A 143,297-nucleotide genomic window follows, 5' to 3' on the forward strand; every position below is an offset into this window, starting at 1 on the left:
GTTCAACCAGTCACTATGATGCATACTGTCCACTAGGGGGGCAGACACTCCAACTAGTAGGTTAGCTTGCTGCTGGGGTCTGGACGATTAGGACTGGACAAGATGCACTGGACATGCCCTGGAGCACTCCCGTGGCTCCTCCCCGACCCTGACCATGCACCAGTGGTGTCCCTCAGCCTGGCCTGTGCCCTCTAGCAATCTGGGACCCCTCAGGGGATGTCAGAGAGCCGGTTTCAGCCCGATCCACGGAGACCAGGCCGAGGGAGCCCCCTCCCCCCCTTGCATGAATCCGTGCACCGGGCCTCTAGTAAATAAATAAATAAACAAACAAGTAATTAAGAAAAGAATACATAAGATATATTGAATAAGGGTTTGCTAAGATGTAGTTATGTGTAATGGCTATTAAACATTTCAAAAAGATGTCAAAAGCAGTTCTATGAATTTTTTGTTGTTAATTTTGTTTGGACATCAAAAACAGTTTACAAAATAGTTATATATAATGAGAGCTATCTTTAATAAAAATGCATATATGCATATGTGGATATATATGTGTATACACAGGAAAAACTCTGGAAATTCACCCTAAATGTTAAAACTGAGTTTCTTCCTGGGTTTTGGGATTTCATGAGATTATGATTTGTTTTTTAGTGTTTTTTTTATATTTTTCATTTTCTAAGGTTTTTTTTACAGTGAATATGTATTTTGGTCTCCCTTTTTAAAATGTTTACTTAAATGTTACAGAGTATTGAATCTGGAGTGGAGGGAAGACCAGAACAAGGTCCAGAATGATTGCAAATGAAAGGTTCTCCAGATTGAACAGAATGTGGGCAGGAGTCCATTTGATACTGGAGTGGTGTTTGTCTGTGCAAATTCTTTTTCGTTGTGTACTGAAAGACGATTATAACAATATAATTTATAGTTGTTCTGAAAACTAAAATTTCCCCCTCTTATTTCAAGAGACCTTCTCTGACAAATCAAGGTTTAGGCTTGAAGCAATTATGCACTGGGTGAAAAAGGCCAGTAGAAATGAAGGAGGGAACACAAAGATCTCTGCCCATACGGGTACTATTTTTTCTCCCCTCAGTTAAATTTGAGGCCCCTTCGCTTACTTGTCTATTCTCTTTCCTTTAACACTTTTTCTATGCTAATTAAATCATGGGGGTAAAAAAGAAAAGTCAGCCCTGACCTAGGAGCTAACAATCGAATTGAGCTAAGGCAAATATTTAAAAAGTTAGCAAAAATAGAGGGGCAGTGTTCACCTAGGGCAGTGGTTGGCAAACCGCAGCTCGCGAGCCACATGCGGCTCTTTGGCCCCTTGAGTGTGGCTCTTCCACAAAATACCACGGCCTGGGCGAGTCTATTTTGAAGAAGTGGCGTTAGAAGAAGTTTAAGTTTAAAAAATTTGGTTCTCAAAAGAAATTTCAATCATTGTAGTGTTGATATTTGGCTCTGTTGACTAATGAGTTTGCCGACCACTGACCTAGGCATTAAATGACTTAACATAGAGAAGTCCTAGAAGCAGTTCAAGGAGTGGCTGCTAACTTTACTGTGTGGTCATGGTTTAGGTCCGCACTAAACCATGTTTAATAGAACTTTCTACCGTGATGGAAATGTTCCTTCTGTGCTGATTGGCACAGTAGCCACTAGCCACATGTGGTTCCTGAGTACTTTAAATATGGTTAGTATGACTGAGGTATTGAACTTTTGATTTAATTTAAATAGCTATATATAATTAGTAATTACCATACTGAAGAGCGCAGGCCAAGGTCTAGGAGGCATAAAAGTTAAGGTAGGACTTTTCCTGTTACTTTAAGAAATGGGAGGATTTGAATAGCTAATAAAGAAAAGCATTCCAGGAGAAGAAAAAGCATAAATGAGTTATGCTCAATTCACACTGAAAGTATGAAAGTGTTTGGACACGGGTGTGTGAAAGTGCCCAGTGTTTGGATGAGGAATTGTGATGGGTTGTTACACTTGTACAGATCATACATCTGACAGCTAGGATGGGAAGTCATTGGTTACTTCTTTTTCTTAAAAAACTGAGGTATAATTGACATATAACATTAGTTTCATATGTACAACATAACAATGGTATTTGTATAATTATTTATTTTTAAAAAATATATTTCTTTATTGATTTCAGAGAGGAAGGAAGAGGGAGAGAGAGAGATAGAAACATCAATGATGAGAGAGACTCATTGATCGGCTGCTTCCTGCATGCCCCCGACCGGGGATGGAGCCCGCAACCCAGGCGTGTGCTCTTAGCTAGAATCGAACCTGGGACCCTTCAGTCCGCAGGCTGACGCTCTATCCACTGAGCAAAACTGGCCAGGGCTGTATAATTATTTCTGATCAGTGGATAATAGTTCTCACCATGTGCCAGGCATTATTGAGTGGATTACATTTATTATCTCATGTAATTATTATTTTTAATTGATTTTGGAGAGGGAAGATGGCAGAGAGAGAAAGAAAAAGAGAGGGGGGGGGGAGAGAAAGAGAGAGAGACAGAGAAGAGAGAGGTGAGAAACATCACTCAGTTGCCTCCGGTACATGCCCCAACACTCTCAACTTAGGTATGTGCTCTGACTGTAAATCAAACACATGACCTTCCAGTGGTGGGACGAGGCTGCAACCAATTGAGACACACTGGCCAGGACTCTAATTATTATAACAACCTTTTCAGGGAAATAAAGATGCATTTGGTGGCCCTATAAGGGTAAGAGTTCAAAGGCAGATAAGTGAAGCAATTATAATCTTGGAGACATGTCAAAGGTACTAATAAAGGTGAGGAGGTAGAAATTAAAGAGCCCCACTTAAGACATTAGGAAGTTACACTCAATAGAACTTGATGACTGACTACAGAGGAAGGGTGAATGAAAAAGGGAGTGAGACAATCTTTATCTCTAGGGATACTCATGAGGACAGAATCCTGGGGAACACCAATGATTCTGGGGGGAATGAAAGCAACTGACTTAGCAAAGAGATATTGAAAAGGATGTAGAAGGGTGGCAATGGAAATAGTTTAGTGGAGTTGAGCAATCTTATAGAGAAAAGGTTTTCAAGAATTCTACAGGTGCCCTGACCAGTTTGGCTCAGTGGATAGAGCGTTGGCCTGTGGACTGAAGGGTCCCGGGTTCGATTCCGGTCAAGGGCATGTACCTTGGTTGTGGGTACATCCCCAGTGGGGGGTGTGCAGGAGGCAGCTGATCGATGTTTCTCTCATCGATGTTTCTGACTCTCTATCCCTCTCCCTTCTTCTCTGTAAAAAATCAATAAAATATATGTATATTTTTTTTAAAAAGGAGAGAGAATCCTACAGGTAAGTTAAAGATGAGGATGAAGATGTGGCAGAGAAACCTGGAAGAGTTAAGGCAATGCTGAAAAAAACTGAGGCGTCAAGTAGAGGAAAGTTGGTTTTGGAGGGGAAATACAAATTCTGTTTTTGCCATGTTGATTGGAGGTAACCAGTCCTCTGGATGATGATGTCTTGCTGGTTGGAGGGAATGTGAAGTTGGAGTTTATGAAGCAGATCAGGGCTGGAGAGGGTCAATTGTAATTTTTTCTCCCAGGACAGAAGGTAAAGGGAAAAGAGAAGGTTGAGGATATAACCTGGGGATAAAACCATCTATCTAAGAAGGCTAAATGGGGACTTACAATCATTAACAACCACCACCACCACAATTTATCCTGTGACTATCATGTGCTTATTATGGGCACCCTATATAATAAAAGGCTAATATGCTAAGTGTCTGGTTGACCAGTTTGCCTTTCAACCAAAGCGTAATATGCTAATGATATGCTGAGGCCGCTCAACTGCTCGCTATGATGTGAACTGACCACCAGGGGGCAGATGCTCTGACTGGTAGTTTAGCTTGCTGCTGGGATCCGGCTGATTGGGACTGAGTGAGATGGCCAGACATGCCCTGGAGCCCTCCAACAGTCCCTCCCTGGACTGGCCAACCTCCCATGTCCCTCCCCAGCCTGATCATGCACTGGTGGGGTCCCTCAGCCTGGCCTGTGCCCTCTTGCAATCCAGGACCCCTCGAGGGATGTTGGAGAACCTGTTTTGGCCTGATCCTGCAGGCCAGGCAAGGGACCCCACTGGTGCATGAATTCCTGCACCGGGCCTCTAGTTTATATTATTTCACTTAATTTTCCTAAGAATCTAGTGAAGTATTATTAATTCCAATTATAAAAATGGAAATTGGAGCTCAAAAAGGTTTTGTTGTAATTAAATAAAAAAGATTGCCTATTGAGAGGGAAAAAAGATGGCGGCGGAGGTGAACGGCTGATCTGTTGCCTCGCATGGCAGTTCCGAAAAAAAAACTAAAAGATGGACTGGCAAGCGCGGCGACTCCTGCTCGCGTCTCCCCAGACCGGGCGGCGGCTCCTCTCAGCCAGCACCGCAGCCGGGGCCATGGGCTCGTGGGCGCCGCGGCAACTGCTGTGGCGGCGGCCGCGGACTCGGCGCAGCGGCTCTCGGTGAAGGAAGAGACCATCTTTCTGCGAGACGGGCCCACCCGCGTCACCGACCCGACCGAGCTCCCCACTGAGATCCTCGGGGGGCCCCGGAGACCGCCAACACCGACTTGGAGGATTCTTAGGACTTCCTGTCTTACACTCGGGTCCTCTGGCCATGTTGGGAGAGGAGAACCGGGAGGGCAGCAGAGTCGAGCAAGGGAACTTCGCGCACAACAATTTCAAGGTTAAACAAAGGAACTTCGCGCGCACAGAGCGTCTGCCACCCAGAACCACAGGAGAGCAGGCTGAATGGTGGATTTACAGCTAAGAGAGAAGAGGAAAGAGCGAACTCTGGAGGAGCTGAGGTGCGGAGGCGCGTGGGTCGGGGGAAGGGAATTGTGGCTTTTGTTCCAAACCTAGGGGAGATTAGCGCCCCAGACGCCTGCGGGGAGAGGCGCGACTCTCGGCCTTCGGATCGGAGAGTGGGAGTGACTTCCTTGCGGAGGCGCGCCCAGCAATCAGTGTTTGCTGCATTGGAGTGCGGAGCGAGGGGGCTTGGAAGCGTGGAGGGCAGAAGGAGCGGACTTGCAACCAGTGCGGTTCGCCACGCCATGGCCTGGTGGCGCCCTGAGGCCCCGACCCGCCCTGAGACTCGCCCCGCCCTGGGACCCGCCCAGCTAGTTTTGCAGCTCCACCCCGCACGTCTTGCAGGCACACCTGGGCTCCAAGCAACGGCTTTTGCATGTGGGTGGCCTGCCCTGTGGCAGCTTGACCAGATAAACTGCGGTTCTAGTCGGACTGCTCTAGGGACGCTCAGACAGGAGGAGGAAACTGCAGTTTTTGCCGCAAATCCTGCTGAGTGGTCTCAGGTAGTAGATGACCTACACACCATTGGAGACCCAGAAACGAGGGCATCTAGTGGTCGGTATGAGATGACACCAGATTTCAACCACTCACATAAAGGACACATTCTAGAGGCAGACTCAGTGAGCGCCAAAGCCTTGCTGCACCAAGCCCCGGCCCATAAATCTGTCTCCTACACAGCAACTCTTCCTTTATAGTCACAGAGGATCCGCACAGCCAATCGGCCTGGAGGACAATTCCTCCCAGCGACACCAACAACAATCAAGACTTAACTATACAAAGGAAGACCAAGATGGAGGCATAGGGCGGAAGCCTGATTGTTGCCTACCACAACAATTTTGAGTCTACGACGGGAGAGCAGAGCAGACACCATCCAGAACCACCAGAGGGCTGACTGAGCAGATGCTCTAATACTAGAATAAAAGAGAGGGGTACTCGGGACGATGCTGATGCCGGTGACCCAAAGATCACACTTTAAGAACTACGGCTCAGGCGACACAGTGGCGGCCTGGAACGTGCTCGGCGCAGTCCCTCCGGCGGTCTCCGGCTGAGGGGAAGGCCCCACTCGCTGCCGAGCGCGGACAGACGAGCCACTGGGAAACAAGGGGTGGGAGACTCCGCACTTGCTGACCTCCGAGTCTTTCAAGAATCTCAACGCCCTGGAAGCGGCCAGGTGCGCACGCTCGGTGACTGGCCACCGCTGCAGACCCAAGGGGCGACGCAGCCACCCTGGACCAGCCCGCCGCCGTGCACAGGGCACACCGGAGCTTCGCCGAGCCCGCCGCCCAACGAGTTCTGCGGCGGCTGCCCTAGAGCTCTGAGAAAATGGCCGAAGGAATTACTGAGAATAAATGGACCAACAGGAAATGGGATCAAGAAGACGAAACCCCGCTGGGTCCCGGATCCAGGTGAAGCTGCGCACCTCTGGGTCCGGGTGAGGCTGGGAACTGGGTCAGGGTGAGTCTGGGTCCAGGGTCCGGGTGAGGCCGTGGGCCCCTGGAGCCGGGTGAGCCTGGCCCTGGGTCCGGGTGAGGCCGTGGGCCCCTGGATCCGGGTGAGCCTGGCCCCGGGTCCGGGTGAGGCCCTAGGCCCCTGGATCCGGGTGAGCCTGGCCCCGGGTCCGGGTGAGGCCGTGGGCCCCTGGATCCGGGAGAGCCTGGCCCCGGGTCCGGGTGAGGCCGTGGGCCCCTGGATCCGGGTGAGCCTGGCCCCGGGTCCGGGTGAGGCCCTGGGCCCCTGGATCCGGGTGAGCCTGGCCCCGGGTCCGGGTGAGGCCGTGGGCCCCTGGATCCGGGTGAGCCTGGCCCCGGGTCCGGGTGAGGCCCTGGGCCCCTGGATCCGGGTGAGCCTGGCCCCGGGTCCGGGTGAGGCCGTGGGCCCCTGGATCCGGGAGAGCCTGGCCCCGGGTCCGGGTGAGGCCCTGGGCCCCTGGATCCGGGTGAGCCTGGCCCCGGGTCCGGGTGAGGCTGTGGGCCCCTAGATCCGGGTGAGCCTGGCCCCGGGTCCGGGTGAGGCCCTGGGCCCCTGGATCCGGGTGAGCCTGGCCCCGGGTCCGGGTGAGGCCGTGGGCCCCAGGATCCGGGTGAGCCTGGCCCCGGGTCCGGGTGGGGCCGCGGGCCCCTGGATCCGGGTGAGCCTGGCCCCGGGTCCGGGTGGGGCCGTGGGCCCCTGGATCCGGGTGAGCCTGGCCCCGGGTCCGGGTGAGGCCCTGGGCCCCTGGATCCGGGTGAGCCTGGCCCCGGGCCCGGGTGCGGCCGTGGGCCCCAGGATCCGGGTGAGCCTGGCCCCGGGTCCGGGTGAGGCCCTGGGCCCCTGGAACCGGGTGAGCCTGGCCCCGGGTCCGGGTGAGGCCGTGGGCCCCTGGATCCGGGTGAGCCTGGCCCCGGGTCCGGGTGAGGCCCTGGGCCCCCGGATCCGGGTGAGCCTGGCCCCGGGTCCGGGTGAGGCCGTGGGCCCCTGGATCCGGGAGAGCCTGGCCCCGGGTCCGGGTGAGGCCGTGGGCCCCCGGATACGGGTGAGCCTGACCCCGGGTCCGGGTGAGGCTGTGGGCCCGTGGATCCGGGTGAGCCTGGCCCCGGGTCGTGGACCCCTGGATCCGGGTGAGCCTGGCCCCGGGTCCGGGTGAGGCCGCGGGCCCCTGGATCCGGGTGAGCCTGGCCCCGGGTCCGGGTGAGGCCGCGGGCCCCTGGATCCGGGAGAGCCTGGCCCCGGATCCGGGTGAGGCAGTGGGCCCCTGGATCCGGGTGAGCCTGGCCCCGGGTCCGGCCGAGACCAAACCAGAGGGAGTCGAACCTGCAATACCACCATTTGTCCACCATCCAGACCTGAGGGGTCAGTGCCAACATATACTCATAAGGAACTGGTGGACATTGATATTGGGTCTCAAAAGAACTGTTGGTCCAGAAAGAAACTCACTACTGACTGATTCATTTGCCTGTCAGCATAACTATTATTGCTCGTCGCACATTCAATTCTTATAAGTACATCTCTAGTGACACATGATTTTGCTCATCTAGGGGAAATGATGAACAACATGGACTGATGAACAAGAACAGAACCAGAAACAAGGAGACATTGATCGGACTATCGGGCCTCAGAGGGAGGATAGGGGAGGGTGGGGGGAGGGGGGAGAGATCAACCAAAGGTCTTGTGTGCATGCATAAGAGCCTAACCAATGGTTAAGTCCAACAGGGGGTTGGGGCATCCATGGGGAGGGATGTGGGATGGGAATGGGGGGATGAGGACAAATATGTGACACCTTAATCAATAAAGAAATTAAAAAAAAAAATCATAAGAAAGAAAAAAAAAAAAAAAAAGATTGCCTATTATGCTGCCAAACTCTGTTCTGGGCACAGAATAAGACAGGGGCCTGCTTTCATGGAGCTTTTATGGATGAGGAGCAGACAGAAAAAAAAAAAAAGCAAGCAAATAAATGAATCAGATCACTTCGGATTTAATAAGTGGTGAGAAAATAATAAAATTAGTTATATAATTTACGTATAATAATAAAAGCATAATATGCTAATTAGACCGGATGCAGCAGAGGGATGGAGGCAGCTGCCGGGGCTGCAAAGGCCTACTCTTGGGCGAATTTCATGCATCGGGCCGCTAGTATTATAATAAATATGATACAGCAATGGAGGAGGGTGTGCGAGAGGGTAGAAGCTATATTAGTGTGGTCAGGGGAGGACCCTCTGAGGGGGGTCAAAAGAGCTGAGAACTTTAGGAGGGGAAAGGTGGAAGTTTTCCAGGCCAAGGAAAAGGATAAGAGCGCAGAGGCCCTGAGGCAGTACTAGTTGGGCTATTGAATCCACGTTAAGGTTGGTGCAACTGCTTGAAGCTTAGTGAGCAAGGGGAGGTTGGAGACGACACCAAATCTGGGTAAGGAGTTACACAAAGGGGGAAGTCGATCCGATTCAATGGACTAAGGCACCTAAGAGGCAGAGGCCAGGCTGTCCGGCTTTTCCACGAGTTTCCATTCCGCGAAGCTGCGGGTGCAGGGCAAGGGGGTGAGGCAACCCATCAGGAAAGGTTCCAGGACCTGGGCCAAAGGGCAGAGGCCCGTGGGGGGTTTGGGGTGCAAAATGGGACCTAGTGGTGTCGCAGGCGTCAAGGCAGCACCGCCCGCCGCGCCTAGTCTTTCCTGGCAGGGATCCCGCGCGGCCGGCACGTAGCTCCTGCCACGGCGCCCCCAGTCACCCCGCCTTTAATTCTAGTAGGCGCCCCCTGCCCGGCCTGGCTTGGTGTTTCGACCGCGGCGGTGAGTTCGTCTTCCAAAACTTCGAAAATGACAGTACCCCCGAGTGACAGGGAGATGGACTAATGGATGGCTAGGAAGAACTCCCATGGAAAATAGACCTTTTCCATGTCTGTCTTGTTTCCTCTCACGGCTTTGCAGAAACCACTGGCTTTCCGGTTTGCTCTCCAAGTCACCCCCTCCAACAGCAAGACTATTGGTTTGGCCTCTAGACCCGGATTGGCTGGAGGTTTACGCCTCGGCTCGGGATTGGAGGACGTTGGTTCCTTCCGTATTCCTCGCTCCCATAGGTTCGTTCGCCCGGTTTCTGGGCGGAGTGGTTGGGAACGGTTTCCACCCTCTTGTTTACGGAGCGCGTAGTTGTAGCGCTGTCAGAGCGCAGGGGCTGTCCCCAAAGTTCCCTATTTAGCTCCTTGGACCAATTGGGGTCCTGGCTCCACCCTCGACCTCTCCCGCACACACTTCCCGCGTGGTACGGCCCTCACCTGTAGAGCGGCGGCGCGAGCGGACGCCCGCCTTCCTCCGCCCTCGCTCGCCGGGCTGCTCCCCCTCGCGGGTGCTCTTGGTACGGCCCGCGCCGCCTCCTTCCCTCGCTGGGGTGGCTTCTTCCCTCCACCCCCCCCGCCCCCCCATCTCGGGTCGGCGGCTTTTGGTGCCGCCCAGGAGAACCAGGTCATCGGCCGGTTCCCGTGAAAACAAAAACAATCGGCGGGTAGCCGAACGCCGCGAGCGGGGACCGAGACGCGGGGCCGGGTGGGGCAGCAAGCCGGCGCGATTGCGACGCGCCAGAGGCCGTGCGCCATGGGGCCACCGGGCACGGGCTTCGCGGGGCTTCCCCGGCGCCGGGGCTAGCGTGCCCGTCGCCTCAGCCTCCCGCGCCGCCCGCCTGGGGGACAAGGAGGAGGACGCGGCCTCGGCCGGGCCCGGGTCGAACGGCTGTGGACGCCCGGGCGCCGGGGAGCCGAGCGCCGCCGCCGCCGCCTCCGAGATGGATCAGTGCGTGACTGTGGAGCGCGAGCTGGAGAAGGTGCTGCACAAGTTCTCGGGCTACGGGCAGCTGTGCGAGCGCGGCCTGGAGGAGCTCATCGACTACACGGGCGGCCTCAAGCACGAGATCCTGCAGAGCCACGGTAGGGCGGCCCGGGTGGGCGCGCGGGGCCCGGCCCGCCGCCCGCGACCCCCCCCAGGCCCCGGCGGGTCGGGAGGGGGTGCCCTCGGAGTTGGTTCCCCGCCTCCCCGAGGTGCGAGACCCTCAGTCCCCTGTGACTTTTCCTCCTCATCTCGTCCGCTTTGCCTCGACCCTGCCCGACCTCGTTGTTAATTAAGAGTGAGCGCGAATCCGTGCAGAAGCCTATCCCGGAGCCTCGTGCTTCAGCCATGTTAAACGCGCGTGGGGTCGGCCGCCGGCGGCACCTGCAAACCGCTGCCCTCCCGGGTGGGTGCCCCTCGCCCCGCCCCGGAGGGGGCGAATTGCGTTGGACCCTTTTTCTTCCCCTGCTCCACATCCTTGGCTGGGGACTCACTTTCTTCTTCTTCTTTCTTTATTTTTTAAATTAGAAAGTCGAGTGTTATTCTTAGCTGTGGGTTAAACAGTGGCTCCTGCAACTTCATAATTTGACTGTTAAGTGGAAGCAGCCCTTCGCGCTGACAGGATTCCTATAGAATCAGCTGAATTAAACTGGTCAGCCCTCCTAGTGTAGCCAGTGCTGAGACTGGGGAAGAGCAGGCAAATAATTCTTCCTGAAGCAAATGGTGGAAGAAGTTTTTAGTTATTGGCCTTCATCGAGTTTTTACTTGTTTTCTTTTTTTAGCAAACACATTTTCTATAGAAGGTATTTTATCTGGGTTATTTCAGTGTTGCCCGAGGCCCTGGAGTCAGACACTTTGTCCAAGTTAACTTGTGGTAGCTGGTTGAGAAGGTTTTTTTTTTTTTTTTAAGTAATATTAAAGATCTGTTTATGCTTACATTAAAATAGTCACAGTCATGATTCCTTCTGATCAAGATGTCTAGGACCTTATTTAATAGGCTTATTCAGGATGCTGGGATGGGGGCCTTTTCAAATCGTAGGCTGGACAGAAGTTTATGTAAAGGAAGGTTTGGTAGCTGGGGTGAAATGCAGGTACTTGTGGCCGCTGAGATGAGGGCAGTGGGGCTCCTGGACCTCTGTCCTCCTCTCTTCCTTCGCTCCTTCATTATTCTACACCTTCCTTTCCCAGATGGCTTTCAGGTGAGAGTAAGTGCTAGTCCCTGGGTAGGGAGTCTTAACAACATCTCATTCTGGACTCCGCATCACTTTTGAGCTCCTGGGAAGAAGCAACCTGCAACCACAGTGGGGGTAGGAGTTGAAATGTTAATATGGAACAAGGAGCAGACCTAGATGGTTGCCTGTGAAGGGGAATGGAGGTGGAGTAGGCTGGGAATCCTGGGGAGGGTCTGCAGAGTTTGGTTTTGGTCATGAGAGATAAAGCAAAAGCAAAGAAGGGCTAATGAAGAACGGGTCCAGGGCTTAATGTTTACTGGTGGCTGAAGATGTATATAGATGGTGTTGGTCTGGAAAAGAACTATCATTTTTTAGCTTAATTTGCCGCAAGTTCAAGGATTGTACTGAGCCCTGATTCTTTTCCTTAATCATTTTAATTAAGTTTCAGGTTATGTTAACTTCCCCAACTCTGAGGGAAGAGGAGAGCACTGTTGCCCTTGAGTTGTACCAGCCTTTTAATGAGAGTTTTCCTGTAAGTAAAGTTTGGTCCAATTTAAGATTCCGTAGGTGCTGTTTGATCTTTCTTACTGTGCTTTTGATCTAATTTGGATAATGCACTGGTGCTTCTCAAACTTCACTCACACATATGCCCTCTTATTTTTCAGATGGATTCATGATTTAACTTAAGTAGGTTTGTCCTCATTCTAGGCAGTGATGTTTGTGAAGTCATAGGTTTGATGTGTTTGGTATAATAAACTACATATTAAAAATAAATTCATAATTATTAAAATATTTTACATACAGGTAAAAGCACCATTCACATCAATGGTATGGGAACCACACTTTGGACAATCATTGATTGGCATAAATAGTATGGATAAATTTTGGTGATTTGATTTGTGATTATATGTTTTTTAGCATTTTTTCTCTATTGGCAAATATATATTTTCATTGTGGTATAAGGGACAACAGAAAAGAATTCTTAGCTTGTATTGCTGATATTCTAAATTCACTTTTGGTTAAAGAAGAATAGACAAGCAGTTTTATGACATGTTTAAAGTGTATTTGGGAAAATTACAACCTTTGTAAGAGTAAAGTCTGTACAATATTAAAAAAATATATTTTTATTGATTTCAGAGAGGAAGAGGGAGAGAGAGAGAGAGAGAGAGAGACAGACATCAGTGATGAGAGAGAATCATCAATGGGCTGCCTCCTGCACACCCCACACTGGGGATCGAGCCCACAACCTGGGTATGTGCTCTGACTAGGAATTGAACTGAGACCTCCTGGTTCATAGGTTGAGGCTCAACCACTGAGCCATGCCTGCTGGGCTGTACAGTATTTTTATTATTAGTTTTAGGCTGTTACTAAAGGGAGTTCTAACGTGCTTTCTGAAAGTGATTCTCAAGGATTTTCTAAATTTAAATTTTATTTGTTTAGAGTAAATAGTACATTCAAATGATATGAACTCAAATGACAAAAAAGGATACCCAGTAAAACCTTCCCCCTTCTTATTCATTGACCACTTAATTGGCTACCTCACAAAGATACTTATTTCCAGAAAAAATTTTAAGAGAATTCGGGTAAATAATAATTTGTCATTATTTTTACTTTGAGGCACTGGACATGTAATTCTCCTTACTGTGATTTAGGCTTAGTATTATCTCAATTTGCACGGTGGTAGAGACAGCTTTATTTGTGGGAACTTTGTAAAATTCCTTTTTGTGTGGTGTGTGGTCTGACTCCTGGTAGTAAAACTCTTTTAAACCATGATCCTCGATCTTTATTTATTTCTTTGGTGAATCAAAGAGCATTTAGTTACTATTTGCAGAAGAACTGTTTCTTTTTCTTTGTTTAAAGTAATTTGAGGGTGGCAAATGAGTAGGCAAGTAGGCAATTAAGCATGAAAGAAAAAACAAGTTATGGTGGTCACATTTTTTTATTTCTGTGATTGGTATAAAGGATACTGTTATGAGAATAATGACCAAGTTTTGAATTGAGTAAATAAAATTCGATATCTAGTTTAATATCTAATCTGGAAAGTAGCAAATAAGTAGGCTAGCAGAGTTTGGGTGGATAACAGTAGCCATTGTTCAAATACTCTAAGAGGAGAATAGACTAGTAACCAAACTACTTGAGCTATTTTAGATGGTCAGAATAGGTCATTGTTGGTGTTTCTAGTGGGTTTAGAAGCAGATTTAACTTTGTCAGCCATTCCTTTCCAGGTTCATTTAGGAGGTAATTCTTTGTTATTAGGCACCTTACTCATTCACACTAGTATGTTACCCATGATTCTTTTGGTTGCAGAGGGCAAAATCTTTTAAATTAAAACGGAATTTGTTGCCTCATAACTAGGCTAAGGTTAAGTCAGGCTGGCTTCAGGGGCACAAAGGATGTCGTAAAGACAGGACTTCTGTTCTCTTCCTCGCAGCTGTGCTGTCCGTCGTTGGTTTTTTCTCAAAGGAGCTTTCTCCATATGGAGGTAAAGATGTGCAGTAGAGCTCATGTCGTCCTTACTGCTGGGGTCCCCAAATGCAGTCTTTTGTCTGCATTTCCAACAAAATTACCAGGAAATATCCTTCTTGTCTTGTTTGGGTCATATAAGCCTCTCCCTGAATCAGTAACTGGGGCCAGGGCATGGAGTCCATTGGCCTTCTTGGTCTGTGCTTACTTACCATGTGTCAGTAGATGTATGATCATGTGATCCATTGTTGATTAAGTAGAGGACCGAGTTCTAGAAAGAACAACTTGCACCCAAAACAAAAGGGATAGAAGGGATAGGTGTCTATTATAGATATATACAGGGGTGGGCAAAAGTAGGTTTACAGTTACTTGTATGGAAAATAATATAATAAATAAACTTTCGAGTACTCACACCTGTAAACCTACTTTTGCCCATTCTTGTATTATCATTGTTACATCATATGAGTTACATCAATGGCAGTTACATCAAAACATCTTTGAGATGTTTTCTTGAGTAGCCCAACCTTTATTTCTCAGTTTTTGCCTTGTTTCCTCACTATAATGTTTGTATAATTCAAATACTGAATTGTTAGTATGACAGTCTGTAGACCAGAGAAAACAACTTGATTCATGTTACCTTTGGGAACTTATTTGACATCACTGTAATACTTGACATGATAAAATTATTTTCCTAAGGTTATTTTATCTTTTAAGTAGTTTATAATTTCAGATAATAACAGGGAGAAACTTGCCAGCACTGCTGTGATAGTATCACACTACAGCTAATAGACAAATTTCCATTGTTTTCATGTTTTTTCTGTTAGTTATTAGGATGCTGAAAATGGTGTTGTAGCAAACTATTCACTTGGGGTATTAACACTGACTTGTTTTTATTTGGTGTCCTGCTTATTCATCTGTAAAATATTTGAAAATCACCCCAAAAAGGCAGTTTAGGGGAGAGTTGTGGAGGGCCCTGACTCTGAGGTATGTACTTGGAGCCCTGTGGTACTCCATTGACTCCCAGAAGTTGGTAGATACCAGGAGATGATCTCTAACTGGGCGTTTCTTAGAAAGCTCCAATAATTTGTAGAAGAGGGGTGGAAACTCTGGCCTTCCTCTTAGATTAGGTGCTAGCCTGATGCCTCAAGAATAGGGACTAGAGTCTCTGGCAGGACTTGAAGCTTTTAGAAATATGCTTTCACCTTATTTGGGCTTGGTGATTGCTCAGCTGAGCTCACAATGATTCTTTGGGAACATTGTCTGGAGCCTTTCTTCACTTAAAATTAAGGCCTGAATAGTAATTTCTTTTTATAGTAGAGAACCGTGTATTACTTTGATAAGTTTGCAATATTTGTGGAATTCATATAGATTTACTCTCTTACTGCTATATAAAGACATTTGGGTGGAGATAAGGAGAGACTTATTATTTTTTCTATATGGGAGAGACTTATTTTTTAAGGAAAAAAAGGCCTCAGTCCTCCAGGAGCTTGGAGGCCAGTTAAGGAGATAAGATGAGCCTGCACTTGGAGTAAAACACACTTTTGTCCTTGAGCTCAGGAGATATGAGTTTGAGTCCTTGCTCTGCCATTTACCGGTTCTGTAATCTTTTTGTTGTTGTTAATCCTAACCCGAGGATATTTTGTCTATTACTTTTCAGAGAAAGGGAAAAGGAGGGAGGGGGAGAGAGAAACATTGATGTGAGAGAGACACATGAACTGCTTGCCTTCTGAACATACCCCAATGAACCCGCAACCCAGGTACATGCCCTTGACTGGGAATCAAACCCGAGACCCTTTGGTGATGGGTGGACACTCTAACCACTGAGCAACACTGGCCAAGGCTGATTGTACAATCTTGCCTAGCCTGTTTCCTTTTCAGTAAACTGATAATTTATATCACAGAGTTATGGGAATAAAATAGATAATAGTTGTGAACTGGCTTTGAAATCTGTAAGACAAAGTATATTTGTTATTTTGAAGGTCTGTGCCTTTAATCAGTGTTAAGCACTGTTTTAATTGAGATGCTTTGACTCTTTAGATGTATTTATTACTGGTATATATTAAATACCATTCTGTGACCAGGGATCTGTCTGCTTAATATTATAAGGATACTCAAAGCGTATAAGAAACAGAGTCTTCAAGAAACTTTAGTGGCATAACGAGATCAGACTTTTACATTTGAGAGGGGCAAAAACCAAGGCCATGGCTCAATATATAACAGTGCTTCTGGTTGGTACAAATATTAGCAGTTCAGAGAAATGGGAAGAGAAGAAACCCTTGGAAAGAACTGCTTGGGGAGGAGGGGTATTTAAGAGAACTTGAGAGCATCTGGTCAAATAGTAGTTAATCACCAATTATATGTGGAACTAGGCTGTCTTTTGAGAGTTACAGAGGACAAGCAATCATTCTCAAGCTCTAGTTAGGGATGAGACTGGCATGTTTTTAACAAACACAAACAATCCTTGCAATGCAAGATCATATACAGACAGTTCCTAACTTACAGTGGTTTGACTTACGATTTTCTGACTTTACGATGGTGTAAAAATAATATGCATTCAATAAAAACCATACTTTAAGTTTTAAATTTTGATCTTCTCTGGGCTGGTGATACATGGTACGATACATGCATGATACTGGACAATGGCAGCAAGCCCCAGCTCCACTCAGCCATGCCAGCACTAGGGTAAACACTTGATGTAAGTCTTCAGAGCATGTTTAAGGTAGGCTAGGCTAAAGCTATGATGCTTAATAGGGTAGATGTATTAAATGCATTTTCGACTTACAATATTTTCAACTTAATAACCCCAACGTAAGTCAAGGAGCTTCTGTATATATGCCAAGTGCTGATTGAGTGGTACAGACAAGCAGGGGTAAGATTTGAGACGAGACTCTTCTAACGTGTGGGAAGTTTCAGTAGAGAGGCTGAATGTGGGTAGTAGGAAGATAAGAGGGGGTGCCAGGAAAAGTAGTTGGTAAGAACAAAGGTGCAGAGGAGTGAGAGGACAAGAGGCATTCTGGGAACAGTGGAGGACCAGGGTGAGGAGAAATGAGGTAAAAGAATGAAGATTAAGTTGGAATAGGTTTTATATAGTCATGGATACCAGGGAAGGTAGTAGACTGGGGGAAAGTATTGAATGACTTGGGTTGGGAGGGGCTTTTTGAACAGGGAAAGGCATTACCAGAGACCAATTGTCAGCAGCATTGAAGTTGGTTGCAGTGGGGAGTGAGGGTTTGGCAAGACTAGTTAAGATTAAGATCTGATGCAATAGGGACCTGTATATGAGTGGTAGAGATATGAAGGGAACTCATGCATAGAATTCTTGAAAAAAGAAATTTCCAGGACTTGGTACATGGAATGGATGGAGTCTGGCAGAGTGTGATAGAGGGGCTGGAAAAATCAAAGGTTAATCTGAGGTGTGTGTGTTTTTTTAATGTGATTTTTTATTGATTTTTAGAGAGAAAGGGAGAGAGTGATAGAAACACCAGTGATAGAATAATTGATCTGCTACCTCCTGCAGGCCCAATACTGGGAATTGAGTCGAAATCTGTGCATATGCCCTGACCAGGAATCAACCATGACCTCCTGATTCATGGGTTGAAGCTCAACCACTGAGCAACACTGGCCAGGTTAATCTAAGGTTTTGAGCCTGAGTGGCAGGTGGAACCAGGAAGAAAAAAGGAAGTTTAGGAGAGGGGAGGGTAGAAATTTGAGTTTGGTTTTTAAATATGAAAGCCCCATTTAAGTGCTAAAGTAAACCTTATGGGGTTCAGCCATTTATTTCAAAGATAAAAAGAGATGCCTAGAAATAATTCTCTACATTTTGAAATTGAAGGGAGTGGGGGCCGCGGGCCCCTGGATCCGGGTGGGCCTGGCCCCGGGTCCGGGTGAGGCCGTGGGCCCCTGGATCCGGGTGAGCCTGGCCCCGGGTCCGGTTGAGGCCGTGGGCCCCTGGATCCGGGTGAAGCCGTGCCCCTGGGTCCGGCCGAGACCAAACCAGAGGGAGTCGGACCTGCATTACCACCATTTGTCCACCATCTAGAGCTGAGGGGTCAGTGCCGACATGTACTCATAGGGAACTGGTGGACATTGATATTGGGTCTCAAAAGAACTGTTGGTCCAGAAAGAAACTCACTACAGACTGATTCATTTGCCTGTCAGCATAACTATTATTGCTCGTCGCACATTCAATTCTTATAAGTATATCTCTAGTGACACATGATTTCGCTCATCTAGGGGAAATGATGAACAACATAGACTGATGAACAAGAACAGAACCAGAAACAAGGAGGCATCGATCGGACTATCGGGCCTCAGAGGGAGGATAGGGGAGGGTGGGGGGAGGGGGGGAGAGATCAACCAAAGGTCTTGTGTGCATGCATATGAGCCTAACCAATGCTTAAGTTCAACAGAGGGTTGGGGCATCCAAGGGGAGGGGTGTGGGATGGGAATGGGGGGATGAGGACAAATATGTGACACCTTAATCAATAAAGAAATTTAAAAAAAATAAATAAATAAAAATAAAAAAATAAAAAAAAAAAATAAAAAAAAAATTAATAATTGAAAAAAAAAAAAGAAATTGAAGGGAGTGAGTAGGCGCTTTAAAGTCGGACTATCTAGCATTTAAAAATTTGCACGTACATCCTCTTTTCCGTCTTTCTCTTTCCAGTTCTTGTCTCCTAGTCTTCCCCCCCCCCCCCCAAATATATTTTTATTGATTTCAGAAGGAAGGGAGAGGGAGAGAGAGATAGAAACATCAGTGATGAGAGAATCATTGATCAGTTGCCTCCTGCACATCCCCTACTGGGGATCCAGCCTGTAACCCAGGCATGTGCCCTTGACCGGAATTGAACCCGGGACCCTTACCAGCTAGGGCCTAGTCTCCTTTATGAAGCCTCCTTTTCTTTTTTTAGTACTCTCATCTTTTATTTTTTTTTAAATTTCTTTATTGATTAAGGTATTACATATGTGTCCTTATCCCCCCATTGTTCCCCCCCCCCCCCCCCACTCACCCCTCTGTTGTCTGTGTCCATTGGTTAGGCTTATATGCATGCATACAAGTCCTTTTGGTTGATCTCTTCCCCTTACCCCCACCCTCCCCTGCCTTCCTTCTCAGGTTTGATGGTCTGATTGATGCTTCTCTGTCTCTGGATCTGTTTTTGTTCATCAGTTTATGTTGTTCATTACCTTTTTTCTCTTATGCCAGTCATTCTGGTCTAGCTCTCTGCTTCAGAAGCACTATTAGTCTGTACCATGTAATTTAGCTCTTAAATATAAACTCTTTCCCCACCCCCCTCCATGCTTGGTTTTGCAGCACACTAGTCTGTGATTTGGTGCAGTAGATCACAATACCTATTAAAATCCACTGTTCTGTTCTGTCAGGAGTTGACCGACAGATTTGATTCGCTAGCTATTAATATACTGAAAAAAAGTTTGTTTTGTTTTCAGTGTGTACTGCCTGTAGAAGAAAAAGGAGCATGTTCTATTTATGCCTTTTCCTTCCCCCTCTAAGTCTCTTTTGAGCAGCTACTGGGTCCTAGGTGCTGAGATAGCTCATGAGAAGCATAAAACTTTAATAGGCCACAGTTTAGTTTGCTACTCACTGTATGAAATGGTCTTGTATTATTTTTTAATACCAATCTTACCTTTTCAAGTTTTTGTATTTTATTACTTTGCAAGCATATCCATGCTCACCTTATCAACAGTTTTTTTAGACTTTCTTAGACTCTTACCTTGGTCTCCTTGTACTCCCATCCTAAATTTCTTAATCTGTCTAGAATCCAGTCTGTACCCTGAACACTGTTGACACATGCATTCACTGCTCAGTAAATGTTCATTCCATCTAAATGTCATGGTTCTCCCATTCTTTTGACTTTAGTGGTTTTTTTTTCTTCCTTTGTTGACTTTGGTTTCATTTTGTTTATTTTAAGGTATAAAATTTTTTTCATAAGAATGTGATAAGGTAGAAAATTTTTTCCCTTGATGCCTTCTTAGTGATGCCTAATCCTTTGTCTTTTTCTATTTAAAATTTTTAAAAAGGAACTAATGTAGAATGGTGTCTGGAGTGTATTCTTTCCTCTGTGAGATCTAAGTTTTCTTTTAGGTACAGTTAGGATTATGTTTACTAAATGGGGTTCTTCGTATTTATCTACATCAAGAGTGTGTACCATTTTGCTTTTCACTTAATTCCAGATGTAAGCTCTCTGTTCCATTTTATGAAAGTGGAGTTAACTTTTTTTTATTTGGGGGGTTAACTTTTAATAACTCAAAAGAGCTGAAATGTAATAATATTTATAAACTTGTATATTAAAATTGTTTCTTGCTTCCAGGATATTCTTAACAATGATAAGTCAGGTATTAGTGATTTCTGGGGTATCCTGCTCACTATTTATACCAAAATATTCTAGTCCTAGGTAGTAAGGTTTTCAGCCTTTTTGGAAACCTGAATAATTATCATTATAGCAATACCTTTCTGTGTCGTGCCTCACCATTTTTTATAGAGGGCTCTCAATTGTAGTTGGTCTCATCTCATGTGCTTGACTTTTAGGCCGCATGTACTTCTTGATGTAATTGACACTTGTAAATTGCCTTTTATAGACCAAATTAAAATGTATGATTATCTGCCAATGTGCAGACATATCAAGCTACAGCATTGTAGTGCTGCCTATAAACCAGCTGTTTCGTTTTAGCAACACTGTCTTTAACAGTGTGTGTACAATTATTTGAGGTCTCCCACCCATATCATAAAAACAAGTATCAAACAAAATTGAAAATGCAAATAGTAAGGATGAGAAACATAGTTTTCAGTTGTAATGATATATTTTTCCTGATTGTATTAGATGGCCTAAAATGATGAGTAAATCTTGTTACATGGTTGGACATATGATTATCTTAAACTATGTGATCACTAATGTAGGAAAATAATTGAATTCCCAGAGATATATATATATATATATATGTGTGTGTGTGTGTGTGTGTGTCTATATAAATATATATAGACATGCACACACATACAAAATGCTAAACTGTATTGAATATTATTTACAAAACTACCATAACTAAACTAGATCTGAAGGGAAACACTGGAATCCAGGTTGGCCGCTGTGGTGGTCACTTTTTACCCAGGATGAAGTCCTGTTTTTTCCAATGTAATAAACCTCCCTGGACTCTGGCCCCTACACAATAATGAAAGAAATAGTTCTGAGACAGTGCTCTTCACTTCCAGTCACCACAATATTTTATATACAGCAGTTTTAGGTTTACAACAAAATTCAGAGGGAGGTACAGAGATTTCCCATATACTTTGCCCCCACACATGCATAAATATATATAGACATGCACACACATACAAAATGCTAAACTGTATTGAATATTATTTACAAAACTACTGTATAACTAGGAATTTTAGGATTTTTCACTTTGTGAGACCCAGACACCCCTTATGTTCTACCTTCCTACATTCTGGCTTGGAATACCCTTTTATAGGAATACATTATGTATTAAGGTTGAGGTGAATTTCATTTCTTTAAACCTTAGGATAATTTTCTTTTACAATCAAGGAAACTGGCTCAAAACACAGGCCTGTAAATTCTCATTCCAAGTTTAAAGCTGTTTTTTTCTTTTGGGAGGTCATTATTTGGAAGAGAGAAGAAACCTTAGTATAACTGCAGTGGCTCTATTTTGTGAATGTGTTTTTTTTTTTGAAAATTGGTGTATATTGAAAATGCATATTACTGAGTGAAAGAGCCCAGCCTGAAAAGGCTATATACTGTGTGATACCACTACTTGACATTCTGAGAAAGGCAGAACTATGGAGGCCATAAAAAGATCAGCAATTGCCAGGAATAGGGTGGGCGGGAGAGATAAATAGGCAGGGCACAGGATTTTTCGGGCCGTGAAAATGCTCTGTATGATATTATAATGAAGGATATACCTATGTCTGTACATTTGTCAAAACCCATAGAATGTGCAACACCAAGAGTGAGCCCTAAGGTAAACTGTAGATGTTGGGTGAGTATAATGTGTCAGTGTAAGTTTGTTCTTTGCAAAAAAGAAAGTGTTGATAACTGGAGAGGCTATGCATGTGTGGGGGCAAAGTATATGGGAAATCTCTGTACCTCCCTCTCAATTTTGTTGTAAACCTAAAACTGCTGTATATAAAATATTGTGGTGACTGGAAGTGATGAGCACTGTCTCAGAAGTATTTCTTTCATTATTGTGTAGGGGCCAGAGTCCAGGGAGGTTTATTACATTGGAAAAAACAGGACTTCATCCTGGGTAAAAAGTGACCACCACAGCGGCCAACCTGGATTCCAGTGTTTCCCTTCAGATCTAGTTTAGTTATGGTAAAGACGGCTGTCACAGTAACACCCCCCTCCCCCAGCTTTACTTCCAGGAACTGAATCCAGGTAGATTTCTTTCACAGAAAGGTTCTCCTAGAAGCAGGTTTTGTTTTCAGACAGAGAAGTCAGCAGACCATTAGAACGCTCTCTTTAGGACTGAAGTTTGGTTTCACTCAGTTTGGTTACTACAGTGATTTTCAAACCACTTTTTACCTTTGGCTGCTTTCCCACTGAAAACGCATTAGTGGACTCTCTCTGAACAAGATTTTCCCAGGGTTCTCTGTCAGATTATTATACTTTTCTTGTGCTTCCAGATACTTTGCAGAAATTATTTTTTCTTGGGGGCATACCAAGAACTCTCAGTGTTAATTAATTATATTACTAGTATCATTTATAAACTTGAAAACCAAAAACTATAGGGACTTGTAGATGGTAAAGGAAGAAGAGATAATAGTGACATCAAAACCCAGATACGTAAGTTGTTAAGATTTGAAAATATCTATGGATGTCAGGGTTGGGGCATGGAATTACAGTTGGTAAATTCCAAATAACCCTTCTTTTGTAGTTTGGTCTCTGCTTTTATGTTCTTTAATCTGTTGTTTACTTTGTTGTTTATTGGCTGTAGAAACAAACATGTCTGGATGGATAGGAGTTATGGCTTGCTTTTTAAAGTTTTTTTTTAAATTGAGCTATAGTTCACATATCATAAATTACACCCTTATAAAATATACAATTAACTAGCTTTTAGTATATTCAGAGTTGTACAGCCATAACCAGAACATTTTCATTACTAGCCACTCTCCATTCCCCCTCTTCCTTAGCCCCTTGGCAACCACAAATCTACTCTGTCTGTAGATTTGCCTATTCTGGACAAGTCATATATAGAATCACATAATATGTAGCCTTTTGTATATGGCTTACTTCACTTAATATCATGTTTTCAGGGTTCATCCATGTTGTAGCATGTATCAGTGCTTTGTTTCTTTTTACGGTTGAATAATATTCCATTGTATGGATATGCCACATTTTGTTTCTTCATTAATCATTTGGATGGTTTCCACTTTTGGCTGTTTTGAATAATGTTTCATGTACAACTTTGTGTCTGGACATATGTGTTCAGTTATCTTGGGTATATACCTAGGGGTGGAATTCCTGGGTTGTATGGTAACTAGGTTTAACTTTCTGAGGAACTGTGAAAGTGTTTGTATAGCAGCTGCATCGTTTTACAATCTACTAGCAATGTATAAGGTTTCTTAAATTCTCTACTTCCTTGCCGATGCTTCTTGTTGTCGTCCATCTTTTTCAGTGTAGCTATCCCAGTGGGTCTGAAGTAGTTTCTCATAGTTTTTTTTTTTTTTAAGGAGCTCATTCTTTTTTATTTTTAAAGGAGCTCATTTTTTTAAAAAAATTTTTTTATTGATTTCAGAGAGGAGGGGAGAGGGAGAGAGAGAGAAACATCAATGATGAGAATCATTGATCGGCTGCCTCCTGCATGCCTCCAACTGGGGATCGAGCCCACAACTCGGGCATGTGCCCTTGACCGGAATTGAACCTGGGACCCTTCAGTCCGCAGTCTGATGCTCTATCCACTGAGCCAAACCAGCCAGGGCTTTCTCATAGTTTAAAAATATATATTTTTTTATTGATTTCAGAGAGGAAGGGAGAGGGAGAGAGAGATAGAAACATCAATGATAGGAGAGAATTATTGATCATCTGCTTTCTGCATGCCCCCCCATTGGGGATGGAGCCCCCAATCCAGGCATGTGCCCTAACCAGGTATCAAACCATGATCTCCTGGTTCATAGGATGATGCTCAGTCACTGAGCCACACTTGCAGGCCTCTCACTATAGTTTTGATTTGCTTTTCCCTACGGACTAATGACGTGGAGCATCTTTCCCTGTGCTTATTGGTTATTTGTGCAACTTCTTTGGAAAAAAATGTCCATTCAAATTCCTTGCTCGTTTTAAAATTTGTCTTGTTATTTTTGAGTTGTAAGAGTTATTTATATATTCCAGATGTTAAGCTCTTGTCTGATATATGATTTGCAAATATTTTCTCCCATTCTGTGGGTTGTCTTTTCACTTGGCAGTGTTTGAAACTCAGAAGTTTTTAGTTTTATTGAAGTCCAATTTAATTATTTTTTGACTGAATTACCACATCTTCTCTTAGCATAAATTACATTGTTAGAAGTAGGAAGCACCTAATACATCCTTTGTGCAATTGTACTTAGAGATAAGGGCAATTTCTATTTTGGCTACCCCATATTGGATTGGGCACCTTATCTATATATATAAAACCTAAAATGCAAATAGACCAAACGGCAGAACAACGGCAGCAGGAGGCAGAGCGCAAAAATGGCAGGTGTCGGCCACAGCAGGATGATGGAGCAAATGAGCAGGGGTGCCAGACCAAGGCAGGGCACCGGTCACTGTCATCGGGGCGAGCCTTTGGTGTTTAATGAAAATTCTTTACTCTCGCGGTCCTGCCCAGTGATTGCACCTGCTGCCGGCACCCGCCCCGCTTGCACCTGCTGCCAGTGCTGGAGCCACTGCTCATACCTGCTGCTGGCGCCCAGCGCCGGGCCTGATTGCTTGGCGCAGTCAGCGGGTGCAAGAAGTGGCTGCTGGCCTCAATCGCCCCTCAGAGCTTCTCCACCTCCCCCTGCTCCTGAGGGGCGATTGGAGCAGCAGTCGTCACTCACACCCACTGACAGCGCCAGCCCTGCTTGCACCCGCTGCTGGCGCCAGCCGCAATTGCTCTGCGCTGTCAGCAGGTGTGTGTGGGGCCGGTGCCATCAGTGTGTGGGAGCCGTGGCGGCGGGAGAGGGGCTGCCAGCAGACAGGGGTGGGGGCTGTGGCGGGAGGGTCCAAGTGGGGGTGCAGAGGATGGGCCGAGACCCGTCCCTGTGCCCACCATAGCCTCGCGGCCCACACTTCCTTTCAAGGTGCATGAATTCGTGCACTGGGCCCCTAGTAGGCACTATATTCTTTTTACTTCTTCAGTGGTTGTCATTGAGTCCGATTTTCTATATTCCGACTTCACAGTCCCTGCAGCCTTCTAGCATTTCTTTTCTTGAAATCTAGAAACTCTAGAGAAACTGTTCCTTTCATTTTAACTGATAACATCCACATTGTAAATCCAGTGGTCAGTTCTCAGTCCACCATTTACCTGACATAGCAGTGCATTTAACACAGTTGGTTACTCCCTCTTCCTTGATATGTTCTCTTCACTTGGCTTTCCCAACACCATCCTTTCTTGATTTTCCTCTTATGTCACAGTTAGTGTTTCAATAGTCTTTGTTGTTCTTTTAAAAATATATTTTTATTGATTTCAGGGAGGAATGGAGAGGGAGAAAGAGAAACATCAATGATGAGAGAAAATCATCGACCAGGTGCCTCTGTACACCCCTCTCCTTTCCCCCCCTGGGGATTGAACCTGCAACCTGGGCATGTGCCCTGACCAAGAATCAAACCGTGACCTCCTGGTTCATAGGTTGACGCTCACCCACTGAGCTGCACCGGCCGGGCTTGTTCTTTTTCAATCCCACTTCATCCTGGTCTCATAAACTTGGAGTTAGTTCCTTGGACTTACTCCTTTTACTACTTCTTTCTGCACTGACTCTCTAGGTAATTTCATTTAGTCACATGCCAGTGACTCACAAATTTGTATATTCAGCCCACTACCAGGGATAAAGCCCACAACCTGGGCATGTGCCCTGACCAAGAATTGAACTGGCAACTTTTCAGTGCACTAGATGATGCCCAACAAACTGAACCACACCAGCGAGGGCTATAAAAGTTTGTTTTCTTTTAAGTAATTTTTTTCCAATTACAGTTGACATGCAATGTTATATTATTTTCAGGAGTACAGCATAGTGATTAGACATTTATATAACCTACGAAGTGATCACCTTGATAAATCTAGTACCCATCTGACACCATACATAGTTATTACAAGACTAGAGGCCCAGAGCACGAAATTTGTGCATGGGGGGGGGGGGGGTGTTGTCCCTCAGCCCAGCCTGCACCCTCTCCAATCTGGGACCCCTCGAGGGATGTCCGACTGCCCGTTTAGGCCAGATTCCAGTTGGACATTCCAATCTGGGACTGCCGGCTCCCAAACGCTTGCCTGCCTGCCTGCCTGATTGCCCCTAACCGCTTCTGCCTGCCAACCTGATCACCCCCTAACCACACCCCTACCAGCCTGATCGATGCCTAACTGCACCCCTGTCAGCCCAATTGCCCCCAACTGCCCTCCCCTGCTGGCCTGATTGCCCCCACTGCCCTTCCCTGCTGGCCCGGTTGCCCCCAACTGCCCTCCCCTGCCAGTCCAGTCACCTCTAACTGCCCTCCCCTGCAGGCCTGGTCCCCCCAACTGCCCTCCCCTGCCGGCCTGGTTGCCCCTAACTGCCCTTCCCTGCTGGCCTGGTTGCCCCCAACTGCCCTTCCCTGCTGGCCTGGTTGCCCCAACTGCACTCCCCTGCAGGCCTGGTCCCCCTCAACTGCTCTCCCCTGCAGGCCTGGTCTCCCACAACTGCCCTCCCCTGCCAGCCATCATGTGGCAGCCATCTTGTGACCACATGGGGGCGGCCATCTTGTGCGAGGGCTTGATGGTCAATTTGCATATTACCGCTTTATTATATAGGATTACTAACTATATTCCTTGTGTTATATTTTACATCTCCCTGACTATTTTGTAACTACTAATTTGTATTCCTAAATCCCCATAATCTTTTGTCATACTATATAATTGACTTGTGTATTGTTTATCTTGTTCACCAGAAGGTAAGTTTAGGGTGGGGATTTTTGGTGGTTTTGTTTTACTGCCATATCACATAATGAGTGCTCAACAAAAAATAGTTGAATGAATGCACATACTAGGGCTACTGTACTTTTGAGCTTGTTCTTGTTCAAATTTTGGGCCCTATCCTCCCAGACTTCTTGAATTAGAAACTCTGGAAATGAGGTCCAATTACTTTGTTTTAACTAGGTCTCCAGGTGATTCTGATGCAAATAAATTAGTTTAAGAACCACTGATTTGTAATATTAAGTAGGATTTCAGAAGCCAGGCCTTTTGCATGCAGGCGGTGATATGTAGATAATTGAGGTAATTGACAAATATAACCTAGTTTGTCTTCCCTCCCTCTAAAGGCTCCCTTCTTCTCCCCTTTTCCTGAGGAGATAGCACAGGCAAAGAGGATATAAACCATAGTAAATTTCAATTCACTTATCTTGTGAGTCTAAAGTCCCCTTGATGGCATCTTTAGTGTTCATTGACCACTAGGAGGACAAACAGGATTCAACATGTAGTTACACTCATGGCCAAGATTTATTCCAGCAGAAGGGTATAAAGCAAAATCTGCTCAGGGAAGGATGCATGGGGCACAGCCTAGAGGAACCCAGGAGCAATCTTGCAATGGGGTCACACAGGACACATTTAATTCCTCCAGCATCAAATTAAGTGTGAAGTGTTTTCTACCAGGGAAGCTCATTAGAGACATTGTACTGAGTGAGGGTGTTTTGTTGGGAACTGGTCATCTGGGCTTCATCTGCTTACCATATACCAAAATTCCGAACTCTGGAGGAAAGTAGGAGTTTAGAGTAAACCACATTGTACATCAGTTTAGGCACAGTGAACCATTGTTTTCCGTTAGAGTGGTGGGAACCTTCCTGAAGTTCAAGTTCCCAGATGCCAGCCAAGGGTCAACCTTGCAAGCATGCCTTTCTAAGGAGAGCAGACTCAGCCCTGTCACGTTCACTTATTTCTGCACATCATGATATCCAAAGGAGTTTACCTTTTCTTCTATTTCTTTATATAGAATATAAAACATTTAGACTAAATAATCTCTCTTCAGGAAATTTAGTAACAATCAAAATGTTTTGAGAATGAGTCGAACAGTTTAAGCAGATTGAATAAATGAGCTTATTTATTGAGACAGTTTCTGAAAAATGCCTTGGAAATATTATTCCCAGTTTATGCTGATTTCAGTAACTACAAAAGCGGTTTATTTCATGGCAGTTTTTTCTTATGTATTCCATAAAATAAAAAATATTAAGGTAACGTTCTTAGTTTTCACTTGAAAAATATTATCACGGATGTGGCCCTCTGCTTCAAAGCAGACATTGAGTTTTCTTCACTTCTATTTTCAGTCCGAAGGGCCTGTTTGAAACATGCCATCTTTGGGTTTGTTCTCGTAACCAACCTTTTCCCCCTCTTTTTTTTTTTTATAGGCCAAGATGCTGAGTTGTCAGGGACACTTTCACTTGTATTGACACAGTGCTGTAAAAGGATAAAGGATACTGTTCAAAAATTGGCCTCAGACCACAAAGACATCCACAGCAGTGTTTCTCGGGTTGGAAAAGCCATTGATAAGGTATGGTGTTGAAGGGAGTGTTTGGTATTGTTAAGCATCATCCTTCATCTCCTGTCACTGCTTTGATAACATTAATTTTCTCAAATTATTCTATGGTGTTCCTTTCATTCCTGCTTTTAATAACTTTGCAGATCGTTTTGGCTTGTTTTTTTTACTATGTTATTCTTAATTCCCTGTTGCTATTATTTAAAAATAAAAACAAACCAAAAAACACTTCTATTTATAGCCTTGTTATTTATCCATTTGCTTATATGAATGCAGCAAATATGTTTTAAGAAATGTTTAACCTACTATGAAGGAGTTTGTTTACAGAAGTAACTTTTCCTACTTCCTGAGTGATTTCCTGGCTATGACTCCATCTGTGTTATGGGATGATTAAGAAAACACCCTGTGGCCTGGCTCAGTGGTTGATCATCGACCCATGAACCAAGAGGTCACCGGTTTGGTTCCGGGTGGGGCACGTGCCCAGGTTGTGGGCTCCATACCCAGTGGGGGGCGTGCAGGAGGCAGCCAGTTGATGTTTCTAACTCTCTATCCTTTCCTCCCCCCACCCCCCCCTCTCTCTCAAATCAATAAAACATTTTAAAAAAGAGAAAACAACCCTTGTATTCATCTCCCCTGTACCATCCTAACTCTTGTTGTCTTTCTGTGTGCATGCTAATTGCTTTTCTTCAGGTTGCTTTTATGTGTGAATGAGTTGTTTTCTAGCCAGCAAGGCCCATCACTTGGGTTGGGTGATTTTTCTTATAGAATCTCTTGAATCTTTGACTTAGTGGCTTACTTCTAAGCAATTATCATTTCTAGCACTGGGCCAGTGCTGAAGTTCATAGGGCCTAAGAGAAGTGGCCTAAGGTGTGATACTTCTGACCACTTCAGCCACTGGGAAGTTTGTGATTGGTTATGGACATTTTTGTTCACACATTGCAAAATTCTGGGACAGTAGGAAGAACTTTTGGGGAGAACTCTTTGTAGCAAAGTCATTTTGTAACCAGACCTGTGAGTTTCTTAGTCTGTACACAAGAGCAATATCTGTAATGTAGATAGAAACTCATGGAATCCAGAGAATGGTTCTAACTCGTGGATAAACCTGTTAGAAATTTTCCTATGGAACAGTAGTATTGAAGGCTAAACTTGAGGCAGCCTAAGTTAGAACTGTATGCTTCTAAGGAGATATCATTAACTGGTAGGTGCAGTATGTCAGGACCATGAGCGGCAGGGCTCTGGGAACTCTTTGGGTAGCTGTGACTTACAGAAGTGTTAGTGACTTTTCATAGTGCCGAGGGCTTTAACTCAGCAAAAGAAGTCAGAGAAGTGGTGGTGGTGGCAGCAGCCCCATTTCTGCATCAGTGATGGCTGTTGCCAGCAAAGGATGGGAAAGCAGCGCCTATTCTCTGACACAGCTTTGAGGCTGTAATGCCTGTTTGGTAACTCCGAGGGAGTGAACACAGCTTGGGAGCAGGCTTTGGCACCAGACCTTCTGGGGCGATGGCATTGGAAGTCTTCGTTTGTTACCTGAAGTGATTATTGCTGTGTATTAGACCCAGGACTTACTTGAATGGTGGTGAGGCATCCTAGAGATAACCCTCAGTTTCTCCGTGAAGTAACCTGGTGGTGTTTATTAGGAAGCCTCGGATTTCAGTGGCTGCCAGTGGCCAAGGCATTCTAGTGACTTTGATGGTTCAACCCCCATGAGGTGGTCAAGATTTGCTTGACCACATGTTGCCTGCAGTTATGATGGAGGGTGGGACAGAGGACCAGAAGATGCCATGAGAGTGAGAAGAGCTGAGGCTCCCAAAGCAGCCAGTCAGAAAAAGTATCTAAGAAGAGATCACAGATTGTGGGAATAGACGGGACAGCCTCAGCCACCACCTCCAGTGTGTGGACTACTGGCTCCCAGGATCAGGAGCATTTGGGCAGAGTCCCCAGCCTAGCATTCTGTCACTGGTTTCTCCATTTCCTAGTGTGTGTCTGTTGTCTGGTCATAATTGTCATCTGGACCCTCTTTTACTCTTGTCCCCCCTATTGGCAATTTGCTGAGCATGCCTGCCACCTGATCTAGCAAATCTTTACACATACTCATAAAAATCAGTAAAATTTTTGTCAGATATTTTGGCTAATCTTTGAGACAAAGCATTTAAATGTATTTGGTGCTAGAAATGGCAGTACCTCTTTGAGAATGATACCAAGGGAACACATAGTGCATAATCTAAATTCTGGCTTTTTGTGTGGAGATGGGTTTGAGGTGAATGTTCCTAATTATATACTTTAATTTACTCATTTCTCTTTTGAGGACATTTTTTTTCATGTACTTGGAAGTTGCAAGGACCTTTTCAAGTAATTTTTCATTTTGGTAGTTTTATGTTCTTGTGAAAGTAGTTTAATTTCTAGGTGACCTAGATTCTTCTGGTCCATTAGTATATGAAACTATGTTGCTAAGTTGGTACTGATCAGTATTTAGTGAATTATAGTCTTAGAGCGCGCGCGCGCGCACACACACACACACACACACACACACACACAAAAAAAAAAAAAAAAAACAAAACCCTGGATATCTTAGCCCAGGTCTCTAACATCTTTTAGTGCATTCTTTCTCAATTTTTTTTTTTTGGCATCTACTTGGCCTCAGCTGTGGAGGAAGCTGTTCCCCCCTAGAACAGCCTAGACATTGTGCACGAGCTTCTCACATAGACGAGGAATTCTGTGTAGGCTGTTGTCATATAAAACACCATTGACTTGTAAAGTCTTTTTTTTTTTTTTTCTTTAGTTTTGACCTAGTCACTTTGTACAAGCTTTCAGGGCCACCTGTTATAAAGGCTTGGTAGACTTACGTGGATGGGTGGTGAAAACAGGGTGAAGCTGAAGCCATTGTGACACAAGCCTTTACAAACCACAACAAACAGACTTGAGCAATAAGCTGGAATGCTGTTCAGCAGCCTGCGAGCACCATGGACACTTGTTCCCACCCTCCCAAGAGGAGGACAAGCAAAGAAACTATGACTCCTTTGTGAGCTGGCTGGTTCTGAGTGAGGAACTTCAGTAAATTTGCTAAATGATGTTTTTTCCTTTAGTGTTTAAATGCTTCTTGTGTTTTAAAATTCTCTAGTTATCACTTCTCTGAAAATGTAAGCAGAAAAGAAGTTTGTGGTATTAACCAAGGTGTTTCATGGCTTTATATTATTAACAAAACATTGAAGATTTCTGCTTTAATGTGTTGACTATTTTCAGATGTGCACAGTATTACAATCACTGTTTAAAACACATAATATCAGCTATTGGGTTCTGTGGCAAATTTGTTTTTAATCCTCACCCGAGGATAGTTTCCCATTGATTTTTAGAGGGAGTGGAGAGGAGGGGGAGGGGGAGAGAGAGAGAGAGAGAGAGAGAGAGAGAGAGAGAGAGAGAGAGACACACACACACACACACACATCGATTGGTTATCTCCAGCATGTGCCCAACCCAGGCCAGGGAATCAAGCCTACAACCCAGGTACATGACCTTGACCAGAAATCGAACCCATGACCCTTCGGTCTGTGGGCTGATTCTCTAACCACAGAGCATACTGGCCAGGGCCCGTGGCAGTTTTTTTGGTAAAAACAAATCATCTGTTAGTCTATTATTAATTTTCTCCCCCATTTTAAGAAAATGTAGAACTCTCTCCTGTTTAGGGCATTTTATTTTTATTGTTTTAATCCTCAACTGAGGATATTTTTTCCAGTGATCTTTTTTTAGAGAGTGGAAGCAAGAGAGGGAGAGGAGGGGGAAGAGAGAGAAACATTGATGTGAGAGAGACACATCAATTGCTTGTTTCCTGCACGCACCTCTTGCCTTCGGCATGTGCCACAACCCAGGTCAGGGATTGAACCTGCAACCAAGGTTAGGAAATTAGGAATTTCAGGGTTGGTAATGTTTTTTTTTTTTTTTTAATATATTTTATTGATTTTTTTTACAGAGAGGAAGGGAGAGGGATAGAGAGTTAGAAACATCGATGAGAGAGAAACATCGATCAGCTGCCTCCTGCACACCCCACACTGGGGACGTGCCCGCAACCAAGGTACATGCCCTTGACCGGAATCGAACCCGGGACCCCTGAGTCCGCAGGCCGATGCTCTATCCACTGAGCCAAACCGGTCTTGGCGTTGGTAATGTTTTAAGGGGGAAAATAATGGTTAAAAATATTTTAAAAAACCACATTGCCCTAACTCAGTGGTCGGCAAACTCATTAGTCAACAGAGCCAAATATCAACAGTACGATTGAAATTTCTTTTGAGAGCCAAATTTTTTAAACTTAAACTTCTTCTAACGCCACTTCTTCAAAATAGACTCGCCCAGGCCGTGGTATTTTGTGGAAGAGCCACACTCAAGGGGCCAAAGAGCCGCATGAGGCTCGCGAGCCGCAGTTTGCCGACCACTGCCCTAACTGATCTTCTGCCACTAGATGGAGCATCTACATTGGTAAGGCAAATGCTGACTCTTTTTTTTTTTTAAAAATTGATTTTAGAGAGGAAGGGAGAGGGATAGAGAGATAGAAACATCAATGATGAGAGAGAATCATTGATCGGCTGCCTCCTGCACACCCCCCACTGGGGATCGAGCCTGCAACCCAGGCATGTGTCCCTGGCCGGAATCGAACCCGGGACCCTTCAGTCCGCAGGCAGACGTTCTATCCACTGAGCCAAACCGACTAGGGCCAAATGCTGACTCTTAAAAAGCAAATGGAGTAATGCTATAAAAAGTGAAATATAGAATATTTTAAGGTAGTTCTGGTGAGCAGTTTATATATAGCCTTTTATGTAGGTATGGTTGGGGTATGGGAGGAGAAAAAAGATACCAGTGGGAGATAATGTCTTGAGTTTAGCCTTAAATAGTAGTTTAGGTAGGCTATGTGGATGGGGTCAGATGTGTACTAGCTCTAAAGTTCTGTTATTAATGTAATGGATAAATCCTTATGTAGTAGAGAGATGTTACTATTAATAAAGGGAAAAAGGAAATAAAAATGATAGAAAATTCACTCTGCTTAAGAAGAAAAATTGCTGATTTCTGAAATCTAGACAGATACTTAGATATATATTTTGGGTGGAATTTTTAGAATTATTGAAAAGGTATAATTAACAAAGTTATAAAGAGACAACAGTGATTAAAAAGCCAAGAACATAACATGTTTCCAAAAATAAAATAAAACATCAAACTAAATCCGCTCCCCTCAGAATTAGTAGCCAGTAATCCAAGATAATGTAGTAGACAGTGTGTCTAAATTTTTGCAAGGCCACAATTGTTGCTTGACCACATTTATTTGTTGTAGAATGGGTGTTTCAAGGTGTTTCCCTGGTATCTTTCTTAGTAGAGCTCTTAGAGAAAGAAGGTCTGGAATGTGTGAGCCTAGAGTGATCAATAGCCCTTGCGAGAATCTGAGAGACCCTAGTTACCAGAGCCTTTCTTTAAACCCGGCTTGTTTGGGCTAAAGAGATTTCCTTTTGTAGCAACCAAGAGTCCTGACTCCTACACGCAGCTGGGTGCTCTCTGGGCCTCTCCACTTGTATTGGGCTTCAGTGTCTGAGAAACAATATTGGTCTTGCCTTTTTCAGGAAGCATTCTCAAAAGAGAAGATGAGTTTTGCTTTCTCTGCTGTCTGTCACATTACATCATTAGCTCTAAGCTATAGGCCTGTATTGTTCTTATTACTACTGCTCTGAGCAGAATGAAACTATATTATTTAGTTGATAATGGTAATTATTTGTTGAATTATATAGTTCAGTCCTCAGAGGAAAGCCTGGACCTTTGCACTCAGATCTTATGTTAGGATGCAGGATCCGAGAATCCTGCTAGACGTGGAGGTGGTACAGACCCATTTTTGCCTGAGTCTATAAAATGAAATGGCTGGTGTGGTTTAGCATCCAAGTCAGGAAGGGAAAAGGACCTTCCACCTATTAAGCTGTGTCAACTAATCCAGTCTGTAATTGTATTCAAGCGATTTTAATAAATTAATGAATTTGTTATTAATGCCTTTGTTAACATGCTTTTGTATTTTTGTTTTTATTTATGTTTTTTAAAATGAAGATTCTTTTAAATGTAGAATAGAAGATTTGGTGGCAAGACTTGCCTCTCAGATTCAGCTACTGTATATTGGAGGCTTACAGTGGCATAGGTCCTGGTAGAGTTTCATGTTCCTTATTTAATTTAGTCTTTACCAAGGCTTTGTAAGGTAGGGATTATTGTCTGCAGATATAGATGTGAAAACTAAGACTGATTCAGTAGCCTGCCTGAGATCACAGAACTAAAAGCAAATGGAAGAACTGGGATGAAAACCCAGATTTTAAGACTGTGAGTTTCTCTCAATTTGAATTCCTTGAGGGAATTAATTCCAGGAGAGCTGAATTTCTCTCCTATGCATCTAAATGGTAAGAGGTATGTGCCATATTTGGGAGAATTAGTAAAATAGTCATGCAGATTTCTGTAGTTTGCTCAGATAGAAGCAGCTCACCAGAATGGAAAGGTATCCTATCTAATAAAGAGGGAATATGCAAATTGACAGTCACTCCGCCACAAAGATGGTGGTGCCCAGTCCCCTCAGCCCCGCTGGAGTCTCCCAGTCCTCTTAGCCCTCGCTGTGGCGAGGGGCAAGCAGGCCCCTGCAGAGAGCAGACAGCAGGGCCCCCACTGAGAGCAGACACTAGGGCCTGCGGTGGCATTGAGCAGGCAGATCCGCAGAGAGCAGAGAACTGTGGGGAGCAGGCCTAAGCCATCAGTAGGACATACCCTGAGGGCTCACAGATTGGAGAGGGTGCAGGTCGGGCTGAGGGCCGCCCCCCCACCCCCCGTGCACGAATTTCATGCACCAGGCCTCTAGTCCTATAAAATAAAAACATAATATGCAAATCAACCAAATGGTGTAACGACTGGTCACATGCACTGACCACCAGGGAGCAGTCACTCAACATAGGAGCTGCCCCCTGGTGGTCAGTGCACTCCCACAGGGGGAGCACTGCTCAGCCAGAAGCCAGGCTCACGGCTGGTGAGTGCAGTGGCGGTGATGGGAGCCTCTCCAGCCTCCAAGGCCGCGCTAAGGATATTCAACTGTTGTTAGTCAGACATCCCCCAAGTACTCCTGGATTGCGAGAGGACGCAGGCTGGGCTAAGGGACCTCCCACCCCCAAGTGCACGAATTTTGTGCAATGGGCCCCTAGTGTAAAATAATTGTGAGAAGATAGGATGCAATTGTGATAGATGGTTACATTATGAAGGATTTTAAAGATCTTAAAGCCCAGCAGAGTAGTTTGTTATATCTGACCATGCCATATTACTCCTCTTTATTTACAAAGTAAAAGCTTAACAGTTTGGCTTTATCTCCCCTCCCCACCTCCTTTTCTTGATCTGGAAAAACCTGCTTTTAACTTTGAAAACCAAAGTAGAGCTATGAATATAATACAATGGAGAGAATGGAATGTCTGAAAAGGTAGCATCTACATCTAAAATGTATCTATAAATGCTGCTTATGATACACTACTAAATATATTTTCTAGTCCATAGTTTGCAAAGCACTGCTGTTTGGTCTATGCCTGCTAGTAAATATGGATTATTTCATCATAAGGCATGTGCCTCATCATCAGCTTTACTGTGCTTGCTAACTTTTCCCCTAAAGGGTTGAATCAATTTGCAGTTTCGCCCTTATGTATGAGTTCCTGTTTCTTAGATTCTCATGTACACTTTGTCAGCTTTTTAAAAATTTTAAATTAATCACATGGATATTAAATGGTATCTAGTTGTATTTGTATTTCCTTCATCTTTTTTTCTTTTTCAAAAAAATATACTTTTATTGATTTTAGAGAGAGAGGAAGGGAGAAGGATAAAGAGATAGAAACATTGATGAGAGAGAAACACATCAATCATGCCTCTTTCATGCCCCATACTGGGGATCAAGCCCATAACCCAGTTGTGTGCCCTGACCGGGAATCGAACTGGTAACCTCTTGGTTCATGGGTTGATACTCAACCAATGAATCAAGCTGCTGAACTCCATCATCTTTGAGTTTGAGCATCTTTTTCTATATTTAATTGTTAGAATTTATTCCTTTGGTGAGTTTCTTGCTTATTTTCTGCCCATTTTTTTCATATTAGGCTGTTGGTCTTTATTTCTTATTGGTAGGAATCCTATCTAATAAAAGAGTAAGATGCAAATTGACCATCACTCCAACACACAAGATGGCCGCCCCCATTTGGTCAAAGATGGCAGCCCCCATGTGGACACAAGATGGCCGCCATAAGATGGCTGGCAGTGGAGGGCAGTTGTGGGTGATCAGGCCAACAGGGGAAGGCAGTTGGGATGGACCAGGCCTGCAGAGAAGGGCAGTTGGGGGAGATCAGGCCTGCAGGGGAAGACAGTTAGGGGTGACTGGACCAGCAAAGGAGGGCAGTTGGGGGCAACCGGGGCTGCAGGGGAGGACAGTTGGGGGGACCAGGCCTGTAGGGGAGGGCAGTTGGGGGCAACCAGGCCTGCATGGAGGGCAGTGGGGGGCAACCAAGCCAGCAGGGGAGGGCAGTTAGGGGCAAACAGGCCTGCAGGGGAGGGTAGTTGGGGGTGACCAGGCCTGCAGTGGAGGGCAGTTGGGGAGGACCAGGCCATCAGAGGAGGGCAGTTGGGGGCAACCAGGCTGGCAGGGGAGGGCAGTTGGGGGTGACCAGGCCATCAGGGGAGGGCAGTTGGGGGCAACCAAACTGGCTGGGGAGCAGTTAGGCATCAATCAGGCTGGCAGGGGAGTGGTTAGGGGGTGATCAGGCTGGCAGGCAGAAGCAGTTAGGGGCAATCAGGAAGGCAGGCAGGTGAGCAGTTGGGAGCCAGCAGTCCTAGATTGTGAGAGGGATGTCCGACTGCCCGTTTAGGCCCAATCCTACTGGGATTGGGCAGTTGGACATCCCTAGAGGGGTCCCAGATTGGAGAGGGTGCACGCTGAGCTGAGGGACACACACCCCCATGCATGAATTTCGTGCACCAGGCCTCTAGTTTATAATAAAAAAACAACTTTTGGAGACTTATCTTTTGTGGGTTATATGTGAAGTAGATGTTATTTCAAACTGAGTAGAAGTAGAATACAGATCTTTTTATTCTGTTAATTATTCTGTGCGATATTACCTCTCTCTCCTAAACCAGAATAACTGGATGCCTAGAAGGGAAATTGATTCCTGGTAGGTGCAACAGTAGCCCAACAAGTTTTCTTCAAAAGTAGATGGGGCAGTTTAAAAAATTACAGTATTTAAGAATTGGCACTTATGATTAAAGCAAATACTGGCCTGGCCGTTGGATCTATGAACCAGAAGATCGCGGTTCAATTCCTGGTCAGGACACATGCCCAGTTTGCAGGCTCAATCCCCAGTGTAGGGTGTGCGGGAGGCTGATCAATGATTCTCATCATTGATGTTTCTATCTCTTTCCCTTCCTCTCTGAAATTAATAAAAATATATATATTTTAAAAAACAAACAAAACCCCCGAAATACTGGATTTTGTCACGTACTGTTATCATTGTGCTCAATGATTATAATTTCATACAGTGTATTTCAGAAATGGATTAGTTTGGGATAGTGAACAAAAGAGCCAGTCATTAAAGTCTAACCAGTTTGTAAACATGCTCATGTTATAGCTAAAGCAACAGGATGGTCTGTTTAGACAGTTTCATAAATTTACCCCTCCTCTGCTTCAGCTTCCAGATTTTAAAACTTTTAATTCATCAAAAATGTGAATGACTTGCCCTTGCTGGATGGCTAGTTGGTTGGAGCATTGTCTTGTGCACCAAAAGGTTGCGAGTTCAATTCCTGATTGGGATACATACCTAGGTTGCAGGTTGGGATGTGTGCAGGAGGCAACTGATGGATATTACTCTCCTATGAATCTCTCTCTCTTTCTCTCTCGCTCTCGCTCTTGCTCTCGCTCTCTCCCTCTCCCGCTCCCTCTCTCCCTTCCTTTCACCCCCTCCTTCCTTCCTCTCTAAAAAAAAATCAATAAAAATACATCCTTGGTGAGGATTAAAAAAGAAGTGAGTGATGCTCGAAGTACATGGGATGCCTTATGAACTAGTGTGTCTTGGATTTCTCTTTCCAAGCCATAACATCTCCAGGCAGACACACCCTTGAATGTGTGTTTTGCTTTTGATTCTTCTTTGAATCTTGACTTCAGATTTAAGAACATCTTTCCAAATTTTCTTTTTTTGAAAGGAAAAACTATAGTAAAACGGAAGTGCTAATAATCGATATTTCTCTTCATTAGCCACTTCTTGGCTGGTTTGCAGTGCTGCTGATTTTCTGGGCAGCCTTGCAAACCAGTTTGGTTGCCTAGCAACAGAACCTGGAACCGATCCTAGCTCTGATGCAATAGTAAGAACGTGCAGTTATAACAAAAGCAATTCTGACACTGTATTGCATTTCTTCAACCTTCTTTTTATAATTTTAACTTTAAATTTTACTACAGGTGAACAGAAAATAATCTATAAAAAAATTTACTTATCTACTTAAGTGGTTTTAACTAGAATATCAGAATGATAGAAGGAAGTTCAGTAATTTTCATCAAATGCATTGCTTATATACATTTTAGTTGTATTTCCCAAGACTAGGAGGTAAGTTATATTATTTTAAGGTAGTGGGGATATCCTGTACGATTTTTCTTACCTGTATAGTAGTGACAATGGTATATAAAGTTACCATTGGAAATAAAGGTACATGAAAAGCATCATTGTGGGGACATCTGTAATACTCTCAACAATAAATATTTTTAAAAAAGATTTAAAACATCATTGTAAAACTGTTTCAATTTGTTGAAATATTAGACTCTTATATTTTAGAGCTTCCTAGATAATCAAAATATCCTTGTGGTATGTAAAGGAAAGATTTGAAGGAATTCTTATGTTTGATCTGAGCAGTTTGATCTGGTGATAGTTATTAAAATTCTGACTTTTAATTCATACTGTCAAATAAAACATTCATCGGTTGCCTCCCATAAGCGCCCTGACCAGAGATTGAACTCAAAACCTTTTGGTGTACAGGATGATGCTCCAGCTAACTGAGCCACCTGGCCAGGGCAAAGTTGTTTTCTTTCTTTCCTGCAGAACAGACACTTGATAAATTGGTTGGGAGTTGATGGGATTGGAGAATAATCATTAAATGAACAAGTATAAATCTCAACGTTGTATTTGTATTGAATGAGGTTGCTAGATCTGTGAGGACTCTTGTATAGTCTCAATGATTCTTGCTCATAGGGTGCACTTAGACCTTTAGGGAGTTATTGGCAGATTCTTGAGTTCATAATACATTCTGTCATCTTCAGATCCCCATTCCTTTAGTCATTTGAATAAAGGACTTCTGACCTATAGAGCTGTGAGGTAATAAAATTGTGTTGTTGCTTGGCTGGTGTGGCTCAGTGGATTGAGCATCATTATTCTTGGTCAGGGCACATGCCCAGGTTGCGGGCTCAGTCCTCATTAGGGGGTGTGCAAGAGGCAGCTGATTGATGTGTCTCATTGATGTTTCTATCCCTCTCCCCCTCTCCCTTCCTCTCTAACTAAAATTTAATAAAAACATTAAAAAAAAATAAAGTTGTGTGGTTTTAAGTTGCAATAGAAAACTAATATACCTGCAGACTGCTTTGAGCTGGAGGTGAAAGAAAATGGAGGGAGGGGGGAAAAGCATGTGATTCCCCCTATTCTCTGAATGGTAGGAAAGCCCATTCCTGTTCCTTATGGCAGAACTAAAGGGCTTCTCATTCCAGGTGCCCATTTCTGGGTTTTGGCTGCATTGCATCCAGGCTGAGAGATACTGGGGAGAGAAAAGTAAACTCATCACCACTGTGACCTTCTTCCTCAATCTACTTACTCCTCCTCACTTTTTAGTGTCCCCAAATAGCTGCTCCATTTATTGTGTCCTGATTTTATAACTGCATTCAGTGGTAGAGACAAGGTGGAGTTTACTTGATCTTACCCAGAACTAGGTTAATTTATTATGAAAAGAATTTTTTTCTTTGTGTGGAACATGGTAGTTTTCATTGGCAATCTACTAATACTTTTGTGCACATGTTTTTAGATTTTTTTCCCCCTAAATATTTGAAGGTACAGTATTCTTTATTTTATTTTATTTTTGCTAATTCTCACCTGAGGTTATTTTTCCCATTGATTTTTAGAGAGAGTGGAAAGGAGGGAGGAAGGGGGAAAGAGAGAGAGAGGTGAGAGACACATCCATCATTTGCCTCCTGCACATGCGCCGACCAAGGCTGGGGATCAAACCTGCAACCTGAGATTGGACCTGCTACCCTTCAGTTCATGGGCCGATGCACTAACCACTATGCACACTGGCCAGGGCAGGTATTCTTTTTAAAAAACAAACAAACAAACCATGGGGTCGCCCAGCTAGTGTGGTTCAATGGCTGAGCATCAACCTATGAACCAAAAGATCACGGTTCAATTCCTGGTCAGGGCACATGCCCAGGTAGTGGGCTCAGTTCTCAGTAGGGGGTGTGCAGGAGGCAGCGATTCTCTCATCGTTGTTGTTTCTCTCCCTTTCCCTTCCTCTCTGAAATCAATTAAAAAAATTTTTTTTAAATGGGGTCATAATTTTGTAGAAGTTTTTAATTTTTTTTTTTGCCTAAGGTATTAGGGACATTTTTCCATGTTAGTAGATACACAGTAATGAGCCTCACCTTTTAATTGTGAATGGTAATACTAGAATAGTAGCAACTACCATTTTATTTAACCAGTAAGGGAGTGTTTTAATTTGCTAGGGCTGCTATACAGACTAGGTGGCATAAATATGTTTATTTTCCCACAATTCTGGAGAGTGGAAGTTCAAGATCAAGGTGGTAGCAGGGTTGCTTTTCTGAGGCCTCTCTCCTTGGCTTATAGATAGCCATCTTCTTGCTGCATCTTCACATGGTTCTTAGTCAGCTTGTGTTCCCATTATACAATACCACAGACTGGGAGGTTTAAACAACAAAAATTTATCTCCTCACAATTTTGGAGACTGGGAAGTCCAAGATCAAGGTCCTAGCCAATTCATGTCCTATTGAGGATGGACAACCTCCTTTCTGACATGCTGATGACTGCCTTCTCCCTGTATCATATGATGGGGAGGGGTGGGGAGAAGGAGGCAGGGAGGGAAGGAGAAAGGGAGGGAGGTGGAGAGAGAGAGAGAGAACATAAACACTGTACTCTGGTGTTTCTTCCTTATCTTCTAAGAGTAAGTCCCTACCCTTATGACTTCATTTAACCTCTATCACCTCCTCACAGACAAATAGTCATGCAGTTAGGCCTTCAGTGTGGGAATTTGGGGGGGAGGGGCGCAGACATTCAGTCCATTGCACATGGTCTTCCCTCTGTACCTGCCTGTGTCCTAATTTCCTCTTTTTATAAGGATACCAATCTTAATGGATTAGGACCAACCCTAAAACCTCATTTTAACTTATGATCTATACTGGGATTTAGGGTTTCATTAACATAGGAATTTTGAGAGGATGCAATTCAGCCCAAATGGGGAGGTACTGTTAATTTTTTCTACTTAAGGTAAGGAAGCTGAGGCTCAAAGGCCTTATAATTTGGTCAAGATCACACAGCTAGTAGGAGATAGAACCAGGATTCAAACTCAGGTAGATTGGCCCCAGAGCCTACTCTCTTAACAACCTGGCCATGCTCTCACCTCCATCCCCCACCTTGGCACTGCAGTTGTTGGGATGTGTCATGAATTATTTAACTGATTCTATGTTGAGCATATGGATTTTTGCTTTTTTTTCCTATTCGACAATGTTGTGTTGAAAATGCTTTTACAGGCACAACTCTGAAAATAATTGCTGTTGTCTAGTGTAAAAAAATCAATTTATTCACATAAATCATTAAATTTATGTATTTTTGCAGGATGCTCTCTAAAATATCACCTGTTTACTCTTCCAACAATAATCGGTGAGAGTGACAAGTTTTAAAAGGAGCAATGGAAAAACTACTTCCTGTCATAGGCTACAGATGAATTTGAATTGGGTGCTTATTAGGGGTATCTCAGAGTGAAATGAAGGCCATTCTTTCTTTTAGATGGGTTGAAAATCATATACAGTAATGCATCCTAATTAATGAATGAATTGTTTATTTATTTATCTCCCTCCCAGAATTTTGACTCTGACATTAGCAGCGTGGGAATCGATGGCTGCTGGCAGGCAGACAGCCAGCGGCTTCTCAATGAGGTGATGGTGGAGCACTTCTTTCGACAAGGAATGCTGGATGTAGCTGAGGAGCTCTGCCAGGTAATGGTGTGCCAGCTGCGAGAAGATGAGAAAGAACCGCCTTCAAGCTTCGGAGTCTTCTAGCTATACTTAGATTTTTAATATTTTAATTATCAGGGCTGACCTCATTTTACTAGGAAATCTTTTTTTAATTGGTGAAAATGATAACCCTAGAACTTCTTAATTGAAGTATTTCCTTATTCCTGCCCCAAAACATTGGTCCCAGGTCCTTAGTGAAGGGGTCAGAAGTGATACTACTTCCTTCATTTCCTCTTTTGATAGGGATGGTTAGTGTAGAAAAGGACAGAGATTTATGGTTGCTCTTCTCTTCTGGCCCAGCTGGTAGAATTTTGCTTATCAAATGAATTTCAAACTAAAATTTATTTCAGATGAGTATTATTTGTTCTTTCTATTAGACATAAGTGTAAGGATTTCAGAACAGTTTACCAAATACCACCTAATCATAATGGTAGCAGCTGCTACGTATGAGTCTTTACTACAAGTCAAGCCCTGCCTTTAATTTTCCTTGCAATCCTGGGAGATGGAAATTATTTCTCCCGGAATCTGAGGTCTCAAACAGTAAATTTCCCAAGGCCATACGGGTTCTTAGAAATGGAACTGGGTAGGATTCAGTACCAGATTTATGTGTATTCAAATTTTACCCTTGGCTACCTTGTGCTATTTTTTGTTTAAGGACTATAAGAATTAAATAATTTAAAGCTAGTCTGTAAACAAAACCATTAAGCTTTTTTTTTTTTGCATGGCAATACAAATTTATTGAACTGATGCTAAGTTATACAAAATTGCACCACTTTTTTTTAAATTTCTTTTTTTTTAAATTTAATCTTTATTGTTCAGATTATTATAGTTGTTTCTTCTTTTTCCCCCCCATATCTCCCCTCCACCCGGTTCCCACCCCCCCTCGGTGAGAGTGACAAGAAGAGTATCTGTGTGTGGGGTAAGAAATAGACGTACAAGTCCAGGAAGCACACAGAACCTTACCTCCCCCCCCGCTGTCCTTATCCATAGGTGTATGATTTTTGTCCAGTCTCTTCCCATACCCCACACACAGATACCCCTTTCCCCCTGAGAATTATCAGCCCACTCCCATTCTGTGCCTCTGATTCTATTATGTTCACCAGTTTATTCTGTTCGTTCCTCAGATTTTTAATTCACTTGACATTTAGATTCACTTGTTGATAGATATGTATTTGTTCATAATTTTTATCTTTACTCTTTTCTTCTTTTTCCTCTTTTTAAAGAATACCTTTCAGCATTTCATATAATACTGGTTTGGTGGTGATGAACTCCTTTAGCTTTTTCTTATCTGTGAAGCTCTTTATCTGCCCTTCAATTATGAATGATAACTTTGCTGGGTAGAGTAGTCTTGGTTGTAGGTTCTTGCTATTCATCACTTTGAATATTTCTTGCCACTCCCGTCTGGCCTGCATAGTTTCTGTTGAGAAATCAGCTGATAATCGTATGGGTGCCCTTGTAGGTAACTAACTGTTTTTCTCTTGCTGCTTGTAAGATTCTCTCTTTGTCTTTTGCCCTTGGCATTTTAATTATGATGTGTCTTGGTGTGGTCCTCTTTGGATTCCTTTTGTTTGGGGTTCTGTGTGCTTCCTGGACTTGTACGTCTATTTCTTTCACCAGGTGAGGGAAGTTTTCTGGTCATTATTTCTTCAAATAGGTTTTCAGCGTCTTGCTCTCTCTCTTCTTCTGGCACCCCCATAATTCTGATGTTAGTACGCTTGAAGTTGTCCCAGAGGCTTCTCACACTATCTTCAACTTTCTGAATTCTCTTCTCTTCTTGCTTCTCTGGAGTAGTTTCCTTTGCCTCTTAGTATTCCAAATCTTTGAGTTGATTCTTGCATTCCTCTAGTCTGCTGTTGGGTCTCTGTATAATATTTTTTATTTCAGTCAGTGTATGTTTAATTTCTAGTTGGTCCTTTTTCATATCCTCGAGGGTCTCGCTAAGTTTATCGGCCTTTTCTAGGAAATTCTTGAAAAACCTTATAACCGTGGTTTTGAACTCTATGTCCATTTGTTTGTTCTCCTCCATTTCTTTTGTTTGGGATCTGTTTCCTTGCCTCCTCATTTTCGCTGCTTCCCTGAGTTGGTTGGGTAGCTTTGTGTACTAGGCGTCCTATTGGTTCAACGGGTCAGCCTCCCAGTTACCTGAGGTGGACACTCTTGGTGTACCCCTTTGTGGACTGTGTGTACAGCCTTGTTGTAGTTAAGTCTTGATTGTTGTTGGTGTCACTAGGAGGAATTGACCTCCATGCCAATTGGCTGTGAGGACCCGCTGTGTCTGTAACGGAAGAATTGCTGTGCTAGAGACACGTTTATGGGGCAGGACTTGTTCCAGTAGGGCTTTGGTGCTCACTGAGTCTGCCTCTTGAATGTGTCCCTTATGAGAGTGGTTGAAATCTGGTGCTGTCTCACACCGACCACTAGATACACTAGTTTCTGGATCTCCAATGGGGTGCAGGTCAGCTACTGTCTGAAGCCACCAGCAGGAGCTACAGCGAGAACTATAGTTTTCTCCTCTTTGCTTGGGCTTTGGCAGTTTTGGAGCAGTCTGACTGGAGCTGCAGTTTATTTGGTTAAGCTGCCACAGAACAGGCCATGTATATGCAAAAGCCACTGTGTGGAGCCTGGGCAGGTTTGTAGAATGTGTGGGGCGGGGTCTCAGGGCGGGGTGGGGTCTCGGCGTCACTAACCTAGGGCGTGGCAAACGGCGATGGCTGCCGTCAGCTGTCTCTGCCTTTCTGTGTTTCCAAGTCCCTGCGCCCCGCGCTCCAGTGCAGTAAACAATGATTGCTGGGCGCACCTCTGCAAAAAAAGTCACTCTCACTTTCCGACCCGATGGCTGAGAGTCCAGCTTCTCCCCGTAGGCGTCTGGGTCCCCCACGTGTCCCCATAAACTGGATTTCAGAGTGATCGGGAGCTTGTCTCCCTTCAGGTTGAAAAAAAGCCACGCGCCCAGTCGCCTGCCACCAGCCCGATTCGCGCGCCTCCGTACCTCAGCTTTTCAGCGTTTGTGCTCCTTTCCCTTCTTAGTTGTAAATCTTCCACTCAGCCAGCTTTCCCGTGGTTCTGGGTGTAGACGTTTTGTCTTTTAGTTGTAGTTTTGAAATTGTTGTGTGAGGCGGCAGTTTAGTTGTTTAACTTTGCCGCCATCTTGGTTCCTCCCCCTATCAGCTCAAAATTGCACCACTTTAATTAAAGCTTTTAGTTTACATTTGGCCACCTCTAAGTAGTTGTAACATTAGGTTGGTCAATAAGCCTTTTCTGTTTTAACAGATAAACCATAACTTGGGTCTTTCTCTGTACCTTATGGAAATTGTGTATGTGTCCATATAAAGTTTCTAAATTGTGTTATTTAGTGTTAAGTTCATCTATACTAATAAAAGTGTAATATGCTAATTAGACTGGATGTCCTTCTCGACGACCTTCTAGATCAGTGATGGGCAACCTTTTGAGCTTGATGTGTCAAACTTCGCCAAAAAACTGAGCATAACTCGGGTAGTGTGTCACTTTGAGGAAAAAACATTATTTCGCGGTATTTATAGTTTAAATAACATAAATGTATAATTGTTATATATAATTGTAAATTATATATACAATATATAATTTGACATTCTGACACGCGTGTCATAGGTTCGCCATCACTGTTCTAGATGGAGCTGGGGCTGCGAGAGAAGCCCGGGACCCGGGTGCCTGCCAGCAGTCGGAGGGAAGCCTGGGTCCTGGGTGCCAGAGGGAAGCTGGTGCCGGCAGCAGAGGGAAGGAAGGCCTACTCTTGCATGAATTTCGTGCATCGGGCCTCTAGTTTATAAATAACAAAGACCCAAAATACTAATGGTTTAAATAAAAATGAAGTTTCTTTTTTTCCTTTCACAGAAATAGGAGTTAGTAAGCCATCCACAGCATATACAGTATAGCTGTGCCCATGAGACTCTTAGGGACCTAGGCTCTTTGTAGCTCTCCTATTTCTAGGGCGTCCCCTGTCCTCATGGTCCAGGACACCAGTGAAAACTCTATAATAATAACTTTTGGATTCTAGGAAGGGGCAAAGAATTCATGCTTATGTTTCATTGGCCAGAACTTACATCTTGTAGTCATACCCAGCTTTATTCCATATGGTTATATGCCCAGCTTAAACTTACTACTTTGGAAAAGGAGAAAGAATGATACTAGGGCTCAACCATCAGTCTCTGCCATAGAAATACATGTTAAAAAGAAATATCTGTAAGGTTTGTTCCATATTAAATTTAGAATATGCTTTTACTATATCTCTTTATCCTGATTAGTACTAATAATAGTTCTTTTTGTTTTCACAGGAATCTGGTCTTTCTGTAGACCCCAGTCAGAAAGAACCATTTGTGGAGTTAAATCGAATATTGGAAGCATTAAAAGTCAGAGTTCTGAGACCTGCTCTGGAGTAAGTTACTGAGTTTTATTTTGAATACTTGGAGAGAACTCTGTAAGAAAATGTAATTAGAAAACACATTAAAGATTTTGAGATATATATCTCACCTGGGATAGACTTCAGAGAAACCAAGGAGGATTATTTCTTTTAGCTAAGTGAATATGGGGAATGTGTAATACGAGAAATAGTTAGAGCTTACTTCACTTATCAGTTGATCTGAACTACCATGAGAGAAGGGTTTCTTGTATCCAGGCTATACCACCACTTTAGACTAGCTTTATAACTGAAGTACTATTGTTCAGGCAGGCAGAGCTTGATATTTGAACTTCTATAATGTGCTGAGTTCTGTGCTAGTATTCTAAAAAACAACATAATTGAAACTAAGTGGTATATATGATGGAGTTCTAATTACCACTGTAAAATTTAATTATTTACTATGCACTTGTCATTGCTGTGAATTACCTGAATTACTGAGTAAGCTGTGATAAATATCATCCTAGAGCAGAGCCAGCAAATATTTTTGTAAAAGTCCAGATAGTAAATATTTTAGACTTCGCAAGCCACATAAGGCTCTGTCGCACATATTCTTCTTTGTTTTATTTTATAACCTTTTAAAAATGTAAAAAGCCATCTTGGTCATTTGCCATACAAAATGAGCAGCAAGCCATATTTGTCCCTTGCCCATAGTTTGCGGACCCCTGTTCTAGAATTTTTAAAATGTGAGGATTACTGGGTTATTTATTAGGAAGGAAGGAAGGAAGGAAGGAAGGAAGGAAGGAAGGAAGGAAGGAAGGAAGGAGAGATGCAGATAGGAGAGAGAGAAGGAAGAGAGAGAAAAACTCATTAAAAGAAGAGTCTGGATGATAGAAACAGTGATATTGTTGTGAGATCATAGCCGTAGGATCCTGGTATTTTAAAGTTGGCAGTATTTGAGATCACTGTTACCAGAAAAATAATTGGAAGATCCTTACTGATTTTATAAAATGCACATTTTTTTCCTTCTACTGACCTACTTAATATAAGAATACCATAATTTCCTGTTTCTGATCATTTGTCAGTTCTCAGAAATTTTTGTAGAGTTCTAAAACTAGCCCAGATGGATAGGTGGAGATAGATAGGTTTCTGTGTAAATTTATAAATTCTAAATTCCTCTATAAATTAGAAATATGAGGTAGATATGCACTATATTTTACAAGATAGGTATCACCTAGACAGTACCATTGTGCGTGATGGTTATAGTACCTTTATAATTTTTTTGATTTATTTTTAAAGCAGATTTTAGATTGTGACACACCTGGAAGATTAAATTCAGTGAAATACCTCTAACACATCTTTTTTTTTTTTTTTTTTAAATATATGTTCTTTTTTTATTTTTACAGAGAGAGGGGAAGGGAGAGAGATAGAAACATCAATGAGAGAGGACCGCATCCATCAGCTACCTCCTGCATGTCCCTACTGGGGATCGAGCCGGAAATGCTGGCATGTGCCCTGATCAGGAATCGAACCAGTGACCTCCTGGTTCCTGGGCTGATGCTCAACCGTTGCGCCACACTGGCCAGACCCTCTAATACCTCTTAAACAAAGTATAGCAACCACTCTTCTATTTTCATATTCCATATAGATTAAACATCTGTGAAGGAGAGTGAGGGAACCTAATAAAATAAAATGGATTTCCCAGTTGTTTTATAGTGATTTGGAAATAATATTTGAGTTATTCAAGGTAGTATTCATTCATCCATTAATTTCTTAGGTTTTTCATCAAACTTTTATTGAATGCTTACTGTGTAACAGAGGCTGCTGATTATTTGGACTGCCTCAGCACTCAGAGTACTCCAGGCTTTTTCCTTTTGGAATGAAGAATATTTTTAAGGCCCTTTTGACTTTCTTCTTTTTCTGTAAGCTCTTAAATTTCTTACTGATAACTACGTGATACATATCAATTATTTCTGTAAATATTTTGTTACTTGTAGCCTCAAGCAGTGCCTTTCAGGCAAAGGGACAATGTGTTCCATCCAATTGGTAGTAACAGTGGAAATTACTACACAGTAAAGGTTTTCTCATTTCACTTTTCTGGGAATGTTGCCATGCTACATATCAGCATAAGGGAATGTAGTGATAATTATAGTATTGAGTACTTATTATGTGCCTAGCATTGTTCTAAGCATTTTACATGTATCAATATGTATTTTAACATACCTTATTTTATCATGAATATTTTAACATGCCGTTTACATGTATTAACTTATAATCCTCATAATAATCCTATGAAGTAAGTATTCATTTTACAGAGGAGGAATTGAGGCCTGGAACATACTCTGAAAAAACAAAAAAGATATGGAGTTAAAGGTTGTTATATAATAAATGCTTCTCATGATATTTCCTAAATACTCTCCTGTAAGAGATTTACTTTAGCATATTAGAGGCTCCATCAGCAATCCTAAAGAAACTCATTTAACTTTGTAAAACACAATGTTTCCCATGCATGTTTGACCAAAGAATCCTTGCTCACCTAACACCCATCCATAACACCTATTAAACCCACAAAATTGGAGTTCTATGGAACATAAGTTTGGAAAATGGTAGTTTAATAGAAATCTATTACAACAACTCAAACTTCTCCAAGTCTTACCTATTACTGGTGAATGTAAGCAGATACTAATCAGCATCATTTATGGGCAAGGTACAGAAAATTCATTCTGCTTGTAGCAAAAGTTGAAAAACGTAGGACATCAGTTTGGGGATCTCTGGTTCAGATACAAGGGGAAAATATCTTTCGGTTGTGTGGCATCTTCTGTTTGTACATTCTGGGAGGAAGCATGTGGAACCACCCATGAGGGGGAAGAGGAAGGTGAGAGGCTACAGTTCACCTCCAGGCAACCTAGGCAGTTGAGACAGGCCAACCCCTTACTCCTCTCCCCCCTAAAAAAATTTAATACGGATAGAGGCCATGGAAGGACTAGATGAGAAGGAAGTCTGGAGAGTGTTAGCTAGTAATTGCAAATAATACGAGACGATGGAAAAAAGGCAGAAAAGAATGTGATATGGGGGAGAGAAGTGGCATAACAGCTTATTGCATTGCACTTACAGATCTATTCAGGACCCTGTCTACTTTTTGTTCTTGTCCTTATATTTCTGAGTTGGTACAGATTTTTATCTTTATCTGGATTACTGTATCTTTTTTTAAAAGTTCTCTTGGCACCTAGCATAGTACTTATTTTCATAGAAGGCATTCAAATAAGTGATGGAATAGTTTGAAAGAGATCTTGGAACAAACAGGACCTCCTCCTTCATATGGTAGAGAAAAGCAAAGCCAAAAGTAACTACACGTGCTCTTCGACTTTCACTGGGGTTACGTCCCAGTAAACCCATCATAAGTTGAAAAGATTGGAAGTTGAGAATGCATTTAATACACCTAATCTAACAAATATCATAGCTTAGCCTAACGTACCTTAAATGTGCTCAGAACACTTATAGTACATTAGCCTATAGTTGGGTGAAATCATCTTGTTGCCACTGCCCAGCATCACGAGAGAGTATCACATGTCGTTAATCTGGAAAAGATCAAAATTCAAAAATCTAAGTACTGTTTCTACTGAATGCATATTGCTTTTATACCATCGTCAAGTTAAAGAAAATCAGTAGTCAGTCCATTATAAGTCAGAGACCATCTGTGGTGTCAATAAAAAGATAACAGTAATTTAATACAAAGAGACGGAGAAATAATAGAAAAACAGAAACTGTCCTTGTAGCTGTGTCAGCATTTTGAGAGAAAGTGCTTGTCTTTAGGGGAAGCCAGTTGGCTGCCTGTCTAAAGGTTTCAGAGTAATATTACATAGGTGGACTTGCCACAGTCTAGGATCTGACTTTCAACCTTGCAGATTTGGAAACCTGTTTGTTTTTTTTCAATATCCATAGCATGCCCAGGGGCCTCCTAGCCCTTTAGAATTTGCAGTTCTTTTTGCAATGCCTCCGTAGAATGACATGAGGGAACAGAAAATAACTGAATGGTTATGAAAGAGGAGGGGGAAGGGTGAGAAGTTCCAGGATTTTCACAGAAGAAGGGAGAAAAGGTATTTTATTAGTTATACCACAGAAAGGTTTTATACTAGACAGGCCATGAACAATATGAGGGAGGCTGTTGAAATATGAGATGACTCCATCTCCAAACCTAAGGATTAGGTGGGGCTAGACATAAAAAATGCAAAGGGATGTGAAGTGAGCTTGCCATTGTAGTTTCTTGGTGGTGTGTGTGAACAGTAGTTCTAAGGACAAGGAAGTGCTCTCTTTAGTGTCTTGTACTGTGTGTTAATAAGATACAGTTTATAAGCAGAGAAAGGTTTTAGAAAACGAAGACGAAGGAGTGAGCCAAAGTGCCTGATCATAGAGCCTTGACTATCCTTGGGAACGAGAGTGACAATGATGAAGCAGTTTCTGGTGTCTTGTTTTCTGTTTTAGTTTTGTTTCCCCTCGGTGGGCAGTCTTGCTGACTCAGGCTTTTTAAATAGCCACACAGAAGAACCATAGAAGACTCTGCATAGATACACCATTGGAGAAAAGGAATGAAGATTTGAATAAGTGGGATTTTCCCCCCAGAGTTTGAATTTTTGTTTTTGTTGTTGTTTTGTTGGGGTTCTTAATTCTGAAAAGGCAGAAGAGATGAGTAGAGATATACATGTTTAACTCACTGTGCCCATACACTCAGTCTGGTGGAGAAAGAGCCGCTCTGTAAAAGAAGCTGGTTGAAATGGAAAGAGATGCCCAATGGAAAGGACACAGAAGAGAACACAATGGAATACAAAGCCAAGAGGGGAAAATATTTGGGATGATAATATCATTTTCTATTGCCTGTTTTATGTTTGTTGCTGGCAAGGTTTACATGAAGTCCCAAGACAGTAGGTAGTCCTCAGGAGGAAGAGTAGACGTGGCCATCTCTTATCTGAATACATTCTCACCAAGGAACTGAGTGGGCAAGCCATGACTGTAGAGAAATTGAGAGTCTTCATAAGAAGAAAGAGAGCCCTGGCCAGTGTGGCTTGGTTTGCTGGGCGTCCTCCCATGCACCGGAAGGTTGCTGTGCACTGAAAGATTGCTCTTCGATTCCCTGTCAGGGCACATACCCAGATTGCGGGCTTGATCCCCAGTAGGGGGCACGCAGGAGGCAGCCGATCATCGATGTTTCTCTCTCATCAATGTTTCTCTCCCTCTGCCGTTCCCCCCCCCCCCCCCCTCAAATCACTAAAAACATTTTTTGAGGGGGAAACTAAGAGGAAAGACTGGAGTTTGTGCTTGTAAAATGCAGATCTATTATTAGGTTTATAAAATCTCTTGGTTTTGTGGTAGGAAACTAGCAATAATAAGGCAGTGTTATATTATGTATTTCATTAAAAACCACCAGTCTGTATAGAACTGTGCTGTTCAATATGGTGGTCCCTGCCACATTTCACTACTGGGCACACATACTAAACTGCATTTCTGAGAAAATTATGTAAAGTTGGAAGTGTGTGTATTGTGTTTTTAAGTTGATTCAAATGTGTAATTCTATAGGCTGTATGGTTTCTTAAATACCATGTTAAGAAGGACAAAGATTCACACCAGTTCTGAGACGAGTAAAACGTTAGTAGTAGTTCCAACAATGAACTCAACCCATATCTGAGAAATTATCATTTGAAAATGTCTCAGAAATAACATGTTAACTATTCAGTTCAGTCTCTATTGCAAAGTTTATATGGTTCTTAACTTTTGGCTGAACTTTGATTTTTGTCATTTTTGCCACTCTGAATTTTTAAGCACTTGATTCAGTCACCAATAATGTTGGAGCCAAGTCCACACCTACGGAGTAAATAAATGTCAGCCATTTCCCTGAACTTCAGCTTTTACCCCCACGCATATAGCCCTAAAGGAGACTAGAAAAAGAAGATACTCATAAGCCTTGAAAAATGCTATGATGGTTGTAGTGGAGTGTGCTGTGGGAATTGGCAAGAGGCATTTTTATTTTAATATTACCAGAAATAGACATCAGTGCAGATTGGCAAAACTGTGAGAGGAGTGAGATAAACAGACTAATTCTATTGGTTGGTTTCCTGGGGGAGAACGTTAACTATGAAGGTAGAATCTTGTTTTAATTATTTTTGGAATAATATGGAAATTCTAAAAATGGAGCTAACAATGTGCCAAGTCTTTTCAGATGCCTGATAAGTAGGGTAATTAATGCTCAGTGTTTCTGTGGGATAATTGTGTAGATGTGGGCTGATAAGTAAGTGTTACTGTTTTGGGGTCTTTTTGTGAGAGGCCCAAAAGGTGTGCAGGATGCAGGGCGATGAACAGAGATGATGTGACCTTGGATGTGACTAGATGTCATCTTTCGTCTGCAGTATTTCTCCAAACAGTCTGGTTCCAAAGCTGACAGTGCTCCCCTCGCCTACACTGGAGATTTGAGAGCAGAATGTCTTTTTTAAAATCACAGGAAAGTTGTCATTTAGCCGAACGTTTATTAGCTTGCTGGTTGTGGTATAGTAGTGGTTGATTTTTAAAAATTAAAAATCAAAAGTTTCTGCTAGAAATGACATCCAGAGTACAGCACCCCATGTTCTAATGCCTCTAACTAGGCTTTCTCTTTCTGGTCTTACGTCTTCTAGTGCTTTGTAGACACTGGGCTAAGTTTTTAGTGCTGATTATAGTCTTGTGCTTTTGTAGTTTCATGTGCTTTGTAGGTTTTAGAATTGGTTGCTATCAAGTTAATTAAGGCCATGACTCTCTTCTACCCGTATTCCTGCTCCTTGAATCAAATGCCTAAGTATTCAGTGTGAATTGCTAGCTAAGAAAACGTAAAACATTTTTGAAGGAGATTAATGGATACATGATATTGTCATAAAATTCTACCCAGTTACTTCTATAAAAATCAAAGTGGCACTAGGTGTTACATGGCAATGCCCAAGTAACTCTTTTGAATATAATTTTAAATACAATTTTCTTACTTTGAAGAATGGTAACGTTTCATCCATTCAGTAAACACATACTAAGTAGCTTTTTTATTGAATGCCTATTTGTGTCAGTCTCTGTGCACAGTACTTTAGTCCCCTCCTTAATGCCCACAACCCTTTGAAATGCCCCATTTTATAATAAGGAAACAGGTTTTTAGAGAATTAAGTAACAGATTGCCTAAATTCACACAGCAGAGCCAGATTTAAGTCCACACATAGTTGACTCTACCAACCTGTGCTCCTTGTCTGAACACCCCATTCAAAGTAGGGTGTGTGTGTGTGTGTGTGTGTGTGTGCCAAAATGAGCAAGACACAGCCCCAGCTTAAGAGTCCAGAAACTATTCTACCAAATAGATTGTGGAATGAGCCATGTGAGAGGTTCAGATAAAGAACATCTAAGTCAGCGAGTGGAGAAATTACAGTAAATCCTCAATTTTGCGGACCTTGATTTAACAGACTTCAGATTTAATGAACAAAATTATGTCATATGTGAAAATTAACACACTGTTAATTCTAAAATGCTTTTAACTAAGATTTGCTTATAATTAAATTAACAGGTTTTTGTTGTTATTAGTCCACTGTTTTTAAGAAATTTTAGCGAATAGGCCATATGTTGGAAAAAACATTGTAGTAGTTTTACTGACATAAATAAATATTGCATATCTATAATTATAGTCTACATATTTAAATCCAAGAGTCACCACTTGTAAACAATGTTTGGCGAATGATTAGCACTTGATCACACACATCTCGCTTGCTAATTGGCTCTGTTGAATTCTGGTGTGACTACAGCAGTTTGAATGGCTAGCCAATGTTTCCACGTGCACTAAGCCACTCCCGTTTGTTTCCTCAAGGTGACGGTGAATGCACACATTTACTAGACCTATTCAGTATAAGTTTAAAATTACAGTAATACATATAGAAAACTTTTCTGTGAAATTAAACCTTTCATACATACTTAATTTTAATTACTCAAATAAGTCTATGTAAGTAAAAACAGGCAACCTCACTAATTTGTCAATTTTTTAACATATGCATTCAGAAAACCTACTTTATTGTATAACAGACTTTGAGCTTTGACAGACACCGCCCTCGCCCAAATTAGTCTATTGTATCGGGGTTTTACTCTATTAGGAAAATTGTAGACAATATGGTAATTGAGCCTGGGCCTTGAATTTTTCATCTCTATTCTCAACTCTTCAATTTGTGTTTGTATTTTTGCAAAAAATTAACTAGCACTTAGGTTGGGAGAAAGGCTTCCAGTTAGAGGAAACAAGTCTTCTATCTGGACTAGCTTTAATTCACCTGGACACATCACTATTGATGGTAATGTGAATTGCTAAATCAGATTATCTGAATAAGTTTGCATGTTTTTCTTGGCCTGCACCTCTCTATCTTAATTCTCTTCTCATAGGCCTATTTTCCTTCTTTCTTTTTTTTCAGAGAGGAAGGGAGAGGGAGAGAGAGATAGAAACATGAATGACGAGACAGAATCATTGATTGGCTACCTCCTGCACACCCCCCACTGGGGATTGAGCACACAACCCAGGCATATGCCCTGACTGGGAATTGCTAGAAGTGAAATTGAATGTGATTAGAAAGATTTGAAAATGACAACAGCTATGCCAGGACCTACTAGGCCTTACATAAAATTATGGTACAAAGTACATGAAAAAGTTCCATGAACTTAAGAATCAAGGTAAAGTTGCTTCAACATTTTGTAATTTAAATTGCACTGAGAGCCCTAGCTGGTTTGGCTCAGTGGATAGAATGTCGGCCTATGGACTGAAGGGTCCCAGGTTTGATTCTTGAGATGTTTCTGTTTTTAATTCCAAAGTGAGTAGCACAAAATCTTGCTCCTAACAAAAGTTTAAAGATAGATGGTTCTCTTTCTGAATCCTGTGATTCGTTTATAAACATGTCAATTTAACAGGAAAAGAGTAGTGGGTCTAGGCAATGGGATAGTGAGTCTCATGGCTGACACTTGCTTCAAAGTATGACCTTGCACGATTACAAATCTGTTATGTCACTTATCAGAGTTGATATTGCCTTAGTGTAAAACTATACTAAGTATGTAATTGTTACCTAACATTTTTTCTTTTTTTCAGTGGTTGAAAAGCCTCTTTGTTGTCATTGTTATATTTTACTTTTTTTTTTTTATATATAAGTCTCTGGGCCTAGGGATTGATGTTACCAGCAACTTCCACAAGATGGCAGACCAAACACTTTTCCCCCCCATGTTATTAGGTTTCAAACAATTTTTAACACACTTTTCCTAGGCTCTTAATTATTGTTAAAATCTTTTTTGCTTTTTCTTTAGGTGGGCGGTATCAAATCGAGAAATGCTTATAGCCCAAAACAGCTCCTTGGAATTTAAGCTACATAGACTGTATTTTATTAGCTTGTTAATGGGTGGAACTACAAATCAGCGAGAGGCATTGCAATATGCTAAAAATTTTCAGCCATTTGCCCTAAATCATCAAAAAGGTGAGTCTGGAGTCACGTGTTACCAATGTTTGCAACAGGCCTAAAGTCACCACTGGAATTGAAGCTTATCTTAAATAGATCAATACATACTTGATAATAAATGAAAACAATTATAGGTGATAATCACAGAAAAAGCTGTGACGGGATCTAGAACAAAAGTAAAATATTGAAGACTCATAAATGAAAAGTCAGAGACCTTGCATTTTTGGTGATTTCATATTAAACTAAAAGGAGACATGAGAAAGCACTTGCTCCCCCCTTCCCCGGCCCCCATGCTACTGTTAGTGCCACAGCAAAGTGTTTCAGGGTGCACCAGGTGGCAGCAGTTAACCCCAAGTGTCAGTGTTGGAGAACTGGGTAGTTCTGGGTAGTCAAATATACGTGATGGCTCCTTTTATAGCATAAGTAGAGGCCCGGTGCACAAAATTCATGCATTGAGGGGGGGGGTTTCCCCAGCCTGGCCTGTGCCCTTTTGCAGTGTGGAAGCCCTGCGATAGATCTCCCCAAAGAGGTAGGCCCCGCCTACCCATCCAGGGCTCCTCGATGGATTATCCCAAAGAGGTAGGTCGGAGCCGTGGGTCCCGCCTCTGCGCTGTGCACGCAGCGTCAAGTCCCTGCCCACCCGCCCTCGCCCGGTGCGCACGCAGCCTCCTGGTGATGGATTGCTACGGCGTGAGGGCATGACGACCACATGGGCTTTCATTAGTATAGATTATCACTCCTCAAGATAATGGTAATTATACTGTGCTAATTATAATAGTAAAATAACTGCAAGTTCAACATTTAGTGCTTTCTTTTTTTTCCTCCCTTTTCTCTATGCTATTTCTTTAAGGTGAAGGGAGAAACCCAGCTTAAAGACAAGAATTTTAAAAGACATTGTGAATGAAGTATTTTAGGCTGTGTCAGTTGGGGGGTGGGGTTCTTGCCTTTCTCAGCCTATCACCTGCATGCCAGCTCTATTTCAGATGTAATCATTCACCTCTAAATAGCTGCTGCTTTTGTTTAGACATCCAGGTTTTGATGGGAAGCCTCGTGTACCTGAGACAAGGGATTGAGAACTCACCTTATGTTCACCTGCTTGATGCGAATCAGTGGGCTGACATCTGTGACATCTTTACTCGGGATGCCTGTGCCCTCCTGGGGCTCTCCGTGGAGTCCCCTCTCAGTGTCAGGTAGGGAATTGGTCCTGTTACTAAAATGTGCATCACATTGGTTAGTTCTTAGCTGCCTAGTTCTTGATGTTTAAAGCCGAGAGCTTGTCTGTCTTTCTGAAAAAGAGTGCAGTTGGTATTTCAAGAGATTGTCACAATTGACAGTGACAGTTTTAGGGCAGCAATGGCCTCAGAGAGCCTTTTGCACTGGGTTGACATTTTTACTGATGGTGCAGGAACACGGTGAGTTAAACTGTGGAGCCTTAGCACAGGTCAGAGCAGTGGCCTCAGAACCCACTGTATTCCTCACTCCACACACTTGCAGTTGAGACATGCTAGTTTTATTTAAGAATGTTCTCGATAAAACATTAAAAATGATTAGTTTTATTAAATCTTGACCTTTGAGTACACATCTTTTTAATGTTCTGGGTGACAGAATAAGAAGTTCACATAAAACACTTCAGCTTCATGCCAAATGTGATGACTGTCCCCAGAAAAAGCACCTGTATGTGGTTTGAGTTTTTCATGGAACACAGTTTTTACTTGAAAGACAAACTACAAGATGAACAAAGGGAGCCTGAAACATCAAGGAGAGCAACTGACAGTATCTTTTGCCATAATGATAAAATTCAAGATTTTGAGCTAAAATACCTACTTTTAAAAATTTTTATTATACTGAGCATGACAGCTTTCTGGTACTTAAGGTTTTTTTGATGAGATTGGTGGTGATATTAATGATTTTGATTTTTTTTATATTATATAATTAGATGAGTTAATACTTTGAAGATCTTAATTCAGTATGATCTTACAAAGTCATACATTGAATAAAAGATTCATTCTAAGTACCAGACATACCATTGGATTTGAATGTAGCTCATTATAAAAAATTCAATGATAAGGATTCAGATTCCACAGTACAGTTGACCTTTAAGAAACTACTGCTTGTTGAGTTTTGGTGTGGCATTAAAGAAGAATATCCACAATTATCTGAAAAGCCAATTAAATTACTACATGTCTGTTGAGGCTGGATTATTTACTTCAACCAGAAGAACCCTTTGCCACAGATTGAGTGCAGAGGAAGATTTAAGAATTCAGTTGCTTTCTATTAAACCAGTCAATAAAGAGATTTATAAAAGTGTAAAGCAATGCCACTCTTCTCACAGATTGACTTTTAGCTTGGAAATACAGATTTGGGGTAAGGATGTTATTTATAGCAGAATAAGTTTATTATTTTTAAATGAATTAATACTTTAAATTTTTCTTTAATTTCTGATATTCTAAGTGATGATAGATATAATCCACAAAAACAAATGTTCTTTCATATCCTTTATATTTAAGCATGTAGGGGACCTGAAACCAAAAAGTTTAAGAGCCTGTTTTAAAAGAATAACTTTTTTAGCTCTTCTTTTCATTTAATTCCTCAAGTGATTAAAAAATATATATGTGTGTGTGTGTGTGTGTGTGTGTGTGTGTGTGTGTATGTTTTTGTTGATTTCAGAGAGGAAGGGAGAGGGAGAGAGAGATAGGAACATCAGTGATGAGAGAGAATCATTGATCAGCTGTCTCCTACATGACCCATACTGAGGATTGATCCCGAAATTTGGGCATGTGCCCTGACTGGGAATTGAACCATGACCTCCTGGTTCATAGGTTGGCGCTCAACCAATGAGCCACACCGGCCAGGCTCCTCAAGTGTTTTTAATCCTGTTATGTGGCAGGCAATGTGTGGGACACAAAGATAAATAAATAAGGTACAATCTGCGCTCCATAGGGTGTACCATCGGAGTGTAGGAGACACTCACGCAATTAACTCTAATGCATGGCTGTGCTACAGGTCAGGTTGTCTGGGGAAGAGACTCTGCAATGGGTGGAGATTGACATAAAGAAGTTTATTGGGACCAGCCTTGTAGGGGGATGAAAGCAGCACAGGATTAGGAAAGATTAGGAAGAAGAAAAGTTGGGATGTATGTAATGCAGGCTAACCAATGGCCTCAGCCCATCCTTGAGGAGCTCTGGAGCTCTGGTGGGCCTGTGGAGTTGGCCCAAATTGGGACAGCAGGGCTGGGCATTTGTATCCATGCAGAGCATTCATCAGATATGACCCTAGTCAGGTGGCTTTCGTCAGCTTAGGGCAGTCCTGAAGAAGGACAGATGAGAACTGACTGCCAACACTTGTGCCCTAAACAGGGGTGATCTGGGTCTAGAAGGAACAATGTAAGAAAATGTCCTAAAATGTCATTAATGTTAGGAGTGTCATTAATGACTGATAGGTAGGGCCCATTAAATCAGGTGGTTCTGTAAAATTTAAAACCTATTTATGTGTGTATGTGCACACACACACCAATTTAGCAGAGCAGAGGGCTCTGCGCCCTGCCCAACGCCAGGGCCCTCTGCACACAGAGTCTGGAGGAATTGACGTTTCTGGGACCAAGCTGTCTGGCACTGGCCTGGCATTGACATTTCCTCTTCTGTCTCCCAGTTTCTCAGCAGGTTGTGTGGCGCTGCCAGCTTTAATTAACATTAAAGCTGTGATTGAGCAGAGGCAGTGCACTGGAGTTTGGAACCAGAAAGATGAATTGCCCGTGAGTTCCATTTTCTCTTGATTATTAACCTTTCCTGCCACTAGAAGAATGTGAATGTTAAGGGTTTAGAATGCCAGTCTTGCCTTTTAACTGGGGAACATTATTGTAGCCATTTGACAGGGATGCTTTTATGCATATGGTGACACGATTAAACAATAGAAATGGGAGCACGTACGTTTTGGAGGCACTGGAGGAGTTTTCCTAAAATGTTCCTTTGGCAGTGAAAGCTAATGAAGGCCCTGGCCGGCGTGGCTCGGTTGGTTGGGCGTTGGCCCAAGCACCTAAAGGTCACTACTTCAGTTCCCGGTCAGGGCACATACCCGGGTTTCGAGCTCGATCCCTGGTGCGGGGTCGTGCAGGAGGCAGTGGATTGATGTTATGCTCTCATATCAATGTTTTCTTTCTTCTCCCTTCCCCTCTCTAAAAATCAATAAGTGATTCTTTAAAAAAGAAAGCTAATGAAGGAGACTTCAGAAGTCAGGAGGGTGGGATATACTGCAGCATGCAGTGTGCTCTGCACAGGGCAAACCACTGGTGCTACAGTTGTTTAAAATATAAGAGCAGTGAGTTCTTTTGATTGGGTTTAGTGGTTATATTTTTCTAATTACCATTTAAATAAATACATAGCTGTTAAATTAAAGGTCGGCCTTGTGACAGCTGCAGTCCTCAGTGGCCCTCCAGTGCCATGTGTCCTCTGCTGTCTGGAGCAGGCCGTGGTTTTAAGCCTCAGTTTTAGTCCCTTGCCAGATTTCCACCTTCCCCAAGTAGTTTCTCCATCTCTAAAATGGGGACTGTCCTTCTCTCTTGGGACTATTAAAGGCTAGATATACTTAGAATAACATGGTACACATAGTAGGTACTCAAGTTTTGCCTACAGGGAGTGACAAAGGTCACTGTAGTGGTATTTCCACCAGGCCTCTGACAGATACTACAACTCTGGGATTATCCCTGCATGGTTCTGTCACAGACCCTGAAGGGCAAAAACGTGCTTTGGCTTTTGTCTGTTTTCTGCCACACCTGTGCGCAGGTTTATCTGCAGTTACCCTGTTCTTCCAGCTGGTAACTGTTGGTTGGTTGCCCAGCTTCTTTTCGGAGATCTGGTTTGACTTGAAGCACAGGTGCATCCCCAGCCCTGCGTGTGGTCAGGGCACCAGCAGCACCCCTGTTTGACTGCTGCATGTTTGAGCAAGTGAAGAGAACTGAGCTTTCGCTTGTTTTGCTGAGGCAAGTGCTGCAGGACTCTGGCAGTTTCCCAGTTACCTGTAAGCACCTCTGATGCTTGTGCACTAGGAAAGAGCCTGTCGAGGTCTGAGTTCACCTAACGCCTGGACATCAGGGTAGTATAGCACTTGGAAGTGATGATCTGGCCATTTTTTCTCCAGATTCTTTTGCTACACTTTGTCAACTTTCTTGAAAGAGTGGGTAATAGACTTCTATATTGATAGCCATTGTCAATTTAGAAGGAAAGAAAACAGGATTACTATTTGTAGAGCCCCTGCCATATACCAGCCACTATTAGGTAATTTCATAGCTTTTGTTTGTTTTGTTCACTGCAAAGAGCAATAATTGGGCTGTGATTGTGAAAAGTCCTGCTGAACTTTAGCTTCAAGCCCTTGTTGCAGGTGGTTTCTCTGGGCCATTCTACACAAAACGGGAAACTTCGATCTGAAGCTCACACGGAAGTAAACCATGTTTAGTTTGCTTTTAAAGAAACGAATACACTGAATTTTATCATCTAGCTAAATGTGCTGCAAAACAGTCAGGCTTTCTGATGGGTTTTACTGTTAGGTGTACCTAATGAATTTTCAAGAGTGTTTAACTTCTAGAACATAGATTTGCCTTTAACTCTTAACTCTCAGACATCAGAGATTAGTTTAAAAGTAGTGTTAGCCCTAACCTGTTTGGCTCAGTGGATGGAGCATCGGCCTGCGGACTGAAAGGTCCCAGGTTCGATTCCAGTCAAGGGCATGTACCTTGGTCCCAGTAGGAGGTGTGCAGGAGGCAGCTGATCGATGTTTCTCTCTCATCGATGTTTCTAACTCTCTATCCCTCTCTCTTCCTCTGTGTAAAAAAATCACTAAAATATATTTTTAAAAAAGTAGTGTTGTATATAACTTACTAGTAAAGGGAAGCATTTTCTCAGTCCATTGAGATTTTGCTTCCCTACCGTTGTCATCAGTTTGGCTCAAATAAACTCATAAAAATTCTATGAAAAAAAGGTAATTTTGAAGGTTAATATAGAATCGTGAAAACTGCTAGAACCCCTCAGACTGTCCCTCTCGAGTTAGAGGAGTGTTGTGAAAGGTAGGATCCGAGGAGTAGGTGTTCTCGGAGCTCCTGGCTGCACAGTGCATACTCACGTGAAGACGTTCTGAGCGGTGACGAGCCTTTCACTTTCCTTGAACAGATTGAAGTGGACCTCGGTAAGAAGTGCTGGTATCACTCCATATTCGCCTGTCCCATTCTTCGTCAGCAAACAACAGATAGCAACCCACCCATGAAATTGGTCTGTGGTCATATCATATCAAGAGATGCCCTGAATAAAATGTTTAATGGTAGCAAGTAAGTGTCTGACTTTTTAAACGTTAGTGAAAATTTTTCTTTTGTAACTTAGTGGGAAGTGAAGTAATGAGGATAAATAAATGTTGCTAGAATTTAAAAGTAAATAAATTTTGTAAGTACTCATTTGGCATAGTGGGTGGCATCTGATTTTTTTTTTGTCAGTCTTTTTAATTTGTTGATGAATTTGGTGACCAGATTTATAAGCATGGTCTTGAACGCCTTTTGGGTAGGTGATACAACTCCTCTTCCCCCCTTTACACAAATGGCAACATGTAGCATAGTTTGTACTGTTCTGTCAGTGCTGTGTCCTGGAGATCTTATATATGCTACAGAAAGAGTCCTCATTCTCTCTTTTAAACTGCAGATTAATCTACCATGTGGAAATAATGATCATGAAACCAATTCCTTATTGATGAGCTTTAACTTTTGTTACAGTAAAGTGAATTACCTTCTCTATGTGCTGTATATAAATTCATAGAATTGAAATTGCTGATTCAAAGGGTATATATGATTATACTTTGTATACATTAACATTTCAAAAGCTTATTTCTAGCATAGGCAGCTGGAAAATTGCTCACTGGAGTTTATTTCAGACCCATGTGGTGAAGTCTTTCTTTAAGAGGAGGCCCTGGCATGCAACACAAGCACTTGTGCCCTTCCCAGGCCATGCAGCCATGCTGGCTGTGTGCCCACTGCAGGGCATGTCAGCTGCTCTTGGTAGCTACATACTTTGTAGGCTCAGCAGCTGGCATTAGAATTGCTGCACTTGAGTGGGTTGTGTGGCCAATAGGTTTGAAACTCATTTGGAGACAGGTGCAGCCTAAATCTTGGAGAAGAAAAAATGGATTTACTTCTGAAAATTCCCAGAACAATTTTCAGAACAGTTGTCTTTTCTTTGTTTACAAAACAGTTTTTACTGATTTCCACTGAAGAAGAGCCTTTCAGTTTAGGGTCTGCCTTAGGTGGAATTTATTTGTGACCCTCCAGAGCTTGGCTGTTATATTAAGGGAAAGCATAGCTCACCCTCAAAATACAGACACGTTTGTGTGTTTGTGTGTCAATCTGGGTGTATGTAATTGTTAGAAAGACTTCATAACTAATTGAATGCTCAGTACTGATCCTGTTCCCTCATTCAGTGTTTTTTCCCCCTCTTCTCTTTAGGTTAAAGTGTCCATATTGTCCAATGGAACAAAGTCCAGGAGATGCCAAACAGATATTTTTCTGAAGAAATAATTTTAATTTGCAGTTTGTAAGTGAAACTGAATTGTGGGTGCATTTCAGAAGAGAATGTTCCATTTAATGCAGCTAACCAAGGACTCCCGTGTTTATATAAGCTACTGCTCCAAAAACTTTGCCAACGTTTTAGTGCACACACACTGAGGGAGTGTTCCAGACGAATATTATCATAGGGCTTTATTATATTCTTGGTCTTTATTTCTGATCAAGTAAATACACCAGCAGTTGTCATTCAATGCAGGTTTTTGTACTTAATTATATGGTGATTTTTTTACTTTTTAAGAGCAGAACCAGAAATTGACCTCCCTGCCATGTGATTAGTATTTTCCCTGCTTTTACTTTTGTCATTTTCTTGATAATTGTAAGCTTTGGGAATGTTTGTGAAGAAGTTTTATTTCCTGTTATGTGTACATAATTAAATGGAAATGCTTCAGAAAAAGTTTGAAAAACTGAATTGTGACTATAAAACTAATTCGTGCTTTTTTTTTTTTTTTTTTTTTGCCTAAGGAAGAAAGCTGTGATAGATTTCAAGTTTGCTTTTTGATCTTTTTCTCTGCTCCTGTTCTCACTGAAAAGTCAGCAGACCTGCATTTGAGTTCTGCTGGTAGCCTGGCTGCCTGTTTTTAAAATCCCAACATGAATTTAACAGGTTGGTGTGAGAAGTCTTCCGCTAGAATGAAGTGGAAGGAGCACTATTGTTTCTATGCTTTTATTGCCAAGAGGTGCTTGTTTTAAAAGTGTGTTCAATAAAATGAAATTCTGAAGTTAGAAGTGTTAAGTTGGTATTTGCTCTCTTGGTCTTAGTAGCCCTGTGCTCTGAAATTTGCCTTCAGGACTTGGCTGTCCATTGCATTTGTGTACCATGCAGACACAGTATTGTGTGTGTGTAGATGTGCACCAGCATCAAACATTGTGCATCTGGAAGGGGAGAAGCATGTTCCAGTCCTCAAATGCAGCCACCAGAGTCATTACTTTAAATCCTTAAAGTTAGAATCTAGCGAATTTTCTGTAGTGCAGAATATGTTTGTTGCTGTTTTTGTATTTGAATAGTATACTGTTCAAGGCCTCTCCTGCAGTGTGTATCATCTCATTGACTGTGAACCTGTATATTATTCTAATGGATACACAATGACCTTTTCTCTTGTGAGGTATCTTCATTTAATGCACTACCCAGAAATAGCCATGTGTAAGAGTCTTTCTCTGTATGGTGAACTACATGGAAAAGACTTCCGAGGACAAAATTCTGACAAACCTGTTATGTTACTTCATTATAAGAAGAATGTTATATGGATATCACCAAATATTTTGCAACTTTATTTCATCTGACATGGAACTGAACATCAGTATAGGAAAACTTTCATGAGAAAACGAAAAAAGAAGAAAACAAGCAAAGAGAACCACGACACTTCACTTTTTAAACTACAGATTGACTTAGCTCGGGGGGAAGGAGGGACGGATTTGGTTCTATGTTAATTGGAAGGTGGCAGCACTTGCAGTAATACACCAGCCTGGCTGGATTGTCCTGAAGTGCGTACCTTGGAGAGTTGGGTTTTGTTTATAAAGTCGGCGTACTACAGAAAGCCCTTGCCTGACTGCCGTGTGGCCGGGCAGGCGGAGGGCTACTGTGTGCTGTGCAGGTGAGCCAGGAATCTCGCTTAGCCTGCTCAGAGTTCTTGCTTTGTTCAACCCAAATCTTAGCCCACAGCAACTCTTGCGCCGTGTTTCTGCTTTCCTGTTACAGCCCTCTCTAGCGTTCCCTTCTCTCCACTAATGCAGTGAAGGAGGAGAGCGGGAGAAGCTCCTTGGACTCCAGAAGAAGGTAGAAGATTCAAGGCAGTACTCTGGTTGAGGATGTAAAACTGGTTTATTTTTCCTTTTGACTTAAAACCCAGAGTGTCTTTTTTTGTTTGTTTAGCTTTTCTAGGCCAGACTTAGCTTTATTCTCACCTACCATCTCAGACACCTACGCGGCATTTAGGCTTCACACGAGGTTTGAACAGCACAGACACATTGCTCTAGAGGCTGGTGGTAAACATTTTTGGCAGCCAGACACTCAGTTGTCTCAGGCCACTTTCAGGGACAAAAGCCAGAGCTCTGCTTTGTCCCTCTCCCAGAGTTGGGAATCCTGTTGATAGTTTCCGTGCAAGGTCCTTGTAAGGGTTAGGGCCAAAAATGTGAAACTCTTAATCTGATTATTTAACATGAAAATTATGTGTTGTAGATCCTTAACTAAATGCATGGACTTAAAATTTACTGGTGACTAAATGTGAAGGAGAGGTGGCCTTGAAGAGGCCAGATCTTAACCAAAGATACTGAAATACAGTATGCTGTCCTTCCTACGCCAGTAACACCTTCACCAGAGCCGGCAGCACCATGTCACCGGGGCTGCGGAGGCCAGCGGTGCTGGAGGACGCCCTTCGCCACGCTCTGCCTTCCACTTGCAAAAGGTCACGATAGAACCAAGTTTTCTTACAGACAGATTCTTTACAATAATGTACATGGCAAACCATTTCAGAGTGGTGGTTTAAATTCCTGTAGGAGCCATTTCCATTCATCAGTCATGGACTATGCTTAACCAATAAAACCTTACTAGGTCCTTAGAGTCTGCTTTAGCCAGAGCATCTGTGCTTCCCAGTAAGTCTGAAGCGCAGTGGCTGAAGTTGTCTTTCAATCTCCTTTCTCGGTGGTGTGATCATCACAGATGCCATTTCTGTTGTTTTAATGGTGATAATGTGAGACTTCTAATACATAAATGAACGGGTATTGGTGCCTCTTGATTTTAAAATTTTGAAGAAAAGAGCCACCTCACATTCATAGGATGTGTGAGTATTTTATGAGTGTATGAGCATTTAATTGAAAATAAGAAAATTATGAAGTCAATCTTTTGTTTTGATTTTTCTGAAGCAGCTGTGTATACAGAGACACTAGGACCCACACCAGGTTTGTGGGAAACGAGGATCCTTTTTTGTCTCCAGGGAGTCCCACAGGTTATGCCGTTGACGTTCAGTATTCTTTATGCTGTGAGTTATTTCCACCTCAGTGATTGCAGCTTTGGGATGGTAGAGACGACAGAAACCAAGAACTCTTGGTTACCTGTACAAGGCAAGCTGCTGGTGGGCATTAGCCCTCTGGCTTTCCAACTCAACCTCCGACTGAGTGGACTGCCAGCCACGCTGGTCAGTGTTCTTAGTCAGAAGACTCAGGTTATTTTCAGGGAAGACGTGGAGGCATGGTTTGGTTAAATTCATCACTAGGATGTGTAAGGTAAAGACACAAACCAAATACCTTTCACTACTTAACTACATTCTTCGGTAACACTAGAATGCTACGGCCGTGAGGGCGTGTTAGCAAGGATACTCACCTCGGTACTTCATAAGCCTGGCCAGCTGTGGGGGGTTTTATGTGGTACCATAGTGTTTGCCATAAGCAGGTACAAACTTCATGGACTGTGTATTGAACTATAATTGAGTAGATACCAAAAATAGAATGACAAATGTATTTTAATAGCAGATGAGGCAACTAGTTGTAGGGCGCATTTTCCACTGTGGATTTTACTTCTACACACAGGGAGAGAAAACAGAGTTTTGTTTTCAGGACATTTCCCTCTACAGTTTCAACCGTAGTGAGCATATGCTTCATTTACTTCCAAAGAGGCAAACGCAGCTGGAATCGACTTAATAGCACATGCTTTGTTTCCTGTTATGGGTGAGGACCTACTCTCTTTTAGCAGTCACGTAACATTCTCCAACGAGGCAGATGTGGGGTTCACTAGGATTTAGTGCCTGATCTTTTCTTTTGGGGAGGGGTGGGAATGAATGTATTGGGGATGGGAGGGAAGCAGGAGAAAAAAACGGGAGTGTGAGTGAGTGTGCATGTCTCTGAAATTCACCATGACCCCCACCTGTGTCTAGCAAGGAACAGGTATTTAATGTATTTTGCTCACGACTGCAGTGTGCATGTTCCCTCCTCTGTGTTCTCTAACTTACACTAAAAGGACTCATCAAATCATCTTGTTCAGATGGCTCAGGATTGTATTTCTTTTGCTTACCCTGTGCTCTTGGGTTCTATAGTATTTCTATAATTATGTAACAAGAATAGTGTTGCACTGTAATCTATTATATAGAGCTATATGTATGGAAAATTTTGATCAGTTTTTTAAGCAATGTATCCTGTTTGCAAAGGCACAATAAAGTTGCATATTATAGACAATAGGCAATAAAGCTAATAATAAACCTTATTTAACACAAACCATATTCATATTCTCGGTTCATTTGATTTTGGAAAAAGTCAAGCATTACCATATCCAGTAGTTTCAGGGATTTCATTTTAACTTAAAAAGTTCTAATATATTTAATTTATAAATTTCAAACAAGAGTTTTGGGAACTATAAGAAATACGTTGTTAATGTGTGTATTTTTATATCAAACACATGACTTCTCCTGTGTGTATTTTTAAAAATTAAAGAAACAGACATTTAAAAAATCTTATGGAACCAGTTTGTATAAATATGACAGAGGTATGAGGGAGGGAGTGTACAGATGCCATGGTGAGAAGAGAGCATTGCTGAATGCCTTTGCTAGGGGGCTGCATATAAAGAATTTAAAATATCTTTTGTCACCATCTCATCCTGTTTCTGTACCACTGGCAGTGTGAGGAGAGGGTGTTGCTGGACACAGTCCCCGGTTTCTAAGTAGGTGGTTATCTTAGTGTTTCCACAAACACTCGTGCTGTGGAGGGCCAGGGCCCCGCCCCGCCCTCTGGCCAGAGTGGTAAGGCCCGAACTGCTCTGTCCAGGCTGTGGAGGGGTGGGGCTAACCCTCGGCGTTGCCAGGGAGGGACAGAGGCTGAGTTGTCCCTCCTACTCAGTGACAAGCTAAGGGTAAGAAACAGGAATACTTGTGGTGCTTTGGTACATATTTTTAAAAAAAGGAAAGGTACATTCTTAGCTGAGATTTTAGGTTTCCTACCTATGGGAACCCTGTGGGTCCCACCCAGTCACATTTGGAGGTAGTGGCCCAAGTAGTCTAGACAAAGGCCTGGCAGGACAGGCCAAAGATCCCACCACCTGCCCCTGCAGCACGTGGGCTCCCTGGGACTCAAGGCGTGCTCTGTCGCGGCACTGCCATCACCTGGGAGCTCAACCCATTTGCAGATGCAGATGCTGAATCAGACTGCATGTTTGTGAGCAAACTGGCTTGCCCGCAAGGAGCCTCCTGGTGCTCCCTGTTGTATGAAGTATCATCCCTCTTAAATGTGGAAGTAAGGATCACATGTACTGCCCACGAGGAGTACATGTTTTCCTTTTAAAATCAGTGTATTTCTTTGAGCATCTAGGTAATTGAAGTGTTATATTTGCAGTATGACAAAATGTATTTTCCACCCCCCCCACCTCTAAAATGGGGAAGGATGAGCACCAGAGGTGTAAAGTAATAGAATTTTGTAATGGCAAAATAAAGACTGAAAACGCACCTAAGATAAATGTGTGGTGCACTCTGATATTTTCCAACTCTCCTATTTAATGCTCATCAAGACTGAATTGATTTTCATGACTCACTAATGGGTCAAGATCCACAGTTTTAAAAACCTTGCATTAGGGGACAATGATGAAACAATCCATTCACAAAGCTACTTTGAATCTCTGTCAACATATGTGTGAAAGTATTTTTTTCTTAGGCTCCTGTGAGTCTTTACTATGCTAGTAAATAGAATATATTGAAACATCAGAAGTATTGTCTATGCAAGAGCTCCTGTAAGTCAAGAATTCTTGAGCTTTCTTAGCTATGCTTCCTCCTAGCTTAGAAAAGTGTGAAGTGCTTCATGCTAAATATTGGTTTAGGGCCAGTGGTCAGCAAACTCATTAGTCAACAGAGCCAAATATCAACAGTACAACGATTGAAATTTCTTTTGAGAGCCAAATTTTTTAAACTTCTTCTAATGCCACTTCTTCAAAATAGACTCGCCCAGGCCGTGGTATTTTGTGGAAGAGCCACACTCAAGGGGCCAAAGAGCCGCATGTGACTCGAGAGCCGCAGTTTGCCGACCACGGGTTTCGGCAATAGAATCCCTTAGTTAAATAACTTGAATGTGTGTATGTTGAGTGCAGAACATATGGCACCTTCAGTGATGTGACCGGATTGTTTTTTTTAAGTGCCTTCTGATCGTAACGGTTCCAGGCAGGAAGAAGGGAGTGGGAATAGAATAAGCTTCCAATAGAGTTAGCCCCTGTGAAGAGTCTTTCCTGGAGGCTCCACCCAGTGATTTAATTGCCACACTTGGCTGCAAAGAAGTCTGGGAAATGTAGTCTTTTAACTGGGCACATTGCCACCTGTAATGAGTGTTCTGTTAGTAAGGAAGAAGGGAAGAATGATTCTTAGCAAAGCGACTTGCAGTCTTTGCCACATTTAAATATGCAGCTCAGCCACGAAACATGACATTTCATTCATATAAGTCGATGCAGCTTTCCACCTGCCCTCAGATAAACAAATGATGTTAGCTCGCTGACATGTCTCCAGCTGCATTTCTTAGACCCAAGTGGTATTCGTGTTAGAAGTAGGTGCCTTGGCCTAACTTCCGACAGGACCCCTACTCTACTCTTGCTCCAGAATATACTTCTTTCTATTTGATTTCACTGCCGGTACTGACCTTTGTTTTCTATCTGGGTTGCATAGGTTAAAAGTATCTTTGTTTTTGAGGTGCTTATATATTTTTAGAGAATTTTAAAATGTTTTATTTGCCTAATTTTAAAAATTAAAAACAGACTATAAAATACTCAGTATAGCAGAGCTACAGTGAAAATAGTATAGAATTTGGTCTATGGGACTGTGGATGAAAAAGGGACCACATACTAAACCTGACAAGCTCAGGAGAGGCCTGCATGGTAAGCCTTATAAATCCAGAGACTGAAAGTAACCACATAGGTGGTCTGAACATGAAATTCCTGACTAAAAGCAGATCGTGGGGGGAAGTCACACCCTGGGCCTGTAGCTTTCTTGACAAAGGTCAGTCTTTACCTTTGAAATTGTCTTTGTGCATCTAAGATGGCATAACTTTGAAAGATCAGAGTAATCTTTCCCAGACCTCTCAAAGGCACAACCACCAGCACCAGAGCACGCGACCGCATTGTTATCTTGTTGCCCACATGCCATCTCTATGTGCTGTAAATGCTAACTATCCTTAGTGTAAAAGAAGTGTGTGTTCTCTCCGTTTTACTCTTTGTCCAATCTCAGAGATTTCCCCACTTTGCTTTCTTCCACCTCCTTAATCTACCATCAATGACTTCCATGAAATTCTCTGTACATCTCCTCCTTTGATTCTAATGTATAAAATAAGCTGTACAACTGCCATTTTGGGGAGCATTTTCTCAGTCCATTGAGATTTTGCTTCCCAGCAATTGTCTTCAGTTTGGCTCAAATAAACTCTTCAAGGACTTCTTAAGCTGGGTTTTTTAAAATCAACATTTACTTGCATAGTCGACAGGATCCCAGTGAAGCTCACCCAGGATCCCCCTGAGGACCCAGACCCCCTGCTAGGTACCTGCCAGGGCCCAGCTCCTGGCTTCACATCGGGTGAACTTGGGTGAGTTATCTGTTGGAATCCAGGACCTCCTCTTTGCGTGTGGTAGAGGGTCTGACTTCATTTGAGCTGTTCTTAGAAAACCCTTCAGGTGGCACTAAAGTTTAGGAGTTGAAATAGGCAGCTGCTTTTAATTTCTGCTTTTGAATTCTAACTGCTTACCGGGAGTCTTGAATGAATCCTTTTGCTGGATAAATAAGAGTCCAAACGTGTTCAACTCTGAAGATAAGGGGCATTTACTCCCTCCAGCTTGAATTTTGGGTTTTCTTAGGCGATTAAAAATGTAAGGCTACCCTGCAAGAAAGGGTACCTGTAGGCAATTCCAACACAACTATAAGGAAATGATGGGCTTGTCCTGGGATATATACAGGCTGGCTACCTGCACTCAGAGTCCTTACAGTTGTATTAGGCAGCTGGGAGAGAAACTGAGACACATAAGAGGATTGGATTGAAGTGATTTGTGAGATGACAGCCCCTTGGAGCTCAGCCTGTAAGCAGCACACTTTAACCCACCCCCTAATTTCTCTAGAAATTTGTTCAGACTCCCCAGATCTCCAAAGAAAACAAATTAACATAGGAAATCGTGCCTGTAAAGTCAATAAACCTCAAGAATCCCAGTACCTTGTTACTTCCCCCACAGGCTATACGTTATAATTCCTATGGAACCTCAATTTGCAAGTATCTACATAGATGGGAAAATTTAACTAAAAATGCTATCAGCTTGAGATGGCTAAAGTGGGGAAGTTTTGACACCTCCAAACTGATTTTTCTGTAGGCTCCATTGGAAACTGACTGTTCTAAAATTAAACTGAACAATGGGAAGCTTATCATGATTGGAAGTTAGACGCTCCTAACCAAGCCTGGGGTGGAGTGCTTGACACACACTCCACCAATTAAGGAGTCAGGCCAGACCTCCCCAAAGGTCATTTAGACAAGGGAAAGAGTATAGCAGTGATGGCAAACCTATGACACGCGTGTCAGCACTGACACGCGTAGCCATTTCTGATGACACGCGACCACTGAGGCGGCCGCATGCCGAGGATGAAACATTTGCTGCTCCTGAGGATGAAACATTTGCGAAATGTTTTTTCCTCAAAGTGACACACTACCTGAGTTATGCTCATTTTTTTGGCGAAGTTTGACACACCAAGCTCAAAAGGTTGCCCATCACTGGAGTAGTGTGTTTTTATTGTAGAAAATCAGGTCACCCTAAGAAGGGTTGTAGAAAACGGACATGGGATTTAGGAAAAAAACAGAAGCAAGCATAGGGATGCTCTGAGGACTGGGAGAGGGCATTTCCCCGTCTCCTTACTAATACTTTAGGAGAAATTGAAATTATCCTAAAAGGGGAAGTCACTGAGGCTACTTGATCTTTTCTTAACCTTACCCAGTTCAGTCCCCTCTTCCTCAGAGTAAAGCTGTACAAATGGTAGGGATATCTAGTCAACCAATGTCTTTTAAAGTCAGAACCTGTTTCCTTCTACTGGGCAACATATTTTTACTAGTCAAATCTGCCCCAATTCACCTGATAGGGAGATATTTTTTTAATATAGTTGTTATTGTTGATAGTATTACAGATGTCTCCCATTTCCTCCCTTGTGTCCCTCTCCCCCCACTTCCTACTTCCACCCCCCAGGTCTTCACTACCCTATTGCCAGGTTCCATGGGCTATGCATATCCTATATAATAAAAGGCTAATATGCAAATCGACCAAACAGCGGAACAACCGGTCACTATGACATGCACTGACCACCAGGAGGCAGACACTCAATGCAGGAGCTGCCCCCTGGTGGTCAGTGCACTCCCTCAGGGAGGGGGAGTGCTGCTCAGCCAGAAGCTGGGCTCACAGCTGGTGAGCGGAAGCCTCTCCTGCCTCTGTGGCAGCGCTAAGGAGCCTTCTGGGGATGTCTGACTGCCGCCTTAGGCCTGCTCCCCACGGAGGAGGGGTCCCAGACTGTGAGAGGGCGCAGGCTGGGCTGAGGGACCACCCCCACTAGGTGCACGAATGTTGTGCACCGGGCCTCTAGTAAGTATATAAGTTCTTTGGTTTATCTCTTCTTGTCACCCCAACCCCACATCAAGGTATGTCAGTCTGTTCCATGCCTCCATGCTTTGAGTTTTATTTTGTTGATCAATTCATTTTGTTCATTAGATTCTACAAATAAGGAGATCATGTGATATTTGTTTTTTAGGGGAGATTTTCTTAAAACCCATGATTCCAAGATATCCTTTTCCCAGACGGTGAAATATATTTAGAACTAAATGAATGAGATACTAAACCAACTTTGGGCCTTTTCCAGTACAGATATTGACAAGACTAAGTTAGCCACTCCTATTAAAATAACTGGACGATACTTTGCCTCCACCTAATATTCGCTGATATCCTTTAAGTTCTGATGCACTAGCTGGAATTAAGCCCATTACACAAGATTACTTTAAAACTGTCTTATAATTCCTTGTATGAGCCCCTGTAATTCTCCTTCCAGTAAAGAAACCTAATGGAAACGGATGGCGGTTTATACAGGATCTCATAGCTACAAATAAAATAGTTATTTCCAGACATCCTTTGGTTCCAAATCCACATACCCTATTATGAGCCATTCCCGTGGACTGCCAACATTTTTCAGTAATAAATTTATGACATGGCTTTTCAGCATTCCTTTAGAAAAAGACAGTTAATATATCATTGCCTTTACCTGGGCAGATGGCTAATTTACTTGGACTGTAGTGCCTCAGGGATATAGAGAGAGTCCCAACTGTTTCAGATACTAAAAGCTGACTTAATGCTGTTAGTTTCCCTGAGATTCCACTGCAATCCACTACGTGGATGGTTCACTGGTAGGCTCTAGGACATTACCAGACTCCTGAAAGGACACAACAGCTAGCTATAAAAGAACATCAGGCCTCAAAGGACAAGCTTCAATTGTGTTTGCCCCAAGTAAGATACCTTGGCCATCTCATATCAAAAGATGGGCTACTGATTAACTCTGAAAGAGCCAGAGGGATCCTATCCTTTCCTCCTCCCAAAACAAAACAGCTTGGAGAATTCCTGGGTCTGACTGGATACTGTCGCCATGGGGTTCCAAGCTTTTTATTAACGACCCAACCTCTATAGGTCTTATTAAAATCAGATCAGCCTGATCCAATTCAATGGAAACCCTGGAGGGAAACAAGTTGTGAAAGCTCTAAAGAAAGAATTATCAAAAGCTACCACTTTGGGACACACTAATTATAAACTTCCTTTCTGTTTATACATGAAAATAAAGGAAATGTTGTAGGAGTTCTAACTCAGAAACATCGAGATCATCATAGACCTATAGGATGTTATAATCAGCAATTAGACTCAGTAGCATAAGGACCATCTCTGCTACAGCCCTGCTGTGCCAACCAACAGATGGGCTACTGATTAACTCTGAAAGACCCGGAGTTATGGGCACTCCTTTATTTATGTTCCTCATTCTGCTGACTCTAGAGTGGTTACCATGTATCTCTTTTTGAGAATAAAAATGGAAAGAATTAGACCCAGGTGACTGCATTCAGTGTACATGGTACAACACTGGTTGTGAAAAATTCAGTACAAGTTCATTTATTCAGCATCATTTGTTACCATGTTCCAAGAGCTGTTCTAAGCACTTAGGAAAATACATATAAGGCATATATATTCTTTACATCAACCCTTAGAGGTAGGGACTATTATTACCCCCATTTTACAGGTGGGGACACTGAGGAATCAAGACTAACATTAGGTCACTTGCCAGAAGACACAGTTAATACAGAGTCTGGAAGCTGGTTTCAGGGCCTCTACATTGAAACCTAATCTAAGGCAATCCGGGCCTCCTTTAGTTCCCTGTGGTGGAGAAACCGTACTTTTAGGAGTGGGTTTAGTGGCAGGGAAGGATTAGCACATGGTGGGGGCAGGAGGGCGGGGCAGCTTCTTTCTGGTAGAAAGGGAGGCCCATTTCTGACCCTGTGGTTGAAGAGTTGCAGGGAATTCCCACGTATAGGGTGGGCTCTCTTAAGCACAGTTTAACAGCCAGAGAAAGAAATGACAAATTTAGCTGTTTTATTTCTTCCCATCAATAGGATATGGTTTTGTTAAATGAATGAATGTTTGTTAAATGAACCTACCACACTGAAGCTGGATTTCAGCTAACCGATACCAAGCTGATGGCATGATAGAGAAGTCATTTCTCTACTTCCTGTTTTTCAGGGTCCAAAACAAGTGTTGTGGGCATCTCCCACGTAGAAGCATTTGTAGAAACGATGCTTGAGGCTGGAGACTGGCAAGTGGAATGTTGCTGTTGGACCCGAGGCTTTTGGCTTTGCACTGTGGGGTGCTCCTTCTGCACGTATCTGTCTGTGGTCACCAGCAAGCCCCCGAGCCGAAGTTCACAGCCCACCGTTAGCATGCGTTAGCCTCCGGGCCTGCAGATCCCTTTTCCAGATTCTCCCTGGTCCTCAAGGCCAATCTAATGAATACGTTTTCCTTTGTTGATATTTTAAATCTCCAAGTTATTGTTTACCATTTTATTTATGGTAAGCGAAACCCTTTTTTAGGGGATGGATATGAAAAAATCAGTAAGTACTTAACTCTCCCTGTAGCCTCCACAGTGCGGCTCCCCAGCTGCTCACGCCTGAGCTGTAGGTTGAGGAGGAAAATGCTGCATGAGATGGAATGGCCCTTTCCTGTCTTCACCTGGCCCAGGTTCACGTCCACAGCCCTCCTCTTCCGTTTCCCCCATGAGGAGGGGAGTGCCTGTTGCAGGATGTTCCTCCTCACCTGGTCCAGGGAACCCGGAGAGCTGCCCCGAGCCCAGGCCTTGCTTCCACTCGAGGCCTCAGAGCCCGCTCCAAGCTGAGCCCAGTGCCTGGTTGTGGCCTGCTGGATAGATTCAGGGAGGCGGGGGTAAGACCAAGACTTTGTCTCATAGGAAATGCTAAACTTGCACAGCCAAAAGCTTTTTTGGAAGAAAGGGTTTTTTTGAGCCACACGCTAGCCAGACAAAGGACCAGGCTGTGGGACACGCAGTCGGAACCACGAGCAGCAGGAGAAGACACGCCGCTGTCCTAGAGCGGAGGGCTTATTTATATATTATGTTTTGGGGTAGAAATATGGAAGTCGTTTTGAAAGACTTGACACTGGCTATAGATGAGGGAAAAGGTGAAGTGGGGAAGTTCTAGGATGGTGCACCGTTCCTAAGGAAGAAACATTTACTGTGGATTGGTGTGGGCACGGCAGCCGGCGGTCTGCTCCTTCTGGGCGCTGCCTTGGGGGTCGGGTGGATACCCACAGTCCCATGCTGAGGCAGAGCTCCCACATCCACTCAGGACCCTGAGCGGTCTTTTGTTCGCTGGCCCACAGCGATCAGCTGGGGAATGACTCCTATCTTTCTCTCCGTCTCTGGCCGGCTATACCTTAATTGAGGACCTCGTAGACGTTTTTCTTGTCAGAAGTTTTTCAGCTTTCACTTCTGCTTTCGGACAGTTGAGGAACGTTTTCTCCTTGCTTTCTGTTCTGTAAACGTTTTGGGGTTTTACAAATTAAGGTTGTGGGAGGCAGTTCTGGGGAGCAGGAAGGCTCTGTCTTTGACCTGGTACTGGCTGAGCGTGTTCATTAATGGTGTCTCAGGCTGTGCGCTTAGGATTGGCGCATTTTTCTGAATGTGTATTTTACCCCAATGACAACAATGAGTATCTTGTGATTATTATGAGAGGCGTAGCAGCTCATCTGTTACTGAGAAAGAATAAAAGAAAAGAAGGCGATGGAAGAAGAGGCTAATTTTTTGAAATCCTCACCCGAGGGTATGTTTTTATTGATTTTAGAGAAAGAGGAAGAGAGAGAGAGAGAGACAGCTATTGCCTCCCGTATGCACCCCAACCAGGGATTGAATCCACAACCTTGGCTCAGAAGCTCCAACCAACTGAGCCACCCCAGCCAAGCCTAATTTGTGTAAATTGATGTGAAAGTGGGGCGTCCAAGGTGAAAGTGTGGACTGACTCAATAATTTTACGTTTGGCATTTATCTTTTTTAAAAATATATATATTTTATTGATTTTTTACAGAGAGGAAGGGAGAGGGATAGAGAGTTAGAAACATCGATGAGAGAGAAACATTGATCAGCTGCCTCCTGCACACCCCCTACTGGGGATGTGCCCTCAACCAAGGTACATGCCCTTGACCGGAATCAAACCCTTTGGCATTTATCTTAAAGAAACAAAGATGTGTACAAAGTTTTAGCAGTATCATAGGAGTGAAAAATTGGAAGCAATTAAATGGTGAGTAGGAGTTAAATAAATGATGGCACAACCAAAAATGGAATATTATTTTGCCACTAAAAAGTATGCCATAAATGTTTTTTATTAAAGCATAGTGCAATCCCATTTTTTAATAAAAAGCAAAGTATATATTTTACATATATGCATAGACAATAATCAGAAGCAGTATAGCCTAATATTAACATGGATTATACTGGAGGCACAGAATTATGGGTGATTCTTATTTCCTTGTCTAAGTTTTTTCTTCCAGTGAGCGCACTTTTCTGGGCAACACCGTGAGAGAGGAAATGGGTGTGTAGGCAACAGTTTAGCCATTTAGCTTCCTCACTCCTCACCAGGGCAGAGTCTGCTCTGCCACATCCTCACCTGATCCAGGGGAGACCAGCTCTCTAACGATTCTGTCTTTACAGACCGAGAAGTCAGCAGGGACCCCAGGAGCATGTTCAAATACGGCATCTGAAGTTCAGAGATCCAAGGGATCTCCATTCAACTTTCCTGATGCTCAAAGCATAGTGGTAAAGGGGTGTCCTCTCCTCTTTCATGGGTTCCTCGGCAATGAAGAGCTGGGAGAACAATTTTGCCTCCACTTGGGGATTTCACAGAGATTTTCTTTAGAGATTGAGTAAATTCATTTTCCAGGACTCGGTTCACCTCTCCCAGTTCATCTGAGGAATCCCTACTGGCTACACACCTTGATTGTAAAAACCTGCATCCTTTCCAGCCACATTACAGAACTCTGTGAAAGGCAGACGTTCTCTTATTTCATGATCTTCTCAGGGTCCTGCGTGCAGTGGTGGGTCTCTCAAGAAATGACTTGCTCCCTTGCGGTTTGAGAGACAGAACCGCATGCTGAGCCAGAGGCCTCCAGAAGGATGATCTGAAGGGTATGGAGGAGGGGCCCAGCCCAGCCGTGACTCTGATCAAGCCTCCCCCACCTTCCCCCCTTCCCCCCTGCACTTCAGCCTCCTCTGCAGAATGGCCAAGGAGGAGGTTTGGACCAAGTGATGGGGAGGCCCTCAGCTCTAACCGCCGTGCTGAGAGCACAGCCGGCCCTTTTCCCCAATACGTGTGCGCGGCAGCATTGCAACCCCACGGTAGGTATTGTTTTGTGTCAATTAAAGACAAAGTAACCGTCCACCCCTCCACCCAACGAAAGTAGTAAGAACAAGAATGAATACATAAAGAAGGTGAAAAACCGAAGGGAAGGGCTGTTGCTCCCCTTGTAAGGAGAGTTCTCAGTTTGAAGTCTTGTAGTGGCTGTTGCCCGGGCCCCTCACCATCTTAGACGTATCTCTCTGAAGGGCTGGGCTTGCCTCCGGGCCTGACCAGGGGCCTGAAAGAGAGACAACCGTCATTGCAGCGAGTGCAGTGCAGCAGCATCCATGTCCACCCACCCTCCCAGGGCTCCCTGGCTTGTAAGGGTCTGAGGACCTGTCCCTGGGACACCGCACAGGCCTGGCGGAGTGAGCCCAGCACCCTACCAAGTGCCTGACATGTGCCACCTTGTTTGTTTAACCCTCAGCAAACCGAGAGGCAGACACTGGTAATGAGGGCTGGAGAACGTGCAGGTGGTGGAGCCAGGTATCTGGACACAGGACCTCTGTCAAGGTCCCCATGGAGGTGAGAGAAGGAAGCTGATAATCAAATCATCAGTTGACCTGATTCTCAGTCCCCAGGAGGGTCACAGGGGAGGACGTGAGCAAACCACCACCACCAACTGAGTAGAGTTACTTTATTTACAAGTCCCCTTGACCCCCAACAGTCTTCAGCGGGACCCCCTCTTGGGTCCCTCCCTGCGCCATCACCTGAAGACCCCCACGTGGAGAACACCCCGTGTCACCTGCCGCTGTCCCAGCCGTTGCACAGCGGACGTGTTTGCCTCAACTCAACCCCTCTGACATGCTGTCTCCTGGGCTGTGTCTCTAACCTTCAGCGCTGGCAATCCCAATAAAGTTTTCAAATGCATTTTTAAAAAAATAAATAAAAAGTCCCCTTGATAACCACACTAGGAATGTGTGCGAACTCAGTACTGGGCCAGCGCCCCCCAAATGGGCTAACTCTCCATGAGTGTCCTGTCTGCACACGCCATGCTCCAAAACCCCTGCCGAGCCCGAGCTGCCCGCAGTCTCACCGCGTGTGTTCGCTCAGGTGTGCGGGCCCTCGGCTGTGTCTCACCTGCACAGCTTTGTATTTCAGGGCCGAGCTTTACTCTCACTGCTCATTTCAACATGGGCATTTTCAGAAAGAGAAAAGGGAGGATTCTCCTCCAAAAGCTCCCAACTGAACCCCAAGTATTGAACTTGCTAAAATTCCTTCTCTGTTTTTAAAGTCTTTATCCTCTTATTCTATCGCCTACAATATATGCATTGAAAATTCATTACATTTCCGTTGTTAAAAATAAGGATGTGTAAGATCTTGAACTTGGATCCCTGCAGGGAAATATCAAGGAGTGTGAAGTGCACGCCCCCGGGTATAAAGTCTGGAATGCTTTCATGTACTGAAAGGAACCGGTGAATGTGGTTGGCTTCCCTCAGCCCCCTGCTCTCGTAGCCCCCAAGCACAGGAAGGAGCCCGAGCTTTGGACAGAAGCGCGGCTCTGCTACCTGCTGGCATGATGGCCTTGAACAAGCCTCTGCATGTGCTAAGCCCCAGCTTCCCCATCCGTAAAACAGTGGTCACAGGAACTGCTTTAAAAGTTGTTATGGAACTTGAAATTTAAGTACAGGGTGTCCCCAAAAATGTATACACACTCTGAATAATTACTAATCCCCATGGGTTAAATCTGAGGAGAAACATTGGAGTTAATAATTATTCCAAGTGTGTGCACATTTCTGGGAGGGCACCCAATATGCTTCTATGGCAAGTCCTGGGGACACTGGAGGCTTTCATCAAATGGTGGCTATAGTTATTGACAATCCGAGTGTGTGTGCCTCTGCCCCCTTGGGTAGTAGGTTTCCTGGCCTCTGAGCAGTGATCTGTGAGATGGGACCACGGTGTCCATCTATCCCTTGGGGTTGCCGTGAGGACCAGAGAGATCCTGAGTGTAACCCCCATCGCAGTGCGGGGCCGGCGTAGATGCTCGTTAGATGTTAGCACGGGGCTGCCTCGGCCTCAGCGGGAAGGAGAGAGGAGGTGGAGGCCTTGTTCTCTTCCTGGTCATTTCAGAATGACCCGGGGCTGAACCTGGATGGGCAGTCACTTGAGCTGCCTCTTTCTTTCACTCCCGTTCTTGGCAGCCAGTCCAGGCCCTGTACGGGCACAGGGAAATTAGGAACCAAAGCCATTCTTTACTTGGTTTGGGTGATTAAAGATGGACTTTCAAGAAACTAGCTAGAGCAAGTAGAAAAAAAATAAAATAAAGCTTTCTCATGAAAACACCAAACTGCAGCTGTAATCATCCAGATAAAAAAGACCTCAGGTTTTTTGAGGAGCTGGAGGAAATTGGGAGACCCTTCCGATTTTTAATTTTTTGGCGCTAGGCCAAATAAGATGCAGATTTCCTGAAGTCACATTGCTCCCCCGTCAGCCCCGCCTGGGCCTCCGTTTCCTCCATTTGCCAGCCTGTAGCCTCTCCGCTCAGGCCCCAGGCCTAGTCCCCAGGACTCCACCGCTGAGGCCTCTCAGAAGGCTTCCCAACATCTGCTGCCCGGGAGCTAGAACCTGAGCCCAGGGCTGCCCAGCCGGTTAGCTGGCCCAACAGTTATGAGACTCACCTGGGACATTTGCAAACGCGCCTTCGGTTCCCTGGATAAGGAAAAAGAAGAGGTGGAGTGACTGCCGCCCAATGGTCCCCAAGGATGGTTTCTTCTTCCCTTTTCCTGTTCCTTTAGGTTTCTAACTCTTGGGAGCCCAGGAGAGGGCTTCTTTTCCATCCTTCTTCGCATCAATTAAAAAAAAAAAAAAAGAAGCAAACTACAACCCCCCCCCCCCCCGCCTCCCCGCAAAAACTACAACATCGCAAATACAGATGTGGTTTACCTGCGTGGGAACCAAAGCCGGGTAGGGGGCCGATGGGGAAGAGGGTCTTCTAGGATGAACCTCAACCCGTGGTGATTTTGACCCAGCCTCAAGGGCACGGGTCCCAGGGCCCAGAGGCGACCTCCCCCGCGGGCGTTTGTGATAAACCCGGTCCCGTGCACCCACTACCGGCTGCGCGGAGGGAACACCCCCGCAGCGCCGCTAGGAGGTTGGTAGGGATCTGTCCTCCGTTAAAAACCTTCCTGGGGATGGAAGGCGGGAGGGAAGGCGCTTTCCCGCGTCCTATCTCCAGGGAGAAACGGGCTGTGCCTGGCCCTGCGGTGCAGCTCAGAGTCCCAGAAATCTCCCCCCCTCCCCCCAGCAAGGGCTGCCTCCCAGCCAGGGTTACCCCCCAGCCAGGACTGCCCCCCGGCCAGGGTAGCCTGGAGCGGGCGGTAGCGGAGCGGTCGCCTCCCCGCCGGACTCCCCGACTCACTGTAGCTGCAGACGACGGTGGCGATCAGCGCCAGGAGAAGGACCGCGCAGGCCCCGGCCAGCGGCGCCCAGATGTAGATGACGCAGGCGAAGTGCAGTTCCCTGGGGTCCACTGGCCACACGGAAGACGCCCACGTTTAGGAGCGGGCCCGGGGCCCTCACCCCACCCCCGCCGCCCGGGCCCGTCTCCGCTTTCCCTCGGCTCCCCCTCCAGGAGCAGGGCGGGCCCTGGCGGGGCTCTCCGCGCCTCGGGATCCCGCGCCGGCCTCACCTGCGGGGCCCGCTGCCGGCCGGCACGCCTCCGAGCGCGGGGACGCCGGCCGCGACGCGTTGGTGGCCGGCGGCGGCGTGGGCGGTCGCGGCGCGGGCGTGGTGGTGGGCTTGGCTGCGGGAGCAACAGAGCGTGGTTGGGGGCCGGACTGGGGACCTGGACGGGAGCCCCCCCCCCTCCCCCGGATCCGCGCGCCTCTGCCCTAGGGGACGCCTCCTCCCGGCGTTGCCCCGAGAACGACAGGCTGCCGCCCGCGTTCACGGTGCAGGCTCCGCGCTGGCCCCTTCGCGCGGGCGCGGGAGCCGCTGTTTCCCGGGAACCGCGACGGTGCCCCCCGGCGCCCCCCGCTGGGACGCAGGAGCTCGCGCCCCTCCCTCAGCCTCTCCCCAGGGCGCAGCCTTGTGGCCTCGGGTGGATACCCACGCTCCGCTGGCGGGTAAACGGAGGCTCAGAGGATTTAAGTGCCGTGCCCAGGACCACACGAGCACCGGGCCTCGAACCCAGATCGGCTGCACCTAGAAAGCTAGCTTCAGCCCCTACCCAGCCGCACGTCAGCCTCCGTTTCCTCGTCTGTGAAATGGGAACAGGACCTAATGAGCCCCCAGGGGCGCTAAGAGGCTCGGAAGCGGGGGCGTCCATGTGAATAAACGGGTTCAGAGGGGAGTGCCCACCCCCACCCCGAGCGGCGCGGGGCCCCGGCGCCCGGACCTGGCAGGAAGACGGGCACGAAGGGGCTGAAGTACAGGACCCAGTTGCTCATGAACGAGCAGAAGTAGTAGCCTTCGTCCTCCTGGCGGAAGCTGTCCAGGGTGAGGCTGTACAGGTCGCTCCCGATCTTCTTGCCCGAGAACCCGCTGCGGTCCAGCGCCTGGACGGTCTTGTCGCGGGTCTTGGAGATGAACATGAGGAAGGCGGGGCTGCTGGCGGCGCCCGGCTTCTGGACCAGCCAGGAGCAGCCCGAGCCCGACGTGGGCAGCAGCACCTCGCAGCGCAGCTCCACCCGCTGGCCCAGGGTGGCCTTCACCTCCCGCGGCGTCATCCGGAACGCGCTGGCTCCGAGGGCCGGGGCCGCGTCTGCGGGGGGTGCAGGCGGAGAGGCTGAGCCCGGAGCCCCGCGCCCCCCTCATCTTCCTGCCCCCCATTCCCCCTCCTCCTCCCCGAGGGTCGCAAACTCACGGAGCAGCAGGCCCAGTGGCAGGAGCAGCCGGGTCACTGGCGAGGCCATGGCGCGCTCCCGCGGCGCGGCTCCGCTCCCGGCTCAGAGGCGAGCGAAGAGGCGCTGGAGACGACGGGGTGGGACGCCGAGGGGAGAAGTTGCTCCCTTCGGACGGCCGCCGAGCCCGGTTGCGCCTTCGGAGGATGTGATGTCACCCGTCGCCCCGCTTTTTGCGGTTGTCACCTTCCAGCCCAGCGAGGGGGCTGGGGCCCTCGAGTAGGAGCCGGCGGGGCAGCCTGGCGGGGCGGCTCGGGGGCAGCTGAGGACGGCAGGTCTGAGGCTGAAGGAAAGGGCTTGGAAACGGCCCTCGGAAGCGGCACTCTCGTGGGGGTGGGAGAATGACGCGAGATCAGAGGCCTCAAAAACAGAGGGGGGGGGGGGGGAGCGAGCCGCAACCAGAGAGCGTCCACTGCGTTTGCCCTCGCTCAGTGTTTCTAGCGCGGTTACCCTGGGGGCTCTGTCTGCGTAAAGGGCATCCAGAGCTGAGCAGGAAGCGGGCTTAATGGCTTGCCCGCTTCTCGGGCACTGGGTCAGGGGAGTCTGGTGTTCACGCAGGAGGGACCGTGGGGTTCCCGGCGGACCACACCCTGGCTCTCTCCTGGCCAGTCCTCCAGTTGTGCACATTAGTCTCAGGACTCTGACAGCAGGATCTGATAGTGTCACGCCTGCCACCTCCCAGGACCTGCAGGACTGGATGAAAGCTTAACCCTGGCTGGGCCCAGAGGCTTTGCGTGCTGGATTCTCCCAGCCTCTGCCCAGCCCCCCACCCATGCATTCTCTCTCACAGGCCTTGAGATCGTCTGAACTCCTCTTGCCTTTTGCTGCTCCCTTTTGCTTGGAAGACTTTCTGCTTCGGCCCTGGGGCCAGCTCCCGGGCGGCTTGGACCTCCTTTCTCTGTATCCGTGGTTCTGGGTGCTGGGAGGGATCTGGGTGTAGTTAGGTGAATGAATGCCTGGGTGAATGCAGGCAGTTTTCCCTCTCTGCCCTGGCACACGTGGCCCCTTCCCCTTTGTCTATTGCTGCCCTGAAACCTTCCAGACCCAGGGGTGCCCTCCTCCCCGTCGGGGCTTCCAGACCTGCCCACTTTGAATCCTATATCGGGTGCACTTCAGACTGTTGCTTAATTCTGGAGCCAAGCCACCTGGCATTATCTGTCTGTTCTATGTGTCCGCCCCACCTGTGAGTTCTGTCTGGTGGGGACCATGTCCCAGACACCCCCTGGATGTCACATCTCAGCTTGGGCTCAGCTGTGTTTACGAACTGTACTCTCTTTGTAAAATCCTAACGAGTGTCGAATGGGCTTTAAAAAAGAAAAAAAGACGTTGATTTCCATGCTCTCCTTCCCCTTCTCAAAGCATCAAGATGCTTACTAAAACATGGAGCATTTAACATTGTCTATTTGAAACTGTTTTTAAAGTGTCTTTTAATTTACAAGAATCACATATTCTTGAAAAACTTCAGACAATACAAAAAAGAATAGAGGGAAAGTGCTCTGTCTCAGCTTTTCTCATAGCCCTCCATTCTCCAGAGAAAACCACTGTTACTTTTGAGTGTGTCCCTCAGATATTATCTGTTCATAAGACAGATGTTTTAGATACATGCAGTTGTACTATAAATATAAGTATAAATAAATGAGTACATGTATGTTGGCAACTTACCTTTTTTATCTAACAGTAGAAGGAAAGGTTTTCATGTAAGCTTATGTAGAGTTACCCCATTCTTCTAAATGGGTGCATTTTCATTTGAGCAGTTTCTCCATTTTTGTAATGACTAGCAAGGCTGTAGTAGATATAATGTATCTGAATCCTTGAGGACTTGCACCGGTACATGTAACATTTCCACATTAAAGATAAGAGAGGTTTGGGAAGGAAGCCCTTTATAATTACGGTTATGAATAGGGTACACCGAAACGGATCCCCTGGCATACGGATGTGTGCGTGTATGTGTGTGTGTCCCTGGGTGTACAGACACAGGGCTGGGCCTTACCTCACATAAGTGAAAGTAACAGCCAAGTCCAGACAGGCCAGTGACGTGCCAATCCTCATTTTAGATAGCAGCTTGCCATTTTTATTTGTTTATCTAATTTTTTTGTTAATCCTCACCAGAGGATATCTTTTTTTCCATTGATTTTTAGAGAGAGTGGAAAGGAGGGGGAGAGACACAGAGAGAGAAACATTGATGTGAGAGAGACACATCAGTTGGTTGCCTCCCACACACAACCATGCCGGGCCAGGGATTAAGCCTGCAACCGAGGGAGGTGCCCTTGACCGGAATCAAACCCGCCAACCGAGGGCTGATGCTCTAACCACTGAGCAACCGGGTAGGGCGCAGCTTGCCATTTTGCCTCTTCTCTGTTCCCATTGCAAGGGTGTCAGATGGCCCTGCTGGCCAAAGGATGCAATCAGGGGGGTGCTGAAGAGGACGGACAGCTATGAAAGTATTCCTCACCCAGTGGAGGAAGCATGGAGGGGAGCCAGGGTCATCCTGCAGATATTTGGACCTTGGGAACTATGCCCCTGGGTACGATGATGGTCAGATTTTGGGGTGCAATGCATGGAAATGGAGTAGTCCCCTCTCAGTCTCCAGGAAATGAGACTTGGAGGCCTTCCAGCCTGTGGCTAAGAGAAGTGTGAGCCCGGGGAGAGGCAGCCCCTTTGTGCAGAGCACGAAGAAGGGTGGGGGGATGCCAAGGCAGCATGTCAAACCCACCAAGGAGGCTGTGTGACCCCAATGATATTTTTCACAGAACGTGGTGGATTTTCAATGTAACCACAACGACATCCGCTGTGTATCAGGCAGAAGAGCAGATGCAATTGCAAAAGTTTTGGGGATGCTCGCTTGCTCTGGGGCCAGGTGTGCAGAGGGCTGGATTTGGCCTGCCTCTCACCTCCAGGTGAGCTCCCACCCCCACACTGCAGCACTCACCCGGGATGGCACGAAGAGATGAGAACAGCTGCACTCGCCAAGCAAGCCCCTTATTTATTAAAAGCATCCAGAGAGAGAGAGAGAGAGAGAGAGAGAGAGAGAGAGAGAGTGAGAGGGTAAGAGAGTAATCAGTTTCTATGCTGAATTGAAACAGGCCTTTTTTTTTTTTTTTTCTCTAGGCGTTTGTTCTTAAAACGTGGAAATAAAATAACTTTAATTTATACAACTTAAAGACATTCAGAATGCATAACTGGGTGGAGCAGTGGTAGGAAATTAATCAGGACTCAGTGTCACAGTCCCTAAGATGCTGACGGACAACCTGGGACAATGGCTGAATTGCCTGCTGTCTCCCCTTGCCTAAGGAGATGCTTGTTTGGGCCTACCAAAGCTTTAAAAGGCCTTGCTTTATCTCGGCCATAAATATGTACCTGTCAACTCTGTCTCACTTTTGCCACTACCACTTCCCTCCACCCTGGGAACCTCCAAGCTCATGTAGGCTGCTGCCATCTCTTGCCTGGACTTCTGCAATGGTCTCCTAACTGGCCACCCCACTTTGACTCTGGTCCCTTCCATTGCTTCTGGTCCTTTCCAGTGAAAACCTTGTCCTGCCAGTCCCCTGCTTCAATCTGCAAGGGCTTCGCAGGGCCCCCCAGGGGAACATTGGGTAGTCCCCAAAGTTGCCTGAGGCCTTGCATGCTCAGCTCTCCAGCCCTAACGCCATCCTTTCCTGCTTGCCTTCTTCACATGTAGTCTTGATGTTTTTGAAAGGGTCCTTTTTCCTTTCCACTTCAGTGCCTTTGAGCATGCTATTCTCTAAGCCAGGAACGCCATCAGCTCTGCTCAGTAAGACCCAGCTCAAGCCTCTGCTCCCTATGGGGCTCAGCTCCTTGCCCCTCCCGCTCCTGTGCTGTATAGGCCACCTGGACCTTGGGCATCTCTGGACTGCAGCACTTACGCTGCATAGCAACGGTTTGTTTGTTCGTCCATCTTGATGACCAGACCCTTGGTTCCTTGAGGAAGAGACCTTGCCTTGTTCATATTTATACCGTGGTGCCTAACAGAGGGCGTGGCACCCTCTTGGTCTTGGAGAAACCCTTGTTTGGTAAATGCTAAATGAAAGCAAAAGCAGGTGCAGCAAGCCAGAGGAGGTAGAGATAGTTGATTTCAGGTAAGTGGGGTCAGGGGAGGCTTTACAAAGTATCTGATTTGGAATTAGGAGAGAGGTTGGTTAGAATTAGGAGAGAGGTTGGTTAGAATGAGGCATTGGACTTGGTCAAGATGGTGCCAATATGATGCTTTATTACATAATCATGGCATGGTTGAAAGAAAAAGGAGGAGGAAGAGGAGAAGGGAGATGCATTAATAGCATTTTTATAAAAGGATATGTAACTCAAATTCAGATGTGAATTCACTCCAGAAGAGATGCAAATTATGTAACAGTCTGAACAGAGTTTAAAATAAAGAGATTAGCTTGTAGAAATGAAACAGGAACAATTGAATGATGATAAATACTGAGCATACTGGAAATGAAAACTTTAGCTATAAACATACACTCCACATTGGACATAGCTGAAGGGGTAATTAGTATAATGGAAGCTAGCATTGAGGAATTCACAGAGAATGTAAAGCAGGGAGGTAAATGCAGAAGCAGTAAAGACAGAAGTAGTTTGAGAAGCTGTTGAAATGTGGATCAGCATTGTGAAATGTTTAGTAGGGTTTCAGAAAAAGGAGAATAAAGGGAATGTAGAGAAGGAATATTGGAAGAGATCATGGGTGAAGATTCTCCACAATTAAAGACACAAGTGTTCTCAGAGTGCCAAATAGAATAAGTGAAAATATATCAATTTCTAGAACATTCCAAAGTGAACCACAAGACAACAAAAGCAAAGAGAGAAAGCCATCCTAGAATGTCAGAGAAAGCTGGGATAATATTATGCTATGGATTCATTAACTAATTGGATCTACCCAACTCCCTTTTTAATCTGCTCTGTTAACTTTAATCAGATTTTCAACTTGCCGCCAAGGATGCAGCTTTGACAGTAAGCCATAAACTTACATGAGCAAGCACTGTCACTTTTCTGCACTTTTCTGCAACACTGACATACATGAGAGAGTTGGGCGTTTTCCTTCTTGTGCTTTTCTTTACTGAGGAGCAATGAAAAATATTTGAAAGGCTTATCCGTACCTCAAATCCATTTGCCATAAATCTCTTGAAATTATTGCATTTAATTTTGCTTTGTTTATAGCAAATAAAAAGTCACCTTAGTTCCTCAATTAGACTGTTGAATGTAGATTTTAAAACATTTTTAATTGATTCCAGAGAGGAAGGGAGAGGGAGAGAGAGAGATAAAAACATCAATGATGAGAGAGAATCATTGATCGGCTGCCTCCTGCACACCCCCTACTGGGGATCGAGCCGGCAACCCGGGCATGTGCTCTTGACCAAAATTGAACCCATGACCCTTCAGTCTGCAGGCTGATGTGCTATGCACTGAGCCAAACCAGCTAGAGCAAGGTTTAAGTTGTCTTGCATTGTTTCTCTACATTAGAGAAGAGTATGTTCATTTGTTGCATGGATTATATTCTTCAAATTTTCAAAAACTCACATTTCGAGAAGACCATGTTTTTCTTTAAATTCTTTCACAAAATAATGGGTTACACCTTGAATAGCTTACCTGTGATCTAACAGCCTTGAATGAATTTCTCCAAGATCCTTGAGAATGGTCCCCAGCGAGTCCCTCTTCTTGTCCCCGGTGCCTGTGGCATCCACACTGCCCAAAGTGGTCTCCGTCCTTCCACCACTCATCCCAACCCAGACCTATCCAACCCAGACCTATCCAACTCTTTAAGAGCTGAATTTCTCCTCAGTTACTTTGTAACTGAAATTCCTTATTTTGCGGTAATTGTAGGTTGACCTTGCAGTTATAAGCATTGTACAGAGAGATCCTGAAGTTTCCCCCAATGGTAACATCTTGCCTAGCTATAGTACAATATCACCAAAGGTTACTTTTAATGTTTAATAATTAATTTTTGAGATTCTTAATTTATGCTATTTTTAAACAATTGTGCACTACTAATAGTGGTAATGATGATGTAATCTAAATAACTTCTTAAGACTTACAAATTTATGGTTACAGGAAATTAATATGTCAACTTATATACATTTTTGGCAGGGAAGAATGATCAATAAAAGATCTTCAAGCATAAGGAAGAATGATCAATAAAAGATCTTCAGCTTCGGGTGGCTCAGTGGATGAGCATCGAACTTTGAACCAAGAGGTCACAGTTCGATTCCCTGTCAGGGCACATGCCAGGGCTTCATGGGGCTCGATCCCAGAAGGGGGTGTGCAGGAGGCAGCCAATAGATTTTTCTCTCTCATTGATGCTTCTATCTCTATCTCTCCCTTCCCGTCTCTCTAAAGTAAATAAAAACATTAAAAAAGGAACCTATTTCATTAGAATAAAATTCTATGGAGGAAATGGGATAGAATTCATAAGTTTAAGGAGAAAAAAAGAATGATGCATAACGGATCCATATGGTTTTCTTCAAACCTGTAGCTATTGAGATTCCTTGGTAGCGAAGCTGCGGAGAGGCAGGGACCCGGCAGCCGCGAAGCCAGGCGCGCTACCGGGACTACGCCGGGCTGCGGGGGACCTGGAGGGGCGGCGCGGCCGGCTGGCCCGGCGGCGGGCGTGCACTTGGGGTTGCTGAGCGGCGCGGCGGCCTTGGAGTAGGCGCTGCTGGATGCGTTGGGGACCCTCCCGCTGCTGGCGCGGGCCACGCGAAGCGCGACTCCGAAGTGTCGCTACAGCAGATGCCCGGCTGCGGGGCCCTGCTCATCGGTGCTCTAGGCGCCCTAAGACGCCCGGGCCAGCCTCTCCCAGCCCCGCGCCGCTACCTGCAGTCCCGGGGCCGAGATCCCGGACCGGATCCTGGACGTGGGCTCCGTTGGCCGCTGGTGGGTGAGTTCCTCCACCTGCCCACACGTTGGCACGTCGGCCCCCCTCGGCTGCACGCGGAGGCCTGTGAGCGCTCTTGGAGGAGAAGGATCAGCCCGTGGTGCTCACGGACGATCTGGTGCTATGGAAGGAGCAGGTCTTGCAGAAGGAGAAGGACAAGCTGGCCCTGAGCCAGGCCATTGGCTGGGGCAGTCAGTCCGCAGGGCCCCAGATGAAACCCAGTGAGGCCTAGGTCCGACCCAGCCCCCAGCCCTGGCAGGCGCCTGGCACATTTCGCCTGGGAGTGTGTAATTGGTGTGAGCGAGCCTCACGTGCAGAGTAACTGAAATAAATCATATGCAGAGTGTTCTCGCTGGGTTTCCACAAAATCAGGGGGCCGTTCTCCCTCTCACATTGCTTCTTGGTAGCTGGAGCGAATCCAGAGCCTTCTTGGTCTGGGAGTGCGGAGAGCAGAAGCGCAGGACCATGTAAGGGGGTCCCTGCCAGAGTTCGTGATGATCGCTATCCATAAACAAGCCTTTTCATTGGGCCTCGGGTCCCCTCACTGAGGCATCGTGTCTGCGAGGTGATTCCCAAGCTCTCCTACAGCCAGTCAGGTTTTCTTTTTAAATTCTGAGCTGCAATTTATATTCTCATTTTCGTGAGTAACATTTTTTTGTTGTTTTTATTTTAAATTATTTTGAAACAATTATAGTCTCAGAGTAAACTGGGAAAGTAATACAGGACAGCCTTTGTAGTTTTTGCCCAGCTTCCCCACAGGGTAACATTTTATATGAGCAGAACCAAACCAGAGATCGACCTTGGTATAGCGGTTTGGATTTTACAGGGAGACTTTTTGCTAAACAACCTGCGTTTACTATTTGTGTATTGATAATGATGTTGGAAGGAGAATACATTTTCTGATCTGGAAATTATTATGGAATCACAGATCCTGGTTATAGTATACTTCAGTAATCTTTAAAACACAGAAGCCTGTGGGAAGGAATATGTTCATGTACGTACGTAGCTGGTACTTGGCTAGGCTATCGTAATCATACTTTTTAAAAACTAAACTTACAGGAATAGACTAACTTTCTCACCTAGGTGGCCTGTGCCTAATTAATAAAACAGATGAAACCACCACCAACCAACCACACCTGTAGCTACTGAGTTACTATTTACCCACACGGCTTATCACTCTTGGTTTTGTCAGTCTTTTCAGTTCTGCCAGTCTGACAGGTGTTAGTGGTATCTCACTGATGCTTACACTTGCATCTCCCCAGTGAAGGTTGAGCGTGAGCGTCTTGGCACATGTCGGCCATTCAGCTCGCCTCTCTGCAAAGTGCCTGTGTGCACTCTTTGCCCTCTGCTTCATGTTGGGCATCAGCAATGTCACTTCCACACAACTGGTACCGTCCCTGCTTCCAGATCGCACATCATTTAAAATACAAATTTTATTGGTGCTTAGAGAACCTGATTTCTTTCCAACAACTGCATGACCAATTTTTTTTTCTCTCGCCTGGCAAGAAATGTTTTAATTTTTGTTTCATTTCTGTGATGACAAATAATCTTCAAGTTTATTTCCTTTTTTTAAAGATACAAAGCTAAACCACAAACAGGTACAATCAAGACATTTTATCTCACATTGACATGCTCCATGGGATCCTCTTCCAATTTGATGATCACTGACCAGGGAAGTGTGGGGGGCGGGGGAGACTTCCTTAGGTAGCTTGCCCTGACCTGGGGTGGGTGGGGTGGGGGCTGGGGAGCATCAAGGTTGAGGACAGGCTCACACACCTATATCCATTCACATTTACCTGGGGCCACGGGGGTCCAGAGACCCCAGGTCACCGCAGGTTAACAGAGAGTGAGAATCAGTCCCACTACCTACTCCTCCTACCTTCATAGCTGAGATGAAAACTTTGCTTTTAGCCTAGATCCCTGGGGTGGGGCCTGCACTTCAGGGCTTGCAGACTCACCCTCAGCTCACAGCTGCACAGAATGCATTTTGCAGGAAGGCACCAGGTGGTCTGACAAGCAAAAAGCCTGACGGCAGGCAGGTCGGGAGCTTCCAACCGAGTAGATCAGGTTGGGATGGGGCAGGGGTTGGGATGATCTGATTATAATTTGTTGTTGTTGTTAATCCTCACCTGAGAATATTTTTTTCCTTTGATTTTTTTTTTTTTTAAAGAGAGTGGAAGGGAGGGAGAAAGACACACAGGGAGAAACATTGATGTGAGAGAGACACATAGGTTGGCTGTCTCCTGCACACGCCCCGACTGAGACTGGGGATCAGGCCTGCAACCCAAGAATCAAATCCGAGACCCTTCAGTCGGGTAGGGGATGAAGATCTAACCACTGAGAAATACCGTCCGGGGCCAAAAGATTATTTTTGATTAGAATAGAGTACCATCTCAAATCTCTTCTATAAAAAAGAAAAAGCAAATCAAAAGAAGAAGAAAAATATGCAGCCACTTCACTCACTCTAAGATTGATATACATGTAAGTTTTCTTCCTGTTTTTTTAATTAAAATTTTTATCATTAAAAATATAAATTCAGGGCTCACATTTCTATAAAGAATTACCCTGGTTTTGGAAAGTCCTGCCCCAGGGGGCTAGCTGAGCGATGCGTTTCCCTGCCCACATCTACTGTGCAAGAGGAAGCCCGGGTTTGGCCCATACTCACCAGCCACCAGCTCTATCAGTTTTCCAGAAAGCCGAGGGGGAAGGCTAACTTACTATGAAACCTTTAAATAAATGTTCGCACACATTCATGTGCTCCTGGGTGTGCACTACTAATCTCAACAGCCAAATGAGCCTCCGCTCTTTCTGTTCATGAGCCATCCTGAGTCCTGTTATATTTACAGTTAAGGCTCTGGCAAAAGTATCCAGAGACAAAATAAAATAAACCTGTCAAAAGGCTCATTTCTTTCATCTTCTTAGTGTGTGGTGTGTGTGTGTGTGTGTGTGTGTGTGTGTAAGAGAGAGAGAGAGAGAGAGAGAGAGAGAGAGAGAGAGAGAGAGAGAGAGTCAGAGTTTGTCTTGAAAACAGTTTACCCCAAATAGAAAAGTCAGTGGAATTTTTTTTTTTTTCCACAAAATATTTCACTCTGTAGTGGGTGCTGGCTGAGGAGCCATGAAGTAATTTCAAGTCAACCATAAAGCTTTTAAGGTTTTTACCCTCACAGTTTATAGACTGTGGCCGTGCAGGTGGGAAGCCCTCCCTCCCCTCCCCCTCTCTCTCCCCTCAGCCACCCCCTAACTCCCCTCCACCCCCCCCATCCCCCTCCACGCAACTTTCTGAGGGGATCTGAGCAATTCTCTTCTGGAGCCTGTGGGGTGAGCGTGGAAGCTGGAGGGCGCAGCAATGGAAACATTGCAAGAGGGGAGAGCAATTGTTTCCACAGCTAACCGCCACGCCCGAGGGGCGGAAGGGCTCCTACCCTCCCCAAGCACAGTGACCCACTTAGGAGAGTGTCACCTCTGGGAAGAGGAGGAGGGGCCGTGTGGCCCTGGAGAAAAGGAGGCAGAAAAGGAGGAACTCGGGAAGGAAGGAAGGGAAGGTGGAGAGGCCAAGCCCTTGCCCCTCCCTCCCCCCTCAGCTAGTCCTCCAGCCCCTCCCTCTCTCTCTTTGGGCGGGGTGGGATGAGGGGGCTGGAGAATTTCTCAGGATGATAATCCAATTTTTTTTTTTTCCAGTTAGCAAAGGAGAGAAACGAGCTGCTTCCTCCATACCCCAGACACCCAGGTACACTGCCCATCTGGAATGTTCCTACGTGTGTCCAGAGGCAGAGCCACGAACTAGGACCTCCTCTATCCCCACAGCTTCCTACTCGGAGGGCGCGGGATAGCTCCCACGCTCCCCACCCCACACCCCGCGGATGTGAGGTGGGGAGGAGCCACGCGGAGCTGGGGTGCCGGGTGGGGTGTGCAGCTGGTGTCCTACTTTATGGCCAGCCCATTCCATTCTGCAGGTGCCCGTGCGGAAGGACAGCCCGGCAGCGGGGGCGGACCAGGGCACACGTGATACCGCCCACACAGGGGTGCCAGGATGTGGTGGGCGCAGCTAGGACAGGCACAGAAGGAGCCCAGCCCAGGCTGACGCCCTCACGGGAGAAGCAGGGTGGGCGGCATTGGTGAGGGTGAGCCGGGCGACGAGAGCCGCTGGGCCTGAACTCCTCTGAAAGGAGGCCTGGAGGAGGAATGGTGGGGGGGCCAGGCTGCAGCCGGGCCTTGTTGCAAAGGCGCTAGGGCCAGAAGCCACGCAGTGTGTTTGGGGGAACAGCACCGATTAGGCTGGTGGATGCTGGAGGGGCGGTGGGGGCCGGTTCCCGGCAGCCCACGTAAGGGGCATACCCTCCCTCCCCTGCTCAGTCGCTCCTTCTGCACAACCCTGTGGGCCAGCCTGGCACAGGTCTGCAATACCCACCCTGGTGGGCCCAAGGCTTGCGTCCCTCCCACCCGCTCTCACTGGAAGTTGTTTTTCTGTGCAGGGCAAGCCCCCGACCAGCGGCCAGCGGCAGCCAGAGATTGCCTCTCTCACCCCAGGAAACTGGTGGCGGCGGGTCCTGGCCTTGCGCAGCTGCACCCGCAGGGCACCGAGCTCCGCGTGCGGCACCGAAGCAGAAACTGGGGTCCCAGCGTGGGGTGGGCAGGGCCGTGGGGTGCGGGGAAAGAGGAAGAAGCGCCTGAGGGCCCCTGGCAGGGGGAGGGAAAGGAGGGATCTAGAATCGGGACTCGGAAGTGAGTTTAGAGAAGCTCAGTCCGACACATTCCTGTTAGAGAGGAAGGAAAACGGGGGCCCAGGCAGGAGGAGCATTTTGCAAGTGTCTCAGGAGGCCCTGCCCGGGTGGGACTAGCTGCCCGGGACGTGCCGACCACACCCTGTGCCCGCGCGGAGTCAAAGGAAAGCGCGGTCCGGTCCAGCAGGTGGCGCTGCTGCTCCAGTTTGGGCCCCGCGAGGTCCGGAGGAATCGGGATGCAGTGGGCGCCGGGCCCCAGGCCAAACCGAAGCGCGTGCAGGTCCTTCCCCCCCCCCCCCCCTCTCCTCTCCTCTCTATCCTCCCCCCCTCGCCCCCGCCTCGGCACCTGCCCGTTCACTCCCCACCCGGCGGGGCTCGGGGCCTGAGTTCTCAGGATTCCCCGCTCCTGCTTTGGCGGCCGAGCTGACTGTTGGTGGGATGAGGCTGGGGTACAGCGGGGTTTGCATTTTCACGGGATCCAATGACTTTAATAAAAAAACCAAAAAACCCTGGGATATCTGGCCCAAGAGAGGGCGGGAGGGTATTTCGGGCAGACTCCCAACTTTCCCCAAGCCCTCGATCTCTACCAATCAGTCCTAAAGCGCCTGGGCAACGCCCCGTCCGTGGAAATAGGAGGCATGTCAGCGCTTTCCTGGTGGACGGCGTCCCCGGCTTCGGAACTCTTCCCCTGGCCAGGCTGGGAGTTCTCCCCACGCTCCCACCTCACTTCCCAGAAAAACCAAAAGGGACCCACTGATGATGCGGGGCTTCCGGACTCCAGATGCGTCCCCGGGCGCCGGGAGCCCCGCGCGGGCTGACCCGGTCGCGGTCTGCGGGTCCCCGGCGGGGGCGCTCCGTCATTGGGACCTGCAGCCCGGACATGGGGACCCTGGGCCAGGGGCCTGGGGAGCAGGAGGGGAGCATCGGGCAGGAAGCGGACGGGGTCGGGGTGCTGGGGGGGGGGGTGTCCTGGGGGCAGGTGGAGTGTCCGGCCCTGATCTCCCGCGAAGAGCGAGGTCCCAGGCGGGTCCAGCCTCGCGCGCTTCGGGCCGGCGGGCCTGGCTGAGGGGCCGCTCGGGAGCCAGGCCCCTCTGAGGTCCCTTTGGTCTCGCACGGCTGTCACCCGCTCTTGTGCTGACCCCGGTGGTGCTTGGGATGAAAGCTGCTTGGTCAAAACGTGTCCTGCTGTCAGCCACTAAGGAGCCATGGAGCCCAGCCTTGTCCTCCTGGTGATATGAAGCATGGGTGTCGGTGGTTCATAGAAGTCCTGAGCTCCTTGGACACAGCAATGGAGGTGGGGTGGGGGTCGGGGTGGGGGCAGTGGGTGCCTGGGACCTGCACTGAATTTGTGATTTTTAGCAAATCCCTAAATCCCTCTCTGCCTCAGGTTGTGTACAATCAATATCAGTATTTAACCTAAAAACGTTCGCTTTCTTTTTAGGTTAAAAATATTTTGGAAAATAGAAAATAGAAAAGAAAAAAATAATTGCAATATGGAACTATAATTGCTTTAAAAAAATCTCACCAGAGGATACATTTGTTTGTTTGTTTGTTTACTTAGAGAAACAAACACCGATGAGATGCCTCCGTTAGGGGCGGACTGGGGATGGAACCCACAACCTAGTATGTGTGCTGACTGCGACGGAAATGGAACCAGAACCTTTTTGGTGCAGGAGAGGACTCCCCCACCAACTGAGCCACCCAACCGGGGCTACAATCACTCTTCATTAACATTTGGGTGCATTTACTTTGTATTATTTTTTGTTTCAATCCTAAACTTACATATTTTTCATCATTGTTCTATTTCCTATTCATGTTTGCAGCCTGCTTTTTAAAATCCTTACATCATATACATTTCTCTTATATGTAACATATTCTTCAGGAGTCTCACCTGGTATCTGCATAACATTCTGTTCATATTTTGCCCATTTAATAATTCCCGATTAGGTAGACATTTAGGTCATATTTACTTTTTCATTATGACACAGTGATTTCTAAATAGAATGTAATTTTAATTTTTTTATTTCTTACTAGAGGCCCGGTGCATGAAATTTGTGCATGGGTAGGGCCCCTAGGCCTGGCCGGCAATCAAGGCCGATCTGTGGGATGACTGGTGGGGTGATGGGGAGGCCCCCTGCTGGCACCCACCTTGGTTGGCCTGGGGCCTGTGGGCAGCTCCTGTGTTGAGCATCTGACCCCTGGTGGTCAGTGTGTGTCATAGCGACCGGTTGTTCCACTGGTCGTTCCGCAGTTTGGTCAATTTGCATATTAGGCTTTTACTATAGAGGGTCTACCCTAAGAGTTCTTAAAAGGTGTTCAGTTTTTCAGGTGAATAGATTTTCCCCATTTGCTTTTAATTGTATTGCCCTGTGGTCTGAGAATGTGGACTGTATTTATGTTTTTTTGGTAACGTGCTGAGCTTTTGATTAATGGTTGAATTTGTATATAACTTTAAGCATAGTTTTGAATGCACAATTGAGTATAAAATTCTATACATTAGATCAAGCTTGGTAAAATATATTATCCAAACCTGCTATGTTCTTTATTTTTATCTACTTGACCTGTTAATTTCTGAAAGAATTATATAATTTTTCAGGATATGTTTGTAGATTTACCATTTTCTTTATTATTTCATTAACTGTTATATTTTTTTAACAGTTTGTGTTTTACATTATTTATTTATTAAAATGTTTCAACTTTATTGAGATGTAATTGACATGTAACATTGAATAAATTTAAGGAGTATACAACCCGATTATTTAATATACATATATATTGCAAAATGATTACCGCAATAAGGATAGTTAATGTATTCACCACCTTACATAGTTACATTTCCGTGTGTGTATGCGAGTTGAGAACATTTAAGATCTTCTCTCTTAGCAACTTTCAAACATACAATACAGTATTGCTGGCTATAGTTGCCCATGCTGACATTATATCTTATAACGGGAAGTGTGTACCCTTTGATCATTTATTTCCATATTTTGAAGTGATATTGTAAAGTGTAAAAACCATATGGCTGTTAAGGTGAGAAAAAAATAAACATATTGGAATATGTATATTTTTATGCACGTTGAATTATTTTTTTGAACTGGATTTTCAGAAGGAAATAGCTTTGAAAGTCAAATTGGCCTCTTAAGAATGACCACTGTTTGTTGCCACCTGAGACTGCTTGCTTCACGGAACCCTGGTCATCATCAGTATAAAATAAAAAAACAGAAGCAAGACAGTGTTATTTTGAGATGTAGGAAATGGGGATACTTTAAAAAAATTTTTCTTTGATGTTTATTGAAATTGACTCTCCTTCCCCCCCCCCCCCCCCCCCCACTCCGGAGGTCTGATAATCAGTTGAATTTTCTTTTTTAGGTATGGATTGTCTGTTCTTGTACTTTTGTGCTTCTGTTTTCTAACTTTTAACATGAGGAGGTTAATCTCTCCCAGTTCTTACATTCTAGGAATTATGTTTATGTTTATTCTACCATAAAACACATTATTAAAAAAGAAAAAAATTAGCCTGTCAAACTAGGTACTTCAAATGCACCCTGACTGCATTTCTCTCTGCTGCCCCTGGACCTGAGCAGACCTTTCGGTGTGACCCCAAAGAAAGAAGGGACTGGTGGGGTATAAAGCTTATAAAATTGGGGCTGCCTTTCCTCTGCTTTTAGAGTGGGGAGAATTTAGGGTGATTGGGCTGAAGTATGGGGGAAAGTGATGCCCAAGGAGATCACATGATTTTTTTGTTAGATAAAGAGAGTGTGGTGGGAAGAAGGAGAGGAAACGGTGTGGGATGCTGAAGTCCTTGCTATTTTCAGGACTAAGAGAGGGGAGAAATGCCCCACCTTTTCACACACGAGTGGCCCCATTCCTTTCAATGTTCATGCGATCAGTGGAGATGGCCCTTCTTTCATTTCTGATATTAGTACTTCGTGCGGTCTCTCCTTTTTCTTGGTTACTCTGGCTAGAAATTTATCAATTGTATTGCTATTTTCTAAGAACCAGCTTTTAGTTTCATTGATTTCCTCTGTTGTTTCCCTGTTTTCTATTTCATTGATTTCTGTTCTAATTTTTATTTCTTTTTCTTTTCCTGCTTGCTTTGGGCTCAAGCTGCTCTTCTTTCTCTTGTTTCCTAAGGTGGAAGCTTAGATGATTGATTTTATATCATCCTTCCTTTTCAACATATGCATTTAATACTATAAATTGTCCTCTAAGCACTGCTTTTGTTGCATCTTACAAATTTTGGTAAGTTGTGTGTTCATTTTTATTTAGTTCAAACATTTAAAAATTCTTCTTGAGATGTATTTTTTGACCCATGTGTTATTTAGAAGTATGTTGTTTAATCTCCAAATATGGGGTTTTCCCCGATATTTTTCTGTTATTGATTTCTAGCTTAATTCCACTTGGTGTAAGAACACTTTGTGTGATTTATATTTTCTTAAAGTTGTTAAAATGTGTGTTATGGCCCAGAATGTAATCTGTTTTGGTAAATGTTCCATGTGAGCTTGGGAAGAATGTGTGTATTGCTGTTGTTGAATGGCATATTCTAAAATGTCAATTAAATCCTCTGTTAAGGATTGTTCAGATTTGGCTGGTGTGGCTCAGTGATTGAGCGTTAACCTATGAACTAGAAGGTCATCGTTCGATTCTGGGTCAGGACACATGACTGGGTTGCAGGCTTAATCTCCAGTGTGGGGCATGCAGGAGGCAGCCAATCAGTGATTTTCTCTCATCATTGATGCTTCTATCTTTCTCCCTCTCCCTCCCTGAAATCATTAAAAAATATAAATATTTTAAAAATCAATGGAAAAAATCCTTGGGTGAGGATTAATAAACAAACAAAAAACAAAAAAGGAAAAAAGAAATAGAATACTAGAAAAAAGTGATTATTGATATAGTTGGATTAATTTCTATTGGGTTTGTAGCTGTTTTCTATTTGTTGCACTTGTAATTGAGTTATTTGTTTCTTTTTCCTTCCTGCTCCATCCATATAAATAATTGTTTATCAATATTTTTCCAGTACTTGCCTGAGCAACATCATGTGTAGCTCTATGCTCTAAAATATGCATCTGTACACAATGTGTATGCAACATTGCCTATAAAGTGAATTTTGGGAGAAAAACTAGTGTTCATCAATGGGGCAGTGGGAATTTAAATTATGGTTCATTGACCTAAAGGAATACTATGCAGTAGTGAAAAGTAAGCCAATACATTCACATGTCCTGGAATAAGACAAACTCTAAGACTTGTTGTTAAGTGGAAAATAAGGTGCAGAGTAATATAGACATTATACTCCTTTTATATAAAAAGTACATGTCTGTGTGCAAATGCACAGAGAAAGCTTTGGTCTACAAACAGATGTGGTGATGGTGGGTTTGGGAAGGCAAAAAACTCCTACTTTTTTTCCCCTGACAATATGGCACTCGGGTTTTTATTAAATTCTTAAAAAATAAAAGCAGCTTAGAAGTGCTTTTCCTCTGAAGGAGGTGTCTGACATGAGCGACCTTTTTCTGACCTCAGTGTTGGGACTGCTCATCTGAAACGGGGGCACCACAGCCCTGGTGGTCCAGGCCAGAGATGCAGGGAGCAGAGAGGTTCCCAAGCTCTTGCCAATCCCAATGCTGCCCTTTCCCTCGTTCTCTAGGACTTTGGGCAACCTGAGTCAAGGTGGACACCCTGTGGCTCACAAAGACAGGGCTCGCCAGGGCAGAGGGAGAGCTTCCGAGGATTTGGGGTGGTGGTGGCAGGAAAGGCTAGAGAACCCCTGATGGGAGAGGGAGGGAATCTGGTCCAAGTGTGGAAGCTCACCATGTGGGCCTGTGCTTCTTGCCCTGATTCTCAGGGGACCAGGGGCCAAGCAGCTCTGGTGAGAGCTCAGCCTGGCTGTGCTTTCCAGGCAGGCAGCAAGGGACAGGAACTATTGAAGTACCTTCCCTTCGAGGCCCTGCAAAGACCAGAGGGCTTCGGTACGTGCACCGAGTCGGCCACAGTCTGTTGGTCACAGGATAGATGATCTTCTCGGTTATATAGTTGACTAGTCAGATGTTGTGTTGATTTACACATAGAAGGAGCCAGGATTATAGCATTTACTAGGCCCAGGGTTACAATGAGATCCAGCTCATTTAATTCGGGACCTTGCAGACAGCAAACTCTGTTTCTTTTGAATTATCCTCAGACAGAGGAAATTGCACACACAGAATCACTTCCTGTAATTATGCCCCCAAATTAAGCAAGTTAATCTCATTGGGGGAAGTGGGCTGAGAGTTCTACCCCTCCCTCTTGGGTATCACTCTGGATTTTGTTGCTGTGGTTAATCAAGGTGAATTTCAGTAGTTTGTGACCTACAAATTAGGTTCCTGACATTTGGAATCAAGGGTGTGAGGGTCTATAGCTGCAGGATACATCCTCACGCTTTTAAAATTTCTCCCAGCGGAGTTGTCAGGAGGGTTGATATTGTCACCTCAGTTGGAGGATAGGCCCGTCTGTCCCAAGTGTTCATGAGTTTGTTCCGATGGAAACTTGACAGGAGGGCTCAAACTTCAAGCTGTCAATTTCCCCAGGTAATACACAGATTGAGTGCACTCTAAATGTCAACCACATATTCTTGACAAGCTGATTATCAAATGTATATGAAAGTAAAAGACCTAAAATAGCTAAGGTAATTTTGCTGAAGGGTAAGGGGGCAAATATCTTGGTTTATAAATTGCAGTAATTTAAACAGTAATAGACAATGGAAGAGAGTGGAGGGCTCAGAAGATACACATGAAAATGTTGGCAGTGGCTGCCCCCAGCAGTGGGGGAAGGGCTTGGTCTTCGGTGCTGTAAACACTGGCTTTCCATGTGGGGAAAATGTAAGACTCAACCTCTATCTCACCCATTCATGAGAGTATCCTGGGGAGAATAGAGACTGAGTGTGAAAAGCAAAGCTTTAAAACTTTGTGAAAAAAATATTTTTATGACACAAGGGCAGAACTTCTTGAAAAATTATAGAAAATATAAACCATAAAAGTCGGATAATATGTTACCATATTAACATTTTTAGATATGTTTTTATTGGTTTAGAGAGAAAGAAAGGGAGAGGGAGAGAGAAACATCAGTGTGAGAGAGAAACATTGATCGGTTGTCTAGCACACAAACCCCAACTGGGAACTGAACCTGCAAGCTGGGTATGTGCCCTGATCGGGAATCGAACCGGTGACCTTTCAGTGCATGGGACGAGGCTCAACCAACTGAGCCACACCAGTCAGGGCAAACATATTAAAAAAAAGAAAAAAAAGAATGTAGGACAAAAACCAGTAAGTACAAAGTTAAAGAACAAATCTCAAATTAGGAAAAGATATTTGCAATGCATAGAAACAACAAAAGATCGTTACCTATAATATATAAGACTACTACAAATTAATAAGATAAAAACAAATAACAATTAAAAATGAGCAAAGTACATGAACAAGCCAATAGCCATATAATAGGACACTAAACGTTATTTAAATAAGGAAAACGAAAATGAAAACAACAGCTATCACTTCATACCCAGATTAGCAAAACTGAACAAGACTAATAATATAAAGCAGAGTGAGGAAGTAGTCAAAGAAGTTTTCTGTGCCGTTCGTTGATGGGAATGTTGGAGACAGTTTGGCAATATCTAGTGAAAATGAAGATGCTAAAAAAAAAAAAAAAAAGGAAATGAATATGCTCAATTTCCACAGCGCTTTCACTTGTAGGTTCGTCACTCAGAGGAAGTTTGAAGTATGGGAATGTTCACGGAGATGCAGAGAACAGAAACTGCAAATTTGTAATAACAAAAATTGGAAAAAAACTTCAATAGTTAATAATAGATGGATGGATCAAAATAAAAAGGTAAAAACCTAAAAATGAAATGTAGAACATTACCTAAAACAAACAAACAAACAAACAAACAAAAAGACAAAGCAATAGGAACTAGAAAAAAGTTATTATTATTTTTTTTTTTAAAATTAGAGATTCATACCCTAGTCAGTTTAGCTTAGTGGATAGAGCACCAGCCCACCGACTGAAAGGTCCCGGGTTCCATTCTGGGCAAGGGCACGTACCTCGGTTGCAGGCTCCATCCCCGGCCCTGGTCGGGGCCTCGTGCAGGAGGCAACCAATGGATGTTTCTCTCTCTCTGTCTCTCCCTCTTCCTTCCACTCTCTCTAAAAATCAATGAAAGAAATATCTTCAAGTGAGGATTAACAACAAAAATTAGAGATTCAGTCCATGAAATCCAAAACTTCAATAAGAGGAGGAACAGGAAGATAACACAGATATAATGGTGGGGAGTAAAATATAAAAAAAACTAATAGAAGAAAACATGTCAAAAAAATAACATCTTTCTTTTAATTGAAAAGCTCAATTGAAAAATGATCTATACCAAGGCACATTATTGAGAAATTTTAGAACACCAAGGGTGAAAAGTAGTTTTTGACAGTTTCCAGAGAATGAAAAAAAGGCCATATACAAAAATTTGCAATCAGAATGCCATCACACTTCTCAGTAGCAACATGGAAGAAAGTGAGGTGAAGGCTTTAAAATTAGAAAGGAAAAATTTCAGTCTAAAATTCTATACCTAATCAATACATCGATCACATGTGAAAGTAATAAAAGTTCAAGGTATCAGAAAAATTTACGTCAGAAAACTACTAGAAGATTTGCCTCACCTAACAAGAAGGTAGATTAGAAAAAGAAATAAGGAGTATCCAACACAAGAGGGGGTAGGAAAAGTGTTGATGTTTAAAAAAATGTACAGTACACTTAACAGTGAACAGTATATACAAAGCAATAACAATAAAAACATTGCACGAACACAACTAAAAATTGGAGATGATGAGAATGAGAAGAGGAAAAGGTTGTATAAATGTACAAAAAAGTCCTCACTTCTCATAACAGAAAATCAATAGATAATGTCTAATATTTATAAATCAAGAAATAGCAATATACATTTATGATATAGAAAAACAGATGGATTTCAGGAAATAAAACGAATGAGTTGGAAAGCATTAGCTTTGGTCACCAGGTTTTCTTTTAGGGATAGAAAAGAGTGTGCAAGGCCAGGGACTCTTTTTGTAATTGCATGCCTTTTATTTATTTTTTATTTTTTTAAAATATATTTTATTGATTTTTTACAGAGAGGAAAGGAGAGGGACAGAGAGTCAGAAACATCGATGAGAGAGAAACATCAATCAGCCGCCTCCTGCACACCCCCCACTGGGGATGTGCCTGCAACCAAGGTACATGCCCTTGACCGGAATCGAACCTGGGACCTTTCAGTCCGAAGGCCGACGCTCTATCCACTGAGCCAAACCGGTTTTGGCTACACGCCTTTTAGCATTATTTGAAATGTAAAGCCAGTTACATGAAAATTTTTAAAGAGGGGGAGCATGAGTGCACAGTTGGAACAAGCCTGCTTTTGTCTAAGATACCTGGTTAAGAATCCTTCTTTGATAAGCAAAGGCTCAGAGCATGATTGGGCCGGGGCAAATTTAGAGATCATTCAGTTGAATCTTCCCGTTTTACAGATAGAGAAATTGAGGTTTCGGGAGGGGAAGAGGAACATAGTTAATGTGAGAGCTGGCACTAGAGTCCAGTCAGTGACTTTTTGTTCATTCCCCACATCTAAAAAAAGAAACATGAAGAATTAGAATAGAGCTTGGTGTCAGACTGAGTTAAAAACTTGACTTCATCACTTGTGACCTTGGACCAGCCACTTAGCCATTTTGTGAAGTGGAGAATAATAACACCTCTGTGCATGCTTTGGGCTAGGAAAAGGGTAATAAATGAATGAATCTCAAAAAAATTAGTCATAAATGCATCTAACACAAACTTAGTGTTTTGGGTATAACAAGCATAGGCTTATTACATTTAAAAATGTGCCTTATATTAAAGATTAGCGTAGCCTTGGACAGTGTGGCTCAGTTGGTTGAGTGTCATCCTGTGCACTGAAAGGTCAATGGTTCGATTTCAGGTCAAGACACATGCCTGGGTTGTGGATTTGGTCCCTGATTGGAGTGTGTACTGGAGGCAACTGATTGATGTTTCTCTCTCTCTCTCCTCTTTCTTTCCTTTCTCTCTCTCAAATCAATAAAAACATATTAAAAAAATTAGCATAGCCCTAGCTGGTTTGGCTCAGTGGATAGAGTGTCAGCCTGCAGACTGAAGAATCCTGGGTTCAATTCCGGTCAAGGGCACATGCCCAGGTTGCACTCGGTCCCCAGTGGGGGTCATGCAGGAGGCAGCCCATCAGTGATTCTCTCTCATCATTGATGTTTCTATCTCTTTCTCCCTCTCCCTGCCTCTCTGAAATCAATAAAAAAATATTTTAAAGAATATCATATACTCTTTATCAACATATATTCCCTTAGAATATGTTTATTAACATATATTTTCTTAGAGAAGAATCAACATATATGTTTGTCTAGAGCAGGGGTGGGAACCTTTTTTTCTGCCAAGGGCCATTTAGATATTTATAACATCATTCGAGGGCCTTAAAAATTAGCCTGCTGCATTTGGTCAAACACTTAATTAACTCACCCCTAATGCCTTGGCAGGGCCAGACCACATGATTTCTCGGGCCTTATATAGCCTGTGGGTGGGACATTCCCCATTCCTGGTCTGGTCTTGCTTTGTCGAGCAGTGGTTCTCAACCTTTCTAATGCCGCGACCCTTTAATACAGTTCCTCATGTTGTGGTGACCCCCAACCATAAAATTATTTTCGTTGCTACTTCATAACTATAATTTTGCTACTGTTATGAATCGTAATGTAAATATCTGTGTTTTCCAATGGTCTTAGGCGACCCTGCTAGCAGTTTTCAATCTGTGGGTTGAGACCCACAGGCTGAGAGCCGCTGCTGTAGAGGTCCCAGTGGGATTGAGCCTAAACTGGCAGTTGGACATCCCTCGAGGGGTCCCAGATTGGAGAGGGTGCAGACTGGACTGAGGGACACACACCCCTGTGCACAAATTTCGTGCACTGGGCCTCTCTAGTCTATTATAAACCTGTCAGTACTTTCTTTATATTTGACATATTTCATAATTTAAAGCAAAGATTTAAAACTCTGTTCTCTTTAGAAGGTTCATAGAATAATTACATGTAATGAGCACCTGCTGTATTCCAGGCACTGTGAACGTACTAGTTGCACTCAGATATTCAACACTGTGTGGGATTGGCGCCCCTATATTCCCTGCATTGCTCAAGGGTCAACAGTAGTAGAATTTCCCAGGTTAATGAAACTTTCTTTTATTGGTCTTGAGTGAGAGTGAAATTTAGGTTGTTAATGAAAACGTCAGGCAAATCATACATCTGATAAGAGGTTAATATCCAAAAGTTATAAAGAACGCATACAACTCAATAGCAAAAAACGAACGAACAAACAAACAAACAAACAAAATAAACCACCAAAAATTCTAATAATAAGCTGGGCAGAAGAACTGAATAGACATTTTCCAAAAGTAGACATACAAATAACCAACAGGTCCATGAAAAGGTGCTCAACATCACTAATCTCCAGGGAAATGCAAATCAAAACCCCAACAAGATATCACCTCAGAAATATTAGAATGGTTGTCATAAAAAACACGAGATAAATGCTGGGGAGGATGTGGAGAGAAGGGAATCTTTGTTATGGGAATGTAAATTGGTACAACTACTGTGCAAAACAGTATGATGGTTCCTCAACAAATTAAAAGTAGAATGATTATGTGATTCATCAATTTCACTTCTGGGCGTATATTCAAAGGAAACAAAATCACTATCTCAAAGAGATATCTGCAGCTCCATATTTATTGCAGCATTATTTAAACTAGCAAAGATATAGAAACTTACCTAAGTGTTCATCGATGGGTGAATGGATAAAGAAGTGGTACATATGTACAATGGAACACTATTCAGCCACATCAATAAGGCAGTCCTGCCATTTGCAACAACATGGATGAACTTTGAGGGCATTATGCTAAGTGAAATAAGTCAAACAGAAAAAGACAAATACTGTGTGATCTCACTTATTTGTGAAATCTGAAAAAAGTTGAACTCATAGAAACAGGTCACAGATTGTGGTTGCCAGAGGTGAGAGTTGGGGGCGGTGAGGGAAATAGGTGAAGGGGGTTGAAAGGTACAAATTCCCAGTTATAAAGTAAATAAGTCCTGGGGATGCAATGTACAGCATGGTGGTTATGGTTAATAATACCTTGTCAAACAGGCTTCCTCCAATCATGAGCTTTATTGTTACTGACGTCAGCTGATGCCATAATTGGAGGTGGAGGTGGAGAGTGCGCAGATGCAACAGGGACCAGAGTGTACTGAGTCCATAAAGATGTCAAAAAATACAAAAAAAAAAAATACTGGTAAGCGATTGTCTAACTCTGCAAAATTCAAACTGAATATAATCGGCTATGGAAAAGAGCATGGAAATAAAGCTGCAGAGAGACAATTTGGACCTCCTCCCACTGAGTGTATGATCAGACAGTGAAGAAAACAGGAAGAACAACTCCTTAAGATGCCAAAAAAGAAGAAGGCCTTAAGAGGAAAACCAGCAAATGGGCAAACTTGGAGCAGAGGCTTAAATCTTGGATTATGGAGCAGCGCCCGAGTGGCTTATGTGTGTCAACCAAGTTTATTCAATGTCAGGCAAGAATGTTTGCAAGTGAAATGAGCATTGTTGATTTTACAGGAAAAGCAAAATGGTGCTTCATTTTCATAAGGAGAGAAGAGTTAGCCATGAGAACATGAACAAAGTTAAAGTGATATGTTGCATAATATCATAGTACTGGTTTAAGTGACTGTTTGGTTTTATTTTGCTTGTAGCTATCAGGATCCTGATATACCCAATAATGATTAAGACTGAATATTCTGGCAACCCTGGAGATGGGAGGTTTGGAGCAAATTACATTGATTTAAAAAATAAATAAAATATGGAATTTCTTATTCTCCTATTAAAGAGTAAAATTGGTACTCAGTGTATAATATCTCTCTCATAATGTTTGTTGTGGAATTAAAGGGATAATGTTCTTAGAAAAGTTGCTTTAAGTGGTAGTCATCATTGCTGCTCTTCCCATTAGACTGAATGTTTGGAAGTTGTGGGAAGTAGGGAGGAGGTAGAAGAGAAGATGGAGGAATGAACAAAAATAGCCTTATAAATTCCAGGTTCTTCAACAGTTAAGAGAACCATTTACTTTATAAATGTAAAATATTTCCATATAGAACTCAGTCTGTGCATTTTTACTTATTGTCTAGTCACGTCACACATTGGTATTATCATTCTCCTTATTTTCCATTTTGACTAAATGGGAATTTTGAAAACTGACAGAAAAAAATTGTTCATTTTAGGTCCTTCGATAGAAATAGTAACATTTGCTCTTGTGTTTTAACTATTTTTACAAAATTATTTTGGCTTTTCACCACAATAATTTTTAAATCTGCAGTTCTGACAGAATGTTTTGGCTTAGGACTGCACATAGAAACAGCATCTTGTTTTGTTGTCCTCCCCTCCAGTGGTTTACTATGTATTAAACAGAATCTCAGAGCAGTGAACACCCTGCCTAACCCCTCAGAGTTGGCCATATTCACATATTATTTGGTAGTCTGATTCAGTAGGAAATGGGGAGAAAAGCTGAAGAGGAATTTAAATGAACAACTTTGCCCTAGCCAGTTTGGCTCAGTGGATAGAGCCTTGGCCTGCCGACCAAAGGGTCCCGGGTTTGATTCCATTCAATGGGCACTTACCTTGGTTGCAGGCTCTTCCCCTATTAAACAACAACAATAACAAAAAATCAATAACTTTATTATCGATACAGGGTTGGAATGTCTCCTAATATTCATTCTTTTAGGGGCTGAGAGTCTATAGTAGTAGTTCTTTTTTTAAAAAATATATTTTTACTAATTTCAGAGAGGAAGAGGGAGAGAGAGATAGAAACATCCACAATGAGAGAGAATCATGGATTGTCTGCCTCCTGCAAGTCCCCCACTGGGGATGGAGCCCACAACCCGGGCATGTGCCCTTGATAGGAATTGAACCTGGGACCTTTCAGTTCCCAGGCCGATGCTCTATCCACTGAGTCAAACCGGCTAGGGCAGTAGTAGAAGTTCTTAATCTGGGATCTATGGATTGGTTTGGGACATCTGAATATATGTGTGTGTGTGTGTGTGTGTGTGTGTGTGTGTGTGTGTATTTATATAATACTAGTAGCCCATTGCAGGAAGAATCCTGCAAGCGGCCGCTGCGGCTGTGTGCGCTGCTGCTGCCCCGCCTTTGCGGCTGCTGCGCCTGCACCCGCGCACCGCTGCCGCCTGCCCCGCTCCGCCCCGCTCCGCCCCGCTCTGCCCTGCCCGGGCTTTCCCTCTGGCAGCCACCTTGCTTTCCGCTTTTCCTCCTTCTTCCTTCTAAGTTGTCTTCAGTCTTCACTCCTCCCTCCCTCAGCGTATGCAAATTAACCACCATCTTTGTTGGGTAATTTGCATACTTGCCCTGATTGGCTGGTGGGCGTGGCTTTGGCTGGTGGGCGTGGCTTGGGTGTAGCGAAGGTGTGGTCAATTTGCATATTACTATTTTATTAGATAGGATATGTTTTAAAGAAACTAATGAAAAAGAAATGCACAGCTTCCTGGATGGTGCTGGTGCCTGAGAAGCACTGGGCAAATAGGAGCTGTATTGTGCTCTTGCATGGTGGTCACGTGTTGTGGTCATGTGAGGTGGTCATGTGTAGTGGCCATGCGTGGTGGTCATGTGTGGTGGTTATGTGTGGTGGTCATGTGAGGTGGTCATGTGTGGTGGTCATGTGTGGTGGTCATGCATGGTGGTCATGTGTGGTGGTTATATGAGGTGGTCATGTGTGGTGGTCATGTGAGGTGGTCATGTGTGGTGGTCATGTGTGGTGGTCATGTGTGGTGGTCATGTGAGGTGGTCATGTGTGGTGGTCATGTGTGATGGTCATGTGAGGTGGTCATGTGTGGTGGTCATGTGAGGTGGTCATGTGTGGTGGTCATACGTGGTGGTCATGTGTGGTGGTCATGTGAGGTGGTCATATGTGGTGGTCATGTGAGGTGGTCATGTGAGGTGGTCATGTGTGATGGTCATGTGTGATGGTCATGTGTGATGGTCATGTGTGATGGTCATGTGTGATGGTCATGTGAGGTGGTCATGTGTGATGGTCATGTGTGATGGTCATGTGAGGTGGTCATGTGTGATGGTCATGTGTGGTGGTCATGTGGGGTGGTCATATGTGGTGGTCATGTGAGGTGGTCATGTGTGATAGTCATGTGTGGTGGTCATGTGTGATGGTCATGTGTGGTGGTCATGTGAGGTGGTCATGTGTGGTGGTCATACGTGGTGGTCACGTGAGGTGGTCATGTGAGGTGGTCATGCGAGGTGGTGAGAAGATGTGTCGGCGTTGTCAGGCATGGCAGGGCTCCTTCGCTCCCTGGCCCAGGGTGCGATGCAGGGCCAGTTGGGCCCACTGCAGCAGGGCCTAAAAGTACGTGGGGATTGCTTTGAAGTCAGTGTGGACCCCCAAGTGGAACATCTTCGCCCCCAGGGCAAACCCCTTCAGAACCCTTGGAAAGTCAGAGTTTCGCTTTTAGCAAGCCCCTGCCGTGGTGAGGGAAAGCCCCACGCAAGCAGTCCTCTCCCAGGGAGAATCCTCTTGCCGGGCTGTGCCTGCTCACGCCTCCCTCGTCCTGGTACCTTCCCTTCTCACTGCTTCACCCTTCCGCGCCCGCCTGTCTGCCTCCTTTGTTCTCCTGCCTTTTCCCACCCCACTGCTCTCTTGTTTTGGAGGGTGGGTGCACTTTCTTTTTTTAATATAAATGTATTATTATTTTATTGACGAGAGAGAGAGAGAGAGAGAGAGAGAGAGAGAGAGAGAGAGAGAGAGAGAGAAAAGAGAAACTTCAATGTGAGGGAGAAACATCACTTGGGTGTCTCCCGCATGTGCCCTGACTGGGGATTGAACGGTATGGGCCTTGACTGGGGATTGAACCTGCCACCTTTAGGTCTGGGACAACAGTCCTAACAACTGAGCCACCCCGGCCAGGGCTGGGCACACTTTGAGGTACTGGATCGCTCACTCGCCCAAAGCCTGGGTGAGGAGCCGCGGCCCCACAGCCTCAGTGCAGCCTCTCGTGCTGTCTCCCTGAGCAACTCCGAGCAAGTCTATCCTTAGATGAGGGCTCCCAACAAGCCTGCCCTGAAAGACTCCTGGCACGTGGTGCAGATGAAACAGGCACCTTGCGTAGGGTTTGAGTTCCTGCCATGTTTATAGCATGAGCTGTGTGCTTTCCCTCTATAAACACAGCAGGTGGGACTGTGCACGGTAGGGAAAGATGTACCCCTTGGGTAACAGAGCGTTTTACAATGCTGTGTTCTTCCAGGAAACGATCCAGGGAATAAATAATTGACAAGCAGGACTTCATTAAAGCTAAGAATGTCTGCTCTGCTAAGTCAACGTCAGGCGAGTGATAAGACAAGCCACAGACTGGGGGAAAGCATTTACAAAAGACACACCTGATAAAGAGCTGTTATCCAAAACACACAGAAAACTCCTAAAACTCAACAATAAGAAAACAAACAACCTTATTTAAAAATGGGCCAACAACCTGATTTAAAAATGGACACCTCACCAAAGGAGATATACAGGTGGCAAATAAACATAAGAAAAGATGTCTCACTCATATGACATCAGGGAACTGAAAATTAAAACGAGACACCACTACACACCTATGATTGTGGCCAAAATCCAGAACACTGACAATACCAGATGCTGGTGAGGATGTGGAGCAGCAGGAACGCTTGCTCATTGCCGGTGGGGATGCTGGGTTTTTATAAAACTAAACATACTTTGATCATACAATCCAGCAATCACACTCCTTGTTATTTACCCGAAGGAGTTGAAAACTTAGGACCATTCAGATGTGTATAGCTGCTTTATTCATAATTGCCATATTGAACGCAACCAAGTTGTCCTTCAGTAGGTGAATGGATAAACAAACTGTGGTATATCCAGAGAATGAAAAACTATTTCGTGCTGAAAAGAAATGAGTTACTCAGCATAATCACAACTATGTAAGAAATGCTTTAAAAACGGAAGAAAACACACCACCCTCCTTTTCCCTCGCTCTTTTTTTCCAGTTTCTGAATTCCCTCAGTGTCGTTTGCTGCAGTTGTATTACTTTGGAAAATGGAGGCTTAGAAATAGCTCACTTCCCGTCCTCAGGGAGAGGTGCTCCGTGCAGAGCCGCACCCGCCGAGGGCCTCAGAACGGACTGCTGATCAAGCAGCGTGTGTGACACATGTTGCTCCATATTGTCTGAGCCATTTACTCATATGTTGTCTCTTAATTCTCCATAACTATTAAGCTTTTTTTTTTTTACAATTGTGATAAAATATGCATTAATATAACATTTACCATTTTTAAGTGCACAGTTCAGGGGCGTTAAGCACATTCACGTTGCTGCTGCAACCATCCCCGCCATCCGTCTCCAGGACTTTTTCATCCTCCCAAACTGGACCCCTGTCTCTGTTAAACACTCACCCCCTCATTTCCCCGCCCCAGCCCTTGGCACCATCTGCTCTCTGCTCCGAGAGTGTGACTATTCTGGCTGCCTCACATAAGTGGGATCATGCATTTGTCCTTTTCCCACAACCATTTCTAAAGCTCTCCGAGGATGCGTTTCCATTTGAAATGTACCGTTTATTTGCTCATTTACGGGGTATTCCTTTGCTGGGCAGAGGGCTAAGCAAAGCTCAGGAAGCACATGTGGTTTCCGAGGCTGACGGTTACTGGGACAGTGATTACAAGGAAAAACTCAGAGGAGAAGGAAGGGCAGAATGTGACCAGTGTGGTGTCAGACACGCCGATGGGGCCTTCTAGAAAAGCTAAGAGTTCACGGGATGAACTGGGGAGTGGTCCCCGAGGACGGAGAGGAGGAACCCTGGGGATGTCCAGGCCGAGGGGACGGGGCACGGAGCCTGGGAGGGAGGGGCCCGCATGCGGTTCCTGCATCTGTGTGAGTGTGTGTGGGAGTCTGTGTGCAGGGCTCCTGTGGGGGATGGCAAGCCGGGGAGGAGGGAAGGGGGGCCCTGGGCTTGGCTGAGGACACAGCCAAGATGAGGAACAAATGCCAGGACTTTGTGCTGGGCACTGGGCCCACATGACCTCCTGGGCCAGGTACCCACAGCCTGGTTTCTCAGACACTGAGGCTGAGGATCTCCCACGCTAGAGCCGGCTCAAGGGGCACGGCCACGCCCGAATCACCACGTTGTTCTGTGTGTTGGTGCACGGCTGGCGGCTCTGGGCAGTGGCTGGTGTTCAGCAGGGAGGTGATGGCTATTTTCAATGTGTAGGAGTGGAAACTGAGGCCGAGGGAGGAGAAGCCAGCCCCCAAGGTGGAGGAGCAAGTGAGTGAAGGGAATATGTGATTGGAGGAAGAAGCCAATGAAAGAAAGAAAAGGTCTGACTCCATCTCCCTGGCCATTGCCTCCCAGGGTTCTGGGCGAGGGGCCTCCATCAATCCGCTGGCCCAGAGAAGCGAGAGAGAGGCAGGGGCGGGTGGGGGAGCAGGGCCCACCACGGAAGACGGAGAAAGATCTAGTCTCTCCGAGCACACTCGAGTGTTCTTTCTTGTGCTTCTCTCCTAAAGCCCTGTCTGGACCGTGGGTACCGTGAATGCAGTGTCACATACTATTGTTCTTTTAGTTATTTGCACAAACATTCTCCGAGTCTCTTATGATCACAATTGTTGAACTTCGAATAACTGTCTACCAAGTAAATGGACCACATTTATTATAATTCCCTCTTATTGTCTGTCATTGGGGTTGCTTTTTATATTTCTAAAATACATACTAGTACACCATGCTATTAAATAATACTAATAATACTGGAAGTGATATTTCCTGAGGCTCGGTCTCCAGCCTGGGTTTCAAAGGCCTGGGCAGTTTCTTTGGGCCCTGTGGGTTTTTAATTTAAATTTATTTCATTATTATTTTTTATTGATTTTAGAGACAGAGGAAGGGAGAGGGAAAGAGAGAGAAACATTGATCAGTTACCTCCCCTATGTGCCCTGACCAGGAATCAAACCTGAGACTCCACAACTAATTTAGCCCCCAGCCAGGGCTGGGTCCTGTGGGTTTTGACCCTCCACTGCTGAAGCTGCCTTTCTAAGTGAACTCGTTCTGGGAAACCATAAAAATACTAGAGGAATCCACAGGCAGCAAAATCTCAGACATATGCCGAAAGAAGTTCACTGATACTGCCCCTAGGGCAATGGAAGCTAAAGGGAAAATAAACAAATGGGACTACATCAAAATAAAAAGCTTTTTCACAGCAAAAGAAACCATCAACAAAACAACAAGAAAGCCCACTGTATGGGAGAACATATTTGCAAATGTTATCACTGATAAAGGTTTAATCTCCAACATCTACAGGCAACTTATACAACTTAACAAAAGGAAGATAAATGATCCAATAAAAAATGGGCAATGGACCTAAATAGAATCTTTTCAAAAGAAGACAGAAGGAAGGCCAAGAGACACATGAAAACATGCTCAAAGTCACTAATTATCCGAGAGATGCAAAACAAAACAACAATGAGGTACCATCTCACACCGGTCAGAATGGCTATCATCAACAAATCAACAAACGACAAGTGTTGGCGAGGATGCGGAGAAAAAGGAACCCTCGTGCAGCCACTGTGGAGAACAGTATGGAGTTTCCTCAAAAAACTAAAAATGGAACTCCCATTTGACCCAGTAATCCCACTCCTGGGAATATATCCGAAGAAACTAGAAACACCAATCAGAAAGGATATATGCACCCCTATGTTCATAGCAGCACAATTCACCATAGCTAAGATTTGGAAACAGCCTAGGTGCCCGTCAGCAGATGACTGGATCAGAAAACTGTGGTACATCTACACAATGGAATACTATGCTGCCATAAAAAAGAAGGAATTCTTACCATTTGCAGCAACCTAGATGGAACTGGAGAACATTATGCTAAGTGAAATAAACCAGTCAATGAAAGAAAAATACCACATGATCTCACTCATTTGTGGATAATAAAGAGCATTATAAACTGATGAACAAAAAGATAGATACAGAGGCAGTAAAGCATCAAACAGACTGCCAAATTACAGCAGGAAGGTTAGGGAGAGGTGGGGGAGATAAGAGATCAACTGAAGGACTTGTATGCATGCATATAAGCATAACCAATGGATGCAAAACTCTGGGGGGGGCGGTGAGGGCATGTATGGGAGTGGGGTGGGGGGCAATGGTAAGATATGTACACATATAATACCTTAATTTAAAAAAAATGAAAAAAAAATAAAGTGAACTTGTTCCTCCTGTCCAAGCAGGTGGGTAGGGGGAAGGGGGTGTTGCTGCAGGGGGGAGGGGCTGCCCTACATAACATCCCCACATAAAAGGGCAGGTGTGCAGGTGGGACCCACGGCGGTGGCAGCTCTGCCTGACACCCCCTGCCCCTGGGGGGCAATAACCTGCCTCGAGTGTCCCCCCAGCCCCTCCTGGGGCCATCCCCTTAGTTAAAGGAAACACTCTTCCTGGAGGGAGAAGCCAGGCTGCAGGGATTCCTGGGCCTTTTAACCTGACCCTGTTTGAAGTGCAGCCCTGGAGTCGGTAACCGTCACAGCAAACCCCAAGCACGCCAAGGCAGAGGCTTGCGGCTGGTGTTGGTCGCTGTGATCTGGAATCAGAGAGCGCTGCCTTGGCAGGCGGCACCTAGACATCCCAGGTGGGAAAAGCCCTGCTCTCGGGGGATGTCTCGGGGTTCGGGGAGAGACCCCAGCCCTGGGAGCCTGGGTGCCAGCCCCTTCAGCCTCCCGTTGGCTGATGGATGCCCCTGAGCCAGACCCTCCGGGAAGAAGCCAACAGAACACGTGCGCAGAGCAACGCGGGAGCAGAAAGGTGCTGTGACGGCTGTCACCTTAACCAGAGGCGCGGGAGCTTCCCCGAGAGGCCACCTCCTTCCCACGCTGCTCACCTCCTGCCCATCCACCCTGCCTTTTATTGCCACCACCTGGCTGTACCAGGCTGCATGACTCAGCACGTGTCAGCCACCCCCAGAGACACCCGGTGCATAGCAGCCACAGACCCTGTCCTCAGGGAGGTGACCCGAGGCACAGAGTCATGCACGGGAGCACGTACCTGAATATGTGGACGTCCGCGGCTGGAGCTCTTGGAAGAGAAAATCCAAGACGACCCCCCAAGCTTTGATAAATCCATAGACAAGCAGGCTGAGGCACTGGTGTTTTTAGGTGGTTTTTAAAAAGTCTCATTATCTTCTTATCAATAGATGTGCCCTTGAAAACCTGGGAGGAAATGTGGTCTTGTGGGGAAGCGCCTGCCGGCAACACAAGGGCCTGTGTTGTCTTCTTAGCTCTGCCCTTGTCGTCAGGGGGTTCCATCTGGGCCACCGGCTTGAGGAGGCGGTCACACCTGCCCCCTGGTTAGCCCCAGAGACACCCCCCACCCCAGTTGTGTGGGGAGGTGATGGAGTTATCAAGCCAGTGTGCTCCTCCCAATAAACAAACTAAAACAAAGAGCAACTCTAAAGGGTGGCTTTCTTGCAAACAATGGAATATTCTGAGAATCTGTGACATGGGCTTGTAAATGAGGAGGAAACAGGAACCACCGATCGATTCATAACGATACCACCGAAAGCTGGGTGGTTCTGGGCCCGGGGAGCCGGTGGGGCTGGAAGGGGCTCATTGCCCGAGCCTGGCACGTGGAAAGCACTCCAGCTCACCTTCTCTGTACGGGCACCTTACTGTGTCACTGCTGGGTGTGAAGAGTGGCAGTTAGAAATACCCATTTCTTTTAAAAAGGGAGAGCAGGTTCCAGATTGTTCCTGTAAAGTAGAGTGTCACTGGTTTCCTTGAGCAGGCCAGAAAGGGTGGAGGGACAGCTGGCTTTGTGTACTTGCAACTTAGTTTTGTCTACTTTTGCCCACCCCTGCATAGGAGGAAAATGTAAAATGATAAGAAAAGGTTACTGATAGAAGGAAAACTGGCCATGGGAATGGTCACACAGGTGAGCTTTGTGGCATCAAAAAGGTCATCTTGGTGCATCAGTGACTCAAAACGGAAGCCCAGGGCAAGCCATCCAGTAGACCTGCTTCTGAGGGGTTCTTGAAAGCGTGCAGGGACTTCCTTTGAGAAAAACACTTTCTGGGGGAACTAGTCCAGTGTGAAGTGAGCTGTCCAGAGGATGTGAGCTGCGTGTCACAGGAGATGGACAAGCACTTCGCAGATTATCGTCAAGGGGTTCAAGTATTATTTTGGAAGCTGAATTAGAGAGACTTCAAGCTCCTTTCCCAACATAGAGGTCCATAACTCTAAACTTTAGAGTCTAAAGGATCAGAGATTACTAGTCACAGGGATTTTTGAATTTTAGTTGCAGTTGACTTCTGTTTTAGCCACAACTAGAGTAGGAAAAGAGCCCATGGGGATGGCTTATATGCAGGGATCTTGCACTCTGGAACTTTATATAGTGACAAGATTAGGCAAACTTGTGCTGATCTTAAGATTAAAATGCTCTTGCCCCCATGGCTCAGAGTAGGGAACAGGACCTCTCCCTGGGTATCAGTGTGTAGTGGTATTGGGGTAAAGTCCTACCTTTCCCATTCTCTTTCTAGCCTGGTGACTTGATGGAGCTTAGGTTTAGCATCCTGCGTGTAAAATGGCAAGAGTGCATACATGCATAAGGGGTTAACTGAGAATACAGGCAAGACAGTATGGGACCACACACATCACAAGTGCTAGATAAAGAAGGATGGTGGCTGGAAAGTTAGGGCAAATGCCAGCAAACAATGTGTGAGAATTGGGCCATCTGGTCACTTTAAACTTTTAGTGACTTTGGATGCGGTCAACACTTCTTTGAAAACAAATAGAAATGTGTGTTTCTGTGTGCATGTGTGTGGTCAGACTGAAGACAACCTTTTAAAATAGATGTATAGATAGTTTCACTTATATTTAGGAATTTAAAATTTAAAAAAAATTTTAAACTTTTATTGTTACTTGATGGTTATTTTTTTCCTCTCTAAGGAGATTTGCAGCTGCAGGAGACGCCATAATTAAGTTCACTTCTGAAGGTAAGACACTTTTTGAATGACCCTGGAGTAGAGAAGGGAAACCCTCAGGGCGTGGTGAGCCTGTGATATTTGGAGCCAACGTGTAAGAGTAAACTTCTGTGAATATGTTTTAAATAGCTACAGCCATAAGAACATTATTTTTAAAATCAAAATTATGCTTATTTTTAGAGAAAATCTAGGATATAGCAAAACAAAGAGAAGAGGAAAAGAAAACATTTGTATAGTCCTACCCCCAAAGATAAAACTGGAGCCCTGGCCAGAGCCCTGGCTCAGTGGTTAGAGCATTGGCTCGAGCACCACAGGGTGGCAGGTTTGATTCCCAGTCCAGGGCATGTACCTGGGTAGCAAATTCGATCCCTGGCCCCTGGTCAGGCTAGTGCGGGAGGCCACCAATTAATGTGTCTCTCTCACATCCATGTCTCTCTCTCTCTCTCTCTCTCTCTCTCTCCCTCCCTCCCTCCCTCCCTTCCACTCGCTCTAAAAATCAATGGAAAAAATATCCCCAGGTGAGGATTAACAAAAAATTAAAAAATAAAAAGATACAATTGGCAACCTCTGTTCCATTACCTTCCAGATCCTCTCTCTCTTAAAAAATGGAGCCATATTCTAGTAGCTCTAATAATATTTTATGTTTTTAAACAGTAAACTTTTCTTATCATTTTACATTTTCCTCATATGCAGGGGTGGGCAAAAGTAGACAAAACTAAGTTGCAAGTACACAAAGCACAATTTATTTTGATTTTTTTGGTAATAATCATAACCTGCATGTCTTTTTCCATATGAACAACTATAAGCCACCCATGTATATATTTTTCAAAATTGAAATTGCCTTATCGTTTTGCCTGGCTATAAATGTAATACACAGTTAGAAAAAATGCACATGCATGAATATGAAGGTAAAAATTACCTGTGACCTGCCACTTCCCCCAAACCCCTTACAATCGGAGTTAACATTTTGGCATATGTGCTTTCTGGCTATTTTTTCTAATGCATGTTCCTTATACACGGATAATTCCCTCTCCTCCAAGATTAGTTCATGTAACATCTAATGTTTTACAACCTGATTTTTACATTTAAAGCACACGGTGAATATTTTTCCAGTTGTGAAGCATTCTTGCGTGGCATTACTTTAAAGGTTCCCCTCACTGTGAACGGGCGGATTATTGTTGATTTCACTGGTGGCGTTTAGCATGGTCTCTGTGTGCTCGCAATAATGTGACCTGTGTCTTTGCTATTAATAATCCTTGTGCATAACCATAATAACCTTTCCATGATCAGTTTGTAGAAGTGGATTGCTGGGCCAAAAAAATATACACAACCTTAAGGTTCTTGATGCATATTACCAAATTGCCCCTACAATGGTAGTACCAGTCTGCACCCCGCAATGGCATATGAATGGGCAATTTATAAGCACTCTCATCTACCTGAAGGACTATATTCTGGTGTAATCTGGTAAAGTGTATTTTAAAATGTGTTGCTTTTTTTGTTTGTTGTTTAAACAATTCAAATCCCCCCTAAAAAGTATACACACTGCAACAGCTGATAGCTCAATTTTGAAAGTGAAATGTATTTTAATAAACACTGCCTTTATAATTATTCAAAGTGTGTGTATATATTAGACACAAGTTTGTATTTAATTTTTTAAAAGTATTTTTTCAATTACAGTTTACATTCAGTATTATTTTGTGTTAGTTTCAGGTGTACAGAATAGCAGTTAGGCAATCATATACTTTAAAAACTCTTCCCCTGATATTTTCATTGCCCACCTGGCACCATACATAGTTATTATAATATTCATATTTAATATTTATTAGAGTTTATTATTTTTTAAATTACTGACCTTCTGGTTTCTTTCTTTCAGCATATTTTTAAAACATTTATTTATTTAAACCACCTGGACTTTCTTTTGGTGTAAGATGTAAAGAGCTAAAACTTATTTTTTTCCAAAGAATTAGCCGATTGTCTCAGCACCCTTTGTTTATATAACCCATTCTTTCACCTTGCATGTGGATGCCACTTGTATCGTGTAATCCATATATGCCACTGGGGTCTATTCTGTATCACTTTGTTTTAATCGCTGGAGTCAGTAACGGTAAAGTGACCGGTGTATCTCTAGTAGCTGACAATCCCATGGGAAGGAGGCTTTTGCCTCTGAGAAAGTAAACCTTTCTGATTCGTGGGAGAGTCACCTTCCCTCATCGCTGCAACGTCCCTCTCTGCTAGGACCTGCGTGTGGGAAAACAGAACATCCTGGTGGGGATGCAGGAGTCCGGATGCAGAGCGTGGCCAACCAGCGACGAAGCCTGTGGGAGAAGCGTGAGGGGAACCCCTGCCCCGGGGTCATGGTAGAAACTGAAGATGAGCTTTGGCGATTCAGACACTGAGAGAAGTCAGCCAAGCTCTTTGTCCCCGACAAGAAATAGAAACCTAGGAGTTTGGGGAGGTGAAGGAGGTCTTGTTCTCAAACTTTTACAAGAAAAAACCCACAAAACCCAAAAAGATCCATCGAGTCCCATGTCAGTAAGTCAGTAACTTTTGTCGTATCTGTGCTGGAAATGCCACATTTTAAATGTAACAATTAATGATGTGTTTAATGACTGTAATAACAAATCATACTTCTACGAAACAAAAGTAGAAATGAATGGAAATCATGCCCTGTCGTCTCACCGTACTTCTGAACAACCTGGTGCTCACACCATGAGCCCCCAGCTGGCGCAGCCCGGCGTGTCTGGGTGGTGACTTGAAATTGGAGGCAAATGCAGAGGAGAAAATAAATTCCTTGCATGTTCAAAAACTGAAAATAGAGAGTAAGAGGATATGTGTGAAATCAGGTGAGGGGCACTGTAACCCCAAGTTCTCGGCTGGTGTGAGGGGGACAGGACTGTTGAACACTAGCAGGTGCTGTGCCATTTTATACCAGCTTTTCTTCCCGCCCTCCATGCAGGGGTCTGTTTGCCCTTATGTAATGCCCCCTCTGTGTGGAAGCTTGGTAAGTTGCCCAAATCCTATGTGGAATTAGGCAGTGCAAGAATAAATAAATGAATTGATTTAAAATTTTATTTTTAATTACAGTTTATGTTTAATATTATTTTGTATTAGTTTCAGTACAGCATACCTTACAGCATTCACCCCGATATTTCCAGTACCCATTTGGCATCATACATCATTGTTACAATATTATTGCCTATATCCCCTGGTTATATTGATTCCTAGGTGCTTTCTGATGTATTGTGAAATTGAATTTTAACAGTCCACTTAATCTAAACAGAAGGAGGAACATTATTGTTTTCATCTCTCAGGACTTAAGTGAAACTAGTTCCTTTTCCAGGGGAACTTTTGCTTTTTAACATTCCTGCCCAATGTTGGCCGACAGGTGAGTGTCTACAGCAGGTGTCCTCAAACTACGGCCCGCGGGCCACATGCGGGTGTTTTTGCCATTTTGTTTTTTTACTTCAAAATAAGATATGTGCAGTGTGCATAGGAATTTGTTCGTAGTTTTTTTTAAACTATAGTCTGGCCCTCCAATGGTCTGAGGGACAGTGAACTGGCCCCCTGTTTAAAAAGTTTGAGGATCCCTGGTCTACAGTGACGTTTGCCTGCTCACACCATTGTATGTGCTCAGCTATAGGAAGGCAGGTATAGGGCTTCCTGCAGGGGATTATTTGCTTTACAAAAATAGGACATATTTTGCCCGACTGCTGTGGCTCAGTGGTTGAGTGTTGACCTATGAACCAGGAGGTCACGGTTCAATTCCCAGTCGAGGCCCAGGCCCAGGTTTCAGGCTCGATCTTCTCTTAAACATGCAAACACAAAGGTCTCAATTTAGTTTGGATACTAAAGGCAGGGCAGGGAAGCGGGTGGGGAGACAGAAGATCCTGCCTTTCTTTTGCTTGGCTGGTCCTACCCAGCTAGCAGGCATAGCCAGGCAGCCCACTTTTGGCCCACAGGATGCTGAAGGGGCACTGGGAGGGGTGTGTTGGGGAAGGTGGGCCTCCGCCTTCCCGCCAACACTTCAAATCTTCCCCCTCTTAGCTTTGCCCCCACTCAACCACAGAGACCTCCACAAAATCTCCTGTGAGAGGCTGCAAACTCTTCTCTCAGCAGAACACAACTTTTCTGAGGAGGCAATTCATGCCTTCTGCCTGTGTGAATATCGTCTGGGTATTTGCCTATTTACTTGTTTCTCGGCATCTATGACTGGCACTGGGGTGAGGCAGGTGAGGTGCCGAGGGCACTCACAAGGTGACCAAGGGCTGGGCTCGTGTCTGTGTCCCCCAAGATGATGTGAGCCCATGGGGTTGAGGACCGTGTCTGCATGTGTACATGTGTTCGTTCCAAGAACTCGAGAGGTGCTCAATTAATATCTAATTTGTTGAGTTTTTTTCTCCAAGGTGTTCGTTGACTGTACCAGTACTTGGCAGAGTCAACATTCAGAAGGATGAGGAATTCGAGTCCTCACAGCCTGGAGGATCCCGGAAAGACTGGCGAGGTGCAGAGCGGGGCACCGAGGGAGGACCGTGGTCCCGGCTCACTGACGTCAGGAGCAGAACCTGCCGTGGGCCTTGGAGGAGGAGCCTTCCGCTGCCTTCATTTATTCATTGAGATTCTGGCCTCAGGCTTGGGGGTGCTGACCATTTGTACAGTGGAAAGACGGCTCCCACAGGCCGTGGTCCCCCAGGAGATGGCTAGCTAGAAGCCGCTTTGCTAAGTGAGATGAGCAACGCGTGAGCCCTGGGGGCTGCCTCTGTCCTGGCCACCCCTGGTCCCGACACGGAACAGGCTGGTCACACAGAAGGTGCTTCAAACGACTATATTTGAACTGGCAGCGAGGAGCTGAAGGAATAGTCCACGAAGCTGCTAAGGAACGAGCCAGACTCGTTCCTAAGGAACAGGAGCACTAACTGTGGTGAAGGGGGGCAGGGTGAGTTCTTGCTCACAAATGAGGGACAGAATGGGAGATGGTCTGCAACGAAAAGTACATGAAAGAGCCCTGGCCGGTGTAGCCAGCTGACAGAGCATTGTCCCATGCTCCTAAAGATCATTGGTTCGATTCCTGGTCAGGGCACATGCCCAGGTTGCGGGTTTGATCCCGGTCAGGGTGCATGTGGGAGGCAGCCAATTGATATTTGTCTCGCACATTGATGTTTCTCTCCCTCCCTCTCTCTCTCTTTCTCTCTTCCTCTCTGTCTAAAATCAATAAAAACATATTTTAAATAAATAAATAAATAAATAAATAAATAAATAAATAAATAAATAAAAATATATCAAAGAGATGTAGACGGTGTCCATTCAAATCAGAAGCCTAAGCTAAACTCTGAAATGGCAGTAATTTAATGGGCAAAAGCTGAGTCCTGGATAGCGGGTGATGCTGGGCAGGAGGACAGAAGTCCCTTTCGGCGCTCCTGCGTTCACTGCCCTGCGTATTTCTGAGAATCCCCAACTGATGTGGCCTGGGGACTCCAGGCTCCTTCTATTTGAGTCAATGCACTGAGGTATGCAGCCAGGAGGACTCTAGGAAGCAGTGACTCACGGTCACCGAAAAGTGACGCATCTGAGGAGGTTTCCCAAGAAGCGACAGAGGAGATCTCTTTCATCCTCCACACCTGGAAAGGCCTCTGAAAACAGGCTCTTTCTCTCTTTCCCTTTGACTGGGTGGCAGATTCGGATCAGCTTTGCAGCCCACACAGGGCCGGGGATCACTTTCTGAAAACAAGTTGCCCACTTCCTACAGTAGAGACAAGCCGCTGGGTGGGTGTGGGGAAGAGTAAGGATGAAAGGAAGGGGGTGGTGTAGGAGCCCCCTGCCTCCTTTGAACGTGGCCTGCTAGGCGCCACAGCTGCAGGCTGCTGCCCGAATTCTTCACCTTCAGTGAGAGGAAGGGAGGGGAGGGAGCCAGACCTTCCTATCTGTAATCATTCCAGGCCCACGGCAAGACCGAGACCGAGAGGGAGATGTTCCTGGTGATCCCATTTCAGAGGAGAGAAGGGAGGCTCACAGGGTTACGAGCTTGCCCAGGTCATACAGCTAGTTGAGTTAGGCCCTGCCTTCTGGCCACCTCGGCATGCACCACAGTGATTTCCATGGTACAGCTTTTTAAAAAATCACAATTTATGAATAAATCTCTCATTGATGGATATGTAAGCTGATTCCAATTTTTTTAAGATTACAATGACCAAAGCCTCTTTTTAACCCTTTGCACTCGCTTGCTTTTTTCTCGATTCCTTTATTCTAATGCTAACCGTGTCGAGTCACACTCGACATCCGAGTGCAAAAGGTTAAAAGAGGCTGTTTCGTGTTCGCTTCAGCAGCACATATACCAAAATTGGAACCATACAGAGATCAGCATGGTCCCTGCACAAGGATGACATGCAAATTCATGAAGTGCTCCATATTTTAAAATAAAATAAAATAAAATAAAATAGGCTGTTGCTTTTTTTCGAACTTTTGTTTTCCCCCCCAAATGCAAAAGTAATACATAATGGTTGTAAACATTCATACAACACTGCCCTGGCTGGCTTTGCACCAGTGGTTAGAGTGTCAGCCCTTGGACCGAAGGGTCTCGGGTTTGATGCCCAGTCAAGGGCATATGCCTGAGTTACAGGTTCCCCAGCCCTGGTAGGGGCGCATGTGGGAGGCAACCAATTGATGCATCTCTCTCATGTCAATGTTTCTCTTCTCTCTCCCCTTCCTCCCTCCCTTCCACTCTATCTGGAAATCAATTGAAAAAAATATCCTTGGGTGAGGATTAAAAAAAGAAAATACAGCACTGAAATGAACAACTCAGAAATGGAAATTCCCCAGAGTAACTGCCATTCACAACTAAGAATATATCTTTTTAGACCTTCGTCTACACATATGCAAACAAATATGTCCACAGATCTTTAGAAAAAAATTAACTTTGCAGAACAACATTATGATTCAATTTTCTATTCTATATTGAATGAATTAAATATTATGTTGTATAAGATTGTAGTTTTCTGTTTTGAAAAGTACATGCAGAAATAATTTGGAAAAGCAAGAAGCTTTTAAATATGATTTTATACATTTCTGTAATGCTCTGTCCTTGAATTTTAAAATATCTCTTTATTAAAGCATAATCTACATCTATACTCATATCTGTATTTGAAAGTCAACATATCATGAGTGTCCAGCTCAGTGACTTTTCCCAAACCGAACACACTCTCTGACCAGCTCCCGGACGGAGAAGCAGGACTCGCCCACACCCAGACCTGTGTTCCCTGGAAATGGGCCCGCACCAAAGACAGCCATAGCCTGAGTTCGAATGTACATTTTTTTTACTCGTTTTTATCTGGGCTTGAATTTTAGGCATGTATCGTATTTAAAAGAGAATAATCAACACCGACACAGTTAGAATACATGCAGATATAGTGGCCAGCATTTGATGCCAGCATGAATGAATCTGGATTATTCTTTAGCAGCTTCGTGGACTATCCTATAAGTAAGTCTGTATCACAATTAACCTACTGGCTCCTTCTGATGGACATTTGAATTTTTTCTAATTTTTGGCTAATAAGCCAACTACAGGAAACAATTGGATGTGTATTTCTTTGTGCATGTAACTTTGAGATGTATGTTCTTTAAAGATAAACGCCTACAAGTGGAATTAATAGTAAAAAAAAAAAAAGCTAGGTTGACAAACATTATTTTAAAAATACTTTGCTATCATGGCTCTCCAGAAAGAAGTAACAGCTCAGTTTCTTCTTCAAAACAAAAGCCAGGTGCTGGGTGCAGACCTCCTCACCGCAGCCCCTGCTGCTGGCAGGCCAAGCCGAGCGGAGCCTGCCGCAGGTGCCTGCGGCCCAGCAGGCAGATCAAGGAGCACCCCACCCCACCCCACCCTTGCCCCCACAACCTCGACACCCCTCTCCGCAAACTTGCAAAGAACTAAACACAATCCCAAAGACAGCAGCGGGGAGACTGTTAGATAGCAGAGCCTGTAGTGAGACGAGGCCTGTTCTTCCTTCCGCTGTGGACTGGGTGTGAGCCCTCGGGGAGGGCAGTCGCCCTGTCTGGGCCTTAGTCTCTTATGGTTCACATCGGACATCGCTGAGCAAGGAGCCCACCTTAACAGTGAACCCTGGAGCAGTGTGGTCCAGGTGACCCTGGCTCCTCCCCTCCTCCCCTCAGCCTTGGGAGGCAGCCTGCCCTTGAAGCTGATGGGCAGAAAGCACCTGCTTCTCTTGAGCACCTCTCCGCCCTTCTAACTCCCGCCTACCACACCTAGTTCTGCTGTGCTCTCCAACCCCCCAGGCATCAAGCATCTCAGATGCTGGGCCATGGTCCCAATGTCCCTTCGTCACATTGTGTGGCTGCCAGGGGCCCCTGAACAGAGCCTGGTTTGTCGAGGCTCTTCTTTAACTGGGGCTGGGCTGGAAAAGCAGACGGGACTCTCTGCTCGTTGGGAACTGGCCGGTGGGGTGCAGGAGGTCACTCTGTAAGTGCAGGCTAAGGTTGCATTCTTTTTTGGCTCAATAGCTCTTGTGCTGCTAAGGCCCGGGATGGGGAGCTAAGGCAGGCTCCCTGGACCTTTCCAAAGGGCAGGAGAGCTTCATCAGGACTCCCCTCTCCAGTTTAGCACTTTCTCCTTGTACTTTTCTTCTCTGACCATCGAAGCTGAGAGACAGTAAAACAATTAATGGACATGTGACAGAGACCGTGATGCTTCTCACCTTATCTTAGGCTCAAGGTCACTGGCCTTGAGGCCAGGGTCCCTGGGGTTCTACCCTCAACAGAAATGAACAGGTGCTAGTGAAGGCAGCTTGGGAGTGGCCAGAGGACCTCGCCCTGAGGCACCTGCTGCCTGGCTCAGGGTGCCCTGGTGCTCACCAGCCTCTCAGGCCTTCTCTACACCCACCACATGGACGGTGACACGCTGTAGGGGCAAATGAGGATACACACGTTTTATCCTTATTTCTTCTCAACTGAGCATCAACGCCTTTGCTGTCTAGATGGGCTTTTGTGCTTTTGCATCACAAGAGCCTTTTGCATTTTTTGCTTAGGACTTTATTTTTACAACCAAGACATTTTTATAAAAAGAAGGGAAAGTGAGAGAAGAAATATACAAGCCACGAGATGGCGGAATTGAAAGTGACCTCCTGCACCCCGAACCACCAGTTCCCAGCCCCAGACGAGGTCCGCAGACACGCGCACGATGAGAGCCAGGTCAGCCCGCCCGCTGGGTCTGGTCCCCGGGCTCCCTGTGAGGACGGTCAGCCCCATCCTTGGAAGGACCAGGGAAGCCAGGCCAGCGCTGCCCCAAGTCTCAGGAGTTCAGGTCACGGCCCAACAGGGCAAAGCAACTTGCAGATGGTGGCCGGACGGCCAACACCAAAGGCCCTGGGCTGGGCCAGGACGGGCAGGGAGCCGGAAGTGGTGTGGGTGGCATTTCTGACTCAGTCCTCCAGTGTGCCCCGAGTTGCAGGAAGTGCCCCGAGGCTCCGGGGCCAGATGACCACCACGCACGCACGAGGCCCACAGGAAGAACTTGCAGTGGTTAAAGCAGGCAGCTCCAGCAGCTCAGTGAAATTTCCAGGCAGCGTGTCCCTCTCGCTCCTCTCTCCACATCTCGCTCTTTCCTGACCAGGTATCTTTGTAGCCGGACACCAGCAGCATATTCTCTGCTCATTTATGAAGCCTAAAAACAATAGCAAGTTGTGAAACCACTTATTTTCAGGCAAATGCCATTGAATTTTCTGTAACAGAGGCAAATGGCAAATGAGGATACAGGGTTCCCCTCCAAGTTAGTAGCCTGGAGCCAGGAGTTTTGGGTTACTATGTTTTTAGGGCCCATCTTAGTCATTAAAAAAATTTTTTTAAGCTAAAAAAAAAAAAAAAAAGGCAGCCCAAAGGACTCTGGCTTTGAATGGTGTGACTTCCTGCAGTGCCTTCTAAGACAGGCTCTTCGCAGATGCACACCCGGGGCCAGGAGGTGGCCTGTGATAGGACGGTTTTCTAAGGCCAGTTAGAGGCCGGGAACGTCTGCTCCAAAGCGCAACTTGGGTTTGGAGCAGCTTGTCTGTGAGGCCCACAGACTGTTTTGTCCACACCTGGATCGTGATAGCAAAACCAGAAGTGGTTTTCAAACTTTTGTAGCCACAGATCCTTGTGTTCAAATGATGTCTCCCAGGGAAGTGTAACCATAGGCAACGGATGGGAGCAGAGCTGTGAGCAGAGGCTGAGGGCGCGCAGGGCCACACCCAGGACCACCCTCAGCTCCGTCTCTGCCTTAGTTGATCCACAGACCTTTGGGTTTGCCAAGGCAAGAGTTCCACAAACTGGGGTCAAATTACTGGGGAACAAGTTGAAATGAAGACGTGAGAGGGGGCCAGAATCATAGGCGGTTCCCCGAGGGGAGCTGGTTCTCCATCAAAGAACCTTCTGGAGGCCTCGGTTTAGACAAATACACTCGGGGTTACTGTCTTGTAGGTAGGGGGCGGTTTCTAAATTCAGCACCGTAGGTTGAAGATTGTACCCAATCAAAACCACCATCGAAAACTGCCCATAAAATACAGCAGGCATGTTTAAGCATCTATACATACAAAGATGGTATATATAATAACGTGGAGCACATCTTGTGAAGAACTTACAATTTTAGAGTATTTTAAAATTTTTGTTTCTTGGTTGTTGGGCTTGTAGAGTTTACTTTCCTCGGTGACATGAGTCTGTGCTTCGCTCCCTGGGACCCGGGGCTGAGCACGGTGTAGTTGCTCACCCCAGTGAGTCCTCACAATGGCCACGAGGTGGGTACTGTTGTCCCATTTTGCAGATAAGGACTCGGAGGCTGAGAGGGGGGAAGCCACTCGCCTACCATCACATAGTGGATGAGTGGCCGGCAGGATTCAAACCCAGACCTGCCTCCTGCTGAAGCCAGAGCTCCTGGGCACGAGGCCCTGCTGCCCTCTGCAGTCTAGAGGTCTGGGCTTTCTCTTTTTTCCCGACAACCCTATGTGGACAGGGTTGCAAGTAATGAGATGGGTAGATGTGACACACTCTCTCTTTTGAGGAAGAAAAACCAATCCCAGTGGCCATAGCCCAAGTGGGGTCTGGAAGTCCTTGAGGCTGGGGCAACCGACAGCCTCTGGCCTCTCAGTCTCCTGGCTTCTGCCTCTGCCAGCGATGGGCAACCTTTTGAGCTTGGTGTGTCAAACTTCGCCAAAAAACTGAGCATAACTCGGGCAGTGTGTCACTTTGAGGAAAAAACTAACTCCAAGACTCTAGTCGCAAATGTTTCATCCTCAGGAGCAGCAAATGTTTCATCCTCGGCATGCGGCTGCGTGTCATCAGAAATGGCTATGCGTGTCCGTGCTGACACGCGTGTCATAGGTTCGCCATCACTGGTGCTTATACAGCTCAGTGGGCCCAACGGACAAGGTCTTGTTAGCCATGTCTACGGGAGTCAGATGGTGGGTTTGCCAACTCCTGGGAGCCCAGTGGGGTCCAGGGTGGAAGACGGGTCCAAGAAAGGCAGCACAACACCCAGCCCAGCAGGGAGAACATTGCCCTGGAGGGACCCACTTGCTGTTGCTTTCAGCCCAATTCTGCTCCTCCCTGTCCCAAATGCTTAGAGCAAGTCTTTCAAAAGGTAAAAATAAGCCTCCTGTGTCCTGCAGGACCAAGCTGGCTACGTTGGTGGGTGGGAAGGAGTTTGGGATAGCCTGCCCTGTTCCTTGCGTGCAAAAGCTGCTTGTTACCATCAGGAGGCCTGAGAGCTGCGTCTTACCGCACTTGAAATACACTTAACAACTCATCAGCACTCTTGTTTGTTGTTGGTTTAAGTTTCCGGAGCTCTATCACCCCTGGATTTATACACCCTGTGATTTTGCGAAGGTGGCGCCTGGCTTTGGCTCCTTGCACGAGAGGCTGTGAGCAGCAGCAGGGGCCGAGGAGGCCAGGACCACACCCAGGGCCCGTCCTGGGCACTTTTCCAAGCCCCACCACTTACTGCTTCATGAAGCGAATCCGGGCTCTCCTCCGCTGGCCTACGGGAAGAAACCAACAACATCAGTCAGCAGGGACTGTGGGGACTGTGGCCACTGACACCCAGCCCCGAGAGCAAGAGGGGTGAGGAGGACAGCTCACACCTCAGACCCTGCCCTGGGGCCAGGCTCTGCTTCAGGTGCATGTGTTTTAACCCCTTTGTGCTCACAGTAAACCTGGGAGTCGGGTAGTACTCTTATCATCTCCATTTGCCTACGAGGAAACTGAGGCACGGAGCAGTCTGTTATTGAGTCACTTGCCCAAAGTCACGCAGCTAGTAAGTGGCAAACCAGAATTCAAATTCAGCTCCTTTGTGCATCCTTAAACATGCCTCTTTGCCCTTCACAGCAGGTCAGAATGAGGGGCTGTACAGACAGGTGGTCTTGAACGAGAGCATGTGTATTTGGGAGACATGCAAGGTTTCCCATTGGGATGAAGGAAGGAAACATGACCAAGACTATTTACAAGTTTACCTTATCCTGTATTACTTTAGAACCACATTTAATAACACACACGATGTGTTAAATAAATAACTACAGTTAACTAAAGTTAGTGTTTATTATTTTTTAAATTTTTTACCAATGAGGTCCTTGATCAAAAAAGTTTGCTTGGTGATGGGGAAAAAAAGAAAAAGAAAAGAAAAGAAAGATTTAAAACAAGTTTGCAACCACTGAACTTCAATGGAGTTCTTAGAACTGGGTGAATGTATCCCTTTGTGGGTGGCAAATGTGCGCACAAACGTGCCCAGGACACATTCCTCCAGGGAAATTGTCATCACATGCTCAAAGGAGTCCGTGACCTATAACAGAGCCACCACTCTAGCCCGTACGCCTGCAGGCCGCCCTCCCATTTTATAGAACCCAAAGAGGGTGAGTGACGTGCTCCAGGTGGCACAGCTGGGCTGGGGCTCTGGGCTCCATGGCAGCTGTGCGGCCTCCCCTGCAGCGGTGGGGGCGGGGAGGGGCATAGGAGATGATTCTATCTCAGAATGTCCGAGAGCAGCAGCCATCTCTGAGTTCCCCTTCAGCCTCACAGACGGGCAGGATTTCTAGCTTCTGGAACATAACCCAAACCCCACTTCAGTCTCTTCTGTGTGCTTCCATCCCCACTGCCCACAGGCACTCCCGCTCACTAAGCACATACCCAGCTGGGCACGGTGGGCAGCACTTCACCAACAGCAAGCTCCCTGGCAGGGAGGGAGCATTGCCCTTGCATGCCTCTGGGTGGCTCAGAGAGGCCAGGGCACGCACCCAAGGCCACTAAGTCAGGGAGTGGCCGGGTTGGATCCAAACCCAGGGAGTTCTGACTCCAGAGACAGGTGGTCTCTGAACCCTCCGCTTGGTCAGGCCCAGAATCACCTGTGGAGCTACCTCGGGCTCACATCTGCTTTGCTCCCCTAGAGAAGGAAGACCCCTCAAGCACACCTCCAACGCACAAAGGGCTGGCCATGACGGCCCAAGAGGGGACAACTTACAGTACTGGTAAATGGCCACACCCAGGGACACCAGCAGAATCACGGCGCCCGTCACCAGCAGGCCGAGGGTCAGGGGGCCACAAGGCGGGCCTGGGAGATGCACATATTGAACATTTGAGACACACAAACACAAAGAGGGAAAATTAACTACGGTAAAAGTCCGCCGGCCAGAGAATACCACTGTCTGTATATTTTCTTCTAGACTTTTTCCCTAGGCACTTAAACCACATTGAGATAATTTTATATGTAATTATGTTTTAATTTGCCTTCCTGAGGGTTTGTCACAACCCAATGGGCCACAGCCATCTCCCCAAACGTGACTCCAGGGAAAGCTGGTGCTCCCACTGCCGTGGTGCAAAGCCAGTGGGCAGGGAGCCAGCAGCCAGAGCCACCTCAGCGACAGGACAGGCAGCCCGGCTTCCTCCCGCACCGGGGTCTCCCGAGGTCTGATCTCCCCACACTTCACCTGAGGCAGCAGCTTAGAAATGGACCCCAGGCCCTCCCAGTGTCTCTCAAAGGATAGCCCTAAGACTTAGGAAGCCGGTCCCACCATGGGGGCCACGAGGCTTTTATTCATGATACTAGAGGCCCAATGCACGAAATTTGTGCAAGGGGCTCGGCCCCCACCACCACCACGGCTTCCTCCGGTCTAATTAGCATATTATGCTTTTATTATTATAGATAAGCCTTGAGGCCTGTCTTGGGTGCCCTGCCAAGCGAAATGCCTTGTGAATAGTATCTCATTTACTCCTCCTTCACTTTAGCCAGCTAAACATCCCCATTTCACAGGTGAGGAAACGGAGGTTCAGAGAGGTCACCCAGTACAGGCAGTGGTGGGCAGGGATTCCAATCGAGTCCTGGCTGACTTACCGCTAGGTACACTGCTCCAAGGCGTCCCCTCCCCCCCAAATGCAGCCACCACCTACCACCCACACCCTCCACTCCACGTGGCCACCTGTTTGTTCTAAAGAACCTGCTGATGTTGGATTTGCACTTTGCCCAGGATTTACTGAGGATTAATATTAGAACTGATGCAAGACACCTGAAGACCTTTCGTCCATTATTTATAAAAGTCTCACTGAATTCGCTATCATTCAGCAGTCCTGACACAAGGATGAACAAAGCATGTTTCTTCTAGAATTTAAGCCCAGCTGAAGGCTCTGATGCCTGGGCTTGTGTCTTTCTGTCACTGTGGTGTGGCGTGTGTTTGTGGGGTACTGGTGGTGCCATGTTGCTTGGGGTTTTCTGATGCTCTTCTTACTGTGACCTAACAGGACAGCTCCCCCCTCCCACCCCCCAGATCCTGTTAGGGGCCTCTCCCAGGCTCCTGGGACTTTACATGCATTTAAGGCAAAGCACCCCCAGCAGCACGAGGCCACTGGGGTGGCTGCTGTGGTTTGCTCTCTGGGTTGGAGCAGATGGCATTTTCCGTTTGTCACCATTAACTTTTGGGGAACAGAGATCAGTATTTTTCCAGAAACACATTTGGCTTATGAGTTCAAGAAAAGTGTGTGTGTGTGTGTGTGTGTGTGTGTGTGCGCGCAGATTGTATGTACACGTGCATGTGTGCATGTGTGTGCTCCAGTTTTGGTGTCTGGTGCTCACAGGACAGAGTGGCGAGCTTGTTCGCTCATTAACAAACATATCAAGCACATTCGGTGTGGTTGGTCCGAAGCTAGGCATCAAAAGTGGGAAAGTTTAACGTTCTGTTCCTTTGGGTGGGGTTTTTATTTGTTAGCTAACACCTTTATTGACATATAATTCACATATTATAAAGTTCACCTGTTTCATGTGTATAATTTCATTTTTTTGGGGGGTAAATTCACAGAAATGTGCAACCATGACCACAATCTAATTTTAGGACATTTTTATCCCCCCAAAAGGAAATCCTGTACCTATTGGCAGTCCCTCCCCAGCCCTCCCCCAGTCGCCCAGCCTCAGGCACCCACTAGTCTACTTTCTGTCTCCATGGAATGTCACATTCTGGACTTTTCATATCAATGAGATCATATAATATATGGTCTTTTGTAACTAGCTACTTCCACTGCATAACCTTTTTAAGATTCATCCATGTTGTTGTGTGTATCAGTACTTAATTCTTGATTATGACCAAACTAGAGGCCCGATGCACGAAATTCATGCAAGGGGCTCAGCCCCCGCAGCCTCTGCCTCAGCCCTGCCTGCCATGAAGGCCACCTCGGCCCTTGCAGCCCCAGCTTCATCCAGAAGGTTGTCCGGAAGAACGTCCAATCTAATTAGCATATTATGCTTTTATTATTATAGATACTATTCCATTGTATGGCTAGTCCACATTGCGTAAATCCACATCATGGTGGGCATTTGAGTTGTTTACCCTTCTGGGCTAGTATGAATAGTGCTGCTGGGGAAATTTGTGTGCAAGTTTTGAGTGGACATGCCTTCCATTAAATTCTGTCCTGTGACGACTGGTGAGTGAGTCCCCACCAGACTGTGAGCTCCTGGAGGACACAGCTTCCCTCCTGACCCAGCGCAGGGCCAGGGAGACAGGCCAAGACTGTGGGCTTGGGAAGGGCTTTTCTCTGTGGAGAGAAGGAAGGAAGGGAGGGAGGGAGAGAGGGAGGGAGGGAGGGAGGGAAGGAGGGAGGGAGGGAGGGAGAGAAGAAAGGCAGGGAGAGAATGAAGGGAGGGAGGGAGAAGGGAGGAAGGGAGGGAGGGAGGAAGGAAGGAAGGAAGGAAGGAAGGAAGGAAGGAAGGAAGGAAGGAAGGGAGAAAGGAAGGAAGGAAAGAAAGCGGTGAGTGACAATGCTGTGCTTCTGAGAGTCCAGGGGGATGGGGGAACTCACCCGTCCGAGTCACCGGGCTTGGGGGCCGGCACCTTATCTTCTTAGGGGTGGACTTGGTGGTGGGCTTGGCAGTGGTGGGAAGGACATCAACTATAGAAAGCAAGCAAGACCCAGACCTTAGCCAGGTGAGCAGCAGGTGGATTGAGAGGCAAGACCTAACACTGCACCTCTTACCTCCGGTACTGAAGTCCTTGTGACCATTCCCTGGGCTGCTACAGAGCTTGAGGGTCACAGAACAATAAAGCATTTGAATGCTCCCCCAACTCTCAGACCTATCTGTGGGCCTTGTGACAGGGGTCAGCTCGGTGTCCTGGAGAGAGGGGGGCTCTGGAGCTACACAGACCCGTACAGAACCCAGAACCCCTGATCAACCTGTGTAACCCGGGGCAAGTCGATCGCTCTTCTGTGCTTCAGTGTCCCATCTGCTGAAATAAAGGTGGTCTCCACCTCCTGCTTGGGGTTGTTGTGAGAATTAAAGGGGCCGGGTGTCCAGCTGAGTGTGCACTAGACGCGGCTCTGCCCGGCTGGAGCCCTGGCTCCACTTGAGCCGAAGCCGGAGTCCCCGAGCCCTGCTGGTCCCTAAGTGGGGGACCTTGCAGTATCTGCATGCAGGTGGAATTTGTTGGGGGTTCCTTTCCTTCTCACGTGTCTTTAATAATCACATACTCCCAGAGAGGAAGGGAGAGCGAGATAGAAACATCACTGATGAGAGAGAATCATTGATCGCTGCCTCCTATATACCCCATAATGGGGATCTAGCCCACAACCAGGCATGTGCCCTGATCGGGAACTGAACTGTGACCTCCTGGTTCGTAGGCGGACACTCAACCCTTGAGCCACGCCAGCTGGGCCAAAGGGATCTTTAGTCTCAACCTTTCATTTCAAAGGCAGCACCAACGAAATTAAGGGGAGGACCGGCCTCCGGGGCCCTCAGTGGAAAGTGCTGGGCTGGACCCCAAACCTCTCTCCTGTCTCCCGGGTGGGTCACTCCTCCGTTTTTGTTCTAATTCAGTGTCACACACTCAAGTGTGGGGATAGAATAGGACAAGTACACGAGCAGAGGGAGCCACCGAGGCACTGAGGCGCCGAGGAATGGCGGCGTGAGCACTGGGTGCCACCGCATCCAGCCTTGGTCTCTGTGAGATGAGGAAAGACATTTCGCTGAAACGATTTTCTATGAAACGAGAGGAGAGGGAAGGGGGCGACCCATGAACTTAAACTCTGGTCAAGGGGACGGGGTGGCAGCCAACAAATCGGTCACTTTGGGGCTGGCTTCTTGCATATAAAAGTGGGCCCTTCGGACCCTCCCGACCCTGTGCCTCCGCGGGGAGGTGGAGAGGATGTGCCCTGCCTGCTCCAGGAACTTTCGAGAAGCGCCAGCTAAATAGAATGAACACTTGCCAAGCTCTCCCGCGAGCGAGTGGCAGCGCCCAGCACTGCAGCTTGAGCTCACTGAACCCCACAGCTTTGGGGATGGGCACAATTGTCCCCATCTTACCCCCGGGGAAGCCCAGGCGCAGAGAGCTGAAGCCACTCGCCCCACGTCCGAGACAGTACACAGCAGAGCCGGGAGCTGAGTCCACAGGCTCCCTTTCCAGGCCCTCGCTGCGCCACCCTGTGCAAATGTTTGTGCACAAAGAAGTGAAGCTCACCAGGTTGACCCGAGGCCCTGGTCACCAGCCTGCGGGGGACACTAGTGTGGCAGGAACAACCCCATTGGCTCTAGTGCCCCGGGAGCGTGCGAGGGGCTGGCCCCTGCGAGGGTCACCACGCTTTGCTATGCCCTCATCCTCACGGCCCTGGCATGCCCATTCCCCTTACTTCACACCCAGGAGGCGCAGAGGGCGCTCAGCGGCCGGTGGCGAGCCTGCCGGGGGCGGCCCTGCAGGACTCAGCGCCTTGGCCGGCCCGGCCGGTGCTCTGGGTCTGGTGGGGGTTTGTGGACAGGCTTGTCCACTTTAACTTCTTGTCCAGAACAGGTCCCCTTAATTCCTCCTGATCCGCCAGCCCCTGCCCAGTTCAATCTCCCCCTTTTCTCCTCTTTGAAAGGGACAGGCCTTTGACCCCATGGTGCGTGTAAGGGGCCCGAATCCTTTCTCTACCCCCCCCCCCATCCCCACTTCCTCCTTCAAAGCCCCCTGACTTTCTGGCGGGAGGGTGGGCTCGGCTCTGGCCCCCCTGCCCCGGGGAGATGCTATGGTACCTGCTTCCAGGGAAGCCCCGCTATCCCTGGGAGCCGGGTGGTGAGTGGTTGCGGAGGGGGGATGTGGGGGGGGGGGGCTTTGGAAACGTCGAAAACAAGAGTGCGTGGGTGGCGGTGGGGAGCTTCTGAAAGCCACTTGTGCTGTTTCACCATCCACCTTTCTCAGCCCCTCACATCGCATGCATGGAAAGATGTGTCTTACAGAGGCAATAACAATAAACCAAACCGAAACCCCCAGCCCCCCCAAAGCCGATTTTCAATACAGGAATCAGTTAGCGGCCCCCAAGGCATGCTCAGCTGCTGCCCAGAGACCTCACCGCCTCCCACCTCCTGATCCAAGGCCCGCGGCTGGCGAGATGCCACGGGGGCATCGCTCTGTTTTCTGCCTTCCTCACTGCGCTGCCGTCCCCCGCTGTCCCTGCTCAGCCCGTGCTGAGTGGTCGAATCCCTGGGGCCCCCCTTGTTACTCTCAGTGGCCCCCTGTGGAAGAAGGACAGTGGGAGCCTTTCAGGGGTTGGCTCTGGCACGGGCTAACCTGAGGAGGGGCTTCAGTCAGGCATGGGCCTGGGAGAATTTCTGCCCTGATTCCTGGGCACCTCTGGTGGCTTTAATCGTCACTGCGATAGGACAGCCGCCTGCCACATGCACACGGCCAGTCTGACCCGAGATGGGCTCTGCGTGTAAAACACACGCTGAATGCTTAGCAGGGAAGGGGAAGATAAAATATTTCAGTCTTGCCCTAGCTGGCTCGGCTCAGTGGATAGAGAGTCAGCCTGCGAACTGAAGGGTCCCGGGTTCGATTCCGGTCAAGGGCACATGCCCAGGTGGTGGTGATCATGCAGGAGGCAGCCGATCAGTGATTCTCTCTCATCGTTGATGTTCCTATCTTTCTCTCTCCCTCTCCCTTCCTCTCTGAAATCAATAAAAATATATTAAAAAATAAATAAAACATTTAAGTCAATTTTATATGGATTGCATTTTGAAGTGATATTGTTCATAAATCGGGTTAAATAAAACATCATTTAAATTCATTTCATGTGTTTCTTTTTACCTTTTTTAAGCGTGGCTATCAGAAATTTTAAAATTACATCTGTGGCTCACAGTATATTTCTACTGGATGTGCTGACTTAACTCATGAGGACTGCAGCGTCTAAGGACTGGAAGCTGGAGGGGGTCGTTCGTGGAGGCCATAGCAACCCCATGACACAGATGAGAAAACTGAGGCCCATCGAGGGGAGTGGAGCCACCCGCCCGAAGGCACACAGTGGATTTGCAGCAGAATTTGCAGCTGAGCTTGGGGTCCAGTTTCCTCATTCCCTGCATCTCTGGGTGTGGGTTTGAGCCAGAGGCCCACATACAGAATGCGAGGGCACCCGCCCCTCCCCTGCCTGTGTGCACACTGGAGGGAGGTTCCGAGGCCATGGTTAGGCCTGGGACTCAGCCTGCTCCAGCCACAGCCGCAGAGGGCCTGGTGTGGCTGAAGGACAGCGTCGCTCTGTCCTCATAGGAAGCAGCGATGCTTCTAAGCATCCCATTTTCAATGGGAATCGTAATAGTACCAACCTCCTAGGATGTCTGGCAGCATCAAGCGAGATAACGATATAAACATTCACCTGTGCTTGACCCTGGGTCAGTCTCAGAATATATTTTCTGTTACTATTAGCTGTAGCGCGATTGCTCAGGGCCATCATCCCTCCCGTAGAGCTGGGCTTGCTGAGTGGGGCGGCCCCCATGCCTGGCACACAGTAGGCACTCAATGCTGTTGACAACACTGAGCCAGGGTCTTACCCACAGTCAGCTGAGTTCCCTTGCCGAAGGTCAGCTCGGGGGTCCCGATGGTCATGCAGAAGTAGACACCGCTGTCTGCAGGCTGCACACTTCCGAGAGTGAGAACGGACTTGGTTGCCACCTGACTCACATTTATCCTCTTCTGCTCCACATCCTTGCCATACACAGTTTTCGTAGGATCCCCGACGGCCAGGAACTCATAGTGATTGTCCGTGCTTGGGGGCTGGCGCTGTCTCAGCCAGTAGATGCGCGTGCTTTGGGAGGTTTTGGCTTCACAGGCTAGGCTCACCACTGTGTTGGTCTGAGCCACCTTCTCCCCAGGGGTCTGCTGGAGTGCAGAGCTGCCGTGGAGAGCTGTAAGAAGCAGAGCCCATCAGCTCATTTTCCTGGCCTCAGAGTCACCCCGAATCGAGTATCTAAGGAAAAGCCGTGGAAGAACCGGCCCAGTTGCAGAATCTGGAGGCGGTTGTAAATTAGCCGGTGGTTCCTGGACTCAGGAGCTCGGACACCCCACCCCCTAGGAGACCATCTGCAAGGCGGGTGTTCACTCTGTCCAGCTTTACAAAGGGGGCAGGGGAGAGCTGCCATTTGCTGACTGCGAGCTTATAAACCTGGCTCTTTGCATAATTATCTCAATCGAGCCTCAAACTTACTTCGGGATTTTTATCTCCATTACACAGATGAGGAAACCATGGCATGAAGTTACTTGTTCAAAACCCTGCTGACAGCTAGTAAGTGACCTGGGATTCAAACTCAAAGATTTGCCCTGGCCAGGTGGCTCATTTGGTTGGAGTGTCGTCCCATGCTACAATAGGTTGCCGGTTCAATTCCCAGTCAAGGCACATACCTAGGTTGCAGGTTTGATCCCCAGTCCGGGTACATACAGGAGGCAACTGATCAATTGATGTTTTTCTCTCACCTCTCTCTCTCTCTCTCTCTCTCTCTCTCTCTCTCTCTCTCTCTCTCTCTCTCTCAATATATCCTCTGGTGAGGATTAAAAAAAACAACAGAAAAACTCCAAGATTCAAAGTCACACGTGTGTTCTCTTTCACCTTGCCCTGCTGCAACTCACTGTATTAGACCTTCAACAGGCTCCAAGTAGCAGAAGGAGACCCAGGCAAGCTGGGAGAGGCGCTCAGAATCACAGGCGGAGCGCAGGGCGGGGCTGGCCAGCCTGAGAGGGCCAGCCGCAGCGTCTGGACATGGATGACAACCAGCAGTGGCACTCACTCCTCCATGGGGGGCTAATGATCATCACTCCCCAACCCAGCCATCGATAGCTCCCTGGATCCCCTTCCTGAGTGGAAGGACAGACCCCAGAAGCAGGGCTGGGAGTTCACTTTAATCGCAGACAGGAAGCACTGTAAGCAGGGGACTCTTCACGGAAAACTGGAGCAGAACTCACAGCCCTGGCCCTGAACCCAGCCTCCGCCCCGCACCAGTGGTGGGACCTCAGGCAAGACATGGAGCCTGTCTCTTCTCTTTAAAAAGAGGACGGCTTGCCCGGCCTGTGTGGCTTGGTGGTTGAGCATTGACCCAGGAACCGAGAGATCATGGTTCGATTCCTGGTCAGGGCACTTGGCCGGCTGCTGGCTCAATGCCCAGTGGGGGACGTGCAGGAGGCAGCCAATTGATGTCTCCCTCTCATTGATGTTTCTGTCTCTCTCTTTAAAAATCAATAAAAACATTAAAAATAAATAAATAAGTAAATATATATAAATAAATAGAGCGCGGCGTAAGGCCATTGATTTGACTGCCTCTGAGAGTTCAAGTGTCCCAGAAAGCAAACTGTAAAGTACTGTACATGGTAAATCACTGTCCACGTGTCCAGGGGTTGTCACTGGCAGCAAGTGAAATTTTAGCGAGGAGGGTTAGAGTGGGTCTTTTGCAGTGAAGTCCAGCAAACTGGATCTGATTTAGTGAGCCTTCCATTTCAGCTGTTGGGTGGAGGGAGAGTGGGCAGAGTCCCAGAAGCATTGAGGCACAGGCCTGGGTGAGCAGAAGAGGCCAGAGAATGGTGTGTGTGTGTGTGTGTGCACGTCCAAGAGGAGCTGGCTTATGAGGTGGTGGCCCATATTCACAATCCTACCTATACTTGTTCTCGGGCTCCATGGCCCCATAGCCTTTCCTAATGCTGTCGAAATGCACGTAAACTCTTTGACTCCACTCACAGGCTGCTCTGAGTTTCTGCTTGCATCAAGAACGACATGATGGCACCTGGGGCTTGAGCGGAGGCTGGGTCTTTGCTTTTCTCCCCAAATACCCTCCTGCCTTGTCAGCAGAGTAGAGGTTCTGTCCCGTTCTGGGTCGCTGACTTTTTGGGGGAGATAAGAATAAAAAATGCCAATATTTACCGAACTGTGCCAAGCACAGTGCAGGAATGATCTCATTTAATCCTCGCCAAATCCTGTTTCCCAGCCATTTTATACACGAGGAAACGGAGGCTCAGAAAGCGTAAAGACATGTTCAAGGTCACACAGCCTGTAGGTGGTGGGTTCAGATTCAAACCCTGGTCTGCAACTCCAGAACCTGAGTTTTTTGACACTCACTGAACTGAGAAAACCTGCGGTTCCAGGATCGTGGTCATGTGCTCGTGTGCACATAGTGGGACCACAACTACACAGACTCAAAGACCTTCCAAGAAAGACCAGAAGTGACTCCTCAGGGACACAGAGGTCAGAAGGGGTGCCAGGCTGTTCGTGTCCCTTCCCCCTCCTGCGCGCAGACATGCAGACTTCCTGGTTGAGACACACCCTGGTCTCTCTCTGGTGACCACTTGCTTTTCAGCCCCTGGGGCTGACCATCCAGCCATGGCCGAACCCCTAACCTGTGTGCCGGACACGTAGCCAGGCCTTGCCACACGTGTGGTCTCATTGGTTCTTTTCTTCCTCTCAGTAACCCGTTCTCAGAGGAACCTGCTGCTTCTAAAACGATGGGCAATAACGCAGTAGCTTAGAATGGCCTGGATCGGCTTCTACCTCAGACGCTGTTGAGCTCACTGGGCCAGAGCCGGGCGGGCAGGCCTTGTCACCCCTGGAGGGATGTCCGGCTTTGGGCTTTGGGGCAAGGCAGCAGATCGGCCACAGGTTAGTGGGCAGTTTGGGGGGCGGAGGGGCTTTTTCTAAAAGGTAGTGTGACTGGGCTGAGCCAAAGGGACAGTGGAGACTCCCCCCTCCATCCACGTCCGGGTTCCCAACCCTAATACTGCCGGGTGCTGGAGTCACACTGCACACCCAGCCCAGGGACTATAGGGAACAGGGGCCCAGGAAAATACCCGGCCACACCTGCCGGAGAACTGGCAACAGCCTGCTATTTGGCAGGTTGTACTACATAAACTTGCCCGGAAGTAATAAAGATGTGTCTACAGAACCTGGGCCAAGTGTGGGACACCCAAACCAGGCCTGGGCCTCTGGCACCTCCTGGGATCACATCACCGCCTTGTCCCTGAACAAGGGCATTTCCCCTTCCTCTCTGGACATCCTTACTCTTTCCCTCTTCTTCCTTCCTATCTCCGTCCTTCCTTTCCCCCTCTTCCTCCTTCTCTTCCTCCCCTCTTCCTGTCTCCCCTTCTCCTAGCTCCAGGCTTTTGGGTAGAGGTGGCTCCGCCCTGGGGCTCCCCAGGTCCCTGGGAGAAGAGCTCCCGGAGGAGGACTTTCCTTTCAACCCTCAGGGATGGTGCCAGCCGAGCTGCCCCTGGGTGTCCCACAGCCGGGACTCGGGACTCTGCACCTACCAGGTCAGCCTTCCTCAACTCCCCGGCTCAGGCTTTGCTGGGACCAGCGCAGACACCCCTCCCCCGCTCCCAGGCCCGGTGCCCCCAGTCTCCCCACCTTACCTGCCAGCTGTGCTGCGAGGAGGAACAGCCAGAGCCAAAGCCACATCTTGGCTCCTAGACACCTGGTCCCCGCGGGGCCCTGCGGAGACTGTCCTGGGGTGGGTGCAAGAGGTGGAGGCGAGCAGCGGGCGGGGCAGGGGAGGGGGGGCGGCTGCAGGGAGGAGGCGGGACCTGGTGAGAGTCTGGTGTGAGGATGGCAAGGTCTCCACCCTCATCCTCTCCGCATTTCAAAGGTCTTCACTCCCTTTTCAAAAAGCACACTAGGACCCCCTGCTCTCAGGTAAGGGGGTGATACCACTGTCCCGGGTCGAGCCCTTGCACGTGTGTGGTCACCTCCATGACTCCACGTGACAGTTAAGGCAACTGAGGCTCGGAGAGCTCGGGGTGTTCAAGGTCCTCCAGGAGTGAGCGGTGGAGCAGAACCCTAACTCAGTCCCTTCTTTTCTTTTTGAGGAGCTATTGTGAGCCTCCTGGGTGCCCTCTGCTCAGCGGGACTGGAGTGACCAAGACCCAGGCCCCGCCCTCAAGGGCGCACACTTGTGGGGG

At 45.7% G+C, this 143,297-nt stretch overlaps 3 protein-coding genes across 5 annotated transcripts; 1 reads left to right on the plus strand and 2 right to left on the minus strand.

The window, feature by feature from the left end:
• Nucleotides 1–9,622: 9,622 nt before the first annotated feature.
• RMND5A (required for meiotic nuclear division 5 homolog A) lies at nt 9,623–68,428 on the plus strand. 3 transcript variants are annotated; one of them, XM_079791870.1, is made up of 10 exons: nt 9,623–10,212; nt 28,317–28,459; nt 42,582–42,716; nt 47,045–47,145; nt 56,434–56,600; nt 57,607–57,772; nt 60,231–60,333; nt 62,741–62,895; nt 64,057–64,144; nt 64,639–68,428. In XM_079791870.1, exons 1-9 carry the CDS (start codon nt 10,071–10,073, stop codon nt 64,118–64,120), a joined length of 1,176 nt encoding a protein of 391 aa, XP_079647996.1. In that variant the 5' UTR covers nt 9,623–10,070; the 3' UTR covers nt 64,121–64,144; nt 64,639–68,428. The 3 variants fall into 3 exon arrangements, with proteins under 3 accessions (XP_079647996.1, XP_079647997.1, XP_079647995.1); XM_079791871.1 differs by having other exon boundaries at nt 64,643–68,428; XM_079791869.1 differs by lacking the exon at nt 64,639–68,428 and having other exon boundaries at nt 9,631–10,212; nt 64,057–64,145.
• A 10,568-nt stretch (nt 68,429–78,996) lies between these two features.
• Nucleotides 78,997–84,015, minus strand: CD8A (CD8 subunit alpha). The gene is made up of 6 exons (XM_079791653.1): nt 83,879–84,015; nt 83,411–83,776; nt 82,703–82,816; nt 82,433–82,543; nt 81,693–81,723; nt 78,997–79,312 (listed from the first exon to the last, which is right to left on the minus strand). The coding sequence occupies exons 1-6, from the start codon at nt 83,925–83,927 to the stop codon at nt 79,261–79,263; spliced, it is 723 nt and encodes a 240-aa protein (XP_079647779.1). The 5' UTR covers nt 83,928–84,015; the 3' UTR covers nt 78,997–79,260.
• A 46,575-nt stretch (nt 84,016–130,590) lies between these two features.
• On the minus strand, nt 130,591–142,797 carry CD8B (CD8 subunit beta; the record flags this gene model as incomplete). The annotated part of the gene is made up of 5 exons (XM_079792219.1): nt 130,591–130,631; nt 132,104–132,193; nt 134,926–135,015; nt 138,917–139,270; nt 142,752–142,797. 5 exons carry the CDS (start codon nt 142,795–142,797, stop codon nt 130,591–130,593), a joined length of 621 nt encoding a protein of 206 aa, XP_079648345.1.
• Nucleotides 142,798–143,297: the final 500 nt, after the last annotated feature.

The sequence above is a fragment of the Cnephaeus nilssonii genome, assembly GCF_951640355.1.
Source record: "Cnephaeus nilssonii genome assembly, chromosome: 15".
Taxonomy (NCBI): Eukaryota; Metazoa; Chordata; class Mammalia; order Chiroptera; family Vespertilionidae; genus Cnephaeus; species Cnephaeus nilssonii.

Excerpts from the sequence above, each read along its gene's own strand:
- RMND5A (XM_079791870.1), top strand. The coding sequence starts at position 10,071 with ATGGATCAGTGCGTGACTGTGGAGCGCGAGCTGGAGAAGGTGCTGCAC. Across the intron at positions 56,601-57,606 it reads TGCCCTAAATCATCAAAAAG|ACATCCAGGTTTTGATGGGA; the intron begins GTGAGTCTGGAG and ends GCTTTTGTTTAG. Across the intron at positions 57,773-60,230 it reads GAGTCCCCTCTCAGTGTCAG|TTTCTCAGCAGGTTGTGTGG; the intron begins GTAGGGAATTGG and ends TCTGTCTCCCAG.
- CD8A (XM_079791653.1), bottom strand. The coding sequence starts at position 83,927 with ATGGCCTCGCCAGTGACCCGGCTGCTCCTGCCACTGGGCCTGCTGCTC. Across the intron at positions 83,777-83,878 it reads GCCACTGGGCCTGCTGCTCC|ACGCGGCCCCGGCCCTCGGA; the intron begins GTGAGTTTGCGA and ends CACCCCCCGCAG. Across the intron at positions 82,544-82,702 it reads GCCGGCAGCGGGCCCCGCAG|TGGACCCCAGGGAACTGCAC; the intron begins GTGAGGCCGGCG and ends CCGTGTGGCCAG.